We start from the raw sequence: 144,179 nt of genomic DNA, 5'->3' as shown, positions 1-144,179 counted from the left end.
GAATTGCCATTTTATGATAACATCAATGCTGGCAAAGATTATTATTGTTCGACATATTTCATTTCGGGAATTTACGCCCTATTCGATGTTGTTTTATTAAAATTTTCTACAGCGTATAAACATGTGCGCGATATTGGCGGGGCCTATATCTTAATTTATAAATTTGGTAACCCTTGTTTATAACAAGACTTTTACAAATCTTCTCCTGAGTTTGTTTGTTTACGCTTTCAAATCTTAACTACTCAAGTTATCGGCATGAATTTTTACATACATTGGCTACCTATCACCCTACCCCCTCTCATGCGGCCAAAATCGCGGACGGAACCTAGTACTTCATATGGTGCCAATATCTAAGGCGGAAGTAACCGCTTACCATCATGTGATCACGTTAGGTCACTCATTAAGAACTTCATTGCGCTACTGACTATCTGGCTTCATAATTAATTAAAAAAATCATATACATACATGTACGGGTACACTCATGAATTGTTAATCAATTGTTCTAATTTGTTTTTGTAATTAGCATTAGCATATTCAGTATTTACAATAGATAGATGGCCCAGTGGTAAGAACGCGTGAATCTTAGCCGATGATCGTGGGTTCAAACCCTGCCTGGGTTGCATTTTAAATATATGTCTTAACCGATGATCGTGGGTTCAAACCCGGGCAAGTATCTAGTAGTAGTAGTAGTGATTATAATTCATCTCGTCCTTGACGGTAAAGGAAAACATCGTGAGAAAACCTGCATATGTCTAATTTCACTAAAATTCAGCCACATGTGTATTCCACCAACCTGCATTGGAGCAGCGTGGTGGAATAAGCTCTAAACCTTCTCCTCAAAAAGGGAGAGGAGGCCTTAGCCCAGCAGTGGGACATTCACAGGCTAAAAAAAAACTATAGAAATGTCAAAAAGCCTTTTATTTATTTTGTAGTTTGACAAGACGTGCGTTGTCATTGAAAGTATGAATGTAAGCTATATATATATATACGTATATATATTATTTAATGTGTTTGTAACACATATTATGTATACATTTTAACTTTCCTAAAAATTTACAAATTATACTTATTTACGGAGGTTCAGTAGTGTAGAAAGTATGAAAACTTTGCACTCTGCTCTTAACTACATTTTACTAACTACGTTCTTATTTCTTTAGTTATAAGAATCATATTTGAATACAATATTGTGTGTCTATAGGGATACAGACGCGTTCTAATATCGGGAGCGTTCGCGTCGCGCATACAGATAGGATATTATAGTAATTTGTCGGAGAGGGCGCCACCCGCCAGCGAGTTCTTATTTCAAATCTTCGACGCACTGCCTGGTTTGGTTATATTATTTAAGGTTTTATTAAAATTCCACGAAGTATTGTAAGTTACGAAGGATAACCAAATTATTAAGGACATAATGAAGTTATTTTCTTCTTTCAAGTTTTTATCTGTTATATAAGATATTTGATCTTTATACCAATATGCGTATTAACACAATATTGAAACAGATTTTTGCCTTTTTGGTCTATTGCCTAGTTTATAATATTGCCAATTCCAAGGTCCTGGGTTCAAACCCTATCGAGAATGTGTTAGTAGCAACCTGAAGTTTGGATGTTGGTGCTACTTCCTAAGCCATTATTCCTGTACCGTACTCCGATCTCGGGACTTGACGTAATACAATTCCATGCTATTATGTGAGTGTAACTGTGTCGCGCAAACACTTACAAGTTACTATAAAATCTCATGGCTTATTGATTATTTCCGTCGAAAAGCGCCCCAGCATGTCAAGATCTATTCTATCTACTATTATCTTTAATTATTACATTAAGTTGACAATGACAATATTAATAATAATATATTTTATTTAACTCAATCGTTATATAAAACTCGTGGTAAGTGTTACCATAAAAAGGCCCATTCGCCCGTCCTACCTATTTTAGGAGTATTTAAAAAAACACAATCTGTATACTAATAAGTCGATTTAAATATAAAATCTTAAGCTACCAATCTTATATACAAACTTATAAAATATCATACAAAAATAAATGTTACAAAAGTGTAAACAAACGTTCTTATCGTTAAAATAGGACTGAAAGTTAAAAAAAGCGGGGAAGGGGTGTACAAGAGTCCACGTTAATCAATAAAAATAAATATAACAATTTAAATCGTACCCATATCTCAATTGCTTATTGATTTTCGAAGTTCGTTTATTTAAAACAATATGTAACATAAGTTAGAAATACAACGAAACAATATATCCTACACTTCCAAAGTAACCGAAGACGTCGATGCGAAAACAATACCAGCTAAATATTCACTCGTTAATAAAGCAAACAATGGCAACACTCGTGCTGTATATGATTACAGAGGAAAGCAATTAGCGAATTATCTTAACAGCAGATAAGCTAAGATAAACATAGATACCTGACACCTTGTTAGCCGAGCTGAACCTTTCCGTGATGGAGTAGTAGCTTTACGAAGTATTATAGCCATGTTTAGGACTCCGTATATATATAACCTCTTTGGTCGAAACTTATGTGACTAAATTTGTTATATATATACTGTATTCATAAACGTCATTCTTAAATGAAATTATAAATTGTGTTTATAATTCATATCGGGTTCGGAAATGAAGTTAGACATCGTGAGAAAACCTGCATGTGTTGGTTAAAAACTGTCAAGTATATGCACCAACCCGCATTGAAGCAGCGTGTTGGAGTTAGCTAATAAGATCTCCTCAATACGAAGGCCTTAGCCCAACTGTGGGACATTTGTAGGCTGGTAGTACTTTTATAATATTTAATTATTCATGCTTTTGCCGAATAAAATTATATCTCAATGTGTTTGAATTGTGTGTGTGAATTTGTAAACAACTCATTAACAATAGAACAGCGAATTTAAAAAAGGTCCAAATCTTCTTTGGAGAGACATCTGCTTAGCAGTGGGATATTAAGGGACTGGTTCTTTAATTTACTATTTTGATTGGGACATTTACGCGGTGCTCCTTCACTTTAGTTTATTCATGCCGGCTAATCCTTCTGAGCTATGATAGTTATGTCAAGATGTGGTGACAACGATAGTGCGAGTAAATCCATTAAATGACGATTGAATCCAGTTTAAAAGGCATTGTTTGTGAGTATACGGAAATATAAATGCCGATAGCGATTTCCACCACTTGCGAACAGCGCATTATGAAACGGTTTGCAAAGCACTTGTACCTGATGTTAAGGGTTTTGATCAAAAATGATTGATTTTCTGTAGAAACAGTAAATCTTTGCTTATTATATTTCATTGGTTAAAAAGCCGAGATGGCCTAGTGGTAAGAACGCGTGAATCTTAACCGATGATCGTGGGTTCAAGCCCGGGCAAGCACCACTGAATTTTCATGTGCTTAATTTGTGATTTGTGATTATAATTCATCTTGTGCTTGAAGGTGAAGGAAAACATCGCTAGGAAACCAGCATGTGTCTAATTTAATTGAAATTCTGCCACATGTGTATTCTACCAACCCGCATTGGAGCAGCGTGGTGGAATAAGCTCCAAACCTTCTCCACAAAAAGGGAGAAGAGGCCTTAGACCAGCAGTGGGACATTAACAGGCTGTTATTTATAAGACGTTTTGCATTCCCTAGATTGTAGTATTAATTCCAGTCTGACAGATACAGAATTTAAAATTAAATTAAGATTAATTTTAAAAATAGTCAAAAAATCCAAGACACTGACCGAGCTAAGAACTAATCAAGTCACATAACACTTTTAGATACGAAATAAATACTGTTAAAATTACTTCTATTTATTTAGAGTACATTTATAATGTATAGTTTATTACGAAACTCAAACAAGCGTATAATAGTTGAAGCAATCACAATATGGCGCTAAATCCTTGATCAGAAACAAAGCATTGGGCAACATTATCGCTCGGGTTGCCATTCGATCTGCGCCTGCGCCGCAATCAATAATTTTCTATCAATGACCGCACCAACCGCTTATTAGTATGGAAAAAACAATAACTATACGTAAGATTATAGACGCAACACACGACGGGACTATGAAGATATTCCATTAGTATATTCATTACTAAACAATATTTTTTGTTTAACAAGGTCCTTTTTATTTAAACATGGCAGATAGAATGTAGATCATAGACTAAACTAACATTAAAAAACCTATGCATTTCCGTTTTTACTTGTTGTAGTGAACAACATTCCTAGAAGCAAAACTAAAATAACATTAATGATAATTATGACGGACATATCGTTAAGTGGCATCGTTAAAGTATTAATAACTTTTATATACTAAATATACTTTTAATAATCGACCTATAAACATTCATCGTTATAGAGTATGGCAGTTATGACATGCTATGCATTTATGCGGTGGCCATCCATCAATAATTTTATAACACCACTATAATATGATGGCAAATTCATACGCCTTGTATGCTATTTAAAAACACGGTGTTACTTAATGAGCGTACTTGTCTTGAATTAAAAAATATTTTAATTTTTATGTGTTAATAATAATTGTTGAGGGCTTATTTAATTTTAGAATCGTATACGATGCATTCTTATGCAACACTTATTCGTAGTACTATCTAAGCATTACGCTTAAGTCTATATTACCCAAGCTCGAATTCAAATTTTTGCCCCCCACCGCATTGTGCGGCGACAATTGCAGCGATCTCGCTGTAACAACTATCTTAAATAATTATAGATATTAGATTTCTCCAAATTCGTCTTTATTTTTTTATTGCGGTCATACCCCAACAACATCCAATACAAATCGCGTCACTTATACGTAGTACGTATAAACATGCGTTTTCGAAAACGATATAAACTCGAAGCCAAGAACGCTAATGAATTGGATCGAGACGCCGGGGGTAGAAAGAATTGAGTGCACACGTAGTTTTTCAGTGTTTAATTTCTAACAAAAAATTAATAATGTTATTCATATAATATCTATGTTTTATTAAATTTAGTTTATATAAAAAGTTTTCATTGGTATGGTATGTCAAACGTTAATTGAATACAAGTCTTTCATTTCCTTTTAATTTCGAGGTAATACTGGTGGTAGAGCTTTGTACAAGCTCGTCTGGGTAGGGTAGGTACCACCCACTCATCAGATATTCTACCGCAAAACAGCAGTAATTGGTATTGTTGTGTTCCGGTTTGAAGGGTGAGTGAGCCAGTGTAATTACAGGCACAAGGGACATAACATCTTAGTTCACAAGGTTGGTGGCGCATTGGTGATGTAAGCGATGGTTAACATTTCTTACATGCCAATGTCTATGGGCGTTGGTGACCACTTACCATCAGGTGGCCCATGTGCTCGTCCGCCTTCCTATTCTATAAAAAAAAATTCGAGGTAAGTTTGTAATTTTTTTTCGTGTTGTTGTGTTTTCGTAGCATATAATCATTCGTATCCCCAATATCCCCATCATATCCCCAATATTACTATTATATTATCCCCAATATTACTACTATATTTATATTATTTGCAAAGTGATGCGTGAAGGGACCTTGATTCGATGTTTCGGTTTTAAGGGCGAATGAGCGGAATTAATTACAGAAACAAAGGATATAAGAACATGTCTCACGGTTGGAAGTACATTGACTTTAAGCAGTCAATTTTACCAATGCAATTGGCAGACATGGGCAAAAAAGTTCGATACCGTTACTATATTCATCATAAATAAAAAAAAATTGTAAACAAAATATATATTAGTATATCAAAAAACTTTAAATTTATTTAAGACACGCATTGGAATGATTAACATTAGCGATTTTTAAAATCTAAATTAAGCCACTGATTCGTCATTTGGAGTGTTTTGAAAGAAAACGAAATGGTCCTTAGTAGCCGCTCTTTTATGTAATAGAACAGCATAGACCTGATATGTTATTTATTAATTAAAGCAAAGAAAATAAAGTATATATAGAAGTATATGACTACATGATTAAAATAGAAAGAGGTAATTAGATTAATGAAAAAAGAGTTATTCCCGATGGCCTATTCTATTCCGGTTCTATTGCAATCAACCTTCGATTCAATTGCCAAAATGTGACTATTCGTTAGCAGAAGAAGAGGCGGTCAGCCTATTCTTAAAGCCTACGTGATGTAGTATATAAACGTTTAATGTATCTTTTTAAATGACGATTCACAATAAATTATTATTTATAACTAAATTTATTTATTTATATTATTATAATTAATTCAAAGATTATTTATCATCTTTATAAATTCGAATCGAACATAATTGGCAATGATTTTTTTTTTAAATTTAAATAAAGTTATCATATAATAAAGCCATGAATTCATCGACCAATCCTCATAATATCTTACCTAACAAGTTTCCTTTGTAGTGTAAAATCATAGATACAATTCTCATAATCCGCCGCGCGCATAACCTTTCACACCTTGGCTCAGCAGTCAGCGTGCCAATGGACGCGATTGTACATTTTAACATGTTCATTGAATTTTAAGCGCGATTATACTTTCGATCGAATTCATTTCTATGGATTGTTTGAAATTGTGTTACATCTTTATTATGTTTACCTATTTGTATTTAACAAGTACATTGAGGCTTTAACCGCGGAAAGTAAAAAAAATACACACTTTAAGCAGATCGATTGATGAAGTAGAAAAAGGAAACCCCCACCCCTTTTTACAATTTTGCATAACCCTTTATTATTTCATTACAAGACAGTCAAGCGATTGTCTTTCGTGTTATATAGGTACAGAATTATGATTATTTTTGTCGTTAAGTAGCAAAATTGATGCTGTATGATAGTTTTCTATAAATTTACTGGTGGTAGGGCTTTGTGCAAGCTCGTCTGGGTAGGTACCACCCACTCATCAGATATTCTACCGCAAAACAGCAGTACTTGGTATTGTTGTGTTCCGGTTTGAAGGGTGAGTGAGTCAGTGTAATTACAGGCACAAGAGACATAAAATCTTAGTTCCCAAGGTTGGTGGCGCATTGGATATGTAAGCGATGGTTGACATTTCTTACAATGCCAATGTCTAAGGGCGTTGGTGACCACTTACCATCAGGTGGTAATGTTAATCCATATGCTCGTCCGCCTTCCTATTTTGTATATATTCATGCCGTGTCTCTGAGTCAGACTAGTCTTAATATACGATGACGGAATGCATCAAAAAGATAATTGGATGTTTTAAAAGAAATCCAAATCTATAAGTGTTGATCACCCTACTGGCCGATTACATCCACGGATCAATCAAGGTACATACTACATAAACCCTAGGGCAGTCATATCTCTCTCATAATCTGATGAGACGGCAAATCCAACATGACCGCAAAGAGTTCAAGCGCAGGACCAACGGCTATACGTATCTACCCCGTACCCAAGTACAAGAGTGTCATACATTTTCGACTCCGTGGTGCCGTATCGTGTACTAAGGATACCTAAAAATTTGTTTTATTGTTGATTTGATTTTATTCGTTATCCGCTCACCAACCAAGGCACTTTGTATTTAACGAATCTCTTAAACGTAGAACAACAAAGAAAATCCGCTCAAGTCTCTCTCGAAGTAACACGTGTTTTGTCCATTGGGGATTTTAAGTTTTCTCTTTTGACAAAAAATCATGTCCACACTAACCGAAATTAGTATAGCTTGATAGTTAAACTATAAATATTTCTTGCAAGCCAGTTATGTTTCACGAAATCTATCAATATACTCTACGTTCTCATAGCAAAGTACAGAACCCATCCGTTAACCCAACAGCATTGAAAATAAACCGATAAATTCTCACCAATCATAAGTAATCACATAACGTATGCAATAATTGTAGTAATAATGACACGTAGTACGAAATGGCCAGTCGTTACTAGTCTGACTCACGCTTAACTACAAATAAATACAATCAAAAACACACTTTATCCCCTTGATAATACGTTCGAAATTATCTTAAATGAATTAATAGTACTGTGGCTTACCGTACAATAACGGTAATAGGTATTTTCACACGAACATATGGCGACATTTCCCGGTATTTTTCGGTATTATTGTAAAGAATATTATGGTGTTAATGTGTCGGCCAAAGATCGCAAGACTTCGTTAGAATGATTGTTATTTTAACATTTATGTTTTCTTTACTCGACGAACTGATAATAAAATAAGAAATAATATTTCAGAAATCGAAATTAAATATTTTATTATATGAACATATTTTATTTCTGTGCGAAAAAATCTAAGTATTTATCTGTAACGGAGTAATAATATGAGGATCTTTGCCAAGTTTTTATTATTACAAAAAAATATATCTATTTTCTTGCTTAAATTACACGAGTAACGATAATTTTTTCTATACAATTACTTAAATTATTTATCATTTATACCATTATCCGCTGCTAAGTGATATTATAATTATGTATAATTTGTATTTCTTCATTCAATATTTCCTTAAATTTAATAAATACAAAACATCTGTTCTTGAAACTTCACTTTTACAAACGTAATAATTTCCTTTTTATAACTTCAATCGTTCGTGTTTAATTGTAATTAAAATTATATTACAAATTGCTTTATAATAGTAATGTATATTCATAGCATTTGTAAGTTGAGACTTAATATGTACTTAAGTTATAAGCTTGCAGATGAGACAAAGAAAAATATTAATTAACACGAACAGCCTTCAACACTCGTTAACGGAGCTCTCGACGCATGTAACGATAAAAAGAACACATCCCATTTATAATTTAATACTTATATTTGTTTTATAAAACCTATTTAAGATTAAACTCATCACTTCAAACATTAAAGTCATTAACAGGTACATTAAAACGTTCACATCATAACGCGAACTGTTCGTTTATCATACAAACAATCGCCCATCACACATTCTTAACTATTCGCTTATGTGAAACTAGCTTAAAATATACATCAAGCGGAATCTGACCTAGTGTTCAAGTGTCATAAATGTCATAATCGCATGAATTGGAATAGACAGGTGTACCAATAAGAGCAGTATGATATCGATAATCAATACGAAACTACGCATATAAGGTGCGTATACACGACGGTATTTTTAGACGTTCAAAACGCCCATAATGCTCGCACCGGGGCTATAGTCGTAAAATAATATTCCATAATACATTATAATAGTCGCCATCCCGGGTAATGTTCGTAAGTATTGGAATTACAGGGCGGCGTTCGGGGTCTCGTGTGGCGGCTGTTGCATTTTACAAGCGATCACGGGTAATTTAACAACAAGAATAGTATAAAACTAAACTATTTAATCTGTTTAATGAGAAATACGAATGAAATTAAATATATAGATAAGTTGCATTTAATAATTTGTAATACGAAATACATTTTATACAACTTTAACTAAATCAAACTATTAACCAAAACTTTTTGTAACGAATAAATTTATAAGCAGGAAAGCTTTCAGCGACAAACAAATCGCATATATTTAATACTTTAAAAAAAATTATTTAAAAAAAAATCTCTATATGTACCTACATATCTGCAATAGAATACTGAATTCCATTTTTATTACTATAAAACGCTACCGCTTATGTGCGAGTGCCACACACGCACATCTGATCTCATCGCAGCATTTGATTGGCTGCGGGTGGCGAAATTGTCCGATGATGATGATTCGATTCATTTCGATGACAGATTATTTTTCAAATTTAGAACTAAATCGTTTTTGAATCGAAATGGAAGCAATTTCTCGCTATAAAGAGTTTCAATTCAGATTAAAAAATATATAACTGTCGTTAGAGCGATTGCTACTCATTTTGTTATTTTTTCTTTAAATTGCCTTCTTTCTTTATGTTTAATAAGATTACATAACATAATTTAAGAACTGGAAACGAAATCTAATAGCTGAATAACAATTACAAAAACACGATTAAAATTTTGGCATAATATTATAACTATTCTTGAAACATATTATTTGAAATTAAAAAAAAAATAGTCATCATGATAAAACAAATTATATTAATTAATAAACAATACAAAAAAACAGTAGCATCCGAATAATAAAAACACATTCTCAAACGGATTTTTAATATAAATTTTGATACGTCTTATCTTAAACAAATCGACGAAAACGCCACTTACGGCGGGTCTTAAAAAGGCCTAATTACCATCACAATCTGAACGCATAAAGTACTGGCTGTAGTAATTAACTATAGCATACTCCTTGTTAGCTTATCCGAGAGATAACAGACAAGATAATAAATAAGGCGAATCAGATACATATGGAATACTACTTTAAATATTCAAATCGTAAATTCAACTGATACATTATAAAGGCGTAAATAAAGATTTATTGGTTTAAATTTATATATATGACCAAACAAAATTAAATGTAATATTATTAATTATAATCTGTTAAAAGTTTATAATGATCAACGTTACGTTGCCTAATAAAATTTTGTTGAAAGAATATTTTTGTGGAAATCAAATTATACATAAAGATATGGTCAATTTCATTTTTCTTTCCAGAATCGACATAATTTATAATACTTTTATTTTATTATCAAACTAGTGCTTTACCCGCGGCTTCACTTGCGTGATAATTCTGAATTACCATAAACACCAAATCCAATCCAAACACACTAAAATTGAAGTATTTAATGGTAACCTACGAAACCCGTATGCAAATTTTTGCTAGCCCCAGTAGTGGAGGCTGTATGTGTGTGTGTGTGTTTGTGTGTTTGTGTGCGTGTAGCTAAATAAGAATTACCTATAAAGTAATTTAGAAAGTACCCTACCGTTGTGCAAAGTCCTAGAATGAGTTGAAATAAGCTTCAAAGCTGCTCCTCTTCCTTTGCAAGCTTGCGAACATTTGGCAAACAATCATCCAACACGTCATGCAGGCCACACCACGAAGTTGTTCCTCCACAATCGAGCACGAAATAAATTATAAACATAATTAAGCCACAGATCATATAAAGTACAGTAACAGTAACAGAATGTAAATGTTCCACTGCTGGGCTAAGGGCCTCTTCTCCCTTTTTGAGGTGAAGGTTTGGAGCTTATTTCAACACTCTGCTCCAATGCGGGTTGGTGGAATACACATGTGGCAGAATTTCGATGAAATTAGACACATGCATATTTCCTCACGATGTTTTCCTTCACCGAAAAGCACGAGATGAATTATAAACAGAAATTAAGCACACGAAAATTCAGAGGTGCTTGCCCGGTTTTGAGCCCACGTTCATCGGTTAAGATCACGCGTTCTTACCACATATAATACTATAGATTAATTGTTATTTACAATCTTAAATGCTATGTTAGTAAATATATTGACTATTATTGTCTTTATACATAAGGGGTCTAAAACGAGTAGATACATAAATTACCCCCAAAGTTTAATAAACGGGTTATCCATTTTCATTATCAATACAATTAAGCTTAATAAAGTTCAGTAGTAGATACTTCACGAATTTGAACCCACGACCTTCGGTTCTGTCTATTCCTCCCACTGAACTATCTCGATTCTGAAGGCGAGCTACATATATTATTATACGTTAAATTCGAAAGAAGTCAAGGTGGATTACAAGCCGTAAAATAAATACTTTAAGTCATTCAATATCCATTACAATCCAATATAGGTATCATGTTCGTGCATAAATCAAATGCAAAGGAGCTTAATAAACCAAGCCTAAGTGAGACGTCAGAAGCGATATTAAAGAACAAATAACAGGACACAGATTTAAACAAATAAAGTACACGGCTCGCTGCGACACTCACAGCGTGAAACCAAACCTTACTTATGTCCTCTCCTTACTTATATTGTTTCTACGCTTTACCGGCAGGCGGCGTGCGATATGTCAAAATCTTGACAGATAACCTCAATATTATTGGCGGGATTTAATATTGAAATATTATCTGTGATTTAAAGTTTTAAAACGTGTAAGATTTATTTCAAAATTGAGTTTAGAAATAAGTATGTTTTAATAACCAATTTACTATAAAAGAGCAATATTTTGGCTATAAACTTGAAGCCTATCGTCTTTAAATTCTGTAGGTAAACATCATTTTGTAACTTAGAACTAGACTTAAAAACAATACAATTTCACATTATACTACTTTATAGCTGTCAATATTAACGGGTCACGTTATACGTATTAATGTATCATATATTTTTCACTTTCCGCGGACGAAACTGCGACCGCTAGTGCTAGTACGATAAAAAAACATACTTATGTGTAAGTGAATAAATGTTATTTTTTAACTTCTTTTATTCGAAAATCGAATTTTCTCATAAGTATCATAACAAGAAAAGAACCAAGATAACGCAAAAGAACGCAAGGATTTTGACTTTTGCAACCACTTACAATATGAATCGCCTACAATACGAATGAGTAATCGTACTTAATTAAAAAAAAATAAACAGCGTGCTTTCTACATTTCAATGTATGAGACATTAAAATGAGGTATTTTTATGTCGGCTCTTACGATACACTATCATAAGAGCGAATTTTGTTAAGCACAACCATCAACAGAGCTCGAAAGCGCCACCACCCGTATGGTGACATGGGAACCAAACCATCAGTTAAAACATTCCCGAAGAGGATTGGCGTCAGGTAGGGGGCCAAAACATAACATCACATAAATAATTAACAAATAATAAATAAAAATTATTTGTATATAACTCAAAAAAATAAAAAAAATGTACAAAAAGTACTTACTACGTAGGTACGTAAGCGAAATAAGATATAATTAATGGGAAATTCAAAACAAAAATCCAAATATAGATATTGAAATGTTAATTATATTAATTACTTTTGTTAATTCAATGAAAAATTATAATTACAGATCAATTATACTGACATCAAATTAAATTGTTGTCTACATATGCTGGAATATTCATCATTATTATCAGCCAATAATTGTAGTTCATAGCTGAACATAGGCCTCTCACAAGGCACGCCAAATCTTGGAAACTTGAAACAATGATCTTTGAAATCTTTGAAACAATGGAAAACGTTATATTTTCCAAAATATTCTATCCCTCGAGCTCGACTCTCCGACGATACTTTATTGGACCAAAACAGACATATGTCCTAAAATATGTTCGCCTAATATCGCCTGGCAAAGATATTCTAATCAAAGAAAACCAATATATTTTTTTTATTTCAGTTTTTGTTAACAACTTTTTATTATTATAAATATATACAAATAGATGTATAGCTTATTCCAGCCACAAGAGGAGTAAACACAAATAAACAACTTTGACATTTAATTGACGCGACATCATTGGTCGAGATCTTGAATAAGCTATTGATATTCACTATGGAATCGCGAAAAAATGCCGCATATAAACTCAGTGAAATTATTATCGGAACTTTGGAAATAAAATTAGACAGCAGTAGTTATGTGGAATAGTTTTAGTGTTATAATTAAATGAATAGTAATTAAGAACGGCTTGTGGTGTATAACATAGTAAAGTTGTTAGGAAATTTCATGGAATATGTAAATCCCAGGTTTGTTTATATCTACTCCTTAAATTGTAATAGGCTAGACGTAGTTTATAGTATACGCGCCACGCATATACGAGAGAGTAAAGAGTGACGACGGAAGGGAGTATGATGACATAAGAAGCTTACTCACGCCCAAGTTTTACACTTAGTATAGTTAAGCATTTATTCACGAGTAATACGTCGTAGTGACAAGACCGTGATAGGCGCGCTTGCTGAAACTCGGAGATTTGAATCTGAAAAGTGAAGATCCCTAAGTACTGACAGATAAAGACTTTGTATGCTTTGTATTATATTAATGCAACTACTCGAATAATAAATATGTATGTATAAGTATAAATAATTTGCTGTTATTATTATATAAAAGATGTTAGTAAACAAATAAAAATTAATATACCTTTTAGATTTTTAGATGGAAGCTTAGTCTATGGAGGTTTTATAATAAGTATATAATTTATTCGAATAGTTTGAAAATTTATGATAAAATATAAGAAGAAAATATGAAAAATAATATTATATCAAATTAATTTAAAAAATCATGTTACACCAACTAAAAAATACATTTAAAATCGAACGAAGTAGAATGATAAAAGCGACTTCTATGTAATTTGTGAATGAGACGCAATCGAGATACCGCTCGTTATGTGTTGAAGTTAATTAATGGTTGGATTCGTTTTGCTTGTATTTTGTTTGTTTTAATGAAAGTGTAGCGAGATATCGCCACGCGACGATGCTTTATGTGCTTTCGATGTTAATTTAGCTGTTCGGCAGATGTCTTTTAGTGAGAAATGGAGAATTGATACTTGTGTTTATTTTCTGTTGATAAAAATAAAACAACAAACTATCTAGTAATTTATAGTAATGTCAGAATAAGTTCTATAATATTGTTAAACTTACATTAAAGTAACAGTATATTATATCCCACAACTGGGCCAACTCGGCTATCAAACTTTCATTAAAAAAATTATAACTATTTAAGAATATCTAAATTAATTTATTATTATAATATCTAAGATAAAAATCCAATTGTTAAGTAAAAGCTGTTCGTCAATTATTATAAAAATACGAAACTATATCGACCATTGCTTTAAATGTATTTCTGCTGATATTTCATTTACTTTATTACGATTTTTTTTAATTTATTATCAAAATATGGTGACCACAAACCAAATATGACATTTGGTTAGTGGTCACAACAGATATTAGCACCGTAAGAAGTATTAACAATTTAAACCGTCTAAACGCCGCCAAGCGTGTTGTGATCAACCAAGATATTATTATCCTTCATAAACCATGTATCTAATTTCATTGAAATTCTGCCACATGTGTATTCACCAACCCACATTGAAGCATCGTTGTGGAAAGAACTTTAAACCTTCTCCTTTTAGGATGACTGGCCTTAGCCCAGCAGTGAGACATTCAAAAGCTGTTACTTTACTTTAAATGATGGATGGTACCTTCTCGAATGGCAAGAAATTCTACTTCGAAACTGCGACCTCTATTAAGATCCACGTATTCTAACCACTGGGCTATTTCAGTACAGCTATTCTTTTAAAACAAACTCGCCCTCTCCTTAGAATACGATCATTAAATGTCAGAAGGTTATATGCTGCATTGACTACAATTTTATTATTATAACATTTAAGAGATACACGCATCAAAATAACGTAAGTCGGTTTTCAACATTTCAAGAGTTAGTACTTAAAGTTTCCACAGTAATAAAATTTAGTGTATATTAACAAAATTATTTTAATATTATAAAAATATTATCAAAATACATTTATCAAAATAAATGAATAGTTATTGCCTCACAATTTCATATAGCCTGTTTTAATATAAGCTATATAAATAATCTCAGTTAACTACCTCGAACTCTAAAGTAATGTAAAAATAATTATACAAATAAAAAAAATACGCATTAAACTATATTTATTACTTACTTATAGGTACATATATTATATCAATTAGTCAGCGAAGCGTCAAAAACGCAGCGTCAAAACGCCAGCTCGTATTCCATAACCCTTCCAAAGCCCCCCACAGTCACGCGATTTGTCTTCACTCCCCACACGCTGCAGACGTATCATAATTCTCCGGCACAGATAATAAAATTATTTATTCAATAAAACAAATAGACTATAAAGTGTGAGTTTTGTCACTGTTGCCTTGTACGAGGTAATGGCGGACATAAATATACTGGGTACCGCGACCGCTCTGTTAATTTAACTGTGATAAATTCATAAGTTTAAGCGTTTCTCGTAACTTTACAAGTGTATTCTTAGCAGGAATCATTTTTATATTAATAAAGTATTTGTAAATATATGAGTATTTAAGCGGTGAAGAATTCGTATTGACATTATCATAATAGAAAACATACAAAGTATAATAATTATTACATTTAATTAATAAATTACTACTTTATTATTAGTTACGGATATATTAATTAGTTACGGGTAACATTTTATAACATATAATCATAATTGAGGAATGACTTCAGTAACGTTCACCATCATCATCGATGATTAAAAAATTACGCAAGAGATACCATACAGCACGAATATGTGACTTGACAATATTTATTTTAATAAGGTGATCAGTAAACATCGATTTGTTTTATATATAATATATTTATGATGTTGTTTAGCCGTGAAAACTTAACTGACAGACTGAGTTATAATAATAATAATAATAATATCCTGGGACATTGTTCACACACGGCCATCTGATCCCCAACTAAGCAGAGCTTGCACTATGGAAACCAGACAACTGATATACTACATATACTACTTTTCTTTTGCAAATACAGACTTATATAGATAATTACACTCAGACTCAGAACAAACAGACATGTTCATGCACACAAATGTCTGTCATGGGTGGGAATCGAACCCAAAACCTTCGGCGTGAAAGGCAAGTATCTACCAACCACGCCAACCGGCCCGCCCGTTACTGACGAAATTGTAATATTAAGTATAGATAATGGTGCGAGGTATTCGAAACTGCCACAATCAGACTCATGCTATAATATAATACGTAAATTAGAGAAGTACTAAGCGCATATAACAGACACGTAATTTATTTCGATTTTAGTATCAATATAGTAAATGCAAAATAGCAGATATTGGTCGTCATAACTTATGTCTCTACCGAAGATACCATCTGCCTTCCTGTATCAAGTATTACCTATTGTAAGTAATACTAATATTTTCGGTTTGAAAACAATAAATAATATAATTATTTTTTAAAGGGAGGTTTTCACAGATGAGTCTATATAGCCCGGTCTTTGGCTTTGGTGGTCCGGAGTTTGTGCGAGTCTACCACCTAGGTTTATTATATATTTTTGTAAATATTTTTGTAAGTTAGTTAATTTTTTATTTATTTTTTTCTACGACATAAATTAACTTAAACTCTGTGTTACTTCTGTCATTTCTTTTTTATCTTCTTATTTTTACTCATGTGGTGTGATCCAAATAAAGACTTTATCTATCTATCTATCTAGGTCTAGGTTAAGCTCTTGGCCGTTTGGTGTTTGGTTTCTAAGTGGGAGACATATCCGGTGGGACAGGCGATATTATAGCTAATTAATATGTGCGCAATCACACGTACCCTTTATATAGATGGGACCGCTATCCGACACGACTGAACAATGATTATTTTTTTTATTTTATTAGGTAGGCAGGCTGGCAACTGGGTCACTCGATGGTAAGAGGTCACCAGTGTCGATAGACATTGGTATTATAAGAAACTTTAACCACCCCTTACATCGCCAATACGGGAACTGAGATGTTATGCCCCTTGCGTATGTAGTCTGGCTCATTTATCCTTCAAACCGGAACACAATATTAATTATTGCTAATTGGCGGTGGAATATATGATCAATGAATGGTACATACCCAGACAGGCTTGCACAGAGCCCTTCCACCAAGTAACTTCAAGTAAATGAGGTTTTACTTAATGTCCGAGGCAGGGAAGCATTACACCAACTTTCTAAATCCGAAATGCTACTGAGAAGTTTTAGCTTAACATGGGATTCGAACCCTAGACTTCGAGATCTGCTGTTTTATAAGTAGCCTCAAAACCAACGAGGAACATTTAAATTAAATTTTATTCCTCTATATTTATCATTCCGCATAATTCATTTGATTGTTTATTTTTATATAAAATGAAAAAAAGAACTGAATTTCAAACAAGACAGCTGCAAATGTATAAGGAAAGAGAAATGTCGTTTAAACAGTCCTAATGCCGTTTTAAAGTCTGCCAATAATCAAAACGGCTAATAGAGGCAACGGGACGCTGAGCGCCTTTTAATTCTCACACCCCATTTGTTCGACGCAGCCTGCAAATGTGGCTTTAGAGAGGTATGGAGTAGAAATCCTAATTGTTTAGAAGAAATATATTTTCAGTAATATTCAACTACTAGGCAGCTATTGGATTATAAAGTTACCTTTATAGAGAAAAAAAATAGCTTTTTATATAGAATTTGTTAAATAACAGACTTAAATTTAACTTACACACACATTTTGTACTGTGCAATAGTAATGTTATAATTAAACCTGTGTGTGTGTTTATACCTGTGTGTTATAATTAAATGCTTTTTATTTACAAAATAGGTTGGCAAACCGATAAAATGGCCGCCTAATGGTAACTGATCACCACTGCCTATAGATGTTGACTCTGTAGGAAATATTAACCTTTTCCTCAAAGCTTAGGAACTAAGATGTTATTTCCCTTGTACCTGTACTTACACTGGCTCACTCACCCTTAAAAATAAAACACCAAAATACTAAGTATTGCTGTTTCGCGATAGAATATCTGATAAGTGGGTGGTACCAACCCAAATTAACTATAACTATAATGCTATGAATAATTTGTATCAAGACATAAGCCAATATAATTTTCATATATATTATTTATTTTATAGCACTAGCAGTAAGAGTAGTACCTCAGTGATTAGTAGTAACTAATATAAAAACATGATGGTCTACTGCGGGTTGGTAGATAAACACATATGGCAGAATTAAATCCGACACATGTAGGTTTCCTCGTGACCGCCAGGCATGAGATGAATTATAAACACAAATTAACGTGTAATGTACTTAACATGAAAATTCAGTGGTGCATGACCAGTCTAAGCTCACTATAATTGGTTAAGAAACACGTGTTGTAACCACGGCCATCTCGGCTAATATAATCCTTTATTTAAATTATAAAAGGCTTTAGCTAATGTCAGCTACGTACATTATAATTTACTAATTAAATATAACACATTCTTGTCCACAGAATCTTTGTTCCAATTGTTTTCCTGATTTTGCCCTCAGTCCGGCGCCCTTTCATTTGTGCTCAATCGTCCGACGTTGTGTTCGCACGTTTCTTTTATTCGCAGTTTTTCCACTCTTTCCCCTTTAAGGAATGTCGCGACTACGATTATACACTCCCATTCTAATTATGAGTCGAAAATTTATTTATCTCGCTCCCTGAGGGCGAGATAAAAGGTGAAATTCTTTGAAAGGTTTCTTTAAATGACTGCAACAATTATTTAGGCGTCTTTAACTTTTTTTGAGTGTAATTTCTTTTAAAGATATATTTAAGCTTTAAATTAATTAATGATATAAACAAAGAATAACTTTGAAATAAACACTATCCTTAATACAACCCAAAAAAATGGAAAATGTGTTTATATCTTACTGTAATGACAGCACTTTAAGACAAACTTTTTTTATTGACATGTAAACAATTTAACGTTACTCGGAAAGCCATGATGAAAAGCCCTAGTGGCTCAGTGGTTAGAGCACGTGCATCTTAACAGATTGCGGCTTCAAATTTCAGCTTATAATTCATCTCGGGCTCAGTGGTGAAGCAAAATAACATTAATATATAAGAAATAGTTAAGTAGTATGTGAAATATGTTCCAAGCTTACTTTTACAAAGAAAAGGAGACCTTAACGAGCATATTTACAGGCGGTTACTTTACTATGTTACTAACGCTTTATAAAATATAATTTATATAATGTTTACATCGGCGGTAAATCTATACGAAATCTTTATACAAGTTTGAAATGTTTACATAATCACAGTATAATAATGAGCAATGAGAGGCAATGATTAGACAACATTACGCGGTTGATAACCATGGTTTCGTAGTGACATTGCGGTTATGCGCTTGCGCACAATTACTGTATACCGTTGCTCGGTTATACTACTTGGTTTCCGAGTAAGTGGTAAAATATTACGAAAATGCTAGTGAGAATAGTCTGTTAAATTGTAAAGCTTAGATTAATCTAGATTTTTTTTTCTTTACCTTCAGTTCACAATCCCGTCAACTGAGTTTTTAGTTATCGGAACTCTTACTGTATGCTGATTACATATAATTAAATGTATAAATTTTTGACGTCGGTGCTTCAGCGGTTCATATTTACAGCGCTTATTATAAGGATAAAGGACCACCGATTGGGTAAAAAAATTATTAAGTTTTCTGTCAAAAATTTCAATGTATGAAAACTGATAACTGATATTATCAATTGATATCGTTATTGAATATTGCCGACTATAAGAGTGAGGCAATATAGAGTGCACTTTTGTTAGCGCTCACACTTTTGCACTAAAATTTCTCCTGCGCTGGCTATTCTCTGGCTGGCTATTCTTGACTAACCGCCTTGGTTGAAATTTGACTTGTTATTACACTTAGTTACTTAATGACCCAAGCTAGAAGAAATAAATGAATCTTTTTGGATAAAGTTGCTTGGGTTTAATCCAAATTGGGTGAAGCTCGGTTTCCAACGCAGGACTGATCAGGAACCATAATTGTGAATACTAACAACATTGTAAATCTGATTTATTTTACCTTTTCTTAGATAAAGGCTTTCCGAAACTGTGGTATAGTTCAAATATTGACGATTCCAAATTGCTTTATCATAAATTGTATCTGCATAATTACATTTAATTTGTAATTCCATTGGCACACACAGAATTCCAACTGGAATACGTATTGCTTAGTGGTTTAATGAGCTCGTGACATTAAACCAATAAGTGTATTATACGTCATATCTCAAATCCGATGGCTGGAAGCGCATTCAAGGTAAGAACTGGTTTATATTTCATACAGTGCCCGTGTCTATGGATGAAGGTGCCCACTAACCATTTACTCTGCCTTTATAAATTATAAAAAAATACTTCCAATTTCAAAATTTTATGAACAATATAAATATATGAAACGATTTACTATCGAGATAACTTAAAAAAAAATCTGACTTGTTATATTTGAGCCATGGCAAGTACAATAACAAACGTTAAGTACACATTTGCGTCCTGTATGTAGGTATGTGTAAAAAAAAAGTAACAACCTGTGAATGTTCCCTACCTTCGCGGAGAAGGTTTGTAGCTTATTTCACCGGACTGCTCCAATACTGGTTGGTTACAGGTGGCAGTAATCAGCAAAATACAGATTTACATTTTTACATGCAGATTTCCTCTCGATGTTTTCCTTCACTGCCGAGTACGAGATGAATTATAAACATGAATTAAGTACATGAAAATTCAGTAATGCTTGCCTGGGTTTGAACCCACTATCATCGATTAAGGTTCACGCATTCTAACCACTGTGCCATCTCGGTCATGGGTACGCAACCCAAAAGCCTCGTGGTCTAAATCTTTGACATTTGTATAAATCTTGTATTTTGTTTTGCTTAAGCGACATTTTGCCGTCTAGAAGCAAGCGCTTGATTGCGCAAACGGGTTTACGCAACATATATAATATAGAGTGTAACCATATCTGAGTTTAGCTTCTCGCCAATAAATGTACATGATATCTCAATTTTAACACGTTTTTTTTTATAAAGCATCAAGCATTTTGGATAGCTTTCTGTCATTTAAAAGTTGAAAAGTTACATTCATTACAAAAAAAACTAAACTACTATATATACTTAACACAAAGAACTCTAATAGTAATAAAATAATCACTCATCTAAATTTTTACTGTTTATCCTACTAATGTGAAAGTTTTTGTGTTTAGATGTTTGTTATTCAACCTAAAACGGTTAGAGGTAACATATCCTTAACACATAATTCTGCATAAATTGCTTCCTCACATACCGACAAAACCAGGCGAAAGCTCGTTTACAATGAACGTCGTAATATAAAATATACTAAGCTCGGGTACAGAAGGTAAATCTAAAGGTCCACCTACGTATCGCCTCCGATACATTACATGAATGTGATCAGATTACACCATTATCAGCGCCACGGCGTCTGCCCACCATTCACACGACAATCCATCGACAGACAAGCCGACTTCGAATTAATTTCTATAGGGCAATTAGCCATGTACTCGAGCTTTACGAAATATTGTATATTGAATTCGTATTCAGAGGAAGAATTTCATTTTCAAAATGTTCAAATTAAGGTTATAATTTTAAATTAAATTAATGGTAATAAATAAATAAGAAATTATTCCAGAGTTTGGATGATACTAGATGTATCATCCAAACTCTGGAATAATTGAGGCATTTAAACTCTTATTGAGGATAAGGTTTACAGCTGTTCCACTACCCTTTTTTTATCGCTGGAAAAACGCATTACGCGTTTCCACCACGGGTATGTGAGGCTCGCCGGTGTCCAAAGAGCCGTGCGCACCGAACATCGGAATACCCCCTAAAAAACCAGCAGTACCCTTTCCGTCTTAACGAGGAGCGCCATGGGATGCTGCAGATGCTTCTATATACCACCGATCACCAAGATTATTTTGTGTATATTAATACACGATATATAAGGCTTAATAATGTTATGTACATCTTTATCCAGCACTGACTTTGGGAATTAAGATGTTATGTCCCTTGTGCCTGTACACTACACTAGCTCACTCACAAACAACAAAACTAATTAACTAATCGCTCGTTGGCGATAGAATATATGTATATAACGAAAATATTTCAATAAAAAAGGCTCAAATGACATTATTTTATAAAAAAAAAACCTTAAAAATGCTTTCTAATCATCCATAGTTAAATACAAACATTTCTTATTATTGCAATAAATTCTAACATCATAAATATTAATACAAATTTGTTCTCTTCCTGTTTTTGAATTGGAAACAAGATGGTTATCGTATATCTCGTGTGCAAATATTTTATATCCACATTACAACATCTTCTAAGTGAACAAATTTTTTTATTCACTTTGATAGCTTCTACATGTCTAAATAAAGTATCAGAGGAGTTCTTTATACCTTCATCAATCCGTCAATGTCTTCCCTGGAGTTATAATATTACTCATTTCATATACAACGTTTTACTCTAAGACTAATCTGATGTTAACTTCCGTAAAGGAATACCGTGAAAACTCTCTTTACTATCTATATATGTACGTCATTATATAATGCGTCATAGTATCATGTCAAATAATAATAATAATAATAATAAATAACTTTATTCACCAAAAAGAAACAAAGACAAAAAAATTAGGGTACAAAACCATAAAAAAAGAGTTAACAATATCATAATTTGGTGAAAAGTTTGTAGTTTGGCTGCTTTTCAGTCTACGCCTTGTACATATGCTGCCAACACAAACGCTACATTCAGTGCAGTAAAAGGTAAAAGGAGATAAGGGTAAATGTCATATTTTAGTTATCGTGAGCTTAGGAGATATAGCATAAGCTTATATTAAATAGCCGGTATTTGTCACTATTCCTTTTACAATTTATTTATAATCATTATGACTCGCGTGCCAGCATTTGTGGATTAAGTTTTTTTTAATAATATTCAAATTTATCATTTGCCAAAATTAAATTGAGTAAAGTCAAAATAAAAGCTAATCCAATTTATTTTAAAATCAAATCAAATAATTCTTTATCCAACTAGGCTTATAAGAGCATTTTTGAGTCATCATGTTACAGTATTGAATTAAATCTAATGCTACAACCGGTTCGGAATTTCGGAAAATAGACTACCGTGAAGAACCGGCAAGAGGCTCAGTAGTTACTCCTTTTAATTACAGAGTCATTCAAATACAATTAAATTTAAACGCTTTTTTATCATTTATATAATTTTGTGTTAAGTAATATACCTTATTTATCTAAGTTTTGTTAAATTTTACATTCCACTGTAAATTATTAAGGCAATGTGTTCGTATGAATCGTGAGCCATACAATAGAGTGATAACTCCATCAACTTGTACGCTTGTATGGCGACAAATAGAATAAGCTATGGAACAATTTGCTTGTACTAAATTATTAAGAAGATATAACAGTTGCCTTTAAAACCACCTGCATGTATGTTTCGATTACTTTATTGTATAATTGTTTATTATAATTCACAATCCAAAGTGTAAATATATCCAGGAACGCATTTTCATATATTAATACTATTGAAACAGATATACATTGAATTAATATTTAAATAACTTAAACTTATACATAAGGCTTAAACCGCAATGCGTAAATATAGGATTTTTATTTTCGTAACACTTCAAATCATATTGGACTTGCGATTTAAAATTCGCATGAAAAAACTCTCAACATGATACAAATTAGACTTGTTCGGTGTGGATTTAATTGCCGAAATCAAAATCGGGCTGTGTTATTTTGGAATGCTTTCTTAGCCTTGCAAGTTAAAAAACTAAATGTTTTGGAGAGAAACTCGCGGTTACGTTTTAAACCACATTTATAATGGATTGTTATCCAAATATGTAGATTAAGAAATTAATAATAATATAAATAAAATATGTGATTACAATGAGGATACCAGTAATTAACAAAATACATACTATGTTCCTAAATATAAAAAACGTTAAAAACATTTCACTCACTTGTTACATACTTGAAGTTACATTTAAAATCGACCTTTAAATTACTCTCATCATTTTCACAGAAGCTTCACTTTAAAACAAAATACACAAATCATTATAGAAAATAATGATCTCTATCGTTTAGAGATAAGGAATATAACTTGAAGCGACTGCAAATAAATCGTCTTTACTCTTTACTTGAGTAATTGTAGTATATTTTACGAGCAATGCACAAGAATTAAAGAGCAATCGAAGTAAGCAACGTTTTTTGAATGAGCTATTTATAAGCGTTAAAAGTCGTTTGAATGTCGTATAAGGGCAACGATTTAATAGGATTTTTATAAATACTTTTAAAGTAAGAAATGCTAAAGTGAATTAGCTGTTTTGTATCTGTTAATGTTTTACGCTATATAGATTATGAAAAGTGTAAAATAAAATTAATTAGTGTACACAGTTAATATAGCCGAGATGGCCTAGTGTTATGAACGCGTGAATCTTAACCGATGATCGTGGGTTCAAAACCGGGCAAGCACCACTGAATTTTCATGTGCTTAATTTGTGATTATAATTCATCTCATGTTTGACAGTGAATGAAAACATCGTGAGGGAATCTGCATGTGTCTAATTTCACTGAAAATCTGCCACATGTGTATTCCACCAGCCTGAAGTGTGTGGAATAAGCTCCAAACCTTCTCATCAAAAAGGGAGAGGAGGCCTTAGCCCAGCAGTGGGACATTCACAGGCTGTTATTTATAAGACGTTTTACATTTACTTTACTGTAAGACACTTGACACTTTGGCACTTATTCCACCAGTATCCTCTGCGGGACAAATGTACATGAGGCAGAATTCATCAAACTTTAGTAGTGCTTGTCTGAACCACGAACTGTTTCATTCAACAAATTATAACGTTTCTTCTTCTTTTTATTGGCTTAAATCTAATGCAGGCATACTTGATGTACCAAATTATGTATGTAATAAATAAGGTAAAATATTTATATATGTTGGAACATATCAATATTATTTTGGGAAATATGATAAATATAATTTCGTTGAAACTAATAAGTACCATCTAATAATAAACGAAAATGTATCTAAAGAACCAAAAGTCCGATTTCAAGTTAAATTTAAAACGTAAAAAAGTTTCAAAATTCCTTTCACAATACGAGGTATTTGTTTTAATTATGCTGGCGGCCGGTCATCATTAATTATTGATGATAAAGAGAAATCGGACAAACGCGACCAATCGACACCAACCCTAATAAAGTGGTCTCAATAGCAACAGACCAAATATTGACATAGCAATAAGAACAGTCTTAAATTAAAATCATGTATTTCGATCACAATTAATTCTTAAGTCAAAAATTTTGAGAGAATGTCACGTTTTTATTTATATTTCGGGATCTTATGCAGGTGGTCTTGGCGTGTTCCATAAATACTGGTATCCACGTAAAAAGTTAGAGTAACGCTTGTCACGTATATTAAGGAATTAGTGCGATGTTCAAAACAATCTTGTTGTATGTTCATATATAGAAAAGAAAATTTCGGTGAAGATATTTTAAATGCTTATGATTTTTAAAAACAGACAGCGTGGCCAACATTTTAAATGTTATAAAACGTTTAAAACTTCGCAACATTTATTCAATATATGTATCAATTCGATTTATTATCAAGAGCTATCCAGGAGGGAAATGCTAATGCAAAAGTATAAAAAAGCAACGCTTCATGCGAGCAAAACAACTTTTTATAGGCAGGTAGGCTATCGATGTCGTACAAATCGTAACCGGACTCTATAAGAAACTGTAATTAGGATCAGATCGGATGACCACATCGACCCGCGAAATGACACGGTTGCCGCCATTTTGATTGTAATTTCGGATTGTGTACGCGCAGATTATAGTGCGGTAGGACGACGACACACGATGCCAGATTCGAATGCGATACGCTTATATGATTTGTGAAAAAAAGCGGTTATAATAACAATACTAGTGGCGATATCCAGTTTATAAAGGAAACAAAACCACATTTCTCTCATACATCATCTGTTAAAATCAATCCTTATAATTTAAAGCGTAATACCTGAGCAATATACATGAATTAAAAAAATTAAGACGCCGCCAAGTAAGGCTAGAAAAAAAAATTAACATTCATTTTGTTTTTTTTTTTTCTTTTCTTGCTAAAGGATTTTATTTAATGACGAATCTCATTTAAATGTGTAAAAAATAAACCATAGTTTTTGATGTACTGATTAAAATAGTACTATTAATTATTACATTTTAAATTTATTTAATACTACCGGTATTAATAATGCTAATACTTATAATATAAAGGAAAAAAAACCTCTGTGATATCTGTCTCTCCGGTTATTTTATTATACGGTACTTCATAGTATTTTGTTCTATCAAGTAAAGACGGGCTTTGCAATTCATTCTATGTTTTTTATCTATCTTTCCATAAGGTAAAAATGATCTATTAATCATTGCCAGTTCCTTATTTATCCCTTTTATGTATTATAAATTCCTCTCCGATTATATTATACCTTACAATTTGAAATAGTTGAAGCATTAATTATATTACTTTATATCTATACTTTAACTCAGGGAAGAGTGACGCTAAGATTATATTTTGCAAGGAGAATAGTGGATTTAGGCTTAACATGATATTTAATATAATATCGTTGCTTACAATAAAATCTTCTTAAATTTATATTTAGCTTATGAATCGAAAACAGCTACTTACTACACTTAAAAACCATTACCAAAACATTTAACCACACAAACACATAACATCAACGTACACGCACACAAACGAGAATTCCTAAAAGCGAAACTTCCTTGAAAATACGAAAATACTTACCTCAGTCGCTAAAAAGTGAACACAGATATCGTAAAGTCGTAATTTTCTTCGGATCCTCTCATCTCGTGCTTTATGCGACGTGTCATACAAAAACCCGCACCGCGCGGCATCCAACCGTAATAGGTAACCTTATCCGAGGAACCTGCTTTTTACGCTGAGATTTTGCCCCGCACTGGATAACGCTTGTTTAATAGACAATTATAACATCTTTTCTTTTAAATAAGATACGCGTATCATTAGATTGTGTGGAACTCGACGTGAACTATAGTGGCACTAATTATTATTTTCCTTTATAGATAATACAGCTTATTTCGATGGAATTACAACTTTTTGTGCAATTTAACTGTAAATATCTAACTTTATTAAATAACAAAAATTTTATAGTTAAATGCATTTTTTTTAAAGTAAATGTAGAATTTTCTCTGTTTTCTCCTATTTTTTATGATCATACAAAGCATCTGTCGTGACTTCAAACGAAGTAATTAAAGTTTTATATGTTTATTAATATAATATTTATTATATTTATGTTTATAAATATTATAAATATTATATTAGCAGACGAGTCCTAGAGTGGAGACCGCGAATCGGCAAGCGCAGCGTAGGGCGCCCTCCAGCCAGGTGGACCGACGACCTTAAGAAGGTGGCGGGCACCAACTGGATGCGGAAGGCGGAGGACAGGGAGCTTTGGCGCACCTTGGGAGAGGCCTATGTTCAGCAGTGGACAACGATTGGCTGTTGATTAATTATATTAATAAGTCAAGCGATTTTTTCGCATTTTGTCTTTTGTGCTAATACTTCTTACCGCTTGCCTATATTTTTGTCATGCGTTTTTATACCATATTCTATAACGAGTTTACATTCATAGTTATACTCAGTATAAAATTTACAGTATAACTAAAAGCGTAAAAACGTACTATCACAGAAATTAATTCCCACTTACCGATACCTAGAAGTCGAGATGGCCCAGTGGTAAGAACGCGTGAATCTTAACCGATGAACGTGGGTTCAAACCCGGGCGAGCACCTCTGAATTTACATGTGCTTAATTTCTGTTTATAATTCATCTCGTGCTTTTCGGTGAAGGAAAACATCGTGAGGAAACCTGCATGTGTCTAATTTCATCGAAATTCTGCCACATGTGTATTCTACCAACCCGCACTGGAGCAGCGTGGTAGAATAAGCTCCAAACCTTCTCCTCAAAAAAGGGAGAGGAGGCCTTAGCCCAGCAGTGGGACATTTACAGGCTGTTACTGTACTGTACTGTGATACCTAGCGGTCTAAATTGCCAAGTAAAAGCGGCAAATTTATCAAAATAAAATATTTGCCATATGTATATGTTTATGCTATCGCTGACTTTTTAAAAAAAAAAGTATTTATTTTGTTTTCAAATTAAACTATAAACTGTCAAAACTAAACCAATTTGACAGCGCTAAAAAAAATTGCTATCCTTTTCAATTCAGAACATGAGAAAGAGATAGCAATATTTGTATTCGTTTCAAATGACATTTGAAATTAGAACGTGATACTCTAAAGGCAAAGAAGAGTAGGTATACTCTGAACTGTGTTTATTTTGAACAATCCTAAGTGATAATGTATTATGATCTATACAATGTATAAATCCACGTTTTATTTTTTCAGTTTGAATCTTAGAATTATATAATACTGCGATGGCAATCATACAGGTACATTTTATTTATCAAATTCGAAGGGTTTGATTTCAAATAAATTTTTGAAAGGGATTAATTGAAAAGGGCCACTTATTTATTTGTATACATATAGACATCGGTATTGCTCATGCAAATATTAGACCACCAAAACGTTCTCAGCAAGTAAAAAATTGAGACTTCTAAAAATTAAAATAATCAAAATGGATTTGTAAAAATATGGACCTCCATAAATGCTCCGAACCCTTGAACTGTTATGAGAACTAGTTGCCACGCGGTTGTACAACCATTCAACGTTAACGTGATGCCCTCGGGGATTGTAGCGTGATATTATAAAGAACTTATTTAATAAATGTGGCACAATCTAAGGCACAAACATATTTCAAATTGAACTAGAAGATATATATACATATATTAGAATGTACAAATAAACTATTACAATTCCAATGTAAATATAAATTATCTTTTTAATTAATATTAATTATTTATTTATAGTCTTATCGTCGTCGTCCTCACTCAGGCCGAACCTTGTTACAATTTCGAATAGCTTAGAAGCAAAATGTGATATAACTTGTAACTTCCCGATTATATACATAATAATTAAAATAATAATTTATGTGAATTACATAAAAAGTAACAAATTATAATGAAGTCCCTGATTTCTGAGCTAGACTCAAAGACCTGTATTACATAAATCAGTGTCCTCTCTTATTATATATTATATTATATTACTGGCTTACTAATCAAATATATTAAATCCAATTATTATACAACTCAGCTAAAACATTAATTTCGGACAAGCCAATTTTTATTTTTATTTTATAACAAGTATGTCGATTGTCACTTTCTTGATATTTCGATCCTTCAAGGATGAACTACAACATCAAACAATAAATTGGACTTTTAATAATTTACCTGAAATATCTGGAAACATAACATAGATAAAGCCACCTAAGCTACGACAAACAACTGTTCAATCTAAATTAATAAAATCGTCTACCCTGATTAACTATCAACGCAATAGTTTGAGTACTATTGCGTTGTTGTGCTTATTATTTATTTTATAACGTAAATATTCGCTAAGAAAGGATTTTTTGGAAAATTCAATTTTAAAAGGAGGAAATGGGAGGGATATTATAACATTTTATGAATTTGACCCGTACGAAGTCAGAAAGGTAGTTAAGCAGGTAGTTTATTTAAGTATACAATTGCAGTTACAATAAAATTTAATCTGAGATACCGCACAGTAAAAGACCAGTATATAATATATTAATGTCAATATAACACCCATAAATGTTGCAGCACTGGACAAAGGCGTCCTCTTTTCTAAAGGAATACGCTTAGAACTTACTTCATCACGTTGTCGAATGCGGTCGATATTGTCTACAAACCCGCAACGGATCAGCGAGGTGGAATAAGCTCCAAGCCTTCTCCTCAAATGGAGAGGATGCCTTAGCCCTGCTATGGGATATTCATAGGCTGTTACTTTTACTTATTTTCAATTATAAATTAATTACATCAAAACTAGGCGATGCTTTTCCGAAAGCCTTCGAACAGTAATCATATGTTCACTCTACTTCTACTATCCACTGGTCCATCTCGGCTCTTAAATATAAATAAATGATAAAACGTTTCACAACTACGGTCTAAGATTTTAAATCACCTACAATACCTTAAATGTAAAAATTTACATGTCACCTCATAAAGTATTCCAAACGAACGACCACGTTGCTTAATTATTCTTAATGAGCACCACTTTAACTGCATTCTCTATATAAAATAACCAAACTTCGACTGAATGCCTATTTTTGCAGTAATTATGGCTTAATAGATATTTATACACTTACCGGTAATAGGGAAAAGCTTGCGGCACATGCAGATCCATTGGCATAGATGCATGTGCATGCGGGTGAGTGTATTCGTGTTGCATCATGCCATGCATGCCGTGGCCCAGCATAGCCGCCCAGGGGGAGGATGCGAACCCACCCGGGTGCTCCATTTTCACTAATTATCACTTGTCCATTCTTGTTTATATTTTTTATTTATCACTTATGTTTTTATATAAACACATTATTTTTATTAAATGTTTATGTCATTTTTATCACAATATTTTATTGTTTATAGTAAATAGTTTTCCTGTAATAGATATATAAACAAGATAAGTCCTTGTCTAAGGAGTTAAAATAGGTTTTTCAATACGATTATTAAAATGATAAAAAATGAAACAATAGGGTTCTTGGCACCATCCTGCTCATCCTGTGGAATTAATCATGATGATGGCAAAAGACTTGATGCACTGACACTGGTTCACCGAGAACTGTAAGCGTCTAATGGACGAGTTACATGCGTTGACATATTTGCCCCAGCTCAGCCCGTCATCTCAGGGAAACATTGATTTTCTTGCCGCAGCGGAAATGCTGAAGCGAACAAACATCACAAATATTTGTCTCTAATTATATATTAGATCGGTTTATACACAAACACCTGGACTAATACTGCAAAAATATTCCTAAAAGATATAACGGCCCTCTTATAGCCAACTGACGACATGAGAACTAGTTAATTTTTCAACCGGATAATTAGGTTTGCATTCAACAATGAAATGCCACTAATATACTTGTCACAATTCCACGCAACTGTGATTAGTACATTTTATAGTATTGAAATTTTTGAAATCCTTAATGTAAGTAACATTGAATTGACGGTATATACTTCTTATTAAATTTTCTTAAATTTTTATTATCTTTATTAAATAAGAATTACTTCTAGTTACATCGCAATCTTGTATTGCGAGTTTTTTTACTTGACATAATATCTATTAAGTCTAAGTCAAAAGTAATATTCATTTATTCATTCGTTCTTCAATTTATTATTCATTCGATTTTTAAATTCGATTATCATTTTGAAAAAAAATACACAAAAAAAAAACGCATCGATTGAAATCCTCAAATTCGTTTTTATTTAATAATAATTATTAAAAAAAAAATAATAATAATATCCAAACCATAAAACATTATAATAGTAATAAAAAAGTAATTTTTTACGCAAAATACTTTAAATTAACTATATTTAATAAACTATTCTTAGTCTAATAAGCTTTTATGAATAAAGCTACCGACTCTCTTATCGCTTCTTATCAATAAGATTCATGTTTTGAAACCGTGGCGGTTTCACTTATAAATGACGGACTTGTAAATGGACGATTGAAAAGTTCATATAGAAGACTACTTGAATAAATTACTATTTGTGTTTAGTTTAATTTAAATATTGTGACATGAAGAAACACTTAAGTGAATCTTGAATTTTATCATTCAACAGAACTTCATTACGAATTATTAACACAAAGGAATATATAAACATTTTTTTTAATTATTGAGAAGAAAAAATAATCGTAATACTTAATTACTTTAATTTATTAATTTTTTTTTTTTTACAAACTAAACTATATATGAAATATTTCAAGAAAAAGGACTTTCTTGGTATGTTAAAGTGCAATATAATTTTGACTACTTTAAATCACTTTTTTTTTTTAAACGAAACAATAAATGAAATATTTCAAATTATCCGTAAAATTGCAAGAACCTATGGTCGGTGATTTAATACAATCAAATTAACTTTTAAGCAGTTCAAAGTTTAATCTTAAAAACCTTGTTAGATACTATATACAATAATATAATAAATCCTATAGAAAACGACATACTTTGCTATTTATTTAACATCAACGTCAAATTACAAACCATACAAAAATTCTAACAAGAATGTCCATGTGTAAAATTTAACAAATATACATAAGTCTTATTCAATGTTATACACAAATAATTAAAGATTTCATTTAGGACTCACTAGTAAGGTAGTAAGAACGACCGCGTCATTCGATATATTTACTAATTGCGTGTGCGCACTCAATATTTTTCGTATGTTTTATCGGCACCTATTATTGAAGTCTTTACGATATTTACACTTCACTAAAGTATTTATTGCGCAGTGTTTTGTTAACCTCAGCGATTACGGGTTTGGGTACTTTTAATGTTTGTGAAGCAATAACATCTGTTTGAGTTGGCTCTGGTGCGCGGGAGTGAAAAGTAAGACTCGCTAAATTATGTTTACTTTACTAATACTTATCTACAATACCTACTAACGCAATGACTTTCATTTATAACATTTTTAATAAAATTTATTTTGGAACTTGCAAATAAATAAAAGTAAATTTATTTCAAAAGGTATTAATTTTGTAGAAATACTTTATAATGCTGAAAAATTAATCGTCTGCTACTATACCAGTATTCAAAAATAGCGTCACTACATCACCATGACACCAAAAATCTAGCACAGACACAGACAAATCACAATTAAAAATCCACAGTCACGATCGCGACGCGATAAAGAACCCGAATTTTAAAAAAACAAAAACATAAGCGCGCGTACGTCAATTGCCAAACTTTTCCCGCGCGCGCAATGATACGTTCTGAAACGCGCGCGTGTGCATGCGTTATTAACATGCATTTTGGTGAAGACGGCCGCGAACACGTGTGCCGAGTCTGTCGGTCCAGCGGTCATTGAGAGGATGCTATCAAAACTATACTCGTGGATGTGTGCGTCGAACCGGCCCAGCGTACGGCATACGAAACAAGCCCGGCTCGAGCACAGCGGCTCGACGGGGCGTGCTGTCGAATATCTGAACGTCACGTCGTTGTAATTGGGTTACCTTTACGTGACGCGCGCTGGTGTCACGTCTCACGCCATGTTATTGGGGTGTGCCCTAATTATTGCTTTCGCTAATCTTTTGTGTACGGAAAATGTTTTCGATGATGGATCTATCGGATGTCGCTATAATTGCTTAATACGTACTTCTTTATAAAATCCAATTTTTAATTAAAATATGCAAATTAACGATATTTTTTTCTTATATTATTCATCGTTTCAACCGTAATGACATGCATAGAATTTTCTTAAATAAGTAATTTATTTAAAAACATAAACACGTATGTACTTTACTTAACAAGCTATTTAATATCACGAGATCTTTCTGTTTAATTCAACTTACATGCCAATTTAATAAAAAACCTGAAATGTCAACCATTCGAAATGTACAATTATCATCAAAATGCTTTGACAATAAAGCAGATAAGCTCTTTTCTCACGACATTACACCTATGACCTAACCCCGAATACATTTTGTTTGTAACTGTCAAGCAATTTTCAAGTGAACGACTACCAATATTAGTTGACCCGCTCCTCCCCTCTGTGTTCATATAAACTCACATAAAAAGGAGGATATTTGTTACAAGTGAGGGTTCAGTTTATGATTGCCGAGTGTAGTAATTGCTCAGTGAAATGATACAGTATGACTAATGCGTAACGGTGACTTTAAGGTATGTGGAATTGTTATGTGAAAATGAGAACTTTGATCACTAATAATAATAATATGAAAGAAAATGCAATAAACATAAATTTAATCATGTTTTTTTTTTAAATTAAAAAAAAATAAGTCGAGTAAGATATTTGAAAATAAATATTATTTTCGGATTTAATAATCACCTAACATCGTGTGCTTAATGAAATACCAAAAGAAAATATTTAATTATTAAACTGAAAGCGTCATACATTAATTCTTGTAATAAGTGCAGTTAAAAAAATAGTTGCAGTTATTAAAAACTTATTAACAATTATATATTACAACTTGGCATCGTCTTATCGTCGACTCGTCTGATTAATTTACCCCATAGTCGTATTTCTATAATATTCTATAAAGCATTAGTTGAATAAAAAAATTATAAATATATTTATATATATGACGAGTGAAATTTTTAAAATTTACCATCGTAAAAAAATCATGATCGAAAAAGTAAGTTTTTTTAATCTACTTTTAATTTCAGTACTTTTAAACTTTACAATTAAGGTACCGCATATGCTTAGAAGCTCATTTAAATATACAATTAAAGTATGTAAATAAACTAAAAATAAATATCCATCTGAAGGAGAGCCGTAACAAAAAACAAAGTTAATAAAATTAAATCAACAAAGATTATCCTTTACGCTTTACACAAAAAAAATCCTATAAAAATCGAGTTTTTACACACGTCTTAAGTGTCACGCACTATAATAGAGTGAAACAGCTATATCGAGCGAGTGCCGATTTAAAATTCAAATGTCGCGAGCTCATTGGTCGTGGAACGTCGATGTAGAGGGGAGTTCGCTGATGGGCGTGGTCGGCTGATTACGTGTGAATTCTGACGGATAATAAATTAGTTTTGTTACAGCATAAGCACCCTTTACGGGCTACGGTGCTACGGCGTAGAGTTTTAAGATGATGAAAATGGGTTTATTAAACTGGGATACTTACTATTCAGTTTTAGATAGTTACAGTTTGCATTCAAAATTAGCCATACATTTTAGATATATATTATACGAAACATAAAACTTCTTAATATATTTATTTGTATTAAAAATAATATGTTTTCAATTAACAAATATGTTTAGGAATATTTTTTTTACCTAATAACCATTTGAACAAGCAATTTTTGTTATGTTTTATATTATTTAAAAATAAATTAAGTAATTATTTACTATTTCTGATAAACATTAATAAATATATTTCGATTTTGTTCACATTTTTTTCAATCCTTAAACTTTTAATTATTTTATTTTAATTTCAATGAATATATTTAGACTTATGGTTAGGAGTAATATTGGTTAAGTAGATTGGTTAAATAGCGTATATATGTATATATATAATCTAAACTAATATTATAAATGCGAAAAAACGCTTCCACGGGTTAACATTTTATTTCAATTTGTTATGAATCAAACTTAAACCCTAAGGAACGACAATGGCTACTCACTTATACCTAATTAAACAAAAATACCTAATTAAAAAAAAAGTTGATTTCATCAGTATACCTCCTTACCGCTTTATTTATTTCATGTCCTTCCAAAGGTTGTCTGTAAGAGATCGCTCTTTTAGCGATAACCACCTTTTGTACATAAATAGTTTTTCTTTTTTTTTATGTTTGTGCTTAAAATGATTCTGTAACTCTTTTGGTGTATACTTTAGCATATTCTATTCTATTCTAAATACAGTTAAATCCAACAGTAGTTATAAATATGTGATGACATTCAGTTCTAGAACAACTTCGTTGCATAAAAATATAAATTTGTTTAACAAATTTTTGAAACTCGTCATTCCATGAACTCTCTTGTTATGACACCATCTCTTATTATGACGATAATTCTAATACATTTTCAACACAAGCTATGTGTATACCTTAATACACACATTTTATAAAAAATAAATTAAGTTTTTTTAATTGATATTTTATTACGTTACTTAAAAATTTACTATTATCTTCTTTACGTACATCAGAATTTTATATTGACCTTCTGCAAAAACCAACACAAAGTTCGTTCACAACAGTTCATGCGAATTTGATTGCTATTGTATAGATAATAAGGTATACATGGAACCCCTTTTATAAATCTGTAAGCCTTCACATTAGATATTCTTGAGGCGTAGATGGCAATCGATAACACTGAGGAAACGAGACCTACCGAATTTCAAGAGTTTACAGTGAACATTTAAAGTAAAATATTTTATGTCTATGGAAATATTTCGGCTAATTATTTGTGTATCTTAAAAATCTTTATATAATACTAGAATGGTTTATGAACAATTCATTCAAAATACACTTCATAATATATAAAGTCGTTTTTATTTAAAATATTATAATCGAAGGAATTTATTATATCGTAAATGTGAATTGAATAAGAAAATATATTTCGTACTATTTGCTTGTAACGTAAGAGACAGGCGAACAGGCAAGAAGGCCACCTGTCTGTAAGTGGTTACCACTGCCGATAAATATAACCATTATAAATATTAACCATTCCGTACATCAACCTTGGCAATTGAAATATTAAAATATGTCCCTTATGCTTGTATTTACAATGGCTGATTCATCCTTTAAACCGGAAAACAACAATACGAATTATTGCTGTTTGGCGGTAGAATATCTGTTAAGTGGGTCGTGCCCACCTAGAGGGGCTACCACCAAGTGAATTCTAGTATGCCTTTACAAGCTACATTACTTTGCAAGTCATCAATAACACATGAAGCGACAAATTACGACACAATGACATTTCAAATGCGGATCTTACCAAACAGTCATGCGTAACACACAAATTACTCTTTTGTTATGCTACTCATAGAAAGTACATATATTAATTAAACTTAACTAATAATTTTTTCTTATTATAATATGTATATTTTATCTAATAATAGCTGTATATTTTATGAAATATAAAATATAACGTATCTCCTAAAATACACAGAAACATTTTTTTTTGTTTTATTTTTTTTATTCAGAGGCATGTATTTATTCATCAACATTATAAATTTATTAAACATGTAATTTTATAAACATAAAAGAGTGTATCTGATATATGTATGTAACAATTACATACGCACACAACACTCACAGATCATTCATTTTCATTCATCGTGTCCTATGCGAAAAAGGTTTAAGCTAATTTATAAAAATTAAGTTATCGAATAATATTAAAAAATATAGGAAATAAGTTCGACATAAGTTAAATTTTTTTTTTGACAAACATTTCGCTTAAATAAATACATCATGTCTACTCCGTATCTTAATACATCCTGTGTTCATCCTGTCTTCCTGGCTGATTACGGTCACAGTGGGCATTCTTAAGGGAAGTCTCCCTTGGCTTATTGGCTAGTTAGCCAACAACGCAATAGACATTATGGTGCACAAGTGCATTATAATTTTCTTACTTCTCATAATCCGATATAGTGGCAAATCCGACACGCTCGGAAACAATTCAGGTGCTAGAGCAACGGCTTTGTGTGCTCCCGAAGCAAACTTTCAGACTCAACCTGGTTAGTAACTTTGTATTAGTATATAATACAAATAACATGTATTGAACCAGCAGACCTTCAAGCCATTAAAAAACGAAGCAGTGAACAAGTGAACAATACATCTTAACTATAGTATCATTATTGTGAAAGTAGATTCGCTTATTTGTATATTACTCTTTTATGCCCGATCAATTCTTTGATGAAGTTTTTAGCTTATATTTTTGAATGTACTTACTCTTGAAATAGAGGAATTATAACAAAGCACAGTTCAAAGTAAAAGAGGACAAAGCACCTTTAATCTAAAATTGTTAAACAGATGACAATCACCTTTACCATTTTGTATTTTGTACAAAAAAATCGAATCTTTAATATCCCTGCGTTTTCTTATGCATTTTAATGTGTAATCTTTAGTTATATACCATTTTTCTGCAAGTCTTTCAAATACTAAAAGCTCTTTTTTATTGAGTATTTTTTAATTTGTTTGCATTTATATCCCATACGACTTATATGTCATCTAATAAACGTCGATAATACTATAATGTCTTCCAGAACGATTTCGGCCACGGCGGCCAATCTCAAGAGAGATAGCCAACTGCGCAGGATATATTATAATGCACAAGTGTGTGTGCAAACACAGGTACACTCTCTATTCCTTAACTCTTATAATCCTATGGGACGGCAATCCGACACGACCAAAGAGTTCAGGCGCAGCACCAACGGCTTTACGTGCTTTACGAGGCACGGGAGTGTATACACTTCCAACTTCGAGGCTGCTACTGAGAATTTTCGACAAAAAACCCAAGAATTTTTTACGGGCCCGACCTGGGATTCGAAACCAGCACCTCGAGGTCTGCGGCCTTATTGCTTGCGTGTAGTATATTACACAACCAATGACTTTTTAAATAATTGCACACCTTGGGAATGAAACGATCGCCTCCAGGCCTTTTTAAATTTATATATATACATATATATATATATATATATATATATATATATAGAATAATATATATAGCAGAGTAATATATATATATATATATATATATATATATATATATTATTCTGCTATTGTTGTATATTATTTGTAATTGTAAAGGATAAGATATAAAAAAAATCCTGCTGAGTTTCTTACGCCGGTTCTTCCGGTCTGAGGTGTTTATTTCCGAACTGCTGGTAAATTTCTAACAATCAATATGTAAGTGTAATGCTTCTTTATTGAATAAAGATTTTTAATTTTGACTTTGACTTTATAATACTATATCAGTCATAATACTATACCAGAAACCTTCGCGCACATGTCAACAGCTGTGCAACAATTTATTTCAATCGGATGCACATTACGCGAAGACATATAATACGAACAAAATATGTATTACTTTATACATATTCTATTAGTAATAATCTTGTAAGAAGTATTATACCTTATCTATTTTTCTTATAACTTTTCAACTTTTTCAATAAAAGGAGATGTAATATATAAGATGTTTTATCAGAAAATTAAGATAGAAATTTATTTATTCTTAAAAATTAAAAATGGCTTTCACAATGTCGTTAAAAAGAGAGTAGTTTAGCGCTAACGCGAGGATTACAGTTTTTATGAAATTTCTTGAATGTACACCGAGCTATAAACTTATATTTTCACAAAATTAAAGCCCTTACATGTCTTACAATAAGAACCAAGTTCGTTTAAAAGTATTGTCATAATGTATACTAAGTTACCGGATCTACGGTACATACAGTTAGCTGTCAAGTCACGTGCCTCCATCGATCCGTAGTCTTCGCCTTCGGGAGGCTGTTTCGGATATTACTACGAAAAACAGGAAAATTTTAAATGGGAAATGGATGTTCGACATAAAATAGAGATTAAATTAAAATGTATTTCGACGTTAGTGAAATTTATAGTTGTTTTAGCTAAACTATATGATATATATATGGTATAGTTAAGTTAAGCTTGTCTAGCGAAAAATTACTTCTCTACTAGTATTTCCAAATATATATGCAAGTATATAAGCCACGCACGTGGCAGTTGCTTCCTACAGACTCTTTATATAAAAGTATAAATTATAATTATATCAATTTATTTTTATTTACTAGTGATATAAATAATAAGTGATTTTTACGTTTCAAATATTTCGCCTTTTATTAAAATTAATTATTTTTATACATCATTTTTAAGACGTTCTCTTTCTTTATATAAGATCTTTTACAATTAATATTAGGATTCTTTTCTCAGAAAATGTTCACAAAATGTATATTGTAAAAATTATTTATTTATTCAGATAAAGTAGGTAATTTTTACAATACTATTGTTGCTTTGCGCTTAAAAAAATGGAGATGCCGGGGATCGAACCCGGGGCCTTTCACATGCAAAGCGAACGCTCTACCACTGAGCTACATCCCCGATGACAACTTATTCGAAACGATTGTTATTTTATTACAAGTATTTCTGTATTGTATTTCGTTGTGTAATTGCTTTTTTTATTAATTGGTTAATTTAACCAGTCCATGAAACCTTCGTCCAACATAAATTCTTTATTTTATTTCGGCTTGAAATGTATCTAAGCATCTTTAGTTACAAACACAAGGGGGATATAACTTTTCCATGCGAAACGGGTCGCATTGACAGATCTTTCAGCAATGTTCATGGGTAGAGATGACTATGCGATTGCTTATACAAATCTAATTTAGAAAAAAAAAAACCAGATATTATGACCAATAGTTTTTTAATATATAAATATTTTCTTGTACGCTATAACTTGAAGACGAAGTTTGAAGGCGTATAGAATTACATTTATCACTAACTTACCGTAACAGCCTGTGAATGTCCCACTGCTGGGCTAAAGGCCTCCTCTCCTCTTTTTGAGGAGAAGGTTTGGAGCTTATTCCACCACGCTGCTCCAATGCGGGTTGGTAGAATTCACATGTGGCAGAATTTCAGTGAAATTAGACACATGCAGGTTTCCTCACGATGTTTTCCTTCACCGTAAAGCACGAGATAAATTATAATCACAAATTAAGCACATGAAAATTCAGTGGTGCTTGCCCGGGTTTGAACCCACGATCATCGGTTAAGATTCACGCGTTCTTACCACAGGGCCATCTCGGCTCATCACTAACTTAACTAGTAAGCAATACCTACTGAAAATTTAATGAAAAACATATTTAGCGACAAGGCTACTTATATCTAAAAATAAAGTAAAAGCGGCCAGCTTATAAAAAAGACATTTTTTATTAACCTCACATGGAATTTACATTAAAAAAAAAACAAAATAATAAAAATAATACATGGAGATGCCGGGGATCGAACCCGGGGCCTTTCACATGCAAAGCGAACGCTCTACCACTGAGCTACATCCCCGATGACAGAATATATGAACGTTAAGCACTGATTGTGTTCGACGTTTAAATCACACACATATGTAAATATAGTTGTATATTTACAATTTGCGGCCTCTTCTCTAAGCGTAAATTTAAATAAATACAAATATGAAATAAAAAGTAAATATAAATGTTTTATATTTAATTACATTTCACGATTAATCGACCTCTACTTAAAATTCCACTGGAATCCAACCAATTATCGATTGTGATTAATTAAAAAAGCCTCTAAACACGAATTTCATCATCACAATCTATGTGCGAGTTTATTTTAATAGACGTAGTATAAAAATATAGATTTACATTTTCAACACGATTTCATTATCATTTTGCACAGAAAAAAAAACATCATGATTTTACTTCATAATAACTAACGATATGTATCCTTGAACTCTCCATGAAACTCCTTTCGTATTGAATTTAAAAAATCGTTAAATATAAGCCGTTAAATTTGATCTTTATTTGAATGGAACACCATAGTTATTAACTTACATTATTCTAAGTTCAAAAGTTTCACTAGTTCCATACTAACTAACACTGCTATTTTACCCCTTTTCCCAAATATCACTGCGTTTAAGATCCGAGATTTGATGAATCTGTCGAAATATTATTAATGTATATATTGTGATGTCTTCTTGACTGTTATCGCACACAAAGGCTTTTCGCAAGGCAATAGCCAACTACGTTGGAGATATTATTGTGAAAAGGTGTTCGCAAGCAAAGTTGAACTCTCATACTCCGATGGGACGGCAATCCGACCTGATCGTAAAGAGTTCAAGCGCAGGACCGCTACGTGTTTTCCGAGACAGGATTGTTAATACTGACGACTTTCAAACTTTTTGCTAGTTCGTCGATTTTTTTAACAAAATAACTTAATAACTTTTTATTGATATGGCATTGAATCGAGTACCTCGAAGAAGAGAGTTTTAACTTAATTTGAAATATATTTTTTTCAATTTAAAATTTAAAAAAAAAAATTCAAATCATCACATATACAAAAATCATTAATTATTAATGATATTTTAAGGAATTCAAATCACAATAAACAAACTAATTACCAAATAATGTTGTGAACCCTCAATTTAATTATTCAAAAATGGAGATGCCGGGGATCGAACCCGGGGCCTTTCACATGCAAAGCGAACGCTCTACCACTGAGCTACATCCCCTTACATTACATTATTTTAAAACATTAGTCAAATGAATAAAATACAACACCTGTATTAATAAATAACGGTAACACATATAATAATGAAATGTGTTTTGCATCCACGACCAATAAATAGCAATAAGCACGAGTGTGCCCACAAAGACAGCTGTACTTTCTATTTCATCACTCTCAAACTCAACAACGGTTTTTTTCTCCTACTTGAGATTAAGGCCAAAGACCTCGAATCTGCAGACTTATAACCCACTAAACTTAATTTACATACTTATCTATAAAATAAAATACTAATTGAATAGTTTTTAAATAGTATAGCTGTAATGTAATGTAACGGAGTCACCGTTAAATAAGATCAAAAGTTTGCGCGAAAAGAAATAATTAAAAGTAAACTAATTATAAAACAATACAGTCGAGATGGGCCAGTGGTTAGAACATGTGACTCTTAACCGATGACTGTAGGTTCAAACTCACATAAGCACCACTGACTTTTCATGTGCTTTGATTGTTTTTAAAATCCGTCTCGTGCGCCGAGCACGGTAAGGAATGGTTTTTTTTATTGAATAGTAAGGTGGACGAGCATATGGGCCACCTGATGGTAAGTGGTCACCAACGCCCATAGACATTGGCATTGTAAGAAATGTTAACCATCGCTTACATCACCAATGCGCCACCAATCTTGGGAACTAAGATGTTATGTTCCTTGTGCCTGTAATTACACTGGCTTACTCACCCTTCAAACCGGAACACAACAATACCAAGTACTGCTGTTTTGTGGTAGAATATCTGATGAGTGGGTGGTACCTACCCAGACGAGCTTGCACAAAGCTCTACCACCAATAGATTGTACGGTGACCTACCTGGAAATAGATAGATAAAACAGACTTTTAAATTGCTACTGAACAAATTATAAAATTTCTTAAAATTATTTTTATTTCATGCATATTATGCGGTAGGTAGTAGGCGCAAATATGGCGCACAAACTCGCGGATGTCATAAAAACCGGACTTCCTTATATAAAGTTAATTTACTTAAATAATCGATAAATCTCGCGCCCAACTCCGAAATATAACAAAATTCGTGAAAACGCAAAAAGATTGAATATATGAAGCGGTGTGGACGGGCCGCAAGAAATCATTATTACGGTGGAATCCATACAAATAATTGGCCCGTAAACATGTCAGGGCGGCGTCTCTACCATGTATATTACATTAGGGTTGACGCTTTATTTCGTCAATATTATATTATATTAATACATTATATAAGTTTTTTATTTTTTATTAAAATGAAATAATGCTTAATGTAAAGAAACTCAGGCAGGTTTAATTAATTTGATCATTGTATTCGAACTTTAATTATTTAAAATGCTTTTCGTTCATTAAAGAACGTCAACAGGCGTTCATAGCACCGACCATTTGTTCCTAGCTAAATAAATTATGAAGTAGATAAATATGTTTACATTAAATTGTTGGAAATAGGAACATCATTTACTTAATCTGAGTTAATATTTTAATTAAATAAACCCTAATCGAATAAGTCAATAAATTTAAAAATAAGAAACGATTCAAAATAAAAAATAATAAACAAAAATATTGTTATTTTCACAACCATGAGCCATGACCGAATCCGTCAATGTCGTATCAATAGAGTGTGGAGGCGATTTTTTGGCGCGCACGGGTCGATGCTGCGCCATTGTGCGCAAGCGCAACCGGCTAACAATACACGTGATATCTTCATTCCTATCTAAACTACGATAATATCTTCGATAACAAATAACCTGTACTACGTGTCAATGGATAAGTCATCATTTGTAATGTCTATTATAACTGTAATTTATTAATTATAAACTAACATTAAATATTGTGTTAAGTTTTACTAAAATGGAATAACAACAGTGCAGTAAATACTCGACTAATATACGTCTTTACATATTATGTATATCAATAGTACTCATATGTACAATAAGTATTTCACTTGATATATGCAAGTTTTCTGTTGAAATCACCCTTCATCGCTGATCGAATGAATTGAAAGGGAAAATGAAGCAAATGAACTCAGTGGCTCAACTAGATTTGATCTCGAAAATTCACGTGATTTTGGGCCACTGTGCCATCACGGTAAAGTAATAAATGTATCGAAATATATTTTTAAATATCTATTATACATATATATAATTGTAAAAGTACTGAATGTACTAAAACTATTTGTAACAATGATATTAAAAAATAAATATTACATATATACATTAAAAGAATATGAAAATGAAATATCCCAAACAACAATATTCGATGTTGAGTGACTTGTTAAAAAGCCATTACTAAGCCCATAGCGCATATTTTAAAACAAAAAATTTATTTTAAATAATGCGTCGCGAGTTAAAATTATATATTATAATTATTTGAACTAAACGGTATTAAATAATATGTATATTTCAGTGTAACATATAATAAAAAATCTATATTAGTAGCCATCAAAGAAAATATGAGCACTTGAATTTCTATAAAAAACTCAGTTATCATTTATTTCTATCATGCATATCGTAAAATTGAGTAATAACAATAGCCCGATCCGGTAAGATTGAACATTCGATCGAAGTCTTAATGATTAGTTAAAACTCCAATTAGGAGTAATTAGTGAACTTTCAAGTCTATACATGAACGTATTCCTAATATGAGGAAAAACTAAATACATTAATGGAAAGTCAATCAAAGGCGGCACCTGCAGATTTATGACTTTTTTTCAACCGCAATTCCATGGTTTGTCGCTTAAATATTTTAACAATATAAATGCTGGCTCATATACGTGTGATTGCGTGGCCGTACCATAGGTTCCTTTTTGTTCCAAATACGAACGGATGCGCTTGCGCACGGCACATTTCAGCGGCCGATCAATCGATCAATACATCGATCGTTAGTTCGGCATTCCGCCGACAGGTGGCGTCATTGTCCGCCAGTAATTATAATGTAATTAATGTACGGTTTAATTAAACTCATCAGATAAGTCGCCATCATGGCTTATTGATGCTCCAATTAAAGTAATTAAAGGACCTTGTCGCGATCTTCTGATAGGTTGAAATTATAATTACGCTTGGCTGACAATATCCTTCATAGGAGTATCAATAAAATTGTCCAATCGACGTTTTACACTTATTAAATATTATAGCAATATTTTTATACACGCTCCGCCTTCCGCACGCTTGTGGTATTCCGGTTTTATAGAGATTAAGTTTTAACATATAACGCATAATTTCAATGCAAAATACTTGCTGATTTTTTATTAGATATGGCCCAAATATTCCAAATATGTTCGACATTCAACAGGTTTAACGAACAATGGTATTCCAGAAATTCGGTTAAAATGCCCAAGACCAAATATTCAAAAAAAAATATTCATCAGTCATATATATATGGCGATAAATATCGTCATTTTTATATGTAATATTACAGTCATTTTTATATGTTTATTGTTAGAGATATATCTTGCCAGAAACTGCAGAAAAAGCGTTCCATCAACCACCTCAAAAAAATCCCTTAACAATCCATTTATTATATTTTAGTTTTATCTTTCGTGCCGGGATATAAAAATTAAAATGCTCGACCTATTATTTTTATTCTGTCATTATTATTCAACTTCTTAAAGCAATGTTAATTTGTTACTGCTAACTAATTAAAACAAAAACAAGTCAGGGGAAAGGCGCAAGCATCGCAGGCACACTTCGAAGCGTTTTACGTGTACAAACTTGTAATTTAGCTATTTTACCCTACCGATAATTTAGCTCGGTAAATTTTTAGTCCCAAACAAATTCTAGATGATTTTTTATAATGACTATTTGAATAATTGATGACTTCTATCAAAACCGTGCACCACCCGTTGAGTTCTCATGTGCTTATAATTCGTCTTATACTGTCATTGATGGAAAACATTGTGAGGAAATCTGCATGTGTCGGATGAAAATCTGTCATACCTGTACCCACCAACTCGCTTTAAAGCAATGTGGTGGAATAAGCATTAAGAAAATCAAATGTTTTACAAAAAAAAAAAAACAACGACCAATTGACGCATTGATCAATGCAACAGGATTCCACGCTAATGGCCGCGAGATCAATGACTGCTAATCTATATATACCTGTATTAAACTATAACCAAGCCGAAAATATAAGATCTGTATGTTTTTATGTTTTTTTTTTTAAATTAAAAAAAATCTTATATATTACAACATCTATTTAAAATATATATTATGAAGTAATAAAACAATCTATTGACAGATATAGTAAGTAATATTTAAAGATTTTAACCCTTAAGTTATATAAGGTATTTAAAAAAAAAGTTAATATGAATATGAGATGGCAGATTAAAGTTCATATTTACAATTAATAACAATTACATAAATTTTAAATATAAACTCCAAAGTATATACATTCATAAATATTTACAAATATAATAAAAATAATGCAGAATTAAGAATTATTTATAACTAGCTGCTATTATTTAATATATATATATATATTTTTATAGAATAGGAAGGCAGACGAGCATATGAGCCACCTGATGGTAAGTGGTCACCAAACGCCCTTAGACATTGTCATTGTAAGAAATGTCAACCATCGCTTACATAGCCAATGCGCCACCAACCTTGGGAACTAAGATTTTATGTCCCTTGTGCCTGTAATTACACTGGCTCACTCATCCTTCAAACCGGAACACAACAATAACAAGAACTGCTGTTTTGCGGTAGAATATCTGATGAGTGGGTGGTACCTACCCAGACGAGCTTGCACAAAGCTCTACCACCAGTAAAATAAACCAATTTCCTCTGTCCCGGGTATTATTTTTTCAGTAAATTTCATCATTATACCTTCAGGTCTCAGGCTACTCTAATGCTAAATTTAATAACGATCAGTTCAGCGGTTCAATCGCTTAGGTCACAAACACACAAACATTTCGCATTCGCCAAACACAATTGATATTGACTGCGAGTTAATGTTGCCTTATATTATACATGTGGAGTTTGAGAGATGGCGCACTTACAGAACTTGGGAGAGATAGCATCGAAATGCCATAACATATACCATAAATGTAGACACTAAGGTTCCGCAGTGCTTAGAGTGGCGTACTATCAACTGATCTCGAAAGATAAGTATTAAATCAAACGATGCCGCTTTTTCAAACTCTATTCTTATTCATTAAAGCTTTAAATAAAACGGAAAAAGGCGCTGCGAGTGGGGGGCTGACATAAACCGTCTTGCAAAAAATGAGATTCCAGATTTTAACATAAGCCATATAAAAACCGAATTGACTCGAGCTCTGAACGATGTATGGGTTCCTCTTAGGTAAGAATGTTCTTTTTCTAAAGTACAGCGAAATTCTCATATTGAGCTAATATTTTTGTTGATGTAAATAATTTTTTTTTCGCTGTAAACGAACAGATGCTTTACGCATTTTAAGCTATGTACAAATAAGTCTAATTAGCCCTCGTATGTTCAGTTCTTCAAGCGTTTATTTATCGACAGATGTATTATATATAATTTAAAGTATCTTTTACAATAAATTGTACCGAGTAACATCGCGTGCGAATGTATGAAATGTATGCACGATGAATACACAAATTGTATAAAAAAGTTTATTATTTTCATTTAATTTCGAATCATCCAGTTACATGAACATTACCTAAAGCGAGTTCCCTTTAATCGTTTTCAATGAAACAATCTATAACCGATACATTGCGATCGTATATAAAATCGAAAAGTACCGGCTTTTGTCAAAGCGGTCGGGTCGTGCAAAAAATACTGTAATTATTTCACTCAAAGGGTAATTTCGACTCATTGTTCTTGAGAAATACCAATTATATACAATTACTTGTATATGACAATGTTTCATGGCATCGGCCGCGGATTCTTTCGTATCGATATAGAATCGATGTCGCAAATGTCTCGGATGCCCGGCGTGTTGGTTTCGGTGCCTTTGTTCTTGTAAAAAGTAGAACAATGAAACCTAAAGAATATTATGTAAGATAGTCGGTTCGATGTGACAGATAGGTGTGAAAAATTTAGAAGTATTCCGAATCCACTCGCTAGTTTTTACTAGAGGGCATTTTTCAATGTCACTATTGGAATCGTTCAGAAATCGTATTTTAAAAATATAATTTTATCGTCTTACTTAAAAAATATTTTTTGAAATAAAAACAATATAAGGCAATAAATGGTTAAAATTAGACATAAAGTGAGTAATATGTACTTAACTGAAACCTGTTAGACGAGAACTTTGTTCTGTTTCGTTCCTTCCGACTTGTGAACCGGTCGGGATAGAGCTGCCTGTCTTTCCTTAAACAGATAGATGCGTTAACAAAACAATGAAAATAACATTTTAATTCCGAAGTCGTATTTTTATAATACTAAATACCGTAACAAGAGCAAAACCGAACACCAAATATGTATAAGGCACAGTTGTTCTATTTCATCTTTTGAAAATTATTTGTATATATTCAATATACTTCTTTTTATTGCATACCAGTAATTATTATTATATTTTTAAGGGCCCGCTATTATATTTGCAATGAAAACTCTTGAATTGACTGACATATTGATTGCGGAATTATCGCTAGATTAGTGACAATTAATAGACAAACGCAATGCTTCTTTATTAAATAAAGATTTTGTCTTTGACTATGAAATTTTGTCGATCACAAATAAATCGTAGACAGCGTATTTTAGTAGATGGTCAAAACCAGTTCTAACTAAATTATTTATAGAAATTAATTTTATATTAACTAAATATTTTAACCATAAATATATATGAGCGTATGTATGTAACTATAAATAATGTTTACTGATGATAGGGCTTTGTGCGAGCTCGTCGGGTAAGTACCACTCACTCATCAGGTATTCTACCGCAAAATAGCAGTACTTGGTATTGCTGTGTTTCGCTTTGAAGGGTGAGTGAGCCAGTGTAATTACTGGCGCAAGGGACATAACATCTTAGTATGTGAGTGATGTAGCGATGCTTAACATTTCTTACAATGCCAATATGGTGGCCCATATGCTAGACCGACTACCTATACTATAAAAAAATACGTAAGTAAACTATGCAGAATCCTAAATACTTTAATTTTATTCGCACTTAACTATTTTTAAAAGTTTCTTTGATCTTATTTAATAATAACTGGCTATTAATATTACTTAAAATACGTAAGATAACGTTTTTATAATTTTTTAATTTAATTTTTTTTGTAAATATCAATATCAAGTCGACATAGTTTTTACTTAAGCAATACATAAACATCGGATCAATTTCAATTATAATTCTCTTTTTAAATATCGAGCTAAAGTATTGAAATATTATATTAATTTGCCGGAATTTTTTGTTACTTTTTACTTACATTATGTCATGTACGAACGTCCCTGGTGCATTATAATTAAACGGTACCACGAATGATATTCTAATTCGTATTTAAAACAGTAATTACTAAAGTATATCGTTTCCAAAACCTCATTAGCATCCATGCATAAAAGGATACAAAATTAGACGCCCTAAATTTGGATATTAATTAGCACACCATTTTTACACTGATCGTCGATTAAGCCAACAAATCGATGTTGAATTTAATGCTCGTGAAAGACCGGTCAAGCCTATCCACCGTATATGAGCAGACAATGATAAACCGAAAAGCAAAAACGCTCCCTTACTGCCATGGATTTATTATAATTACTTCGAGTCCGCCGATAATGACTCTTAGGGCTGTTTTACACGTGGTTATACATTCTTTGATATCGTTTCGTTGTAAACTAACACTATAAAATGTTGTGTAGCTTCCTGTGGACATGAAATTATGTATTATGCTTTATTATGTACGATAGAATGTATAATATAAAACTCTATATAAAATTCTATGGTCAAAAAAAACTTCGTGAATTTGTAATCGTTAAACATGAAGACTGGTCGGCTGGTCGTTTGAATTTCTTATAAAATTTTTGTTGAGATTTTTAAATCAAGAACTATTTCAATAAACGATAATATATATGTTTTAAAAAACAACTAATTATATTATATTAAATATTTTCAATTGCTGCTATTTTAAATTACAATGTGACTTATTGAATCTAAATCACGCCCGGTGTGAAATTATACTTATTATTGCGTAAGGATAAGGTATTTTTATACTTATCTCCGTAGCCTTTTCATTGTTAGGCTATTTCTGTAAGAACGAACACGAAACTCGCCGCAGAAAACGGTCGTGAAAAGTCAGAAAGTGATATGCGACATTGATCGTAATAATCATAACATTTCAAGAATACACGCATCAAAATAGTATATCACTATAAGTCAGTTGTCAACATTTGTCAACGAATTCACTGCGGAACTCGAAGTACATTAGAAGTACCAAACCTGATGGACGATAGTGTTTAATTCTTTTTATAAAATACATAGTAACCGATTAGACGAAACATTTACATTTAATTCAATTGTATAATATGATGCTCAAAAGTGCTTTTCGTGGATCTGCTTGAATGAAGAATACCTTGATTTTGGTATTTTATAGAAGAGTTAGATATAAATCATGTTTAACTAATATACTTTCAAAATTATATTTACTGTATTATTTAAGAGATGTATTGCTCTTGTTATTCAAGTGGTAAATATTTTCGATGCCATTTCTAATATAAACTTGGAGCTCAAGGGACCTCTTATATATATTTTACAATTTATATTATAACATAAAACACTAAAAAACCATAACTAGGACTTATATTACGTCAACCCACGTTTCGTTTTAGATGTTTTTTTGTTAATTACAACAATTGTTTGAACAAATTTTAAAGAAAGAATGACAAATACAAATTAGTACAATTACAAAATAATTGTATAGCCAATTGACGACAAGAATGCAGAATGCAAATATTTATTTTTAAGTGTCGTCGACGGCGGCGATACCTCTCGCGAGCGATCCACCCTGAGACCTCCAGGCGGAGGTGCTCACAGAAGTGTACCGGTTTCGGGTGGAAGCCAGGGCGAGCGGTAACAGTCCAGGATCCGCGGTGGTGGGGCGAATCGGGTCTCTAGCCCAACAAGCGCTGATTCGCAGATGGGAGAAGGACCTGAGGTCCCCATCAGCAGGCCTGGCGACAGTGGAGGTCACCCCCACTTGAATCATTGAGTAGCAAGGAGAAGCGGCACACTTACTTATAGGCTGACGCGGGTACTTACCGGACATGGCTGTTGCGGTAAGTATATGCACGGGATAGCGAGGCAAGAGGTATCACCCTCCTGCCACGAGTATGGTGCGCCACTGGACGCACTACACCTTGACGGTATGTGCTGCGTGGGGGCTCAGAGGCATTTCCTGGCGGTGATAATCGGCGGAGATTTTTCGGAGGGTTCCCTGTATCCGGAACCACCCTAGAAAACTAGAAATGGAGGCCTGCGTTGGGCCCGAGGCGGGCCGACCGTTGACCCCGAACAGACGGAGAGGATACCGCTGGTTTTTTAGTGGGTATTCCGACGCCTTCAGACCCGGTGAGCCCCACATACCCACCAGTGGGTGGGTACAAGAAGTGTCTTGTAGGGAAAAAGCGTTAACGCGTTTTTTCAACGACTTGACGAAAAAAACTTATTTATAAATTAATTTAATTTGATTTTTTATAATTATTGTCATCTATTTTTAACTATAATTAACAAATGACATTCATATTTACTTAAAGGTTTCATAGTAAATTTTAACCTTACTTAATTACTGTGAATCGTTTGCAAATATACAAAATATATGTTAATTAAATATTTAAGGAATACATTTGTGAAAATCTTACTAACACATTCTTTATTATTTAAAATATTTAGGTCGTATGGGTTCATTTCAATTTTTTCCAGCTTAGAGTAATAAGGAGTTATTGAGGGAATCCGTTAAATAACGTAATATACTGTTTTTATTAATTACTACTTTATACTAATTTTATTTTAAAATTGAAATTTGTGTAAAACATTATGAAACAATTGGTTTTGTTTGAATATTTTTTTGTTGTATTTTTATTCTAAATTTTTAAACTCCCAAATACTTTAATTTACATTTATTATTTTATACAAAGGCTTAACTTAATTTTCTTCTAGCCAGCCTCTTATAAAAAAAAATGTATATATATTATTTATAAATACTTTATTCCTTTATATATTAATTAATATTCGTTTTTTATATATTACATTGTTATATTTTTAGACTATACCGCTATCAATGCGCAGCCAACCATATAAACTCGATGTTATTTCTCTTGTGTCTGTGTACATGTACATGTGTGTGCATGTACAGATGTACAGATACACGCTTAAAACTTTACACCGATTTTAATTATTTTCACATCTTTATTAAAGACTTAAAACTTGGTTTAAAATAGTAGTTTATGGTTTTCCAATTCTGATTTTTTTTTTCACGGGGGTGTAAACGACCCTGTGCGTAGATAAGGGTTAATTGCAGGCTCACTACCACATTGAAACAGAACACAGTAATATAAATTGTTGCTGTTTTAAGGTAGAGCAGCTGATGAATTTCTATCTATTTTCTATTTCTATGATATAATTAGGATGTATCGGCTGAACAAACAATTTTTCTTTTCTTAAACGTATTTGTATACTTAAGTATGATAAACAAATTATTGTAATAAAATTACACTCATTTCGTATAAGTTACGTCGGGGATGTAGCTCAGTGGTAGAGCGTTCGCTTTGCATGTGAAAGGCCCCGGGTTCGATCCCCGGCATCTCCAGTTTTTTATGTCTAAAATGTATTAATATAGCAAACAAGTTTTATTGAGAACGTTTTGTGAACATTTTTCGAATAAAACCAACTATATTAGTATTGACATTTTTCCTACCTCCATTTTGAATTTAAAAAATGCTTTGATTTGCGTAAAGCCAATTAACATTGCTAGTATAAAAAACGATTAACGATTGGTAATGAAAACCTGTCCAATTTATTTAATTTTCCAATAATGAAAACGTCTCCGGCCGACTGACGCTGCATCTGCGCGAAAATCGAGATCCCGAAACTAAGTGCGGGATGATTCATGAGGCGTCAATTTGACAGAACAATAGGTTACGATCTACATACCTACATCTCAGTCACACCGTGAAACCGATGTGAAACCTTGCAGGGTTGACGATGGTACATTAAAAACAAATCGTGTCTTAACATTTGAAAAATATATTCCATTTTTTTTTTATATAGCAACATCCGTATTCATAAAATTTATAAGATGCCTGCATTCCCCTCCAATTCTATATAAAGTCTGTATTAGAAGTAGGTAGGACAACAGCCCAAGGGATTGAATATGCAATGTATTGAGACTGTCCATTACTTGAGAACTTGGGGGAACTTCATGTATCAACTCGTTGTTTTAGACCCCTTATGTATGCTAAATAATTGTTAATATATCTACTAACATAGTTTTTAAGCTTGTAACTAACACTATGGATATTTATCTGTAAATAAATATTTATTATCATTATTATATTATTACTTCTAAAGTTACATCTTTAATGTTTTAATTTATTTATTTTAATTATACACAAAAGATGAACACGCCTTTTTATAATGTATAATAAATAATATTTATTTTCCATTTCAAGTTTTTGAAACGATTACTCATATTTGGTCAGAAAATACTATTGGGGATACTCAGAAAATACTTTGGCAATACTCAGCCCTACAAAATCCCGTGTGTGTTTTTACGTAGATTCACGAATTCATCGCATACATTGTCTTAGTATGGACAAAATAAGTGAGTCGGAACTACAAGTAAGAAACTGTCTACAGTCTTTGAAATTCATACGAATATCACCCTTATTTAGTTATGTTCTTAGAGTGGATAATGCATTTTATATAAAAATCAGTGCATTTTCAAAAGTGCAACAGAAAATCAATTCTAAGTACAAATATATAGGACTTAGTTTCAAATGTTTTGTTAATATGCATTTAGGCAACAAACTATAACATAAAGACAAAAACAACGTGATGATGGAGAAGTAAGCAGAAACGTATTAAATTCGCATTGACGAAAATGCCAATTCGAAAGATTTCTTATTGCATCGAGATTTTTCTGTGGATCGCGGATTTTTGATGGTTCACGAAAATCGAGTGGATGCGACCGGTTTTTTTTTTAAATTGGCAATTAGGGCACGATGACTAAGACGATTTATTTCATTAATGTACGCTGTTAAATTATATGTGAATTTTTCTTCGTTCTCGTTCTAAAGGTGATTCGAGAAATATACTCGTTTGCTTAAAATATATTGAGTTTCTCCAAAATGGTTTTACAATTAAGTTACAAAACACTTTTTTGAATTTCGTCTTGTATTATTTATTGGTTTTACATTTCGTACGCTAATAAAAATCTCTCCAACAAAAAAAAAAATACAATATAGATATACAAGTGTAGAAATAATTTTGTACTTAAAATTATTTGTTATTTTGGGGTTGAAAATTGGGTACTTTCTGCTTAAGCGTATGTGTGTTATATATTTTTAATATTTTAAAATATATTGTTTTTCTTTTTTTTTATTTGATTTGAAATGTATGGGATAGCTAATACGTCTTAGAATGCTAATGTCTATGGTTGGTGACTACTTAACAGTCTGCTTACTTAATGCAATAATACTGTTTGAAGATACTCGGGTGACTTTACTGTACAAATTCGGTTTCTCCCGGCTCCAACAAGCGCTTCTATCGCTCCCCAGTCTCTGCCTCATATTGCCATTCTGAAGGTGTCTTTCTTTACGTCACTTAATGAGGCTGACTCCGGTTTTTTGATGAACAAGGAATTATATGTCAGAACTTGCAATTAAAATTGGATTTCATCGTTCACATAAGATTCAATCAACATTTCATTTCCAGTTATTTTTATTAAGACGTAATCAAACAATTTGTGTGATCTCCACAATGTCCCCCGGATTACTTATGATTTACGACGTCAGCAGAGCTAATGCACCATTACTGCTCTCCCGATAGCCATTACTTGGGGCTACGAAACGAACTTTGTTATATCGTATTTTTATTTCATTAAACAACTTTACAGCAATCTCTTTCGTATCATTGTTGTGTTTAAATATTTATTAATAACTATTAGAATCAGTTACATTAAAGTCCTAAATATATACAAATATCATAAATCATAATATATGTCAATAAGTAAATATTATACGACTAAAATAATATTTATATTAATCCTCGTTTTATTTTGTCTCCACTGGTGAAAGCTTCTTTCCGGTTCTGGTTCTGGCTGGTTCACTTTACCTCAGATAATCAATGTAATTGCGAATTATTAATAATATTATTTAATTGAATATTTAATTAATGATCGTCAGTACGGGTTTCGACCAAAACGGTCCACAGGTGATCTTCTAGCGTACGTAACACACCTTTGGGGTGAAGCTATCGACAAGCATGGATAATCGTTGGCTGTCAGCCTCGATATCTCCAAGGCTTTCGACAGGGTCTGGCACAGAAGTCTTCTCTCCAAGCTACCGGCATATGGTCTGCCTGCTCAGCTATGCACCTGGATTGCCAGCTTCCTACACAAGCGTAGCCTTCGTGTTTTAGTAGATGGTTGCGCTTCACAATTCTATGTAGTGAATGCTGGGGTCCCCCAGGGATCTGTGCTATCTCCCACACTCTTTCTTTTGCATATCAATGATATGCTCTCCCTTGGGAACATACATTGCTATGCAGATGATAGTACAGTGCATGGTGGATACCACGGACGCGCAGTGGTTGGGCGGGCGGAAACTGAGGAGAGGCGGGAGAATCTTGTCATTGAACTCGATAGGACGTTAGATCTCATCGCCAAATGGGGCTCTGATAATCTTGTTGAGTTTAATGCCAAGAAAACACAGGTATGCGCTCTCACGGCGAAAAAGTCAACATTTTCCCCTCTTCCCTCCCTCTGTGGTACTCCGCTGGTGATGCAAAGCAAAATCGCCATGCTGGGGATTGACGTTCGCTGCGACCTTAGTCCAAGGGATTACATCGAGGCTGTTATAAAAACAGCTTCACGGAAACTCGGAGTTCTGAACAAGGTGCGGCGCTTTTTCACGCCACAACAACTGTGCCTGCTGTACAAAACACAGGTACGGTCTTGCGTGGAATATTGCTCGCACCTTTGGGATGGCTAAGTACCTACTTGAGGCCTTGGACCGGTTGCAGCGACGTGCCGTACGCATTATTGGCGACGTAAAGGTCACAAACACCCTTGAACCTTTACAATTGCGTCGTGAGATAGCAGCACTAAGCGCTTTCTATCGACTGTATCACGGCGAGTGCTCTGAGGAATTATTCTCTCTAATTCCTGCTTCCCCCTTCCTTCTTAAGTCCACGCGAGCTGGTTCTCGATGTCACCGCCTAACTGTGACATCAATTCCATCGCGAACAAAGAAATTTGGCAACTCCTTTCTTTGTCGCACTTCCAAAAAATGGAATTCCTTACCAGCTCACGTATTCCTCTCCTCTTACAACCCGGGTTCCTTCAAACGAGGCGTGAAGAGGCATCTTGCGGGCCGGCAAGGCGAAGGCGGCTAGTGCAGAACGTTTTTCCCGTCTGTACTGGCCGTCGTCGCGTTTGGACTCTACTACCACTTACCATCAGGTGGAGTAGAGTCATTTGCCCTCCCGGCGATATATAAAAAAAAAAAAAAAAAAAAATATTTCATACTCCATATTATTATCGCTTGGAAACCGCACACATGGAGTCAAGTTTTAACGTAAGTCTTTTACATTCATGTATTTTGGGTAGGTACACTGGACACACACACATTTACATACAAATCAACCGCATAAATATCCAATATAAGAAGGCAAATCTATGATATTATCAGCTAAGTAATAAACTGTTTTGCAAAACAAACATCCTACACACAGCAGAACTTTATATACTAGTTCCCGTTCGCGTTACGCTTTCAAGCTTAACTGCACAATTGACCTTCATGAATCTTTTCATGCAAGTTATTAGGATTTTAAAAATATATACGGTACCTAACATCCACTCACGTGCGGACGGAAATTATTTTTTAATTAAATAATATAATACAACTATTAAAACGCTTATTTCGAGACCTCACACTGGTGTCCAAGCACATGTCACAGTAGTAATCTTTTAGCACTTATTGTGACACTTTTTTAATATAACAGCGGAACCGGTCAGTGCCCTTCGTAAAAAACCATCTGAGCTAAGATGAACGCTTCTTATTCTGTTATTGTTTGGTAATTTCGTCTGAATCTAATGAGATAAAGAAGAATGTGACAGATTGTTTAGTGGATTAAAATTGCCTCGAAGTTCTTACTTTATTTGTATGAATTTTGTTTTATCCACTAAGGCGATTCTTTAAGAATAATAAGCATGAGTCAAGCCTACAAAACATTTATTTATAGACGCATTAATTGAAATTCAACTCCGTAACAGTCTAGTGGTTGGTATATAGAACTGCAAGTCTTGAGGTCCCGTGATCGAATTTCGGTTTGGGACGGTAAAAGTTATTGGCTTTTCTGTCTGAGTTATCGATAGTGTCAGGTTTAGGGAAGGAATAGAGTATACGCATATGTAGACTCTATTCCTTCCCTGAAGAAATTGTTTAATGTTTTACAAGAATATATTTAAAACTTACTGGGTGATAGGGCTAAAAACCACCCACTTATTAGATATTCTACCGCCAAACAGCAATATTTAGTTGTCTTCCTGTTTGAAGGGTGATAAGCCCGTGTAACTACAGGCACAAGGGACATAACATCTTAGTACTGCAGGTTGATGGCGCATTGGCGATGTAAGGAATGGTTAATATTGCTAATAATGCCGATGTCTATGGGCATTGGTGACCATTTACCATCAGGTGGTCTAATTGGTAATCTGGCTACCTTTTTATATTAGAAAATAACCCTGTATATCGTCACTTTTGCATAAATTTTTCGATACGACGTCATTATGTCGTCAGCGAACACTGGCATAAGGATCTATTCCATACACCATACGCCACCAATCGATTTCTCCCATCCTTATAAACTTCTATTAACACAACTTATACATTTATGGTTTCTCGCTAAATTTACAACTCTGAAGCTCAATAAAAATATATAAAAAATAAATATAGGTATTTATTGATTATTATTCATTTGTATAGACGACACTTCAATTGTATAGAAATAAATTAATTTGTATAAATCATAAACTAAAAAACATTTAAGTAATTATCAAAATATATTAATATAACGAATACGATTTGTCCTTTATAAAATCTGAACTAACAAACAAACAATAAATTGTCGTTTTCATCTTTAATTTTGACGTAAATTTCATTATTGCGATTTTACATCAAAAATTGGAGATGCCGGGGATCGAACCCGGGGCCTTTCACATGCAAAGCGAACGCTCTACCACTGAGCTACATCCCCGACAAGACATTGAGCGAAAGAAGTATAACTTAAATAATTAAGTCAACAGCAGTGAGACATTTATTATTTTTTTTATTTTTCTTTTAATAATAGCAGTAAGTTACGATAGTCATATACAAATACTTGTTCAAACGACGATTTATTTTGTCATCGGGGATGTAGCTCAGTGGTAGAGCGTTCGCTTTGCATGTGAAAAGCCCCGGGTTCAATCTCCGACATTTCCATTTTTATAAAAACAAATCGCACTAATGAACGTAAGTTTAAACAGCTTACAAACAAACAATTTCGTCTTCGCACTAAATTAAATTTAAAACAATATTCAGTTATCACCTTCCAATGACGCCCGCAACACGCAAGCTGATCTTTTTCCTAATCACCCCCTACCGTCATAATACTAGGAGGGCGGATTCTCATCACGTACGCTGTACGTGGGTGCCCGGAGAATTACTACGCGTGTACGTAGATTTTACAGAATTTACGGACTGGTTTTAAAAATATGCAAAAATTCTATACTTTTGCGTGAATATAATAACAATATATGTAATTCGTATTTTATATCAAACAATTATTTGTTTCTTATAGTATGATTAAGATATATATATTATATACTTAAATAAAGCCTCTACGAGTACACATTTAATTTTTTTTACTGTGCAAATCATTCAACTTAAACTTACTATTATTATACAGCTTACATTACTGTATACATAACTTACAGTATAGAATATGCGAAAATAAAATCAAAACATACTTTATTCAAATATTATCTACCGATCGCCTTTAAATCGTCATTTTTCAGTATATATTTAACTAGTTTCCGCCCGCGTTTTCCCCCACATTTGGAGCCATTTCGTAACCTATATCCTACTACCTTTTCTCTACCCCTTACGTCTATAGAAGATTTCATGATGATTGTTTGAGAAGTTGAAGGTAAAACCGTAACAAATAAACAAACGAACTAACAAACTCACTTTCGCATTTAAAGCAAAACATTGTCAGGAAACCTGCATGTGTCAAAATATCCGTCAAAAAATAGTATGTTGAACAGCTATCCATTTGCTATATATAAGAGTTGAGGTCCCTGCTCGATAAAGCAACAACTCGTAAAAGTCATACAGCTGCACAAAGGCCTCTTTTCCTTTTACTTCTTTCACGTGTGGTATCACACGCACACGTGAAAAAATAAAATAAGTTACGTAGAGTTTAATAAGAAGATGTAAAATTATATTACATAGAATAATTCTAAATATTTTCCATAAAATTATTAATTCCTTATGCAAGTCTATAAATCATTTCACTAAAATATTTTGCATTCTAACCAGGTGTTACCAGAGAAGAAATTTTATTTCCGAAATAATTTTCCGTATTTCCATCTTGTTTTTCGTTTTTGGTGTATCTGTGACAGGAACCGGAAGATGCCGGTCACGTGCCGGCTACGTGCCCCCTGCGTATTACAGAAATAGATAGACGAAGATATACATACGTAGGTTACTTTTCAAGTCAATACCGTTGCAGCCTTCGAGTACTGAAGCTGAGATTAATTTTGCTCACGAATAACTTTTTATATGATACGTATAACTCATTATTATATATTTATAGAAAATTATAATAATAAAAATAATACTATATTAATATTTAACTTGCATTTAAAAAAAGCAAAGTATCAGCCTATGAATGTTCCTCTACTGGGCTTAGGACCTTTGTGGAGAAGTATTGGAGCTTTTTTCACCAATACGGATTGGTACATATGTGATAAAATTTCCTTACAAAATTTTCCTTCACCGCCGAACAAGAGATGATTTTAAGCATCTCGATGATGATTTCCCGGATTCGAGCCCGCAATTTTCCGATAACATCCACGTATTTTATCAACGAGCTGATCTTGACTCGTTTCATTAAAAGCTAAAATTGAATAAAGCTTTATTTATTTTGTAGATATAATTTTCGCTCACTTCATTAATATAGTCATATGTATATTACATAAACTCCCTGTTTAGAATATATTATTTATTAATTTATATCCTACCTCATAATATAAGATTCGTTATTTAAACAAAAAGGTTTTTACATTTGAATTTATTTCATAATTATTATTCATTTCAATTTAAATGTTTTGAAATAAACATTACAGTTTCCGAAACCCTCTTAATTCATATATTCTTATCAATAAAAGCGGATTTGTATTTAAATATAGACCATAATTTCTAAATAATACCGTCAATTCATTTAATAGGGTTAAATCCTTTATTCGGATCGTGGAAATATTTTTATGGGCGACGAGGAATGTCATCAACCATCCACAACGCACTCCCCTTGACAATTCTATGATTTAATGCTTTACTTACTATTTGATTATAAAACGTTGATATTTAATTCACACATAATAAAGACCCCATAGCTCTATGTGGAAATTATCTTATATACATATATAAAGTCATAAACAAGCCATATTATGATATGAATTGATAATAAAGAATCGTATAAGTATTCTTTGATTATTTTTTTTGCTGTAAACATATTATATTATTTAATTGTATGTCATTGTTACAAGTATTTATCGGATTTACTTATGAATATAATTTAGCGTGTAAAACAATGCTGTGTCTTCTTCTTTCGAATGTAAAATCAGTAACGAGAGAAAGAGATAAATCAGTATTTTACAAAACAAACTAACGTTTATAAGTAATGTTGTACGTGATTGATGGAAAATCCACTAAGTGTCTACTATAATCTCCATTCTAAGCTGGTGGTAAGTGGTAGCTTTATATTTATCTTGTAAAATGGCTACACAAAAATGCTACAAATATTAAAACCTACTTGAATAAAGTGATTATTTTTATTTTAAGTTCTCATTTCTTCTAAGTCTACAAGCTACTGCAATCCAGTTTTAACTGGTTAAAAGTTTTATAGAGAAATGAAACTACTTGAACTCCACAACCTTCCAAGTAGTACTAACAATACTACTATTTGGGATTAAAATAGTTATTAACAAGAATTTAGAAACATACTCTTCATCGAAAACATTTTTTTTTTCTTTTATTATTATAATATCCTCAAATCAGTCATCGTTCGTTTCGTTTAATCTTTGAGTTTTGTGTTTTCATTACAGAAATATCGATAAATATAAGGTTACGTAATGCTTAACAAGTCTCAATTGAATGCTTATTTATTCAAGTGTATATTCATTTACTTTATAATAATATCTTCATTTGTGTGTTTGCACAACGGGTATTTATTTTATTTGATTAATTTCAATGATCATAATAATGTTAGTTTTTCAAATAAAAGAATCTTCTTTATTTTGTGTGCTGTATTTAGATATTACGAATACACGGGGATGTAGCTCAGTGGTAGAGCGTTCGCTTTGCATGTGAAAGGCCCCGGGTTCGATCCCCGGCATCTCCATTTTTTGCGGTAGGTGTTTTTATTACATCTGCAATTATTGCATTAGCGTTTACGGCATCAAATTACTAAACATTAAGCTTAAATAAGTATTTAATTGCATTACGTACAACAGACGTCAAATTTATTTATTCTATATAAATAAATGAATTTCTGAACAAATAATTTCACAAACAAAAACATTAATTATAAAAGTATATACTCATTTCATATTTATGAAATTATAATTAAAATAAAAAATAAAAAAAATAAGAAGGAAAATACGAAATGAACAGAACTAACCGCAAAACATAAACGAGCAATTGACAGTAAAACAAATGTCGAAGTCATTCCGAAGTTCATTTACAGCAGATTGACAAGCACGGCAGAATGGCCGGGCTGCACCCTGTAACGCGGGAATTAGCAATAAAAACTTTTTTACAATCAACACGAGGACGATAGCTGAGCCTAGTGATGCGACTTTATCGAAACATACAAAATAAAAAAAGTTCGAAGGTGCTATTGTTTACACACACACACTAAGTGTTATTTTATTGCCATTTAGATAACACTGACTTAATTGAAAATCGCGATTTTGTTAATATTTGTAACAAGTGGATCGAACAACGTTAAACTTAGATTTATATACCAAATTGATCAGAGACATGTAAATAATTTACAATAAGAATTGTTTCGATTTAAAAATCACACAATTATCTACTTAATACCGCTTTCACTGCTCATCGATATAACATTAGAAAATATAGTCACCCCTAGTTTCTAACGCAATAATTCTTGGTCGCACCTCATTTGCATTTCTTTATTGGATCGCGGGGAAATTGAGAAAAATTTGGGCACTCAGTTTTAATTAGGACTGCACTTGAATTTAGAATTTATGTAAGACGCCCAATTTGTATTATTTGATCGTAGTATTTACATATCTAATTTATAATAGTTACTATAATTTAAATTAAATTGGATAAAAAAATACGTAGTCAAATCAAAATTGCAACTTTTTTTTCTTAATTTATTTTAGAAAGTTGAATGACTACTATATTAAGCCAGCTGCACCTTTGCACAATTAAACTAGCCGTGTAAAAATCATAAGCCAGTTGTTACACCGTCAATGCACCCCCAACTATGGGATCTTAATTATTATATACCTGTAAATACACTGTCACTCACCCTTCAAATCGCAACATTGCAATACAAAGTTACTTACTGTTTGGCGGTAGAATAAAGTCAACCCTAAAATCGGTCAGACAAGAGGTCGAATAACATACATTTAACATCCAGAAGTGAAACTGATTTAAAACCTCAAATTAATCTTTTTAATAATAGAACACCAAATTATATAAATTGATGTAAATACCTAACTCACTCAATTAGTAAAATTAACAAATAAATTTAAAAAACCAAATAACACATTTAAACACATTCAACAAATCACAAGTCGCGCCAATAATTAATAATTACTTTATCTTTCTGTCCACCAAAAAAATAGCGGTTTTACAATTAGCGCGCGTTTTTCTTTTTTTTTTAACAACGCTGTTGTATGGATCAAGAAATCTCCTAACTATACAGTCACATATTTTTGCGCTAAAAAAAGCTTAAGCAGCATAAATCAGACAAAAGGATTCGAAAATATAATATATATATATATATTATTATGTATATTATTATATATATATTGCATATAGGATTTATTGAACATTTTAAGATTAAGGATTGCATATCCTTAATCTTAAAATGTTCATTTTTGCAACTTATTTGAAATGCCAAGCATGCGCATGCGTTGCTAGAATACGTAAAGTAAGTTCACTATGTAAAAGTTTTACAATCAGCCTTTCATCGGGGATGTAGCTCAGTGGTAGAGCGTTCGCTTTGCATGTGAAAGGCCCCGGGTTCGATCCCCGGCATCTCCAATTTTTGAAAAAAATAATTGCAAATACATATTGTTTTAAAGTACATTTAAAGTATAAAATAAAATATAATTCAATAAAAAGATATTTCGAATTATTCAATACATTTTTCATTTTATTAGATAATATTTAATACTGATAATAAATAACACAGAATATAAATGTTCACAGCATTATTTTGATAAAAGTACAATTTATTGCCAACTTTTTTTATGTGCCTGCATCTAAACTCAATTCCAGCTCACCGCAATTCCGCACTCAGGAGCAACGCATTAATTCGCGTTATTGTTCTCCGTATTACGTATAAGTTCCTGTAAATTGTACAACCTGTAGCTAGTAAACATATAAATTGACAGTTATAGCCCATTCCAAGTGCAATCCGAGGATGAGACGATACATCAGCACCGGCACCATCCATCGCGGTAATGGCGCCGTACTTCGCGCTGTTACTGAATCTTTAATATGCGAATCTACGGTTACTAGATCGAAAATGGCGAGTAATAGAATGTTAGGTTATCGAATTGTATATATATCGAAATATAATTTGCTTATAATGAAGGTTAACAGCTTTCAAGTTGCTTCATAAACTAATGACCAGTAACCGATAATAAAAATTACATAATATTATATAGTTTAAGTATATATTAATAATGATTAGCAACTAAAAATATAGACCCATAAACATCACCACTAAGGTGCTTGAAAAATAACCCAAATAAATTCTAGCAATAAGAAATATGGCGCTCACAACAGAAAGAAAAGATAAAAACGGTCATTTTTCAAAGCGAGGAAATTTATAGTCGCTCAATTGAATTTCACAGTTGATTTGCGCGGCTGGGCCGTTTGAAAAATCCTTCCGGTTTTCAAATTCGGAACGCATCTGTCAAATAAACGCGAGAAAACATAGAGCGGTGTTGCCTGCTTAAGCGAAGGGTCGCCATGTGTCAAACGGGAAATAGTTATTTATGGGACCCATTCACAAATTGCATTCGTGGTCGAATTGATATATTGGAATGTTTTATATGTAAATGTGATCTAAGACGAATGTCTTGCCCCAGAAACGGATATCGAATGATTTATAAGATATGTTTAACAGAATAATAATAAGTAAAATATAAATTATGTTATTTTTATAATTGATATAAGATTGTCAATAATTTTAATCTACATGTATAATATCCTTAAAGATGACAAAAGTTAAAATTTACTTTTACAAATTGTTTATTTGTTGCTCATACGACTGTAGATAAAAAAAAATGTTTAGTATATGTATTTTTTATGAATCTGACGAGATTTCATCTAATAAGGTTTTATAATAATAAATATGACTTTAAAGATTATTCATCTTTCTCCAAGTTTTAAATACATTACCCGATTGCAGCACATTTAAGGGTTAAAGCATTTACCGCGCAATATCTTAAACACCCTTTTGAACAAATTAAAATTCTGTTGTTCAAAAATCTTGTGTAGTGTAAATTAAGAGAAATACATTTTTATTACGCCGATGAAAGCTTATAACGATAATATACAGAACTATTATTTAAATATAAACAATACCCAAAAGTCATTTTTGGATTCGGTGTCAACCAAAGTAAGAAATGTTAATATTGATATCTGTTTCCTGTTGAATGAAAATTATAAAAAAACAGCTGAATTGTTTTATGCCCGCTCTACATTCGAAACGCAAAAACCTGTGAAAGCTGTGAAACAAAAGCGAGGTTTCGCGACTTCGCGTTCGCGCTTAACGGCGCTCCCCGGTCGATGTCGGTTTTTAGTTACGTGAGAAAGGGTTCACAATGGGATAAATTGTTTAACTGTGAAAGAAGCCGTTGCAAGTTTAAAGGGCTATATTATAGGACGCAAAGATTACGAGCGAATTGTGGCTAAATTTCGCAGTCACTATACACAGGCGAGTAGATTTAGGTATTTTTCTTTTTCTAAGTAGGGTTTTTTCTTTATCGCCAAACACGAGATAATAATTATAAATATAAATAATGAAAATTTACTGGTAATTCACGAGTACAAACCACTGTATCATCTAGGCTAGGCTTTAGATATATTTAACTTAATTCTTAATGATAAAAAGTTATTCAGCAATTCAATTACGAGCAGAGTAGAATACACTAGGAGAGCATTACAGCGAAAAATAACTAGTCTACACAAAATAATAAGTACGTACTACCACTAACGTCTAGGTACTAACATGAAAACAAATAGTTCATTTAGCATTATGCTTACTAAATATATTAATAAAACATGGTCACGATTATCCTATAAATCACTTCGATTTCAGTAAATCAACATCCGGTCTCGCCGAGTCGAAGGTCAATTCGTGGACATTATAGACAACCTTAATATTGCAGCAAAACATTGAAAAGTCGTCCAGTGTGCTTAGTTCGTACTGTTTATATTTTAGAAACATAATTTATGTCAAATTAAGGATATACGAACCATGGTTCGGCAATTGGCGAGCTGCATTCCGAACCTTGGTGGCCGGAGGATATAACTGACCCGTCGATATTTCTATCTATGAATAACATTTTATTTCAATTGTTCAATTTGAATAATTAATTTGATACTATTTTCATGATTTTTTTCTTCAGGATATAAATATAATACTAATAATAATCACTTTTTGGACTCTCTGAAATGAAAAACAGTGAACATGTTAGCATGAAAGGTCAACTATTGAAAATATAATTGTTGGAATCTCATCTATCGATCGGAACCTGTTTAAATTTAAATTGTACGTCACGCGCTCTCTTACGGCATAAATACCTTCATAATATTGCATATTTACATATCGCTAAATCGCTTATGTCACGTGATCACATCTGCGTGAAGTAAAAGTGTTGCTATTTTTTTAAGTCTACTATAATGTGAGCAATAATAATGATCGTAGACAGCAGGGTGACGCCACATATTAATTGAACGAATGAGAGAATACACTACAACCAAATAAAATGTACGAATACCAACTACGTGAAATTTTTCAGGTTAGATAATATTATATCATATTTCATATGAGAATCATTCATCTCGGTTCGACTCTCCGTGGTTTCTTTTTTGGATTACATTTATGAAGAAAATGCACAAGTTTTTCATTAGTGAATTATAATTTTCTAATATTTGATATATTAAATCTGACCTTGACATTGAATAAATAACTCATTTATAGTTCTGTACTTTCAATAAAATGACCATCTAATCAATGCATACTTAAACCATTCGTTTAATGTTGATTACGGTTCATAATAAATTTGTCCTTTTTCAAGAACTTGCATTTTACCCAAGTCTGTACTTTGTTTCGTATAAACATATATGGAATATGTAATCAGCACCAAATATTTAATGATTAAAAAATTTAATAGAAATGTAATGTAACTACTAAATAGCAATATAAAAAGTATAACAGCATTTTATAGTTTAATGGGATGCTGGTGGAAATACTACGACTATCGAAATGGTCATTTTTGGATGGCACATTGGACTAACGCACCAATTTAATAACAACTTTTAATCACCACGAGGCTTTATACTACTTGCTTATAAATGAATCCTCGATTATTACGAACACATTACATTTATATTTTTAATAAAGAATGTACTTACAGTGGCATTACAATATTATATATAATATATTCACAATACGAGTAATGTAAATAATTTTAAAAGAAACTCAATTTATAAATACGACAAGTAAAGATTAAGTTATACAGCTAGTTTTCGACTTTACAAAGTCAGTAAATTCTTCCTTGGACACAGTATTCGTTTCTATAATAAGATTCCACAGTTATTTTTAACTTTTTATATTAATTTAAATCTCATATCAATAAAACTTTGATAAATAAGATATATTACTCAAAACAAGATTATAGAAATAAGAAAATCGTGGAGTTCGTATTTGTTGATTTCTAAGCAGGATAAGCATAAATTTAACTGTATTTTTGTATTTAATTCACTCTGTAATTAAAAGGGTGAAAAGACTAACTAATAAGCTTCTTATTATTTCCTCTTGGAAAACATATTCTTCACTTGGCTTCACTTAAATATAAAGCTAAGCCGGTTCGGAATGTTGGTCTACATTCCGAACCGGCTTAGCTTTATATTTAATTCAATACTGAAACATGACGATTTATATGAACTTACCTGAATAAATAATTATTTGACTTGATTTAATAATTTGATTGAATTGATTAGATTAAACTTCTCAGGAGACAAGGCCTTTCCACAGCAGTTTGACATTTTTAGTCGGTTACATCAACCAATAATTGGTCTTGTATGCAAACAAAAACTTAAGACAAAGACCTATTATAAGCTATATAACCCGATACATACATAGTTTATAATTTTGCATAAATAATATATATGTACTTAGTTACCTCTGCAGTGTTTCTACTAAACTAGACTCTAGAAGCTATACAAAAATACCTTTGTTACAACGTCAGACCTCCAACTGCCTATAACTATACGTGAATTGCTTACCATAACTATTATTTGTCTAAAATACCATTATTCATAGTTTTTCAACGTTAATACTTAATAAAAAGTATTAAGTAGAAATCGAAATTCGGAGCAGGCAACACCATATGTCAAAAATTGAGTTTGTACTGTTTGTATAAATAGATCTAAAACAATATCTATTCTTGTAGGTACATATTTATTAGTCCAGCTTAATAGGATCGAAACTAAAGATACTTTATATTTTAATCCATAATAAAAATGGATTTCACAAATAAAATTGTACTAATTACTGGCGCAAGTTCAGGGATCGGAGCGGCTACAGCGATATACTTTTCAAAATTGTCTGCAAAACTTGCCTTGACCGGAAGAAATGAAAATAATTTGAAAAAGATTGCTTTGTATTGTGAGAAGGCTAAGGGAATAAAGCCTTTGACCGTTGTGGCGGATTTGACAGAAGATTTAGATGTTGAAAAACTCGTTAAAGAGACTATAGATCACTACGGTAGAATTGATGTTTTAATAAATAATGCTGGCGTATTAGCCATAGGAGGAATCAAGGATACCAATATGGAGATGTATGACAAAGTCATGTCTACGAATATGCGAGCGGTTTACCATTTAACGATGTTGTGTGTCCCACATCTTTCTGCATCCAAGGGAAGCATTATTAACGTATCTAGTATCAATTCTTCTAAGGCCTACACCAATTATTTACCATATAACATTTCAAAAGCTGCATTAGATCATTTCACAAAATGTGTAGCCTTGGAATTAGCACCAGATGGTGTTCGTGTAAACTCTGTAAATCCAAGTTTTGTGAAGACTAACATTCTAAAATATGTAGGATTAACTGATGATCAAATTGAATTATTAGTTCAGAATGTTGTTGGCAGAACGCCTATGAAAAAGATAGTAGAAGCCAGTGAAGTGGCTGCTCTAATTGCTTTCTTAGCTAGTGACCTAGCCAAGAGTATAACCGGATCATGTATGTCAGTCGATGGTGGAAGTAAATTGCAATAAAATAATAATATATTTAAATTTACACATTGAAATGCAGATCAGCTATATTGTATTTACTTCTAGTCATAATTATTGTTAAAACCTAAATTAACTTTAAAAGTTTTATTATTTATATTGTATATTGGAAATAACAAATGTTGAGTATCACGTTGATGTTGTAGTAGATGCATATTCTTAATTAACAATAAAATTGTATAATGCTTAAGATATTTATTAAAGTCAGACTTTAATCTCATCATTTGTATTAATTATCATTAAAATATGTTTTTTAATTATTGATTTATCTAATTGATAAAGTTTCTAAATATTTTATCATTATTATTCCAAAGTAATGGTAAGTTATTTCATTTATTAGTATATCTTTACAAATTATGTATATTCGCATTTTCTCATGCAAATACATACATACTTATTATAAATATGTCCTACCATCAAAAAATTACTTTGCAATTTTTACTATGCAATTATATATTAGTTATACTACTGAAGTAAAGTGAAGCCCTGAAGCCTCATCAAAGGATTTTCTTTCTCATTTCTACATCCCTATCTACTCTACCTACCTAATAGTTATTTGTCTCCTACTTTTTTTTATGGTTCACTCGGTAATATTTTGCCCATTTAAGTGTTTAATCACTTGTGTGAATATTAATAGCCATATTTTAGAATCTTAATATAGTATTAGGAATATTAGAACGCAATATTAAAATATATTTAAAAGAATGATGATTGCATCCAAGACTTTGCTCTTTTTACATCTATATCGCAGGTATATTGTCAAAGCCGTGATATTACTATTTCACTAGTGATATTATAATTAAACGGTAGATTGTGAATGACCTCATTTCTTCCAATTTAACGGCCCGGTTTTAGTGACATTGCAATGTCACGGGGTCATTATAATGACATTATGTTATAATAAACCTAGGTATATTATGAGTGAAGTTGGAAGTCGAGATTCTGATTGGTCAATTCATTTCTATTCGCCATTTGCAAAATAATAATAGTAAACATTGGAATGCGCAATTTTGCGTCTAAAATTATTGTTTAATTGTTAATTTTTGTAAAACAAAAAAACCGGAATGAGGTAGGTAAAGATACATGCGACATCTATATACCTATATATAAATAATAATATATCGCATATTTTCGCAAAGGATATTCTTTTCATGTTGCTGGATTGATAACCATTCATTTATATGCACAAGGGCCTTGACATCTTAGAACCGATGGATCTCTATATTTCTTTCCAATATATATGTGCAGATGTAACCACGTAACATAAGCTCGTCCATTTGGTTATTACTTATTACTAGAAATATGTGGATTTCAAATTCGATAGTTTCTCTTAAAAAGCGTACGTACTAATTACGAACATTTCAATGATGAAATAATTAGAAAGTTGCGAGTCATGTTATATAAGAGTAATATTAAGTAAAAAGTTAATACCGGATCTAAATTAAATAAGCGCTAGTTGGATTGTATATATTTTTTTAATTTACACAAAAACCACTAATTCTATTGACACGAAGTTACTATACGATGTTCTACTTTTAAAGCGAGCGAAGAACGATACAATAATATGAAAAACGGCCTTTAATATCCCAAAGCTTGATAGAGATCTCCTTTCCTCTTAACTTGGCACTCGTAATCGTCTTTTTTTTTCGAATTGATTGTAGCTATTGGAGAAAATGTTCACGACAGCGTCACCGAGCGGGGGGCGTGTCTAAAATATTCAGTCGGATGTTAGGAGCCCACTTAAGAGCTCAGAATACGGAGGTATCGTTGCATCTAAAGCTACGATTCGGAACTGTTTCATGCTGCTTACGGGTACTTACATTTGAATACAGATTCGGGTAAACGGCAGTTAAAGTTTTTATACTTATTCTACTTTGCTACTCCAATGTGGATTGCGGCAGCATTAACCGCTACAGGTTTATTTGCTTAAAATGAAATAATATTTTTAAACTACAAAACACAAATTACGCACATGAAAACTCTTGAGGCTTATTGCTTCCTTTGAAGCAATAATTGCTTGTGCAATTGTTGATGAATCCAAATTCATTGCACATTATTGTTAACACTGATTGGCTTATTTTATGTTAACGAGGATAGGGTTTGAAAATGTTTTGCCTGGTTTTATACCTATATATCGTCTCCATTCCAGAACATACATATTAAAAAAACCGTATTATAGTAAAAACAACAAAGCTGTACTTGTTGTCACACACATTTGTCGTCTAAACGTTAATATATCATATTACGCAATGTTGCCGAGATAAACAGCATCACAAATATTTGAAAATTATATCACAATTGAAAATTTTGATGTCTTTTTTACTGAAATGTATATTTTTATTTATTAGATTTAATATTTACGAACAGTTAATATCGGGGATGTAGCTCAGTGGTAGAGCGTTCGCTTTGCATGTGAAAGGCCCCGGGTTCGATCCCCGGCATCTCCAATTTTTTTGAACATTTTGTTAAAATCGCTATAAATGCCTTACCACGTGGTCTAGTTAGTAACTAGATGAGCTTATAAGTCTCAAGTATTTAAGGTTTTTAATAATAAAAAATTGTAAGAGGAAATAAAAAAAACACCTAAACACTAATTAAACGCGTATATATTTATTATTAAGTTGTTCAGCTTGAGTAAACGCAAAATCATTAAGAAATTGCTCAATTTGATAGCCTGACATCTTTGGTTGTAACAATTTTAAAACTATTTTATAACTGTGACCAGAAATAACCGATATCGTGACATGCTTATAAAAATCGAGGTTTCAAAACCGAAGGTAAAAAATCAACTGCCCAAAGTATATGTAGTTAAAAGTAACAAAAAAAAAATAACATTAGTCGTACAATAAAATATGTTCGGAGAAAATAATCTATCAACATGTACCGATGAAGACGTCAATACAATAAATTAGGACCAATAATATTTTCTCCCATCTTCCAAAATTATTTTAATGTAAATAAACCATGTTCAAATGCAAATAGTAAACACTAATTTTTTGTACTGGCGGCTTCAAACATATAATTTCAAGGACATCATTACAAATAAATACGCAGCCTTAATTAAAATATCCTAAAACACAATCCATAAGGTATACAGCATATTAACTTTTTTTCGCAAAAGGAATGAATACTATTGACATCAAAATTGAAATCGATTATTTTAATACCATGATATATACACATACAATTTAAATCGATTCTAATCGAACATCTGAACACGATTCGATGACATCACAAGCTTACCACGATCCACTAATCTAGCAACACTAGGTATACAATGAACACATTGTAATAATTTTTAAATACATATTGACAAACCAGACATTCCTTATATTAACATAATCAAATGCAATTTATTTTCGACGTTATTTTTTTCAAAGTATAAGACGAGTTCTATGTTAAATATTTCATGACCTTATACTTGAAATTTATTTGACATCAAATTTTTTCTCTTCGTATAATTATTTGTTTGGATTATAATGAAGTAAAATAAGGAATGTCAAAATATTATAAGACGGAGTGGTTTGATATAATCTTATTAATTTTTATCACTGCAACTTCTATTTAACTATATATTACTAAAGATAATTAAGCTCCTGTCTATCTTATAAACTGGAGCACACAAGGCGTGTCGCGTGCCAAACAACGGCAGCAGTTAACAACAGTGAGGCCATGTAAAAAATATTCTAACAAGAATTTAAAGTAATAGGAATCCCCAGTAAACACGGGGCCTTGGACTCACAGCCGTTAGGTGTAAATGCCAATTGCACTTACAAACGTTATTGCTTGCGACAGAAACGCGTCGTGTGTTCTAGTCAAAGACCCACATATAACAGTGTATGTTACTATTTATTTGTCTTCCCTTATATTATACCTTCTTTCAATTTAAAACCTTTTTTTTTAATAGTCAAACTTTAATCGCATTAACAGTAAACATGAGTAAGAAGCAGAAATTTGCCAATTATTTGGATTTTATATTTTAATTTGCAATCGATTATGCTAAGACACATCTTTTCATAAAACAGGAACTAGTGCGCTTTTGAGTCGAATATTTGGCTCAAGTATGACTCAAGTAAAACATTTTGCAGCACAAGTTAATGATAAACTTAAAGGTACTCGTCGACGGCTACATTAAATTTTGACAGTTAGTCGATTTGGCTATGTATTTTATAAAGCTAATACGTGCCGCATTACATTACAATATTTGATTATTAAAATCAGCAGAAAGTATAAGCTGGCACAGGCCACGTGTCAGTAATGTTCTTTTTCGTCGCATTCGTTCATGTTGAGGTCGGTGCGCGGAGGTGACGGGGGTGACGGCAACGGTGACGGCGAAGGTGACGGCGGCGACGGTGACGGTGACGCGGCCGGCGCGGTGCTAGGCGCGGGGCTGCACCGCGGCGGTCGGCGCGAGAGGGGGCGCGCGGGGCAACGAGTCCGCACAGGCGCGCGGCGGGCCTGCGGGGGTGAGGGGCCCGAGCGAGACCGCGGAGGCCCGCTCCGACGCGAGCGAGGGCACAGAGGGCCTCTCCGAGGCGGGCGGCGACGGCGCGTCCACGTCATTCTGCAACGATCCAACTGCTGAGCCGCCGCCCGCTACAACACCGGGAGTGGAGCGGGAGATGGAGCGGGGCGGGGAGGGAAGGGGGGCACCGTTACTCACTCGCTAACCTGCCGCCTTACTACCGTCACTGTCCAGCGAATATATTCAATTCGGGTGGAGCCCGATACGACAGACTCAGGTCTTTGAATATAATTTAGTCAAATAAACTATGAGAAGCTAAATTACTTCTATTTAGAAGAATAACACGTTTTTTCTAAAAACTGTCTAAATCTAGATGGACAGTCAACGGTCGGTAAAACGGCATTTGTGGTCTACGTTTGTGCTGATTTAAATATAGTCAAAATACTTAAAACAATAACTTATATATTACTTACTTATAGTATTTAGATATATTTAATGCTAAAGCAATTTGTCTAAATGAGAATGAATACAAAATAAAGCGAATAATGAATGATTATACTTTGGTGTAAAATATGGAAAAATATAGGAAAGTAAATATTACAAAATGTAGGAGAGGTATATGTTAAGTCCATTTTTATATTTAATAATATAATTATATATTTAACTACAAATTATAACCTATATCAAATATATAAAGTATAATAGTTTAAAAAAGCATAAGACTGTAAATGTCTCAATACTTTGGAATAAGACCTTTTCCTTTTTGAGAAGATGGTTCGGAACTAAAACCACCTCACTGTTCGAATTCATGTGTTAGTTGGGTATCCACTATATACAGTTGGTATATATATATATATATATATATATATATATATATATATATATATATATACATACTATATATATATATATATATATATATACTATATGTATATATATATATATATATATATACTATATGTATATATAGCAGAATGTACATACGACACATACAATATATCAAGATATCCTTACAATGTCTTTAATTTTGTTTGAACCAATTAATTGTTTAATACAATCTCGGCTCTCGATGAAACATTGACGAATCAATTAATTAAAAATTAGTGACAACAAAATGTAAGAGCTATATATAATAATAGATATAACATATTTCGTTTCGATAATAAGATGAAAACGCAGCACATTTCGCGAGTTAAATGGTGCATGATGTTAGTGTATAGCAAGCATATAACCGAAAAAAGTATGAACAAGAAAGAGGGTGAATGATAATGATAACAAAAATAAAAAGTAGACAAGAGTCGCACATCTTGATAAATAAACCAAAAGCTATTATAATATAAGGCTTTTGTATTTTTTAAATTATATATTACAAAAATGCAATAGCAGAAACTTGAAAAAAATTAAGATCGAATATGCGACTTTCCTCCTAAAATGATCACAACTATTATTTAATTATTGAGACTATATTTTATAATACAGACAAAAAAATCAATCCATCTATAAAGTCTTTATTTAATAAATATTTTATTATATGAAGACTTTTTAGAACCAACCAACTACAAAACCCTTTGTCTATTAATGTATGATATAAAACACATTAATTGCTATTTTCAATACATAAACAACAATTGTCCGTTTGTTGGGATTCATTTGAAAAAAAAAAACGGGTATCTATGAATTGAAAAGCATATTCAAGCTCAAGTTATGATATATTACAAAAAATAATAATAAATAGCATATAATGATAATATGTGTATAGATAAATAGGTTTTACATATAAAAAAAATATATTCAAACATGAATATTGTAAATGAGCTATCTTCCTAAATATAAAACTCGTATGAAAATGTCCTATTAACCGACTTTAACATCTACAAAAAATTAAACTGCACAATAATCAATAACAAATATATGGACCACAACACATTTTAGCGTTTAAACAAAACTTGTATTACCTGTTACAATGATGATGAAGATAATAAAACTGTTAGGTCATATACATTTCCTAGCTCCCGAAACGTAGCCGACTAAAAAATAATACATTACATAATAACTAAATAATTAATAAACAACATCGGCTCTCATTAAATACACTATGTATATAGCTTTTACGATTTCTATTTTTTGAAAATAATATTTTATCAATTACAATAAACTACTATATTATGTAACTACATTGAAATTACACCTTTACATATTTTACTTTATACAAACTATTTTTTGTTCTATTATAATACGAAATTCTAAAAAAAGTTACCATTATTAAATTAAGTTAAATTTAAAATTCGAACACATTGTCAATGAAGTATTCAAGGGATACACATTTTGATCCAATCATGCATTCTATAAATGTTCATTTGGTTGCTTTTACAATTAAAACGATTAACAAAATAACATATCAACAACAATATGCAAATATACAAGTTCAAATACCCGGATCTAAAAAATAAAACAGTGTTCCATTAGCTTTCGTATTTATATCGTTCAAACGTTCTAGCACTAACATTGAGGTATCTAGCTTTTAATGTCTATATTCAAATATCGAACTGCTATTATTGTCTATGGCAGCCCTAGTGGTTCCATTAGCTGTGTACAGATACAAAATACTAAGGTGGTCGCTCGAGTCGACGTTGCCATATTTTCTCGGCCGTTCCTATCTACGCACTTACTGTGAGCGACGTGTTTACAACCCAAGTACGCTCGCCTGAGCGCATTTGTGACTTTGCCCTGACAGCCACAACAAAAACGTCTTAATATTCATGCTAAGGCTGACGAATTCCAAAAAAAGACAAAATTTAATTTCATTATTTTACAAATATATAGATGCAAACGATATTAACGTGATGAATATTCATTTAAAATATTATATATTAAGTAGCATATTAAATAATATAAAATACCGGAAATTTACAATAATAAGATTTGATACTACACCCTCATATTATCATATTATCTTGAAGATACACCTATCGTGAAATGTGAATACTTTTTCTCTTAAAAAGCTAGTTGATTGAGGTCAGTTGATTATATAAAAATTGACAAAAAGGGCAAAAAGTCATGCTTGAACTGAAAATATCTCACCACACTAACTCCGGTTTTGGCCTGCAATTATAACACTCTTTGACTTATTTCCTAACTCATTAACCTATCCTACGATGGCAGTGATTTCTTTATAACTTTATCTCGAAAAATAATATATAAAATTTAATATAAAACACATAATTAATATGAAAATATATATAAATATAAAGTAAACATATAAAATAAACATACAAAATATATTTGTTTATTTTCAATCTTCACTTCTGTTGGTGTTACCTAATGACAAAAAAATAATATATTAACTTAAAAAATACTCTATCGTTTTTTTTTTTCAATATAGAAAAATGAGTATAATGTTTCATTAACTATTATGTTTTCGTTATCAAAAAAATACGATGCCAGTCAACATAGGTCATTTTTAAGTGTGAAATATGATGAAACTTCATCTGATTAGACTAAATTTAATAAATAAATGAATATTTTTTTATCCTAGTGAAGATTGAAAATGATACATACATACAATATACGAGACCATAACCAAATCCCAATATGATAAATAAATAATATGTATATATGAAGAACGGCATTAGAAGAGGAAAACGCGTTACTCCACGCTGATGTTATTAAACATATTTTATTAAAAAATATTTAGGAGAAAATAACATTTAAGTAAAAATTATATTTATCGTACAACATTGAAATATCATTTTCGATTCGGAATATATTTGTGTGCTGAAAGTAATTAAGTATTTACGGTAACAATTAAAAATAATTGTTTCATATTTAACATATTCTCGATATAACAGGATAAGTGCTTGTACGATAATATATAAACCAAATATTATTATGTAAAACCAACTATTATGCGATGAATATTCGAAACAATCGTTTTGATTTCAGTTTCGCGTTGGGTCATTGCGAAAATTAAGCAAAGAGATTGATGTTTGATTTCGAGAAATTCATACGCATTCGAACATTCCCGGGCAAGTAATCGTTTAATGACATGAGCGTGAAGTGTGCATGTACGTGTGCGTGCGCGTGCGTGCGCGAACGTGCAGGGCTCGTTACCTTGAGCGGTACGCCCGGCGTCTGCAAATGGTAGCCCATGTCGCACAGTGCGCGTAGCAGTTCCACACCTGCCGAAGAAGACACATACGGTTGATTAAATTTATCTAATGCATCCGATTTGAGAACGACATTCCAAGGCAAGGGAGTGTACTCCCGATAACTTTTTAATGGACAAACCTGGGGTTTGAAGCCAGGTCCTCGGCCTTTTATCTAACCATAAGTTCAACGAAGCTGCATTTTACACTACTCAATAATACAATAACAATAATTGTAAACTTTTAAAACCTATTAATAAGTAAAAGAAAATATCATTGTACACATTTCTGCCAGAATTCGGACAAAAAGTTAGTATTTGTTATTGTAAAAGTTTAATGTCTGACAAATAATAGAATAAAGGTGTATCAAGGAATAATATGAGTTGTAGTTTCGGTAATATGTTAAAAGTGAAGACATAGGTAATTTATAACCCGAATTAAAAAAAGGCAAAAACAGTGAACTGTCGTACTCACCAGGCTCCCTGTCCTCCGCGTACCGAGTCTCCCAGGCGTCAAAGAGCCGGTTGTAGTACCTCGGGCCGGCGAGATAGGGCAGGTACTTGTGCGAGTGACGGGTCGGGAACACGCGCTGCAGGGCGCCGCTCTGCGTCAGCTCGTCCTCCGCCTGCAGCAGGTGGCGCACGTCGTCTGGCGTCAGCGTCGATAGGATGTCCCGGAGGTACTGCAAAGGCGCGTAATCATACTGTTATACTTTTTCATAATTAAGTTCTCCTAATCGGATTTCGGTCAGGTGGACGATCTCAACGGAGATAGCAGTTGTCGCAGAAAATATTATAATGCACCGATGAGAATGTCTCTCTTTTCTTTTACTATAACAGTCCGATGGAAACCTTTTACGACTTGAAAGAGTTCAGTTGCAGCACCGGCGTCTATACGTGCTTTCCGAGACAAGCAAATAAATATTGCGAACTTCCCGTGTGTAGCAGTAGTTGAGTCTCGAAACAGTAACACACGGCTTAGCGACTATAAAAATTAACGAATAAAATTTTTGGACAGCAGTAATAATCAATAGATTACCAGATCTCGATCTTCCATGTTTGTGTAGATAATATGTTTATCCCTCTCTTCTTTGGACAAATATACTGTATACAATCTACTGTCATATGGCAGCCCCGTCTGAAATGCAAAAACAAAAAGTGATTAAATCTTATATGTGAGATTATATAAAGTTGAGTGACAGATCAAAGTTCCATATTAGCACGGCCGCCACGAGCGGGCCCTTCACGTGTGTGTCGAGGTGTGTCAGTGTGTGCGTGTCCGCCACGAGCGGGCCCTTCACGTGTGTGTCAAGGTGTGTCAGTGTGTGCGTGTCCGCCACGAGCGGGCCCTTCACGTGTGTGTCGAGGTGTGTCAGTGTGTGCGTGTCCGCCACGAGCGGGCCCTTCACGTGTGTGTCGAGGTGTGTCAATATGTGCGTGTACCTGCTCGGCGCGCGGCACGTGGAACTGTGCGGCGTTGAGCACGGCCGCCACGAGCGGGCCCTTCACGTGTATGTCGAGCGGCGACGCACTGTGCAGGCTGGGCGAGATGTTCACCTACAGAGTACACAGGGTTATGTTAATTATATTCGTAACGCTAAATATTAGTTATACCAAAGAGGCAAACACAATGCCTTTAAATAACATTAATTTTCTTTGGCAAAAAATTATTAAAACATATTAAATAAAGACATTAATTTAAAATGTTAAATCCAAAAAAATATATACTCACCTCCAACAACCAAGGTTTCAGATCTTCGTCTAGAAGCACATCAATACCGAACAACTCGTAGCAGTTATATCTAGAAGTTATATTAGCTTTAGTTAACGAACTGATGCTAGCTTCGCCGGCTATAATAGTTTTGATAACTAAGTCCTTAATAGACTCCCACAACGCATTTATGTCTACATTCTGTTCAGTCTTGAGGTATTGAAAAAGGGTTTGAAGTGTCCTGTAAAATTTATTATTATAATATTAGTTGTGCATTCAAACACATTTGTTATCTAATTTACAAATATTATTTTTGGTAAAATTCAGTTTAAAACAAGAGTCCAAGGCAACAACTTCCGTAACAGCCTGTAAATATGCCACTGCTGGGCTAAAGACCTCCTCGCCTCTTTTTGAGGAGAAGGTTTGGAGCTTATTTCACCACGCTGCTCCAATGCGGGTTGGTGAAATACACATGTGGCAGAATTTCAGTGAAATTAGACACATGCAGGTTTCCTCACGAAGTTTTCCTTGACCGTAAAGCACGAGATGAATTGTAATCACAAATTAAGCACATGAAAATTCAATGGTGCTTGCCTGGGTTTGAACCCACGATCATCGGTTAAGATTCACGCGTTCTTACCACTGGGTCATCTCGGCAACAACTTACGTAATCTTATTAAAGGTCGATGTAATGAGAAATTAGAACAAATGAACTTAAATTTGGTTTAATAGTGGAATATGTAGTAAAATAGAACAAATATTATATTTTTGTAAATTAAAAAATTATATAGCTGAGCTAGTAAATTTTAAAACAAAAAATCCATGTATATTTTGCTTGCCTCGATTCTATTAACTCACAAATTGAGATATAAATTCTATATTCTACACGGCTTTATTCATATTAACATTTATAATATAATAAAAATATAACAACTTATTTACCATTTATGTCCTTCACAAGCCGCGAAATCTTCGTTCGGAGTATAATTTTTAGAGAGTCTATTTATTGAGTAATTTGTTAAATGCATGTATCTATCATTCAATGACGACAGCTCATCGTTGTATTTTACTGAAAAACAATATACACATATACTTTAACAACTTTTACTTAACTTTCAACAAAATTCCATTTATGCATTATTTATTTTACCTGTCAAAATTTAATGTTTAATTTATTTTTATTGAAAGTATAATCTTACCCGAAGCAAACCTAGCTAACCCATCTTTATACAAATATATTCGTAACGGGTGTACTGACGTCACGAGCACGTACAATCTCAGATCGAACTTGCTACCATTGATCAAGTATGGCTTCGATACGTAACGCTGAACAACCACCGGCTTCTTTTTGGGTATTTGAGTCCATCGAGATACAACTTTGATACCAGTCCCACGGGCTGAAGCGGGCTAGAAATAAATAATAACGATGCTAATAAATCATACTGGCAAAAGTATACTTTTCTCAATCGTTAATCATTAGATAAATATAATTAGGAAGTCTTATATTGTATACAACACAAAGTAAAGGAATACAGAAGAGCTTAACATAATAAATATGGTTGTACAATAAGGCTGACATATGTTGATAAATTTTACTTTGACTTTTTTTTTAAGTAAATGTTATGCTTTTATTTATAGCAAATTTCTTTCAATATGTAATGAAAGTAATTCCTACGAAAATTACAATTAACGAATACTTACAGGTTTTATAATCCATCTTTCGTTGTTAGCGGCATATTTTTCCCAATCGTGCTTCAATATCTTCAAATCGTGCGGCAGAACGTAGGTTTTAGGCATTATACCGAACTCAGCGACGCCATACTTCGACGCTAACTTCTGAAGGTTCCGCCAAAGTCGATCCTTGCGACCGATTTGAAAAGTGCCCGGGAAATGGTTCATCTTCTGTCCGTCTTTAATGGCTCGAAACATTATCGATTTCATATGTTTACCCCATATGCCTATCCAATCTACAGTTTCTAAAAATGTTAACACTATATAAATGCAAAATAGATATATTTAAATAATATAATAGATTTAAAGGATAAATGATATATTTGCTACTATCCTATATTAAATTTTCTCACTTTACATATTAAATAAAACAATACCTTCTTGAGGACATTCCGCTGTATCACACTCGCTCTTAACTAATCTAAATCCGGAATTCGTCAAAGTTTTCTTAACAACTATTGGAGTTATGGTCGTCAGCTTCCACTTAAGATGTTTCTGAATGGCGTTTGGTATTTTGAGTGGAACTGTCTCATCGTGACTAATGAACTTCAGATAAGGCGGTACTCGAGGGAAGAGTGATGATCGGAGACAACTGGTCAGTGACTCCGGTAAACTTGGAGTTGATTCTGTAAAAAAAAGTATATATAACATTTAAAAAAAAAAACTTTTCAATTACATTTTGTTTCAATTTCTAATTTAATAAATTCGAGGTATACATATAAATAACTATTTTTATGCAACAAATATGTAAGCTAAATCAGTTACTAAATATATTATTTGAAATATATGCTCTCAGAATAAGCCAAAAGCCGCCAACGCGCACTAAGGGGAGAGGACATAAGTCACACCCAAATAGTGTGATTTCACGGATTGGCGTGTGTAACATTAGCACATACAACGGGTTTGAAGTTGGTTGCGCTGTCAATTTTAATTTAACTATGCCGTCTGTGACTTTCCAAATTACAAAATCACAATAAAAATCACAGCTTCATATTGTATCTGTTAGCCAGATATAAATATATTAATTATTTAATATAATAATTTATTTTATGGTCAAAGTCACGTCCATCATGAATACGCTCGAGCTAGCAACATTCAGCGGGTGAGGAGGTGCGGAGCGTAAATGCGATCGAAAGCGGATTCTGGCTTATTCTGTGTCCGAGTCTATACTACATATAAAACGTATTTTCATTTTCAACAATAATAATAACAAACATTATAATTCTGTGTGTATGTATATATATATATATATTGTGAAAGATTATTTTGTAATTTTAAAATAGTCTAGCGCGAATGTGGAAATAAATTATCACTATTTTAGACTATAAATGTCGTAAGCTATGATTCATAGTGATACAGCAGATTAGCTAAATTTATCAACTTTAAAGCCAAATTTATTGCAGTATAAACAATTTTCATCAAATTCAGTGTAACCTTTCCGTATCGCTATTGTTCTGAAGGGATTAGTTGTGTGTAAAGCGGTCACAAATTGTTGATCCTTGTTAGGTTTCTCTGTAAAACACAAACGTTGATATATGAAATATCATTACTACAATATGTGCATTCAACAATGTTACAATTTATTTTTACACTATGATGAATAAATATAAAATAATGCCATAAAGATTACACAATATAAAAATCTTATAACATGAATTATGACTATTTAAATATATAAATGGGTGTCTGAATGTGTGTGTTGAGATTAATATAATTTTTTTTTTTATTTAGAATAGGAAGGAGGAATGAGCATATGGGCCACCTGATGGTAAGTGGTCACCAACGCCCATAGACATTGGCATTGTAAGAAATGTTAACCATCGCTTACATCACCAATGCGTCACCTTGGGAACTAAGATGTTATGTCCCTTGTGACTGTAATTACACTGGCTCACTCACCCTTCAAACCGGAACACAACAATACCAAGTACTGTTGTTTTGCGGTAGAATATCTGATGAGTGGGTGGTACCTACCCAGACGAGCTTGCACAAAGCTCTACCACCAGTAGTAATATGTATTTAATGTATTAGTCACTGGCTTGCAACCAATATCTCACTGGAGAACATATGCCATTACCTTATTTACTTTCAAATATTAATTATATATTATGTTTAAATAAGTTTAAAGTCAAAATTGTTTAAGAATTTCGTCTGATATTTTATAACTTGCGTCATTTGTTGCTTTTTTTTAAAACATCTTAAAAATAAAATTCCCAATGCCACGAATATTTCACACAAAACAATTGAGAACAAATAAATGAATGTTTTTAATTTCGAATACCATTAATTTTTCAACCTTGTTGTTGAAAATTGTTTTCACCTATGTTGCCAGCTTTGAAAATTATCAAATCTATTTTTTTTATTACAAGAACGCGTTGCGACCTTGGAATAGAATAGAATATTTTATTTAAATATATAATTATTTTTATCCATTTAGAAACTACGCTATTAAACTACATGTATAATAATGTATGTCACCAGAATGTGTACGCGGGACTTACTGCATCTTATGTGGGGTCCATATATTTTTACGATCACTACCATCTATTTACCATTTCAAGTTAAGTAACAATTTAATAATATAAATTTTCTCGAATAGTTTTATCGTTTTATGGCTAATTTGGTAATATACCCAAGTTAATATCATTTCCTAAACAGAGAGGGTGGCCAGAAAGAGTAATACGATGACCAAATTTGTTTCGAGTCGCGTTTAATGCATTGCCTAAGGACAGATGAAATAGTTTTTTAGACAATTTTATTTAAATTTCCTTTGGCTTGAATATTGAATAATACTTTAAATATACGAAGTAATATACGAAGTTTAATAAGTTATCTTAATCAATTTAAGTTTAACTGCTGTTTTAGCTCAATAGGCGTATGAATGCATAAGGAGACCAATAAATTGAAGTTCAGCTATCGTTTAGGATATAGAAATAGTAATTTGCCTGCGCAGTTGGCTAGTCTTCTTTGAGAAAGGCTGTCATGGCCACATCGATTAGGTGGAAATCATCATAATAAAATATCAATAGACAGATTCCCTGATATAGCCGAGATGGCCTAGTGGTTAGAACGCGTGAATCCTAATCGCCCGGGCCAGTACCACTGAATTTTCATGTGCTTAATTTGTGTTTATAATTCATCTCGTGCTTGACTTGAGGAAACCTGGATGTGCCTAATTTCATTGAAATTATGTCACATGTGTATTCTGCCAACCCGCATTGGAACAGCGTGTTGGAATAAGTTCCAAACCTTCTCCTCAAAAAAGAGAGGAGGCCTTAGCCCAGCAGTGGGACATTAACAGGCTGTTACTGTTAGTGTAGATTCCCTGCTTTTACTATTAAGTGAAGTAAATACATATCTTACATAATACAATATAACACGAGGGATCTAAAACATTGTACATCTGTCGTAGGATTTAAAACGTGAAAGAATAACAAACAAACAAAACTCACTTTCGGAGTTTTTGTTTTCCAAATATATGTAACCAATCTTACCTTTCGATGGTGTTTTCTTAAGAGACACGACGGTTCCATTGAGTTTGCTAGTCAACTTGATCATAGAGTTCTGTTCTATATCGCTCTTTATTGGCACGGGGAGCTTTTCTTGTTTCTCTATGACTGTCACTGCATCTGTTTCCATCCGCCATGTCTCCAATGTCGGATCTGGTGACGGTGAACGGCTGTGGGAACTGTAAAACGATAATGGTTTTATATTTGTTTTAAATATACCTTTGATTGAATACAAGATTTGATTCATTTTTATATATTATTATAAGAAATCGTATTACAAAATGTGTTAATAAAGAAACAATACTGGTGGTAGGGCTTTGTGCAAGCTCGCCTGGGTAGGTACCACCCACTCATCAGATATTCTACCGCAAAACAGCAATACTTGATATTGTTGTTTTCCGGTTTGAAGGGTGAGTGAGCTAGTGTAATTACAGACACAAGGGACATAAAATCTTAGTTCCCATGGTTGGTGGCGCATTGGCTATGTAAGCGATGGTTGACATTTCTTACAATGCTAATGACTAAGGGCGTTTGGTGACCACTTACCATCATGTAGCCCATATGCTCGTCCGCCATCCTATTCTATAAAAAAACAATAGTAATACTATAAAAGTCCTACTGCAGAGCAAAATCTTCCTCTCCTCTCAAGAAGGGGTTTTGGAGGTTATTCCACTACGCTTCTCTAATGGGGGTTGGAGGATACCCATGTGGCAGTATTCTATCCAACACACGAGTTTTCCTAAGATGTTTTCTTTGATAGGATTATTGAGGACGAAAGTTTAGAAATTAGAAATACAAATCACGCGGTTTTTGAACATAGAATCTTTTGAACTATTGATCGCAACATCGATGCTGAATCATGCAAAATATTTGCATAGCATGCTTTAAATTTTTGTGAAACCTTCCTAAACCGTTCTATTTTGATAGTTGTCCAAAATTTCTGACATTATTATTAAAAGACTCACTCATCGGCCTCCCCATCGACTCCGTTACATTCCCTACTGCTAATCTTCATCTTAGTGACCTTCGCTTTCGTCTTAGTCTTCTTCTTGGTCTTGACGGGTTTCTTCGCAGCAGGTATCGCAGTCACCGAGCTGACGGGCAGCGCGGGGCTGACCGCGGGCCGTGTAGGCGTATGAGTATCTTGGCGAGGCTGGTGATAAACAATTACGCAAAGATTACAAAAAGAGGTTATATACGTCACAAATACTTAATAAAAGAATACAAATATATTTAAGTACCTAAACAGTTTATATAAAAACTGGATATGATAAATAAAAATGATTAAAGTTTTGATAATTTGTCTAAAACACAATTACAGATGTTATATGAAGCATGAATATTTTGAGTAATTTTGGAGTTCATTACACTACACTACTCCACTGCGGATTGGTAGATAAACATGAGGCAGAAATGTTTTCGTCACATAACCTGCATGTGACGATGTTTTCTTCTCACGATGTTTTCTCTAGGCGATTATTAGATTATTTTTAGAAAACATTTTCTAGAATAAGCACAATTATTTTGAATTGGCTAAGATCTGGGTAAACGCGTAATATTGCTGAGATCTTGCACTTTGTCTTCATAAAATATTGTATTGGAAAGGTGACAAAGCCAGTATTCCGTATTTTATTTGATTTTGAACACTGAAATAGCGCTAAATTATACGCGCAGGTATGAAGTGGAAATAGTTACTATTATATTTATCTAAATATTGGGACACTTGGCTCAAATACACAACAAAATTCACCGCAATATTTCTTAAATTCCACATGCCAGTTAAAGAGCTTTATTGGAAAATAAAGGAATTTACAAAGACGAGTAACGGGTTGATACCGTCGAATGTGGTTGACATTGTCAATCAACAGCACCTTGAACTGGAATGATTAGCCATACAGTTTATACAGAGTATTTTAGAGAGTATTATTTATATATATTTTAGGAATATTTACAAATGAGCCATCTTTTTTTATAAGTGCTTAACTTAGCTTGCGGAAATTGTATAAAATTGCGAGAAATATGGACTAGTCCTAAACTATCGGACTTATGTACGTTTCTTAGCGGATAATTAGTGAAACAACGCTGTGTCTTCTTCTTTCGAATGTCAAATCAATAAAGAAAGAAAGAGCGAAATTAGTGTTGAACTAAACGGCCACTAAGATACTTTTATAAGTAAGTGTTTTTAAAAGATGTTATATACTTTGTGTCCGTAATTTAATACACAGCAATACATCGTAAATATGAGTGGGCGGATGGTACCCACCAGGCAGGCTTGCACAAAACCTAACCACCGGTTAGACAAAGTATATTATATAACTGGGTATTTTGTAATGTTTGCTTTACATAAACTATTTTATTTAATAATGTTATAGGCTATATACCTTCAGTCTATGACACTACGGAACAGAATTATAACCATGACCGTGCAAACTGTACAAATATTTAGTTAACAATGTCCGTGGTTATGTTCTATCCTCATATTCTAGTGTAACCACGAGGCATCGATTGGCACAGCTATTAATATTATAAAACTGGAGTGTTTGTGTGTTTGAAAACGGTATTATCTGAAACTACCAGCTCGGTTTTAAAAAGTTCTTTATTGAAAAAGTTAAGTCTAGGCTTAAGAACTTAACGCTACAACCATCACGAGCTGAGCAGTGACCGTAAATTTCGCAGATTTTTCTCAAATGTGAGGTGATTCTTTTCGTTATAGTTAGAGTAATATATTGAACAAAGATTTAACAAGCAAGTATAATCCGAATTAGACACGTAAACTATGTTTGATTGGTCAGCATAACGCTGATCTCGAAAAAGATGAAAACATTACTGTTAATTGATGGGTTTATTTTTCAGTTTAAGACTATGGCGGAGCAAATATGTCCAAATGTATAAATCTATTATTATTATTTATACTAAAATAAAAAAAAAATCGTTAAGCGTTGTTATTGCTAATTTCCAATTTGTATTGCTTTATTTTATTTTCCGAACTATACAGAATACTTACTTAAGACAAGAATATTATTAAAAAAATCACGTGATAAAAAATAGAACGTCTCGATTATTTTAAAAGAATATTCAAAATATAGACGGTTTTTTAATAAGCGATTTATATAAAGAAATCGCGTATACCGTACATTGCTATGGGTCTTATTAAATAGTAATATTATAAACACATGAGAAAGTTTATATATTTATAACCAACTAACGTTAACTAACTCTAAAAAAAAAGGTACAAACTCATTTTATTTTTAATTGAAATATATATTATAATCATTTTAAATTACGACAAGCGGAGTTAGTAAATATTCATGATATTTCAAAACGTTTTAATATAACAATGAAGTAATTTTCTAACTTATAACAATAAAAAAATTTAATAGTATTGTAAATCCTTATTTAAAAAAAATGTAGAATGATAAGAGCACTTACTATTAAATTATCAGTAAATTGAAAACACGTTACTACCGTGCTTGCCACGTGGAAAGCGTTAAACAGGTTAACAATAAAGCAACACTTTAGTTGGTACAGAAATAGCCACGAAAAAAATATATATATTAATACAACAATTTACCAGCGCTGCGCAGTTCCGTTTCACGGATGCCTTTGGCAACCATCACTGGAACACCAAGAGAACCACTTTATTACTTATTTCACTGCACATACCGCACCTTGGATTCGTCAACGATCTTTTTTTAAACGTAACCGTAATCATGTCAAGGTTTCCGTGATTCGGATCCCGGTTTTTATGAATCCTGACGATTTTCGGATAAACGTATGAAGTTTCAAAGAAAAAATTTTTTAAATCCATGCAGTCGATCGATTAAGCATCGAAACGGTGTGGTGGTAAGGGTATTAATGCATCGTATTGACATTTCGTACATTTGGCATAACGCCCGGTCTCGTGAATCGCTACCGCAATAAGAGCCTGAACCCACTCACGTGTTCTAGTGGACTATCAGAGAATGTTTCGGTAAAAGATGCATCAAGTTCATTATGAATTTGACTATTTAAAGATTGATGATGTATGGAATTCGAAGGTGGATACGTCACGGCAGTCAAGTCACCCGTATTCGTCAATGGTAAGGAATTCAAACGCAGGCAAGTAACGACTGTTATTACCACCGTAAAATATGAACTCGTAAAATATCAACGAAGTGTAATCTTCGTAACAAGAATGTATTACGAATTTATTTTGCATTGTTATTATATTACTGATAAACATCAGTGAAATATTCCTATGATCTCGTAATTTCATTCACTGGATGATGATCTTAATCAAGTCCAAAATGGTAATCGCAATATTCAACAACGACGCAACGAATGCGAAGATTTGATATAAAAAAAAAGAAATTTATACTCTATTATATAACGCTATCGAAATATAAATAGCAGCAGTAACTGAAATCAGTTTGATCATGAAGATGGAAACAGAAGAAACAAATAATCGTTGCAAATTAAAACTTAACTGTTTAAATAAAATAAATAAATGATACGTAGTATATATAGATAAAAACGAAAAAAAACTTACAGAGTGACATAACTTTGATATAATATTTTTCAACGATGGCATGGTGATAATGAATGAGTCAATTCGACGATATCTGGACCACTATAATTAGCATTCGTAAACATGTTCATAGTCACTACTTGTTCAATATTTTCGTACCACAATGTAATCGTCTCGCATTAAAACCTGTCGTCACAACACTTCGCGGTAACATCGAAAATATCTTCGTGAAAAAAAAAATACTGAACTTCCGCAACACGATAGATGCGGCTTCGCGCTTGTGTAAACAATTTACATTGTGCGAAAATATGACAGGCCACCCACAAACGAGCGTATCACGAATTAAAACTCGTTTAAATTGAAAATAATGTAATATTAAAAAATAATGATAACGAAAAAAAAAATCTCAACTTATACTAACAATACGGGCAGTTTTGCATTTTTTTTTTAAATTTCGAACGTACATTTGCTGTCAGCTATCGCACGAGAATACACCCTTCCTTAATCGACTTGGTGGTAAATAAAAAACTACAACTGCTTTAACCCTTTCATGCAGCAATTTGTGCGTCAGTGTAGTAGTCCTTAATATACTTTTTATTATAACAATTTTACAACAATTATCTACCTTATTCAAATACCGATAAGGTTTATTGTTATTTGAACAAAACGCGTAAATATTTCGTAGGCGCCGTACTGGGATGTGCCAGGTGTTTAACGAACCGTGAAATCGCCTTAAAATACAACTTATAAAATCTAATTTTCAATGACAATAAGACTACCGCTAACATGCTAATTTAGTTTGAATATTTTATAATAAGTAGGCAGTGTATTTCTAGTATCGGACATAGCAAATATATCGAAACTCCTTACTTAAACGTTTATGTTAATCCGAGAAATAAAATTATTCATAACAAATATAGTATAAATAACAGTATTACCATTTTTTTCTATCTACAATAATCCTACAAACAACATAAATGCGAAAGTTTGTAAGAATGAGTGGATGGAACTTTGTTACTCTTTCACGCAAAAACTACTCATCGGATTTGGATGAAATTTAGATTAGAGATAGCTCATACAGCGACATAACACATACACCACCCTCCTTTCATACGCGAGCGTAGCCGCGGGCGGTAGCTATTAAAAAATAAAAAATAATAACGTGTATTTACTTTTAAACTTGCAAAGTTTCATTATTGAATACAATATATTAGTAGTGTGTCTACAAATTACTTCTAGCTACATATTGAAAGTTCACGAAATTCCCGAATACAGAAATAGCAATCGAGTATCTCAATATTATTTAGATTAATCAAAGAGGTCCAATGACACATGAATCTTGTTAAGATTTATGTGTTCAAAGATTATGTTTTGAAGTCTGTTACTTGGTGTTACATAGATAGATAAATCTAACACCAACTATGTATATTAAGTACTATCAGAAGACCTCGATGACAAACTAGAATAAGAATAGATTATTATTTAAGCATAAATATATAATAATATGTAAAAAAATATATGTAAAACATATTAAATATGTTATTAACTTTATCTTACTCGAAACGTGTGTAAACTGCCCTTTGTTAAATAATTAAAAATCGAAATATCAATTAAATTACTGATAGTCATGATAAAAATCACGAATTTACGATTATTATGTTAATTTATTATCTGTGTACTCTGAAATATTCAACATAGTAATAACTTTGGAGACTCATGTTATAAAAACGAATACTTCAATTGTCTTACTAATGATATAAATATAGTTAAACTGTAATAAAAAAATTATCTGTTCATGAAATATATTTTTTTTATAAATTTTGTGGGGATATTATTAATGAAAACTTTTTTTAAATAAAACAAAATAAGTTCTTATATTCGAAATGCCCAGGCATTTCGATTATAATTAATCAACTTAAAATACAATAAAAAGAAAGTATATGAGATAGCTGTATAAGAAAGCATAAAAAAATATATAAAGTAATAATATAAAAATAAAGTTTAATCGCTATCATTATAGCCTTACTACATTAGTAAGAAAATAAAAGAACTAAAACAAATATAGTCCCATCCTATTAATATATATTTTCAAGACATTTAGTTAATAAGGACTGGGTTTAAAAAATAATTAAATTAGTAAATTTAAGAAAATGGTTCTTTTTTTAGGCTTAAATCATATCAAATCTGTGGCTCAAAAAAATTTTAAACACGTATATTACGTAGTATTCATGAAGAAGAAAGAAAACTAAAATATCATTTGTATTTTAATTCCTATCTCCAGAATGATGGAATGAGACCTTGTAATCTAGTTATAAATACATATCTATTCAACATGATTGTCTTAATATTATGTGAATTATATATCTAATATATAATAGAATATTATTTTCTAAATTTATTATAAAAAATAATTGGCTTACTTATATACTTAGCAGTAAAAGTATAAGTATTAAGCAGTCCTTGAACAGGGTTTAAGAATTGTTGGCAAGTAAAAATTGGATCAGAAAACATTGAACTAAACATAATAATCTCCAGAAGGTTATGAGACAATAAATTTTAATTTACTTTTATATTAGCCTATTTTTTTTTTTATTATTTATTATTGGGATTATAAATGACCACTATAATGCTAATAAACATTTTTTTTTCTAAATAAAATTATATAATATTTTTATAGCAAATATGTATCGATAATTGAAATAGAATAAGACCAAAATCTCATAAAAATAACCTTATAAACCTCATACTAGCATGCTGATACTAATTATTGACGCTATAATATTTTCTGATATGGGTATTTTTGATTATGAATACACATTGATAGAAGTTTAAAAATATGGTGCCTTAACATAATATTCAAGCAAGTTTAGTAAGCATTGTCCATCGTCCATGATTATTTATATCTTAAAGTCACATGTCAAAAACCATAACCTCATAACTTATCATTGTTCTAGTTCATTATTCTCTCTATTATTGTCTACATCAATTTCTAAATGATTAATTAATATAAATCTTGTTAAAATATGAACAATTATCATAATAGAAATGTAAACAGTAAATAACAAGGCAGTAGTCTTATTACTAACTATTTGGAGATAGGGATTTGGGCAAGCCCGTCTGGGTAAATACGAGGTATGTGTACCCAGCACTCGTCACTTATAGCACCAAAGCAATACTGAGTATTGTTGTGTTCTGGTTCATAAGTGAGTGTGCCAGTGTACCAACTACAAGTACAAGGGAAATAATATCTAAATTGACAAGGTTGGTGCAAATTGACAATGTAAGAGATGGTTTATGTTTAACAATTCCAGTGTCTATAGGTAAGGCATATTATTATATACTATTATAATTTAGTATATATATTGTATACCATTCACTATCAAGTACTATCCTATTTCAAATAAAAAATAATAATAATATCAAGTTAGTAATGACACTCACCACTTCATCGGAAATATCATCAACTGTGTCATTATTGATTGCAGTGGTTCTTAAAATATGCATTTTGTATATATCCTCCTTTGGTGCTATGATAACTTTATCCCGACATGTACATCTTGAAGTCTTTGAGTATAACTGAGAATTTTTAGCTGGAGAATTGCCGAGAGCAGCAATTGCTGTACCATATGAATATCCTGTACCAGAATTATCTTTAGCCCGCTTCATGTTACTTGAGAGATATGACAAATGGCTGAAATCAGATATTCATTTTAAGATTTTGGGACAAGTATACAATTTCACATTACATTTAGAGCAAAGTTTATTAACTTATTTCTACTATTAACAATAACAATATTAAGGTATTTACATATTTGGTCACTATTTTTCAATAAATTAAGTGTTTTTTTAAATATTATTAAAGGGACTGTCAATTTGACAAATGATAAACATTAAACCAACCAGATTGTTTTAAATACTTTTGACAATACAATAAACTAACCTGTCATATCCTGGTATTGGAGAGCCTATGTGAAAACTACAATAAAAATTATCAGATTCACTAGAAGCCCTTTGCCTTCTTCTTCCTTCTAGAGATGACTTTGAATCCTGATATGATCTGTTTTTGGGTTTCTTAAGAATACTATGTGGTTGTGACTTTGGCAAGGGATTATTGAGTATTGATTTAAGAGGTTGTTTAGCCATTGTCACTTCCATCATATCTTGATCCATCTTCTCGAATAATTCTTCAACTTTTGGTAAGCGGCTATCATCAATCTTCGTGTTAGATAATGTAGTCACTAATAATGGCCTTGTTGGACTTGATCTATGATATTTAGTCCGTCCTGGTTGGTAACTAAAAAGGGGTATTGACATAAATTATTTAAACACTTTTTTAAGTGTATAGGCATATTAGGTTAGGAATTGTTATATTACTGTATCTTACCCATGATGAATATTAGTATCGTGAGACATTAGATAATCTCCGTTTTCAGCAGCCGGAAGGGAACACTCGTGATGAAATCTGTCGTAACAGAAATTGTGGCCGTTGTTTATAGTAAAGTAACTCTTGCTGGGTAGAGCACGATGATGGCGAGTAATGCTATCGGCGGAGCGGTGTGGCTCGCGCACGGCATCCTCGTACGGCGACCGATCAACGCCTTCACTGCGACAACGTCGCCTTAAAACCCTGGCAGGTTCACGTCCCGACCACTCAAAAAGCGATCCCAATTGATCACATGCGTCAAACCCGGCGTCGTAGCTTGGGCACGTTCGCGTGCCATCCATATCCGCACCTATACGTGATGCATCATCAAAAGTCCACATCAATTGTGTCACAACAAGAATTTCACAATTGCACTATTAATTTTGGTCTAAAATCCTCTGAACCATGGAAGTCCATGGAAGGCGTTGAGAAGGCCAGACGACGACAGCTGACAGATCACCATTTAACAATCACAAAACAACGTGCCAGCTCTCCCGCCAAAATTGAAAGGAACAATAAACTTTTTAATAAAAAAAAATCTATTCATATTTGGACAAAATGTCTTTTGTTTATAAGCATTGGCCAGATATTCAAATTCACTGTACACCGTTAATTTAACACATGTTAGTAGTAATGGCGATCGGGATATATTTTTTACAATTCATATTTCATCGTAAACAACGACAGGAAGTCAAAGTACTTTAAAGGTACATATATTTAAGTACGTTTTCAATCCAAAAGATATTATTTATTTTATTTATTTCTCGCTTTAAATTTTATTAGAAATTTATACAATAAATGAATTACAAAATCGAATCACAATAAAATTTCTTTGACGATCTTACTACGCCGCTACATGGCTAGAATAAAAAGACATTGATCTATTTTTTGTAGCGGTATCTTAAGATAGTATTTCAATGCGTATGAGAGGGAGATCCGATTGAATCTCTTTCGTGTCACTATATTCTTCATTTGTTAACCTTAAAAATACTATTTCTCATTCACCCAAGCGATTGATTATTAAATTAAATGTTACCATAATATATTTTACATATTTGTAAAAATATTATTTATACGAGAAATGTTTTTAGTTTAATCTCAGTTGATGATAATAATCGCATATATAGATGTAAATAAAGTAAGCTTGAATGTAATGTGTTTTGAGAACAGACAAATATTTTAAGTTAGTTATTTAATGCTAGTTATGATGTTTTTAAATATTTTTATAAGTGATTCTTGCTAAACCATTAAACAATTGAGTATTCATATTCATTTATAATTCTTGTACAAACACTATTGTTTAATTAAAAAATTGTTATCATCAGTAATCATCGACAGATTGGGAAATCAGAATATCATCGATCTCCATAGAAAGAATATAAGATTATTTAATCAACGATTCTTTTTATACGTCCATCTCAGAGACAAAAAATAAATAAAAATATAACTCTCATTAATATTTAAAAAAATATCTTGTAAATATGATACTGTAAAAGAAATTAAAGGCAAAAACCGAAGTGAAAGGTTCAAAATCCATTTTGAATTAATTATGTTCAAAATTTATTTCATATTTAGGGTAGGGTCTTGTATTAATGAAACACATTTTACGAGAATCAGTATTCTTTTTACACAGTAATAAACTACCTCAACCTCGCAACTTACACTTATATATTTTAAAATATTATACGAATCTGACTTCTTATCTATATTATTATTTATTTCAATAAAAACTTCTATCTGTGAGAATATTTTAGTTATATTTACGATTTATAAAATGAATGATACTACAACAAAAGTGTGCATCCCTCACTATAAACTTGGAATTTGCTTACATCTATAACTTTATATCAAATATGTAATGAATATTACACAAATGTAATAAATTCTTTTCCTGGCACTGAGGAAAATAACTCAAGTCTCCATTTTTTGCTAGTCTAAAATAAAATGAATCTATACATTTCAACAGAGAAAACAAACTTATGCTGCAAATCGCTTGGCGTGGTTATTTACATATTTAAAAAAGTCTCAAATAAAATCAATAATTTTTTAGTGATTTTATAATTATATTCAAATATAAAAAAAAAGTGTTTATTATAATATTTCAGCGAAATTATTGACATTACAATTATAATCTGTACATACGATAAACAGTCCTGCACACAGTACATAAGTCTAATTCATTGCAAGATCGTAAAATTATTGTTATAAGATATATTAATAATAATAAACTGTTTCTTCGCAGACTGATATACAAAGTAGAAAAAATATACATTGTTACCAACTTTACAACCACAATTTAAGTGTTTGTTATGACTCAACACCGCAGTTTATGCCACTTTCGAAATAAATCTCCATAAGATTGCGACAGAACTTTCCAAAAAGCTGTCGTAAATTCTTCTAATTTCAAAGTCACCAAATATTTGCTGAACATTGTCTGCAAAAAATCATATATTTTACATACATTAAAAGTATTTCATACATACCTATCAGTTTTTTAAATTACAAATACGATTATGGTAAAAGAGCATTGTACTTTTTATAAATGTAGATAAATATTTTGTTTATCACAAACTTTTCTATGTGATAAACAAAATATTATATTATATATAATAGATATATATTTTTCAATATATATATAATGAATAATTTAAACAATTATGCCTAATGGTGAATTACTTTTTCCTAATGTACCTAATGTGTGTATATGCATATTTATCCCTTTTTTCCCAGTTCCACTTTTTTCCACTTGTTTCCACAATTTCTTGGGACAAAGAAAATCGTCCTAAGAAAAAGCGTATCATAAAATAAAATGAAAATGATCTAAATTGAATATTTCTTCTTACCTGTCTTTTTCTGATAACTTGAATATGTTCAAAATCATTATCTTATTGGTATAATTTCGCATAACTTGATTCATTTAATAGTCAAGACTCAATATGTATTATGGTATTTATAATGAGGATGTCCTTTATGCACCTTAGCTTGTGAGCAGAGCGATGTTAATTTCTTTGACCATCTTGACGCGGTGAAGCATCTTGGCAAGAGCGGCGCGACTGAGTGGCTGCGTGGAATACCACACGGGCGAGTCGGGTACGCACGATCGCTCTGGCTGCAGGTAGAATACATCGTTGCGCGTGCGCACCGATTCAGGACTGCGACACCAAATATTAAACTCAAATTAAAATTATTTATTAAGTAGTATATCATATGTTAACAAAACGGATTAAATTTATATAACAAATGCAGCATATTGCTAAACTTTTTGGTACATAGATTAAAACGGTAAAGATTTCATATACTCCTACTCACCATTTAGAAATATAAAATTCATATAACTTAACAGGACACCTAAGTGGATTTTCTTCATTTTCTTGTTGTTCATATACTTTCTTTTTTCTTGAATTCGCCTCTAGAACATTAAAATGCAATAAGATAATAAATAAAAAGTATTACATCTTATTTAAGTGAAATAATAAAATAATTTTATACAAAGGATCTTACCAAGTGCAGATTGGGGTGGATAAAATCTTAAAAGAACATTCCTTGAACCTGGTATCTTTGCCTGGCCTGGCTGGTTTGGATTGCGTTTCCAATGTTTCATTATATGTGAAAATGATAGCTGCATGTGCTCTTCTACTGTCTAGAAAAAATAAATATATGATATAATATTATATAAATCATGACTATTAAATGCAATTCTTAATCATAGTATGTTATCGAAAAATAAAATCATCATAATTTGCTGGCCCAACAGCAATAAAAAGTTGTTACGGCAATAAGCACGTATGAGTTGTGTTTCTTATGCGGCGTCTTGCGTTCGCGTTACCCTATCCAGCACTAGGTGACTAAATATTTGAAAAAAATTCTTTATTTAATTTACAGCTTACGTTTATAAACAACCATATATATAAGACAAAATATACTCACTACAAGGTTAAAATGTTTAGTATTGAAGAACATAAGTGTCGATAGTAGGACGTGTGGTGAGTGCGCACCAAGCTGTTTGCTTTCCCATAAATGTTCTTCTTCAACGCGTGTTACTATGTACTCTGAAAATGAATTGTACATTACATTTAACCAAATATCGGCCTGAGAAATTGTAAAGTTCTTAGTTATTTTGATTTTTTTTAATGATAAAAATGCAAATGTATTTTAAGTCTCAATGTAGCATAAATTATTATATCATATACTTACGTGAGTCATTATATAAAACTGAAAACTTTCTCGCTACTTCATCCAAGCAATCCGTAAATTTTTCGTAATAAGGATCCGTAAATATGTTGTCTATTCTACCATTTTCGAACAAATATTGCTGTATACCTGCGAATAAAGAGATTTTTATATGACTTAAAGCATAATCATATCACACTAATTAAAAAATGTAAAATATAATGATTTTAAAAAGTATAGATATGTTTTACCTACACAAAACCATGTGTTGTATTATAAATCCAGTCATATTTATCAAAACTTAAGTATATATAAATCATAATCTTTTACTAGTAAGTCGATCATTAGTTAGTGTACAAAGATGGTTAAGAATAGGGACTCTTCTTATTAAAATATGTGACGGCATCCAGGTTTTAACCTTTAAACTGAAGTTATAGTAATATGACTTGATATAGATATATCAAATATAACAAACCTAAAACCAGATAATAAATAGTGTCCGGTGCATATTCGCTGCCATTCGGTTTGCGCACCTCCTTCACGAACAGACAGAGGGAGTAGTTCAACTCGTCTGCTGTTAACTGTAATATCTCGGATTTGAACGGTTTCCGGCGTATCGAACTCTTTTCTATCTCCGCATTTTTCGTCATCACCCATTGTTTCCACGCGTTCACGCCGAAAGTGTACTGAGAATGTTTAAAATTTATTACATTACTTATTTATGTGGTAATGTTGTATGCAGTTAATATATTATGAATTTGATTATAATAAAAGTATACACTTATTATACATTTGTATAAAAAATGATTAAATTAAAGGTCCAATGACTACTGTTTTATTTGGGGTACCATAATCAGATAGCACAATTGATCTTCCTTCATAATAGACAAATAGACATTTGCTATAAGGCCTTGAACAAACCTTGAGGCACATGTTGGCATCGGGCTTCTCTTGCGGCTCTCGCGGGGGGTCGGGCGGCGGCGCGGGCGCAGGCTCTCTCCGCCGTTTGGAGGGGCGCGGGCGCGTGCCGGGGGGCGGCGCGGGCGTGCGCTTGCGGGCCGCCGCGCCCACGCCCGCCGCACTCGACGCTCGCAGCGCCGCCACCGCTCGCTGCTGCTGCTCCAACACCATCATATGATGTTGGTGCATGCCTTCGCCTTCGAGACCTATACAATAAAATCGTTATAATCAGGTGGAATGTTTAAAGATGTCTTGATAAGTGTAATTTTTCTTATATTGAATAGAAATAAATTTGAAATTGTTATTTTGGGCTAATAAATGTAGAAACAAAAAATGAACACATTAAAAACATAAGGTTTTTACTTTTGTATTTAATTCAAGGAAAACTTTTTATCTCTTAATTATTTTATAAAAAACAAGATGTTTGTATACATTACTGATACATTAATTAATTTAATATATATTATGTTAAAAGCAAGAACACAAAACTTACCAGGCATTCCTGGATGGGAGCTGGGCGTGATAGTGTTGGCGGTCATCGCCGATTCCAAATCAACCGGCTGGTCCTCATACTCTGTAGCCATTTTTAACGCCATCTGAAGCATGTCTTCACCAAACGCATTGTTACCATCCATGCCACCAACTGGACTAAAACCTTCCTCTGTAACAATACATAAATTCAATGTAATATTTGGTAATATTGAAATGGAAAAATGTTACTAACAGAAAGAAAAAAAATTTTTTCACAATATTTATATTCGGTAAGAAAGAAAAAATACATAAAATGAATAATTACCGTTTTCGTCCTCAGTATCGGAATCACTCTGATCTTTTTTCTTATCTCCAGCTACCATTTCTGCCATCATAAGTAACTCGGCTTCGAAGGGATCCGTCGGCATTTTATCGTGAATTTTGTTTATTTCCTTCATAATACCTTTAGCAGAATTCCTCGTTGTAGGGATAAAAACTGGGGTAGGAATAGGTATGGGAATAGGTATAGGAACAGGGAATGGTAGGGACCACATGACGCAAGGAACTGGGACGTATATTGGTACAGGTACAGGAATAAGGACTCGTCTTTCCAGACTCGGGTCAGTCTGGCACTCCTTGGTGCAAGGATGAGGACGACACGAGACACCTTTTGCAACCATCATCGGTTTCGCCATGGTACCCTTATTAGCAACTTCATGTGGGGGTAAGGTTTTTACAATAACGTGATTATATATTTTAGGGGGTGGTGGTGGTGGAGGTGTTGGCGGTTTGGGAGGTGGTGGAGGAGTTTTAGGTGCCTGTACGATTTCCGGTTCAGGCTGGGACTGATGTCGTTTTGATTTCGCACGCGTCGTCGTTTGCACAAGTGGTGGAGGTGGTGCCAATGACTGGACATTTGAAATTACCGGCAAACCGGATCTTGATTGTTGATTTTTTATAGCTGTGAGAAATCAAAATGATATTTTATTAATAACTAAATCAATATTTTGTAAGATTATACTTTATTTTAATAACAAATATATTTACCATTATTTTTATGTGTAGCCGCCGAGTAAGTACGTCTAGGAGCTCCCGTAGGTACGGCTTTTGGTTGATCAATAGACTCACCCGCTACCACTGGTGGTACTTGTTTTGAATATTGACCCTGTAAATTTTTTTGTTAAGAATCAGTATACATTAAACCAATATATTTACAAACTGCCTCGTTGGTCTAGTGGCTAAATATAGGGCCGCAGATCCCCAAACACAATGTCGGGCAAATAAAAAAGTTATTGGGTTTTTGTCTTGTTGAATATTGCAGCCCGGAGTCTAAAAGTTGGAAGTGAGTACTCTCCTGTGCCTCGGAAAGCACGTAAAGGCCTCGGTCCTGCGCCTGAACTCTTTTTGGTCGTGTCGGATTGCAGTCCCATCGGATTATGAGGATGAGGTAAGAGAATGCATCTGTGATTGCGCACATAATCGTACATTATAATATGTCTTGCATATGTCTTTGCAGTTGTCTTATCTTTCTTGAGATTGGCCGCCGTGGTCGAAATCGGCCAGGAGGATATCATCATATTTACAAAGCAACATGTTTTGGTGTCTATATTTATTGTTTGTGATATTTATCAGCAGTAAATTGTTCTGGTAGGATATTAGTAGAGTTTTCACAACTGTTATGGGAAAACGTCCAATACTGAAAGTGTCCGAAACTAACCCAAAACATGATACTGCATATTTTACTTGTTTCTTACCACATATATTGCTTATTGGACCTTTTTATTATCTTTATATTTATCTTCAATTGACTTGAAAATTCTCACTAAAATTGTATATTGAATTTAAAGTTAATACATGAAACCATCAAGCAATTTTCATCTGGCAGTGCTAATTATTATTAAGTCATATTTGTGCTAGATGTGGTCAGTTATTCATTCTGAACATAAGTATCTAACCTGAAACGTCATGACGCACTGGTAAGTGCAGAAGTTCCGCACGGTAGCGTCCGACATCGTAAGGTGATACTGTGCCAGCGCAGTTACTTTGCACATATCACATTTTGTCCTGTAATTTATATTTGAGTTTTATCCACAATCTACTAAATCACTTATAAACTAAAAATTATGATTTTCGTATAAATCTTGCCCTCCCATGTCACAGCTAATTGAACTATATGATTGCACCTGAAGTTTGAAAATACACTTATGCATATTTACATACAAAATTGGATAGAATTGGAGATTAGCCACTGTAACTAAAAAATAAAGTAAATCACTACCAGCTTAGTTTTCGTATTTTCACACATATGTTAATAAAGTAAGAATAAAAAAGAGATCTGTACAATATTCTTTTTTTTTATTAATAAATAATATCCTGGGACATTATTCACACACGGCCATCTGATCCCAAACTAAGCAGACCTTGTACTATAGAAACCAGACAACTGATATACTACATATACTACTTTTCTTTTGTAAGTACATACTTATATAGATAATTACACCCAGACTCAAGAAAAACAGACATGTTCACATGCCATGTGCACACAAATGTCTGTCCTGGGTGGGAATCGAACCCACAAGTTTCGACGTGAAAGGCAAGTATCTACCAAACACGCCAACAGGCCCCTCAAAACTAACACGCTAACCACGCCAACCGACAAAACTATATAATGATTAATATTAAAGACGTACCTTCTTGAAGATACTGCATTAACAGATACTTGGTAGAGATTCAAGCAGTTAAGTGAACACATCATAATAGCCTGTCCATTCCCTTGTGCTCTTCTTATCATATCGAAATTGTATTTCTTAACTTTGCACCAATTACATGGCACTATGTGCCGAGAATTACTAATATAAATATTCATACAAGACTTAGAACAAAAGCAATGTGGCACTGATGCTTCATAAATAGTGAAGAATAAACTTGATTTTCTTTCAAAATATTTTTTACACCACCGACATTGGTCTGTAAAGAATTTAATGTGGTAAGTAAATATTTAGATTAATAATTTTGTATTGATTTAAAAAAATAATGAACTTTCTTTGAAGCTTTTATAAATAAATAAATATTATTTAATGGTTGTCAGACATCATTAACTTACCGGGGAAGATATTGTTAACAAATTTAAAAGCAGCAAAACATGGATCCGAACATAGTCTCTGAGAAACATTTTTGTTTACTTCAACTTCAAATGTTGTCGCCTTTTCTAATGAGCAGACTGCACATTTCGCCCACAAAGGCTGAGGTACTGGATTTTTACTCATATGATCAAATTTTTCCATACAAATTTGTGAGCAGAAATCTTTGAACTGTCCTTTATCACCTACAGGTGCTAAGAAACCCATATGCCCTGTTGATATATCCTTTTGACAGTAACAACATATTTTTAACCCTTTTTTGAATTCTTCCAAACAGCCTGAATTGCAAAATTGACGTATATCACAACCGAACCTTACGCAATATTTTCCTAAACTTGTGTGCTGAACGTCATTATTACAGTTAGCACATTTAGACCCAATTTTATTTTGATACTTTCCAAGGCAAACTTCATTGCAAAAATCCATTGCTTCCCAAGTAAGCAGTTTTTCTTCATTTGTTAGTAACAAATGACATTGCACACACACGCGCATAAAAGTTCGTTCCCTCTCTTCGCGTGCCGCTTTAACCATTGCCGGTGTTTTCGCTTGTATTTTATATGCCTCATCTAAATATTTATCTGTCGCGTTACTTATAACTTTTAATTTAAGAAGAGGAGGATTAGGTCGCGCTGTTTTCGCCTGGGGTTGGTTGCGTGTAACTCTTTTCTTTTTTAACAAGTACCTTCCATTTTCTTTCGTGTTTAAGTTTCTTAGACAATTCTGTTCACATATCACTAATGAAATTCCATATCGGTTTAAAGTATACATGCAACTTTTTGTTTCATTACAAACACAACATGTGCCTTCTTTAGGTGTTCTCTCTTCGACGGTTATTCTTCTTCGTTTGAGTGTATAACAGTCTTTCTCATCAGCCATCATACTATGCAAGCATTCTAGTGAACAATAATTTGTATCATCTCCATCAAAGTTGTAATAAAAGTAACAACTTTTTTTCTCTTCACACTCTGAACATGTTAGCAATCTAGGTGCAATTTCTTCAATCATATATTTCTTACTTACTAGTATATACATTCCTGGATTTTTTTCTTGAAAAGTTTTTACACATGTCATTTCACATAAATAATTATATCCCTCTTCTTTGCCATTGTATCTATATTGACAGGCTCGCTCTGTATTGCACTGAGTACAAGTAGCATCAACTGGGCTTATTTGCTGTATGGAATTGGGTGCATTGGCTTCAGATTCTGTAGATTCCTCATGTTCATTTTCTTTATCTGTAATATAGAAGAGCAAATAAATTTATATTCAAATTAACATTTTTATATAAATCTGTGGAATTATAAATAAAATCTTTTTATTGAAAAAATAATTTGGACTGCACCGACAACACAACATAACTATGAATTGGAGTGATTTACTTTCTTTTTATTTTAGATATGTTATTTTATCTTATTTACACAGCATCTGGATTTCTGTTTCTATATATCGTTAGATATGCTGTATAGTACTAGTAGTGAAAATATACTACCTCCATTTTCCTGTGATACATCTTCAGCACTAACATCCGCTTCAACAACTTCACTGATATCCTCTGCAAGCGCTGGCTCTTCCAATATACTTTCAGTAGCTTCTGTTGTTTCTGCTTCAGTTTCTTCTTTCGGAACTGCTGATTCTGCTGCAAGTGCTGCTTCTGTAAGATTTCAATTTTATTTGAGATAAAGTTATAATTAATACCATAGGTAAGAATATTTTTTCAGTAACATTAAGATACTAATTAGAATCATAGAATTTCATTGCATTACCTGTATCTTCCGTGCCTGAAAATTCATTCCGTAAATAAACATCAAACATATAAAAATACTTTCAATCAAACAAAATAACAATATACCTTCATCACGTTTTCTTTTCTCTGCCAAAGCTTTTTCAGCTGCAGCTTTATCAGCTTCAGAAATCTCTCTTTCGGTATCAGGTAAAAGACAGACTTCTTCATCAGCACCTGGTTGGTCCACTATCTCAGTAATACTTTCATCCTCTGTAAAAGTTTTAAACTTGAGCCTTGATAAACTTTAAAACACTTACTTTTATTTACATATATATATATATATATAACAATAACAAATGTTCAATGATTTTTTTATCTTAAAAATAGTATTGACTTTGCAGATTCAATTTCACCTGGTCCATGCTCATCATCAAGATCATCATCATGTCCAATATCACCAAGATTTTGATCAGCATTATGGTCGTCATCATCGTCATCGATTGTACATGCAGCTGCATCAGCTTGAGTGGTGGTTTCTGTTGTTGTTTCTGTACGATCTTTGAGAAGTGCATCAAAGGGATCTAAGGCCTGTAGTATAATTTTATTTATTTTTTATAATATCGCAACATATTAAACTTAACACTGTACAGTTTGGGATTTTGCAATTATTAAGTGAAACTGACTTAATTCAAATTATGAAAACTCATGACCATATGAAATCTTGATCAGTTATGAATTCAGTTTATCACATACCTGGGTGTGATCTTCTTGTTGCTCTTCTAAAGAACAATTTGGAGCTGTCTCAAACTCTGGTTTCCTAACTTCTATTTTATCATCATCTTCCTCTCTATTTTCACAATTTTGTTCTTCACTGAGTGTTTCTTTTTGAGGTTCAAGTACACTCTCTTTATCAAAAGATTCAGGAACAGGTGAAGATTCCAATAAAGCCTCTGGTGCTGTTTCTGTTTTTAACTCTTCAATTACATTTTCTTGACTTTCCTCTACTAGTTTTTCTTCTTTAAGGATATCTTCAACAACAGGAGCTTCTTCAGAAGAATTTTCTGTTTCTTTATTTTCAGATATAACTTCTTTTTCTTCTGTAATAGTTAAAATGTACATTGGACAATACACAAATATTAATCACTATTTTATTATAATTATCTATTTTGTTAATTTAAAGTCATAATAGTTCAATATAACACTTATTTTTAATAATACATTAAATGTTATTAAATGTTAATGTTAAGTTTACATTATATATATATTTATTTCAGACAGCCACATTGGATTGTTATGGTTATTTGTCTTAGTGCTGTAAAATTAAATTGTAAAGCCTACCTTAATAAGCAAACTATTAAATGCAAGAATAGTTATTCAATTTTACTCACAGTTTCTAAGCTTAGCTTGTTTAACAGTACTATCCAACTTTATATATGTAAATATGAATAAAATCTCATTTTTCTGTCCATTATGATTAACTTTTAAAAATATATTTTGTTATTGTATCATAAAAATAATAATATAACAAATTAAAAATAGTTATCTACCAGCTTACAGTTTACTTTAACCCACTTCTTTGGAATATTTGCCTTATATTTTTTTGTCAGTTTTAATTTTAACTTACTGTGTTTGCAAATCATATATTTTTAATTATGGTCAACTATTTAATGTTATTGCACTGTTTTCATTTAAAAATAGGTAATTAAATTTGAAGTAATTGTACAGTTTAATGTTTTATGATGAATCTTATCCATAGTATATAATATTTAATTATATTATTTGGTTTCTCCAGTTAGTTCATGGTTAAAGCCCAAATATGATATATAAAACTATGTTTCACATTCAAACTTACTTACATGAGAATGGTATAATTAATAGTTTAGTAATAACAGATTTTTATATAATTTATCAGTTGGATAAGTTTTATTAATATTTCTTATTTGATTTTATATAATTATAAACGATTTATGTAAATATAATTCTATATAAAGCTTACAATTTAATAACTTTATATATGGTACATTACTTAAAAAAATATTTATAAGTTTTGTTATAATATATTTTATTGGCATACCTGTTTCTGTACTATCCACTTCATCAGTGACATCCTTCGATATAGCCACATCTTTTTCTACACTATTATTTTCACAATGATCACTACTCTCTTGTTTTTGTATTTCATGGTCCACATGATTCTGTATATCACTAATAGGTTCACTATTTACATCACTAGAACTATTTATATCACTTATTTTATCACCACTATCAGTTACTTCAGATTCTTCAGCCTCAGCACTTGTAGTCACTTCCGCGATGTCAACATTTTCTGACAATTTATCTTCTGCACTAGATGTTTCATCTTGTTTTTCTAAATCTTTACCCGGCAATTTCTCTTGGTCCACCTCGCCAGGACTATCTGATACTTCTTTATCATCCATTCTTTTACTTCTATTGCACCGGCAGCGCAAATGAGATGATTAAAAACATCTGAAACCGGTAGCAGATCAAACAGTTACCATCATTTCGTAATAATCATGTTTGTTATATATTTGCCGCACCCGGCAACATTTTAGGTTATGGATGCTACAAGAATGTCATTTTTGAATAAGAAAAAAAAACAAAATACAGCATTTTGTTCCTATTCAGTAATTACATCACATTGCTAAGAATATTATTGCAATTAGACAAGTTTTTTAATAAAATAATTGTATTTCTAATGGTACTTGACGCCAAAGGCGAAATTCAAGCGACATATCCCGCGCTTATTCGTTTTATAGTTATAGCTCATAAATAACCATTTTTTCTGTGTAAAATAATTATATTAGTATTGCTTCTAATTTAAATAACATAAAATTCAAGTTTGAAATAATTATAGCTTCCAATTACAACTTTTGTAAGGATATGGTTCTTTGTAAGTGGATAAAAATGAAAGGTCATTTGGATTCGTAAACGTAAAAATAGATATTTGAAACTAGATGCAATTTTATAGGTTTTATGTAGGGAAAAGATTTAAAAATTAAAATAACAGAACAATACTTACGAAGATGAAATATTTAACAAATCACTTGAAAGCCACAACAAACGACCACCATTTTGGAATCAACCTGTGCTGCAATTTGTTGCGGATGTGAAGGGTTTTACCAACTGAATAGCTACATGCTACCTTGATGTTATATTTTATTTGTTTTTTTTTTTAACTGAAAATCATGTATATTGATAAGCTTAATTACAGTGGTATAAATGCAAAAATGTTGGCCAACGCATTTCACAGAATAAAAAGTAATCAATGGATAAGCCAGGGCGAATAAATTCCTTAGATAATGTTGGTACAATACTATAGTACAATACAACGACGCGTATATCATAAATTAGTGATGTTCATCACGACATACATAAGAATATCGAGTATAGAAAAGAAAAAAAAATGTATGAAGATGAAATAATAAAATTATTCTTGATTTAATTATAAATTTGAAAACGCAAAGCCACGAATTCATTTACAAATAAAAAAAAATCTTAAAAATAATAAGATATATACATATAAATAACACAGTATACTGATGTGTAATTTGAATTAGAATAGACATTTTCACTAATTTTATTGTTGTTATAAAAACTTATTGATTTATAGTGTAGAAATATTTACATTTAAAGATTTAGCCAATACAAAATGTTATTATATGTTCGAAATTAAAAAAAAACCTTATTGTAAAGGATAACTCCTATTTTCTATATATATTATACAACAACACTCACTAGTCAGAACACATGTCATTAATGAAGTGAGATTTAATAATATTCATCATTAATTCATGATTAAATTAATCAATTTTATTAGGAATTACAGTGTATAATTTGTATTAAATAAAATAATAAAAACGAAGAAGATATCTTTAATTTTTTTAAATTAATATATTTTAAAATTGAATGCGTCATTTGGTTGTTTTAATAGATAGTTTTCAATTTCAAATTGTTACTTAAAAATTTATTTGTTTCATTATTGGTCAATTACTGTTTATACTACTTTTGTATTGGTCATTTTAATGTCATAAATTCTTGAGGCTTTCTTGATTGGATATAAATATAATATTGATAGTAGTCACTAGTCAAAATGTCCTGGCTTATTATGGCGGGTTCGTGTTTTTTCAAGCTCAAATACGAAATGAGTAGTAATGTGCGCCGCTGGGGCGGCGACATTGACAGCGATTTGTCGAATATTCTCGTTCGCCATTTTGTGAATGTTATGGAATTTCGTGTTAAGTAATCAAGACGAACACACCCCGAAGAGTTTGGAATTTAGCGTGAGTGATACTTTGTATATTACCTTACCGGGACTAATTCTAACCGAAATAATCATAATTCTTGTGTGATAGCTACCTACATATCGATCACAGTTATTAGATTCTTTTTTGTTTTCACAACGCTTTGAAAAACTATCCATGGTCTGAGCTTTGTTATGAGACACAACTATACAACTCTTATGGTTTCAGAAGTTGAGATGTCTGAAAAGTCTTTGGTGAAAAAGACAATATTAAAGCGTCATGAAGTTGCGAGACCTATACACATTCAGCGATTGGAGGCCGCCTTAGATATCAGGCCATTCGTGAGCCAAGTAGAGAGAATACTAAACTCTGATGGTGGCAGTGATACCGATGATGATTCCGATAGCAAGTCCATAGTCAATGAAATGTCAAAAGGTGATCAGGACATGCATGGCGTTGTGACCACCAAACAGGGTATGTTGTTTTATCTATAATCATTATTATATTCAGCCCATATTGATCCACTGCTGGACAATTTTTATGCAGTTAAATATTTACTTATGATATCAGTCTTTATGAGTCAGTTTACTTTGAAAATAATATTTACATTGAGGGCTTAAGTATATAAATAAAAAAATGTATTTAGTAGTAGGGTTTTAGCAAGCCTTTCTGGTTAGGTACCACTCATGGTACCATGTGGTACCAGGATATGTTTATGAAAGGGGTAAGTACTAAGATGAAAAGTGATGGAAAGAAGTGGAGGGAACCACACCTTCTTTCAGAAGAAGCTTTCAGTGTCGATTTACAATTTTTTGTTCATAGAATATTATTATCATTTTCATAAATTTTTAAATAGGAAACATGTCAGTTTCTCAAAAATCAAATTAGAAAAATACTTTATTCTACTAGGCTCTTATAAGTACTTTTGAATTTCCATTTTTCAAGGTAAATTTTAAAGTGAAGTTAGCACTGGTTCGGAATATAGATTCTACCGGGAAGAAAAGGCAAGAAATTCAGTAGTTACTATATTTAATCAATCAAAAAATATACTTGTCATTTATAATCAATTTATGTAATCTAAAGTCTTGTATGAACATCAACAAATACTAACTGTTAGCTTCTTTATCATTTATATAATGCTGTAAAGTATAATGAGTCTTATTTCTTATTATTTTTTTAATGCAAGTTATAAATTTAGTTATTGGTAAATGTAAAAAAATTATAAAATTGTTTATTATCGCTCTTATAAGATTACAGATACATACTTCTTTTATAAGTAGTACTGCATATCTAGACGTGATTGCTAATATATGATATGTAATGTTGTTTATATTTTAAAAAGGTAAACAAAAGAATTTTTATTATGTACTATAAGATAAAAATTACAGTTAGAGACATTTAAATTGTGTTAACTACCTGTACTTTAAGACTTCTCTTTCAAATATATTATTTAAGCTTATTAACAGTCCATTAAAAAATGTTCTCCTATGATATTATATGTAGTTTTCCATCCTTATCTGGTTTATACTGGACTGGACTACTATAAAGAAAATTTGTACTAAGTATCAACTATCAGCTGTTTTGTGTTTAAAGTCAATCATTATAGTATGATTTAAGAAAAACTGATAGTGATTTTACTGCCTAGTTGATCTAATGGCTAAGTATAAAAATATAGGCTATAGAAAAGTTAATATGTTTTTCCATCAAGAAATTCTGAGTAGCACGTCCAAGTTAGGAACTTAGCAGTGTTAGCACAGAAGTGCCTCTGAAAGCTTGTAAAGTTGTTGGTCATACATTGGAACTCTTTCTGGTCCTGTTGCATTGCTATACCATCGGATTATGAGTGACGCACAATTAGCACCAGAATATCACCTGCACAGTTTCACGATGGAGAATGACTAAGTAGTAATCAAGATGTACACAAAAGGACATCATTACCTTATTTAAAAATATAAGATGAATGTCAAAAAGCTCTACTGCATTACAATTTCTTCTATTTACACATTTTATTCATAGTAAAAACCTTAATAGTTGTATTTTTTGGTTAAATAGAGAGACAAAGTGATCGCCTAAGATTATATAACTTGGCATCTGTTGGGGAAGAGCGACAGTGGCTTCGGGATGTTTTACTCTCATCAGAATCAGAAATAAGCAGTGATGATGACAGTCCAGCTGCTAAAGAGCAAAGAATTAAAAGATTGCTCAAAGAAAGACATTTCCATAATAAATATGCTAAGGAATATTATAAGGACCAAGGGGTATGTACACTGATTTATATTCATTTTTAAATAATAATTGTGTTAATTTGTTATATTCAAGATATAAAATAATTTATTTTCAAGATAAAAAATATCTTGAAAATAACAAATAACTATTTAGTTATTTCACATCAATCTGCTCTATGACATTGTGTAATAAGATATTGATAAAAGACAGAGTAAATACTCATTCAAAATATGAAAAGCAATATATTATTTTAAAAAACGAATTAAGAGTAATTATTTGTGGCAAAAATTATAATTATGTTATGTTGTTTAACATAGAATTCCCGCTACATGTACTATGGTGCTGGGCTGCTTTCAACTATCGATCGTTACCCTGAACGACGAATTAGTCGACCTATGCCTACTCCTAGTAGAGGTCGAAGAGGTCGTCCAGCAGAGCGTGGTTCTTCAAGAGGTATGGCGAAAGCTAAAAGAGGTCGTGCTAGAGAAAACCGCGGCTTTAATGACAGTAGTGATGTAGTAAGTATTACCAGATAATTTTAATATGAGGTTAAAGAAGTGTATGTATGACATATTAATAATTATAAAAAAAAATCTTTTAGCCAGATGGTATTGATTGGGAAGATCAACTTAGAAATATTAAGGAAGAAAATGATACTGATGAGTTTACCAGTACAGAAAAGCTAGGAATCAGGTTAAATGAAATATTTATCTAAGAAACACTTGAGACATTTTGCATGTGTTATTTTTTATTGAAACTATTGTATTTTTTATAGAGGTCGTAAAAAATTAGCTTCACTCAAAAGTCCCGAAGCATTAACCGCTCGTCGAAGGCGACACTGGCAACTTCTAGTCAAGAAAGAACTGGGTAAAGTGCAAAGAGCACGAACAGCGACGCATCGAGAGTTGATGCTTCAAAGAAAACGATTGGCTACCCTCTGTTGTAAACATTGGAGACATGTAGCGATGCAGGTTGGTGATATATTTGCAAAGACTTGAGTTACTTATTTAGATAAAATGAACTCTAGTAAACTGTGTGTAGTGTGTGTGTGTACAAGTGCGCAAACACAGATGCACCGTCTATTCCTTCACTCAATATAATCTGATGGGACGGCAATCCGATATGACCGGAAAAACTCTTTCCAGTGAAAAAAGTGGTAGGACCAATGACTGTGTATTCACTCTTCCAAATTTTAGGCTCCGGACACTGAGATCCGGACTCCGGTGCGGACTGCATTCCCCCCCCCCCCCGCCACGCCTTTGTGTAATAAACACAACTGACCAATGTCTAGTATAGAATGTTTCTTTTTACAGTCCCAAAAGAACATGAAGGAAACAGTCTGGCGATGTAAGCGTTTGAGTCGTGAAATGCAAGCATACTGGAGGCGATACGACCGCGCCGAGCGAGAAACCCGTCGACGCATGGAGCGGGAGGCTGAAGAGCAGCGGAAGGTATTATAATTAATTCTATACAATATTTAACCCTAATATGCTCTACAATTATAAATGAAATACTTATAAACTGGTTTACTGATGAAAAGTGACTAAGACCGGTCAATTAAAAAATTACAGATGGATGTTGAATTGATGGAAGCCAAACGACAACGTCGGAAGCTAAACTTCCTCATTACTCAGACAGAATTATATGCTCACTTTATGCAACGAAAATTGAATGCGGAAGATGTAGAAGATGGAGATGACAATGCTGATATGATACTTAAGCAATTAGACGAGGACCGAGATCCTAGGCTAGCTGCTATTGATAATTATGATTGGTATGTGAAATAAAGTTTTGTTCTAAATAAATTATATTGATATTTTTTAAGTATCAAGAAAATTGGAATAGAACAGATTAATTGGATTGCCCTATTATTGTTAGAAAATAAAAATTGAAATTGAGTTAGCTTAAATAATTTTACTTCAGTTAATTATTTTGAATTCATAACATATAATATAATATATTCTAATATACATATTATATTTATTTATTCAACAATGCAAAAAAAGCAAGTAACAATAAATTGTGGCACTACAAAAATCCCGAAAATTTATACTTAATATTCTTATTGGTTATTTCTTGTTATCTTTTTTAAATTATATATTTGTAAATTATTCGTGAAAAATAAAAACAAGCTTGTAGTATTATCGATTGAATAATAGAATTTTAAGAGATAAATACTTTTTTCAGCGAAGCGATGAAAGCCCGCGCGTCGAAGAACGCCTTGGAAGCGTTCCAGGCGGAGCGCGCGCGCACGCTGGCGCTGGACGCGGCCGACGGCGAGCGCGAGCGGCGCGGCGACCACGACCAGCCCGCCATATTCCGCGGGACGCTCAAGGGATACCAGCTCAAGGGCATGAACTGGCTCGCCAACCTATACGACCAGGTAGCTGACGTGGTATTGTTCATGCGTTAGGGATATAAACATTACTAAATTAGTTTAGTTTGTTGGTGATTGTTATACGTATAGTATTAAGTAATTGTAAAAGTTTAATTTAGTTAATCTATATAAGATATAGTGCTAATCCACTATGAGTTAGCACAATGTCTTATATAAAATCACATATTCGTTTATTTAAACTACCAATTGGGTTGTAAATACGTTTTAAACTTTCAACTCACATTTTGTTTGTTTTTTAAAGTTCATAGTAGTGAAATCACACCTGAATAATTATTTATTTAAAATATAATTAAAATGTTGTAGTCTTTTTATTAAGAAAATGTATTATACTGTTTCGAGTTTATTAATTATTCAGTTATTAACATGTTTTTGTGTTATCTATTTTACAGATAAAAAGTAGTAGTAGATACTGACGGAACAGTGTATTAAATATGAACAATTATCTACTGTATGTACATTCTTATATGTAATAGTCTCGGCAACCATGTATCCGTTAGTCCCGTGCCTGAATTATTTCCGGACGTGTCTGAATCCCCGTCCTATAGGATTATGAGTGCGCACATACGCCTGCATTATAATTTCGTCTGCACAGACGGCTAGTCTCCCGTGGGATTGGCCTCTGTAGTCGAAATCGTTCAGGACTGATGTCCGCATCATCAGTCTATATGTATATAGTATGCTAATGTAACATATATCGTAATCCATCAGGGCATCAGTGGCATCCTGGCAGACGAGATGGGTCTGGGCAAAACGGTGCAGTGCATCGCGTTCCTGTGTCACGTGGCGGAACGACTCGGTGTGTGGGGGCCCTTCCTCGTCGTGTCGCCCGCTTCCACGCTGCACAACTGGCAGCAGGAGATGCAGCGCTTCGTGCCGGACTTTAAAGTGGTCGGTATCTTATATATCGGTCGGCCTTTGGCGGTTTCCCTCGGGGACATGGGTTAACTTCGTTTGGTAGAATAAGAAGTATTATTTGACCTTAATGCCTTTGAACAGTGGATTATTATATGTTTTAATTAATCTACCATATAAACTTTATTTTATCCAGTAGTTTGGGTACACATCTACATTTTGAGCCGATTGTAACTTTATATCAGGTATCTTATTAAGTTTAACTGCCATAGATTTATAGAATGATGGATGAGAAAGATGAGTTGAATTATTTATTATGATAAATATTTTACAGGTACCATACTGGGGTAGTCCAAGTGAGCGTAAAATACTCCGTCAATTTTGGGAACGTAAAGACTTACATACGCGTCAAGCGGCGTTTCACGTAGTGGTCACGTCGTACCAGATAGTCGTGTCCGATCTGAAATATTTGAACCGCGTGTCTTGGCAGTACATGATATTAGACGAAGCTCAAGCGATAAAAAGTTCTGCTAGTATGAGATGGAAGTTACTGCTCGGATTTAGTTGCAGGAATCGACTTTTGTTGTCGGGTGAGTCCAAATTTGTTAGTGCAAGATGAATATTAAACGTATAATATAAAATGTGAATCGATAGTGCTACCACTCATTAGTTATTCCTGTCGCCATATAGTTAAAAACTTGTTATATTACTCTGTTTTGTTAGGAACGGTTAGTGAGTCAGTGTGCAGTATTTTAAACATAAATGACGTAACACTCAAGATGTTATACAATAAAATAGAAAAGTTCATATTACAGAACACAATATAAGATAAACCATTCCCTCATGTGCATTTTTATAAATATTACAACAATAATCTTAAGAATCAACATTGAAATTTTATTAAACTTAACATTTATAATATTAAACCCCCTTTGTTTCTATTAGGTACTCCTATCCAGAACAGTATGGCTGAGCTGTGGGCTCTGTTGCATTTCATAATGCCGACGTTGTTCGACTCACACGACGAGTTCAACGAATGGTTCTCCAAGGACATTGAAAGTCACGCTGAAAACAAAACAACTATTGACGAGAGTTAGTTTTTATATTTACGAGTATTTTTGGTAACCCTAGTTATATTTATTTCTTGATGGTAGAGCTTTGTGCAAGCTCGCCGGGTAGGTACCACTCACTCATCAGATATTCTACCGCAAAACAGCAGTACTTGGTATTGTTGTGTTCCGGTTTGAAGGGTGAGTGAGCCAGTGTAATTACAGGCACAAGGGACATAACATCTTAGTTCCCAAAGTTGGTAACGTAAAAATTTTGGTTCCCAAAATTAGTGATGTAAGCGATGGTTAACATTTCTTACAATGCCAATGTCTATGGGCGTTGGCATCACTTATCATCAGGTGGCCCATATGCTCGTCCGCCTTCCTATTCTATAAAAAAAATACTTTTAAACTAAAAACTAAATTTTTTAAATGTCGATACTGTAAAATCAAAGAAACAATTTTTTTTTACAGAGCATTTATCCAGATTACATATGATTTTAAAACCATTTATGTTGCGACGTATCAAGAAGGATGTGGAGAATGAGTTGTCCGACAAGATTGAGATTATGGTTCACTGCCCTTTAACTATAAGACAAAAATTATTGTATATAGGTAAGGTAGTTATGGTTTTTGTTTTTTTTTTTTTTTTTTTTTCGTATCGATAATTATTTATTACTAGGTTTTTTAACCAATGTTTTTTTCAGCTCTTAAGAAGAAAATAAAAATAGAAGAATTATTACATTATTCCGTTGGTGCCGAATCAGGTCACAATGTAGATAAAAATTTTACATCGAATCTCATGAACTTAGTTATGCAATTTAGAAAGGTAATAAACCATTTTATTACACACCTACACAATACGATTACAATTCTATAAAAATAATGCGGTGGTATAAAAATAATTTGTTTTAAATTCTTATTTATCACCTACGTGATCAATTTTCTTCATATAACATTGTTCACATCCATACATATTGTAAGCATAAATATTTCTTTATATTGTCGACCCAAAAGTGGTCTGGAAGAGAGATGTTTTTCTGTTGTCCTTTGTTTATTCTTTCTTTTTTTTTTTGTTGAGTTATAATAAAATATAGTAGAATTGTATAGTATTGTAGATATATATTACATGTTTAGTAGGATGAAAGTTCCAAAAACACATTAAACAGAATTGTAACTTAAGATGACAATAACAGTACTTCTTACACATATGTAACTCTATCTCTGTTACTCAGAGAGGCAAAGTTAAAATGATTGTAATGTTTAGATATAAAGACTTAAAATGTTTTATTTTTATGTAACCATTAGGTATGCAATCATCCGGAATTATTTGAAAGGCGAGACGTGAGATCGCCATTCGCTATGCAAGTGGATGATTATCATATACCGAAGCTTATAGCTGAAGATGGTATTCTATTGCGTTCTATACCGTCGAAACGACATATTCTATACAACAAATTGTCAGTTTTAACCCCTGAGTACGTGCACAGAAGTTATGAAAGTGAGAATGAGAATATTTTTGCATTTACGAGGTTCATGGATCTGTCGCCAATGGAACTTTATAGGGTTATGGTGTGTGGATGGTTATATGCGTAAGTATATCAATAACAATCTATTTGTTAACCACTACTTCGCCTTAATTAAAAAATATTTTATTTTGATTTTTATAGTAGCAATACATTATTGTAAATTTTAATACTTCTGTAATATCTGTTATATATTTTAATTTCTTTCACAGTATGCTTCATATAGAAAATTGTTTAGAAAAATTTGAAAAACTCAGACATAGACAGAATTGGTGGCGACGTGTTGAGGAGAGTTGTGTCAAGCAAGAAGAGAGTGAGACGGAAGTGTATGGCGATTACTTTGATAGAGTGAATAGCAAAGATATGTTGTTAATTTGTCCCGATGGCAATATATTGAAACGAAGAAAACATGACAGTCTACTTTGGAGGGAATTTCTATTTACAGATTCACTTTGGATTGAAGGTTAGTGAATATTTACTTATAATACATGGTCATATGCTTTGTTGTGTCTATTTGTTAAAAATTCCCATTGTTATTTTATTATGCTTATAAAATCAGTTTTCATATTCTGTACATGTAATCATTTTTTATAAAATTATCAGGGGGTCCGTTCTATGCGCACACAGAACAAATAGTACATTATATGCAGGAGACGATCGAGCATCGTGCCATGCGGACGAAGAACTTAAAGACCGAAGGACAGGTAAGGTTTAGGAAAACATTGATATTTTTTTTCTAATAAGATATTTTTAAATTTTGATTTCAAAAACTCTTATCATTTTAGCCTGAGATGTTAAGTGAAATAAAAACTGAAGAAGGTGGTGTGATACCAGTTGTGGCACAACCGGTAGAGCTGCCGGAATTCGAACACGTGGAGCGACCACCTGTCGTCTATGTGGATGTGCCCACACCACTACCGGCTTTCCTGTACACCGCGCAACAGAAGGTAATTTTATATACAGTAGAATTATCACTAATTTGAAAAAGGATTGTCCAGGTACTTTGTAAATTATATACATATATTGTGTAGCAGTAAAGACTAAGTTCGGATAGTTAATATTGAGGGATTAAATAAAAAAAGTAAGTGAACCAAAGAAAAAGAAGAGGTCTCCACTGGTCACAAAATTAAATTTGATTACTTTAGGACTTCCACACTACATGTACCCAGTAGCTTATCTAGACAGTCCGATTCAGAAATGTGACAGTGTACGGTTCATTGCACCGACAATATTGCAACGTTTTCATTTATCAATTAAGCGTATTTTAGTTTACGTCTTAACCTATAGCATGGTGGACGCGTCACATACCCATCATTCATTTAGCATTAGCATAGTTAAGTAGTAAGTATATGAACAATATACACATTTTAACATTGACTTCAGTTTAATTTCATACATAAAAATAGATGCTTAGGTAAACAACCTATACAGACAGATTCAATCAACGCCATCTATCGCCATATATATGCAATTATACAGTAATAGTAAGGAATGCTGTATCGAAGTTCTCTTTTTAAACGCAGGTGAGCGCCTTCACCCGCGCCGCGTTCGCGTCGTCGCGCAGCTTCGCGCACCACGCGCGGCGCCACGAGCACGGCGACAGCGCGGCGGGCGCGCGCACGCTGGCGCGCCTCGTGGCCGCCGCGCGCCCGCCCGCCGGCTGGGCCTCGCTGCACGTGCCAGGTCTCTCGCTCCAGCTTGTTCGTTCTAGATTACAATACGAATTGTACTATTTATCATTAAAATGTATTATTTTACTAGTGGTAGGGCTTTTTGCAAGCTCGTCTGGGTAGGTACCACCCACTCATCAGATATTCTATCGCAAAACAGCAATACTTGATATTGTTGTGTTCCGGTTTGAAGGGTGATTGAGCCAGTGTAATTACAGGCACAAGGGGCATAAAATCTTAGTTCCCAAGGTTGGTGGCGCATTGGCTATGTAAGCGATGGTTGACATTTCTTACAATGCCAATGTCTAAGGGCGTTCGGTGACCACTTACCATCAGGTGGCCCATATGCTCGTCCGCCTTCCTATTCTATAAAACAAAAAAAAATATTATTAACATGGTTCTAATATAGTTTTTATACGTGTTTAGATAAGAACCAACTGGTGAGCGATGCGGGAAAACTGACGGTGCTGGACTCGCTTCTGAAGAGGTTAAAGGAGCGTGGACATCGAGTACTTATATACAGCCAGATGACAAAGATGATAGATTTGTTGGAGGTGTCTATTTTTTGTCCTCTTTATTTGAATTTGACTTTATTTGTTCTTTTTAAAACATTTATTTAAATTTTAGTATATAAATAAGAAATCATAATATTTATTTCATTATTTTTTTATTACAGGAATACATGTGGCATCGTAAACATAAATACATGCGGTTAGACGGTTCAAGTAAAATTTCAGCTCGACGAGACATGGTAGCTGATTTTCAGGCAAGTGACAACTTAGACAACTACATTTTATATAATGTATTTTTAAAATAAGATCTTTATCATTTGCATATGAGAAGAGAGATATTGACAAAAAATCAGTAGTTGGACTTTGATATTGATTATGCAATTAATTCCACCTTGCATGGAAATCAACGAATACTATTCAATAATCAACTAATCCACGCGTCTTACTATCTATGTGATTTGTTTCGAATTATTTCCGATTTGAATACAAGCGTAATATTTATTTCATTGATTACAGGCTCGCGCTGATATTTTCGTGTTTCTGCTATCGACGCGTGCCGGTGGACTGGGCATCAATCTCACTGCTGCGGACACTGTGAGTGACGAGGCTGGCTACTGACTTAGCCTTAAATTTATCTATTTTGTTTTATTTACGCATATAGTATTTATGTGAAGCATACAGAGGAAAACGTACATCATATCCGCCACTATACTTTTATGAGGCTAAAGTCTGTTTACAGTTTTATATCTGTATATAATATGTACTTTTATAGAAAATACTATATATAGCGTCTTACAACCACTCATGTAAGTGTGGTGTAGTGTAACCATTTATGTTAGTGTTAGGAATGCGATAAAATCACATAACTTTATACAAATAACAACAAGACTTCATTTAGTTGATTACTAAAAATTCTTGTAGGTAATATTTTACGACTCCGACTGGAACCCTACCGTTGACCAGCAGGCAATGGACCGTGCGCATCGCTTGGGCCAAACGAAGCAAGTCACAGTTTACAGACTAATTTGTAAGGGAACGATAGAAGAACGGATCATGCAAAGGGCGAGGGAAAAGAGTGAAGTAAGTTATCTAATAATATATAATATTGTTAATATTGTAGTTGATAGACTTGTTATATACTTACTATTCTAGCGAAATGGATACGTCTGTGTGGAATCAATTATGATTCAATGTGGTACAGTACAGTAACAGCCTGTGAATGTCCCACTGCTGGGCTAAGTCCTCCTCTCCCTTTTTGAGGAGAATGTTTTGTAGCTTATTCCACCACGCCGCTCCATTGCGGGTTGGTGGAATGCACATGTGGTAGAATTTCAGTAAAATTAGACCGATGCACTTTTCCTCACGATGTTTTCCTTCACCGTCAAGCACGAGATGAATTAAAATCACAAATAAAGCACATGAAAATTCAGTGGTACTTGCCCGGGCTTGAATCTTGATCATCGGTTAAGATGCTCGCGTTCTTACCACTGCTGGGCCATCTCGGCTGCTTCAATATAAGACGTTTAAAATAATAATTAGAATCTATTTTATATAACGGCTTGGTTAATGTTATTTTGTTTTCAGATTCAAAGGATGGTCATAAGTGGGGGTAACTTTAAGCCAGACACACTCAAACCTAAAGAGGTCGTATCTCTCCTTTTAGACGATGAAGAAATTGAGTTAAAATGTGAGTCGACCTGTGGATTTTATAAAATAAAAATAATTTATTTATTTAAGGAAAACAACAGCATGATACAAAATATGTTGACATTAAAAATACAATATACAGACAATAAAGCCAATTACTGTTTTCCATTGAATTATGCAAACCTTATAATAGTTAACAGAAGTAGCAACACACAGTTTTGACAAATAAAATGTACTAAATAATAATGATTGAATATATTCACGTAAGATTCTATTTATGATTATTTAAATTTACAGATCGTCAAAAATCGGAAGAAAAGAAAATTATGGAAGAAAGAGAACGCAAGAGAAAAATGGGAATTCTACCAACAGTAAGACCACATTTGAATACTATTGCACTTGTGTTTCTTTTGATGCAATAAATTTATTTATTTCGATAATTTTGAAAATAATAATGTAATATTATAATTTGAGTGTAAACTATTAAATATAAAAGAATCGCTCTATGAGTTATAAAGTAATAAATGGAACAAGAGCAGGTGAATAATGATATTAATTAATATTGAAATTCTTTCAGCAACCAGTGGCAGTTGAACCTAAACGTTCGCGGGAATCGGCTTCGGAGCCGGGCAGTCCGCTGCAAGTGGATGACGACAGTGACCATCTCGTTGTAGACGCTTCGCCGCAGCCTTTGCGTGAGTGGACAAAATATATTTTCCTTATGATTACATTATTACCAAAACGAAACAAATCGAAGTTTTTTTGATATTCGATATTTCATTCTGTTCAATTATTATTTATATGTAATTGAAAATATAAAATAATTAACATAGGATTTTAATATAAAGGCTATTAAAAATATAAAAATATTCACTTCTTGTTACACATTGGCTGTCCTACAACTTTAATAATGCAAAAAATGTACCGGATATGAATATTTCGTAACTGTAACTCTCCCATGTCCGCAGCGTTCTCCCCGCCTGTGCGGCGCGCGACGCGGGGTGCGCGGCGGGGGCGGCCGCGCGGCTCGCGACACGCGCCCTCGCGCCCGCACACGGACAACGCGTCCGCCGTCGCCGCGGGTGAGCGCTGGGAGACCAGGGGCTCCTCGACTAACTCCTTTGGACACGCCCTCTATTGATCATTCCTGTCACTCGAATCCTCTTACGCCCGAAACTAACGATATACTATGTAGGGATAACATCTAAGATTAAAATCGATCGATCTTTGATATACTAATCGATATATCGACCTTTCATCTGCGTCATAATAACGATATTGTTGTCGTTCCTATGATGTCATGTGATCCTAATAAAATTATTGTATATTTTTTTTTATTTAAACAGAAAATTAGTAATTATTATAAATTATTATAATGAATAATTATGTTTTTTGGTAACAATAAGAAAAGAGGAAAAAAATATATTTAAGAACTGCGATGAGGTGAAAACATGCTTAAAAATCAGGTGCAGCATTGCTCGAGTCGGACGCGCCGCTGGAGGCGATCGAGGTGCCGGCGGGGGCGGAGACGCGCGGGCGGCGCGGGCCCGGCCGGCCGCGCCTGCGCGCCGCCACCCGCCCCGCGCGCCCCGGTCGCCGCGCGCGCCGCCCCCGCGAGCCGCTGCTGGTGCCGCTCGCGCCGCCGCCCTAGCCCACACCACACACCCCGTACGATTATTTCATATAATAATTACGTCATGAATATACGGAGTACATACAATAATAGTTAAAAGCTTAATTTCATTTGATGTTTATTATTTTTTTGAAATTTGAAGTTAATAAAAATGGATATTATGTTTACATTATCGTTCCAAACGTTATATTAATTGCCACTTTAATATTTTGTATTCCAGTTTAAATTGATATTGACTGCGTAAATTAAATTATATCTTATAAATTATAATGAGGACGATTATAAAAATAGCCTTTTTTAATTCATGATTACTTCTTGTTACAGATAATTAACTCAAATGGACAGAAAATGATGTGGTTTACTCATGAAAACCCACCTACCTGTGTTTGTATTAAATTAAATTATTGTATAATTTAATATTGAAACATTTATACCGTTACACAAATGTAGATTATACAACTTATATTAATACGACAATGTACAAAATGTGCTTTTACTTCTAAAGTATTATGTGCAAAGTTTTAAAAACTTTGTATAATTTATTAATTATATATGATATATCCTTCAAGTCAAAGAAGAATGTATATAAGAATGAATTATATGTTAATGTAAATTTTTCTTTAGAAATGTATACAGGTTGGTGAAAGAAAAGCAGTTTTTTTATATTTATTTAATAACTAATCAGACTAAAGAAAAGAATGAAATAATAACACAATTATTTTTCTACAAAACGAAAACGTATTTAATGTTTTTCATTTAAAACATACAAGTTGTTAGATTAATCATAATAAAGTAAAAGAAAATTAAAACAATAAAAAATGTGATTAAATTATTTCAATAAGAAAAACTTTTTTATTGTATGTTCTGGCTTAACTAAGTTAGTTGTTTACCCAGAAACTGTTTCAGAATTACTCAGTTTATTTTTATGAACTTTTATAAAACGCATTTTCATGACAGGCAGACGATAGTTTTTTTTCTGTATAATTTAATTATGATTTATCATTATCTTATCAGTGGTAACATTTATTTCTGCCTATTAAATTACTTATTTCTAAGCAAAAGGTTTGTCAAGGAGCTTAATTAACCGAGCTGTTCCACTGTGGGTTGGTAGAACGTTTGCCGTCTTTGTTTCGTTTTCCTTGACCGCTGATAATGAATTGATTTCTTCAGAATACAAACGATAACGCGGTTACCATATGACACTCCCTAATAAAACGCAGTTACAATACGACATTCCCTACTAAAACGTTTAGGGTTAAACACGGGCGTTTTAACGATAAGCATTTAATATCTTGTTTAAAATAAACACATAAGCAAATTAGTATTTATAATACTTACTTATCGTTATTTGCTAAAAATTAAAAACATTAAAATAATTGGTGACCAGACCAATTATTTTAATTTGGCTCTAAATATCGAACTTAAATGCCCGATTTGCCGGTAATTCCAACAGAAGAATGGAAAAGCGCCTATCTGCTTTGTGAGGTGCTACAGCCTTATCTGGAGGTGACAAAAATTATGAGCGCGGAGAATAACCTTTTTGCGGCTAGTAAAGCGGTGGTTTCAACGGCTAGACTCACGGCCGTGTTTAATAATAATTATAATATCCTGGGACATTTTTCACACACGGGCATCTGATCCCAAATTAAGCTTGTACAGAGCTTGTACTATGAAAACCAGAGAACTGATATACTATTTTTCTTTTGTAAATACATACTTATATGGATAATTACACCCAGACTCAGGACAAACAGACATGTGTGCAAGAAGCACACAAATATCTGTCCTGGGTGGGAATCGAACCCACAACCTTCGACATGAAAGACAAGCATCCACCAACCACGCCAACCGGTTCAAAATGTAACAAATTTTTAAATAAGCCGAATTACGATTGCATAATTATTTTTATCAATAATTTAAAATTTAGTTAATCAAATATTAAAAGAAATAAATTTCATGGTTACTAGATCCAAGATTCAAATAGTATGTTTTTGAGGACAGAAAAACTTTTTAATCAGCATCAGCATTTTATTTTTTTGAGAAAATTGTATTGAATGTATAATTGTACACAAAGCAATTCTGATGCATGCTGGACTATCAACACTTTGACAGTAAAGACGAACTCATTTGACCACATACAAAGTGGAACAAATTATGTTTTTATAATTTTAAGCAGTTAAGTCCATTTTAGTTACAATACGACAGTCGACACTCCCACCTAAAACACGGTTACAATACGTTACACTTACGTCCTACTATAACGCGGTTACAATTTGGTGGATAATGCTTATGTTTTTACGACAAATTCCCGAATCCCGAACAATATTTGAACGAATTGGTACATCAACCAAAGATTTAATTTAACCTATTATAATATTAAATAGGTACGTATAGCTTAGTATAATGAATCCATATATCATCTGTAAAATATAATTCTAGTCTGTTATTAAACGTATCAGTATCTACTCGAAAAAACTTTAAGTATCCGCGCAAAGAATACCAATGAAATCGTGATATGTTTACAAGTAAGTGATTAAACGAAATCTGTCGTTATCTACGGCGAGATAAATGATTAGCTGTTCATGTAAAGGATTTTTTCTTAAATCACTTTTAAAGTCTGTAAAAAAATACTTACTTTAAAATAAACCTTTGTAATTTTTTTTATAGAATATGAAGGCGGACGAGCATATGGACCACCTGATGGTAAGTGGTCACCAACGACCTTAGACATTGGCATTGTAAGAAATGTCAACCATCGCTTACATATCCAATGCGCCACCAACCTTGGGACCTAAGATTTTATGTCCCTTGTGCCTGTAATTACACTGGCTCACTCACCCTTCAAACCGGAACACAACAATATCAAGTACTGCTGTTTCGCGGTAGAATATCTGATGAGTGGGTGGTACCTACCCAGACGAGCTTGCACAAAGCCCTACCACCAGTAAAATGTACCAAGAAAATGTTTATGGACTTCAAATTGTTACTGACTTCATCAAATTTATTGCCTTCCTAATGATGTAAAGTAATCAATTTGATGACGCCAGTGACTATCGGACCTATCTCTTTTCCCGTTAATTAATAATCTGCCTAGCTAACAAAGCCACCAAACCGCAAGAGTTCAAAACCCGGGTCGGGCTCATGAAAAGTTATATGATGTTTCGAGAAACACAGTCTCGGAAAGCACGTAACATCGTAACAGGTCTTGTACGTAAAATCTTTCCGATAATATCGGATATGCCATCCCATCAGATTATGAGTGTAAGGAATGAGATAATGTAGGGAGACTACTATAATATGTCTCCTTAAACTACAACCTTTCTATTGAAACACTGATTTCTCACTTTTTGTCACTATTAATTTTACATTCGAAAGAAGAATACATGTCACTGTTTAACTAAACACCCGTTAAACTATTTTTATAAGTAAGGCGGCTAAAGTTTTGTTACATTTTATGTGAGTTTAATTAACATTTGCATAACGTTTATTTTACTATATTTAAGTATTTAAACCTATCAGATGGCGATTTGGTTAAGCATATAGACGCCAGGTTTATAAATCTCGTAAAGATCCGTAACAATGCACTTATTATTTTAATATATTTTTTTATTAATCGTAATTAGGTTATTTAAAGTCAGAAGTCCTAACTAGGTAGCTTCACATATTTGCTTTAATGAAAGAAATTATCGACTGTTTTTAAGTTAAATAAAAATACGATATTTCGTGAATCGTGTCGACTCGTCGAATACCATCTAGTTGGTCATTCAGGTTGCAAACGCGCACGACGTTAACGTCTTTGTTATCATGTTTTCCACAGATTTATGTTTTACACGGAGTTTCATTTACTGGAATCGTGGAAATTTATACACCACTCGGGCTTATTAGCGTCATGAATTGTGTTTTGTTATGTATCGTTTACTTAAAATATGGTTTTTATTCGATTGATGAGGAGCTACAGTGTTAACCGGTCAATGGTTTTATAATTCCGCGGTCGAATCGTCCTTTTCTTCAAATATTTACGATTCTGCACTGCCAATTGTTTTGGGTGTGGGAAAACGTTTTATTGTGATTATAGGTATATATATAACGCTTTGTGAGTTGCAGAAGATAAATGAAAGAGGCCGTCTGTTGCACCTACATTTTTGTATACATATCTGATTTGATAATATAGTGCAATAAAGAATAAATAAATAAATAAAAGAAATAGTTATATTTTATCAATGTGTTTTATTTTAAAATTTAGTTGATCGTTGAAAGTTTATGGTCTTCTAGGTGATAGGGCTTTGTGCACGCCCGTCTGGGTACCACCCACTCATAATAGTATTGTTGCGTTCTGGTTTAAAGAGTGAGTGAGCTAGTGTAACTACAGGCACAGGGGTCATATCTTCATTCCCAAGCTGGGTGGCGCATTGGCGATGTAAATAACGGTTAATATTTCTTGCATCGCCAATGTCTATAAGCGGTGGCGACCACTTAACATCAGGTGGCCTATTTGCTCGTCCGCCATCCATCCGTCGTCCGTTTATGTTGTAGCCGGTTTTTGTTGTAAAGGCTACAACATAAAAAAATGTTCTGTTGATAATAGGTTCTAGTTATATTTGAGCAACAATGGACAGATGTATTCTAAATACGCAATTCGTCACCTGTGTAGGTACGCATAACTATTCAAAGTGTCGTTTAATAATTCACCACACCATGTCTTGGCGCCCGTCGATAGTTAGTCTATGGTCGCACGAATTCAACTTCCTCGTCTAATTGTTGTAATTTAACTAGCGTCCCTCGATGCATTAAACATCGTTTCGTTTAGACCAATGCAATGAACGTTTCGCTTAGTATGTAAAAGTTCATTCAACCGTTTCTAATTCGATATCTAGTTGTTAGATTCGAAGGTCATTGATGAATTTCATTGTTTAACACAAAATATACAGTTTCTATACATATTTCTGTATATATTTATATATATATTTTGTTGTAAATTGAAACGCTGTGAACTTTATCTTGTATTAAAATTCTCTTATTTCTTACGAAGTCGGAAAAGGCAGCTAGTTTATTATATATTTTACCGTAACCGCTACATGAACTTATGTGTATGATTCGTCTCAGAACAATACAGATAAACCAGCATGTGTCGGAAGAAAACATTGAGACCTTCATAGGGGAAGAGACCTCTCAATGCCTAGCAGCAATATATAAATATTAAAATTGGTTAGCATTAGGTTATAACTTTTAACATATTTAAAAGAAGAAACTTTCAATATAATATAATCTTATGGCTTGTCATAAATATATTACCATTTGCAAATGTGTTTATATACAACGTATGAACATTCAAATGGCAAATACGTTTACTCTGAAACATCACATCAATGTGGAGCTGGTTTCAATGAACTGCATGAGGAGGTCGCATACGAACGAGTGCGCTAATGAGATGACCCTGTTTACAGTTCGCCTACACGCCGCATCGTGCGCCGGTCCGGCACCGGCTAAGACAGTATGGAGACGGAATAGTATAGACAAAAAATATAGTTACTTCTCACAATAGAATCTAGTATTACGAAACCTTTATAAACCATTTATTAAATACTTAGTGCGCTACCACCCATGCGATATCTTTGGTTTAGTAAATTGGACAGGTTATTATGAATTCTTTCTACTAAATATTACCTAGCTCTTTAGAAATATGGATGCTTAAAAAGTGTTTTATCTACACTGCTAAACAAAAGTTGGTCCTTATAGCACTAATGCCATATAAAAAGTTGCATATTTTGATGACTATAACTGTTTCTATTAAAGCTTTTGTTCAACTAATAAGTGTACTGTGCATTTTTACATGTACTGAATTGTATGTTTACATGTATGCTATGAAACTCGTTTAAAATTAGAAAGATTTTACCCAAAGAAGTTAAACAAAAGCTTGTACAAAGTAACCGAGTTTCTTATTGAATTTGTACAAAACAGATAGTCTATGGTAGAAGTGATGATTACAAATGTTTCCTCTTATTTAAATTTGATTAAAGTTTTCACTATAAATTATATACAATCCACTTCTATATAAATAAGCCCCGTGGTTGTCGAATCACGTAGTTCACAGTCGCGAGCGGTCATTATCACCGCTTACCCCGCTTCCATACAAATGGCACTAGATGATGTGATCTGCTCTCTTTGAATAAACCATCACGTGCGGAATGACAGGAAGTTCAAGGTTCTGTAAGGTCTTCTCACATACATTATGACATTCCTATTGTTTTATGCAATAGTAGTTAAATTAATGAAACTATCTACTTATGTAATCTAATAGAAATTATTTTTAAGAATACATTTCTCATTGAAAATTAATAAATGTACTCCTTTAGAACGAATGGATTTGATGCTGTTTGGTACAAAAATCTGCCTCACTATTAAATACTTCGTCTATTTAATAGTGAGTTCTCCTGACAGAATGTCTAGCTAGCCAGGCTCAAGAACTAGCCAACTGCGCAGAAGATATTATAGAGTTGGTGCACTTTTATATTCCTTGACGCTCTTAATTCGACGGGACGGAAATTCAACACGGAATTATTATTCCGATTATAATATTATAGGATTATAATATTTTATATATTAATTTATAATATAAAATCTTTTATTAATATATATAATAAAAAAATCATGAATCCATGGTCGTTTTAAGATGATGTCTAAAATAAATATACATTGCTGAAGAACAAACGAGGAATACTATATAAGCCAGATTTTTTAAAGAATAGATTGTAATAAAAACAGTTATTCACATCAATTGATTTCTTGTTTATGTTTACACACACACAAAATGATTTTGATGAAACAAGAATGTTTTTGATAAAATAAGTTTATCATAAAACCAGTTTAATTCTTTCTTTAATCCTAAAACGCTAAATGAAAGGTTGCCTGGAAAAAACCTAATAAGCTATAAGGCTAAGCTATTGTACAAGAGTGTTTATTATGATTAATACTACTGTATTTCTTCTGGAGAAATTAGTCAATTCAGCCACCTAAGTGGCTATATCGCTATAAACATTCGCGACATAAGAAATTAAAAAAAATCCTTTAGCCAAAGCGCCAAACTTTGGGAAATAAGATGTTATGTCACTGGCTCACTCAACCTTCAAAACGAAATACAACGATACTAAATGGTAACAAGTGGTAGGTAGACAAGCGAGTGGTACCTGTCTGTATAGACAGGCTCGCATGAAAACCTACTACCAAGTGATGTATTAAATGGATCGGACTTAGTGTGTAAATATGATAGTAGTAATTATCTATTTAAGTATTTTTTTTAATATTGTCATATGAGTAGATCGACGATATAACGGATCTTTGAAACTTAAATAGAGAAGTACAAGTTATTTCACACTTTTCAAATTTAAACTCAAAAGTATTGAATATTTTGTAATACCTTGTTGAAAGTTTTTATATGTTTGTTCATTTAAAAAAGGAATTATAATTTAAAAAATGCGCATTCGATAAATGTGAATTGACTTTCGAACTACGTTCTCAAAATATAAAAACTATTTATAACTGAGACATCGTTAAATAAATCAAATTATGTAATTTTCCACCCCTAAACCTCTGGATATTCATCAAGTGATGACAGTTACAAACTGATGTTTTTGCGCCCATACATCATCACTCCGCCCAGACCGCCTTTCTTCATCAAGGAATTGCAATCCCTACGTCATGTTTTTGAGTGCATTCTCTCAGCATGTTAGCAGATAATTGGATCCATTTGTGTAATGGTGCACTAAATATTGTAGATCAATCATTGCTAAGAATTTTGGTAAGTTTAAAGGAATGCCGTCGTTATAGTTGTTACTTGTTTGTAAAAGTACCAATGAATTCTAGGCTTATATTTTACTACTTTCCGCCTACGCTGCGGTCACGCGTGTTGGGGAGCGGAGTGATGTTAAATATATTAAAGCGAATAGCCTATGTCCTTCCATGGTGTGTAAGCTTGCTTCATAAAAAAATCCATCAAAATCGGTCCAGTGGTTTAGCCGTAAAAGCGTAACACACAGACGGAGTTACCATCGCATTTATAATGATAGTATAATTTTAGCATTGAGAGTATGAAATCTTGATATTGTTATTGTGTTTAGTATTTTTTTTTATAAAATATTAAAGAAACTACCCCTTACGTAATATTACTAGGACCTCTTCTTTTTAAGAGGAGTTGGGTTGCTATTCCACAACTATGCTTTAGCATGGTTAGAAATATAGTGATACACATGTAGCAGGGTTACATTCGACACAAGCAAATTTACTCGTGATGTTTTCCTTCACTTACGTACACGAGTTGAATTATAATCAAATTAAGCACATGAAAAAGATTATAAGTAGAATTGTGCGGATTTGATTCGCAATCAAAATCAATATATACTTTATTCAAGTATGCAGGATTTTTTTTGTATAGTGTATTTATTAAGAGTTATTACTACTATCATCCATATTAATAAAAAATCTATAAGAAAAAAACATTTTGTGTCGGAGCAATATCTTTAACATCAATTCAACGAATTTTATAAATTCGTAAACTAATTATATAAATATTTGCCAGTTTAAAATTACATAATATAAAATCATTTTTTTTTCCAAAAATATCCTTCTATATATACAGAATGCGTTTGAAACTTTAACCATTTAAAAAACCGTAAACCGTTTTCATTTTTAATCGGAAATATCATATTAAGACGTGTGACCCTCCAGCTAAGTTATAATGACCTTCTCCAATTGCAATTTCTTATAGGATGTTGTAAGATATATCTATCATTAGAGATCTATTTAAATTGGTGTGTCAGTATCACCTAAAAACACAAGGGTCGGAACGGAAGATGACGGATGTCTTTACAAGCTAGCGAAGTTGTCAGTGAAGCTTAGGAACTGCAGAGGTTCTCAAACTTTAGTGACAGGATGGGATAAAAGTAATAGCTAAGAAGTGAATAATTAAAATGCTTTTTTTTGTTGTCGTTATTCCTCATGCATGTACTTACTCTCAGTCACCTTTCAAAACGGAACACAATAATACTAAGCACTTTTGTTTTGCGGTAGAATATTTGATGAGTGGGTGGTACTTACTCAGGCGAGCTTACTCAACGCCTTACCACCAAGTAATAACAATAAGTGTATTATCATCAGAAATATGTAAACAATTATTGTTGTTAACATTTATATATTTACATTTAGATACTAATTGCACAGAAAACATTGTTAAACATTAAATTAAATGGAATATTCATTTTCAGATAAACTTTAAAAGCCACTGTAATGTAAGCGATAACATATCGTTCACACGAAAGATAAGTGTGTTGTATCCCTCAGTTTTTTACGTCGTATCTATTAAAAAAGCAGCAAAAAGTATCTCATTGCACCCCTCTTGTCACGTGACAGAAATACAGTGATCGTTTCATATACGTGACGATTTTGTTACGACTTAAATTACTCACGAAGTACTCCTTGTACGGAATTAGTTTAAAGAAACGTTAAAAATAATAAAACTGTAGATAATATTAAATTAAAAGAATGGTTAAAAATAAGAAGCGTTCGTTTCGAATAAAGTTATGAATATATTAATAACTGTCAAAACTATTTATTGAAATCGATTGTCTTTATTCTAACACAACTATTATATGCCTAAACAGATTTTGATATATGTGGTATCGTTAGAATCCTTACGCCATATCGAATGACGCAGATTAATAATAAAACAGGTCTGTCGTATTTTTTAAATAAATTTCTACATCAAAAAATTATACTAAATAGTATATAGGATTGATAACATTGTTCGCAAAAACTAGTTCATACAATGAACTGAATTCATGAAATGGCTTCGTTAATTTTATGAAGTCTTCTAACGGCTTGACCTTATTTACTTACAGATTTATTACGTTTTTAAGCAACCTCTTAATGCTTAATACATTTACATATAGATACTATAATTATGTATACGTATGATTATTGGCTTAGCCAACACACATAAAACATTGTTAAATATTAAATTAAATTGCATAATATACGCAGCAATAAAGCATCTTATTAGCACACATATAAGTTGGCGATAAATAAAATATTGTTTCGGATAAAAAATAGCCTTATTAACCTATAGCAGCAAGATAGAAGTCATTTTTTCATAGTTTATGGACCGGAGGGCAACTTTATAATTTTTAAAAATGCACGGGGCGAAGATACTTGTTAGTAGAATGTATATATACGTAAATAATTAGAAAACGAATAACTGCCTTTATAATCTTGCTAACATAGTACTCAATAAAGAGTTAAAAATTATGTTTATTAATAGCCAATTTCCATGTACTTCAGGATTCGTAGGAACAATGATCTATCGGATTAAAATTTTTCATGTGAACAAAAGTCACTTGACAAAAAACAATTATATCGCATATATTAATCGTTATCGTGATAGAGTAAATTATTTTCATAATTCTTAAAGCATCGGTGGTTGCGCCCAGTCATGAAACAAGCCAGTTACCATTTCGACATTCACTCTAAAGTTTCATCACTCGCATCGCTATCAATCACACGCGTTATAATTTAATTGGCCAAACTATCTACTTGCGCTGACATTTATAAAACGAAATATTTAAATAATAATAATTTATGTATATTGTCATTTAAAATTTAGTTCGTTTGAATCTTAATCGACGATTGAGGATTTAAATCAGGGAACAATTCTACTAATTTATAACGGTTACGATACTTTCTCGATTCTATTCCGATCAAACTTCAACCGAAATGCAATGTATTGTTGTGTTTGTAGAATAGGAAAACGGTTTAATGACATCGATTCGATTGCGATAAAGTGACCATCTCTTGTGTGGCAGTGAATAAATTCATATTGAAATCTGCATATGTCGGATGAGAATCTGCCTACCTGAGTAAGGCATCCTTCCCCATAAGAAAAGAGACCGCTTTCCAAATGTGGACATTCACTAAATGTGGACGTTAGAATCGTTGATTATATATTTTTTGTATTCATCTACGTTTCTAAATAAACTACGCATTGAAAATGTATGTTTTTTAAAACAATAAAGTGAAAAAATTCAACGGATAGTGACGGATACATCCGACAGCAGTTTTAAGATGTCACTTCCTAGTGATCATGGGGTGCGAAAATCGCGTGATGATATATTAGTGAATGCGGGGAGAGTTGTGTAACTAATGGCTCTATCTGTTGAAGTATGGGGAGTACCAAAAAACCGTTAAAAAGTCAATAAAGTTAATAGGAATTTACGTTCAATTTTTTTTTACGGTTTTTTGAATATTATCCAAATTTTATTATTGAAAGTCTTTTAATATCTATCATGTTTTAATATTTATTAAAAATGGTCATGGTAACTATTATTGACACAGACACAAAAACAAAATGACAAATATGTATGTTTAATATTTGTGTATGAATGAAACACAGTCTGTTGAGATTGTATGTGTGGGTCTACTAACACTTTAATTTAATTTAATTTGCTTTTTTAGATGAAATCAATTTGATTTCATTTAAATTCAGTAGCAACTTTGCTTTGTATAGAGAAAAATGTTTACATGAAAATAAAAACGTTCTCAGCGGTCTACAAAACATTTTTAAACGATTATTTTCTACAGTCTTAATTTGGAGTGATTTGATTACATTATAAACGTACGATTATTTAGTAGACTGTATAATATACTTTTTATACGGCAGATTACAAGTAATATTGCTTCATTAATTAGTTACATCCAAAAGACAATACGTCAGCTGCCAATATCCGATAAAGCGTTCAGTAAGCAACTTTTATTATAATTATTTGTAAGTTTTGCTGTATATACTCGTTAATCACTGAAAACAAATATAATGACTGCGTTTATAGATTTCCCATTAAGCGTGTTCAATTATTACAGGCTGTGCTACAGATCAATACGTAGTCTGGTCTAGTCTGCATAATGGCTTGTACAGTCGCGATATTAATTGCTTATAGCTTAAACTAGTTTAAACTAGATTGTATATTTTCGAAATTTTTAAAGTTCTTTGAAATACTTTCATTCATATGTTTTTTCACATGGAATAAATATAAAAAAATCGTGTTAAAATTCAAAACGCCATACTGTAATTTATTGTACGTTTTTGTCTTTTCAAAGACAATTTAGTCTGGGAAGGTATTTGATTCTATAATAGACTTGCATTTACTTTATTATAACTTGCATGCTACCTTATTTATTAAAGGATTACATAGTAAGGGTATGTAAAATTTTTAAAAACCATGTGAATGGTTTTTTTTTATATAATAAAATTGCGCATCTAACGTCAATAATTATACGATATTATAAGCCTTAATCTAAAAATAATGGGCTTTAACTTTGAATACAAAATAGAGTATAAGGTTTTATATGTAAATAGAAACGATTACCGTTGTGAGTTAGACTCGTAACGATTTTTTACTGTCACGATAAAAATAAGAGAAAACATATTATTGACCTCAATCATAAAAATTAAATAGAAAAAAAACAACCACCACAATGCAGAATATCAACTCATTCGGTTATTTGCAAATGGCTTAAAGTTCAGTTGCCAAATATGACACACGTATAATAAAAGTTAAAAAATGATAATTTAATCATAATTATATTATAATTTTGATAAAAAAATGCATATTACAATTATATCAGTGTGCTTTCAATTTCAAAAGCAAAGGCACGTTTGTTTACTTGACTTATTTACATGAGTGGGTACTCATCAGTAATTTTATCGCCATACATCAGTATTGCTGTGTTTTGGTTTGAAGGGTAAGTAAGCCAGTGTAATTACAGATATTATCAGGTGGCCTATTTGCTCATATAGCAATCTAAAGTAAATCTATACTAATATTATAAATGCGAAAGTAAATCTGTCCGTTACGCTTTCACGGCTAAACCACTGAACTGAATTTGAGGAAATTTGGTATAAAGCATGCTTGAACTTTAAGGAAGGACATAAACATAACACTTAACCCGGCCCTCAAAACGCGAGCGAAGCTGCTAAGATGATATTTGTCATAAATAAAAAGTTTTTTTTTATAGAATAGGACGGCGGACGAGCATATGGGCCACCTGATGGTAAGTGGTCACTAAACGCCCTTAGACATTGGCATTGTAAGAAATGTCAACCATCGCTTACATATCCAATGCGCCACCAACCATGGGAACTAAGATTTTATGTCCCTTGTGCCTGTAATTACACTGGCTCACACACCCTTCAAACCGGAACACAACAATAATGATAGTGGGTGGTACCTACCCAGACGAGCTTGCACAGAGCCCTACCACCAGTAAAGTATATTAAATTTGTGTTATAGCAGTTGCGATGGCGACTGTATAACAACGTGTGCTAACGATATTTTAGTGCCGTTTGTCTGGTTCATGCTGGCTAATTAATGACGGCTTATCAATTCATTACCCGCCATATCGGTGCTCACACACGGAACTGTTATCGGATTCCATTGTATATGTGCTTGTAATTAATTATATGAGAAAGCTCGTTTAAGTTAAAATCGATTATAATCATTATATTAACAGTTTTCTCGCAGAATCAAATGAAAAGTGTCCGTTGATAACAATACAATTACGTGATATCAATTACGTATGTGCTTTTGTTTAAAAACATCTAACGGATTACATTTGATGTTCTCATTCAGAAATGTATACTATTAATACCGATTGATAGTGTTACATTAACAGCCTGTGAATGTCCCACTGCTGGGCTAAAGACCTCCTCTCCCTTTTTTGAGGAGAAGGTTTGGAGCTTATTCCACCACGCTGCTCCAATGCGGGTTGGTATTGATAGTGTTGCTGGATATAAATTACTTCTTTAAAACTAAACTCACATTTGTTGAGCTATTTTGTAAAAACAAACTCGAAACTCACTGCAAAACATGACCGTAAAATGGTAAAAAGTGTTATATGATTTTGAGTACAATTATTATAATTTTTAAAGGAAGGACTCATGGAAGAACATATGTAGTTAACTTTTTATACCTAACACGTGCCCAACAAGCGGGCGTAGCCGTATTACATATTTTATTTTGATTTACGGAAACCAAAACAACATTACATGCCAAATTTCATGGAATATGCAAACAAATTGCATCGTTTTTACTCAGATCAAATACCATGAACCTATTTAGAGTTCGTTTGCTTACGAATTATGAGTTGGATCGAGTCGTAAAGAATACACAATCAAAGTTTTCAGACGATATGCCGAGATCGCGTGACGGTTGACAAGAACGAATTGCTTTTCGAATATTGGAACGATAAAAATTGATAAAACGATTCCCGTGTTTTAAATTTGTTTTCGTTCAATATTTCAATATAAGTTTATGGTGAAACGAAACGTAAAAACTTAGATTGCCTATCCTTAGATGGAAAAGGTTTTTAATCGAGTTGTTTCTATAAAAAATATTTATGACTACTGTCATTCTTAAAGTGGACTAGTGATTAGTTAACATGGATAGACCATGAGGTCCGAGGTTCAAATTCTTGGTCAGGCTAAATTTAATGGTTGTTTGGATAATTAATTCTTCGTTAGAAAATAGAAATTTAGTAGTGTTACATTTCCACATCTCTGCACATTTCTTACTTAAGCCGTAAGTCGTGGGTCTAGTTTGTCTCTGGTGATGTCAAAATGTCGTCATCAAAATCATTATCACAATTTTACCAGTGATATCGTGACCCACTTTAATTAATTACCAACTATTGTAATTCATTATATTTAAACTTTTTTATACAAATTTGGTAAGCAGGTGCGTGTTAGATTTTTTGACGTAAATGGAAGGGTTATACCTAATTATATTACTTATATTGGGTTTAGGTATAGTAAAACTATTTGTATTTTATTTTATAATAGTAAAAAAGTAACCAAATAAAATCATGTTTAAGTATCCCACTAAAGAAACGCCTAGTGGATGTGACGTCACAATGCTTAATCTGTGTATCTATCGCACGGTGGGTGACTGCGGATTATTCGTCACAAACAGCCACGCACCGCAACGAGTGCTTCCAACCGTGCGTGTTAGTCTGTGTAGGTCTTGATATTCGAAGCCATTTTGTTATACAAAATGCAAAGTAAGGAGAACGTAACGCTGCCGCTACAGTTCTCGCACCGCATTTTTGAAGTTACGACATGCGGCAGATCGAATGTGGACTTGTATGCGATTCTACAGACGATACTCAATTCCATCGTTGCTTCGGTACGGGCTGATGCGCGTTCGTTCGTAGCCATGGGAAGCCATGTTTAGACAGCGATTTCGTCTAATATTTAATTATTCTCGATTTAATTCGTATTGCGTTTTTTAATCACGTGTTTTTTGATACTATACTCATTTGTAGCTCCTAAATAGTTTAATAAAAATAAAAAAATACATTTTTTATTTAAAATTACGATATGCTATTGATATTTATAAAATAAATTAATTCCCGTATTAAGATTACAATTATATCAGTTCAATTCATTTCCTAGCAACTCCTGTCTGATCTTGTATTTCGTAACTATCGACTATTGTTACTGTTATACAAATGTTATTCGAATTTCACTCGATATATTAAGAACTGTAATCGAACTAAATTCATCTAACAGGCGGTGTTGATCCTTAAGCGATTGAATATACGGATTGATTTTCTTACTTAATCGTGAAATAAATATTTGTAATAGGGAGGGGTTCATATTTGCTTAAAAGAAAATCTTTTAAGTTTTATTTAAAACAAAATACTTTTACTAAGCTAACTTTTTATGAAATCGTTATGTTGATATAGATTCATATGTATACAATTAAAATTTTTAAACTAGAACATGTCTAGGATTTTGTAGGTGCCTGCGTTATAACTCATGTACGTCTGAGGCCTTACGTTCGATCTCTTTCCGTTGTTTTCAGATTGTTCCATTGGACTATCTAAGTGAAGGAATGTCCCTAAGGAGTACATCTGGGTTGGCGCACACACAATTGTGCATTATCTATTCATATCTCGTGCATATTCTTTAAATTAAGCCCCCACTTCCCAAATTCGGTCTAACCAGATTATACAAACTAGTAAAGGTACGAGTATATATATCCTTACTAATATTACAAATGCGTAAGTCTGTTTGTTTGTTACGCTTTCAATTCTTAACTACGTAACCGATCATCATAATGTAGTACGAAAAGGACATAGGGTAATAAAAGTACCTTCTCCCGTCAAACTGGACGAAAACGCGGATGGAAACTATACAAATAAACGTATTATAAGACGGTCAGAAATACTATTAAATATAATATATGAAATAGCTCCATAGACTAATGTTTCCAAAACATTTTTATATACATATAATTTGATGCAAGTTATTTTAATTTTTATATGTTTACACAAATCACACATGAACGTGTATTAATCTAGAATTTTAATCGTTCCTGAGTCGGTAGTTATTTGTTGTTGCGATTTTGTTCAAAATATTAATCCGAATGTTTTCACCGACTTTCCATATTGCTCTTGCGCAGTGAAAGCGTACAGTGCGGTGGGCGGACGTCAAATCACTATTACCACATTACCGTAAACGTTCCGACCTAAGACAATAATGAAAACATGTATATGCTGATTGCGAGGTACACGGTAATATACGAATTTATTGTACAATATATGTAGTTTTGATGAAGAAAGTTTTGCATAAATTGGCTATCAGTGTAGCTATTCTGTATGAACAAACGCGAAGCTCACCGCTCGACTTGAACTCGACTGTAAAGTGTCAGATAATGATATCTGATATTGGTTTTATTTAAAACATTTGAAGGATACACGCGTCGATCAAAATAGCGTATTAGCGAAAGTCGGTGTTAACCATTTCATGAATGAAATACGAAGTGATTTCTTACAGAATAGCACTGTTGATCGTGAGAAAATCTTTCGAAAGTTATACCCAACCTGATTGTTTATCTGATTGTAACGGCCGATACGTACTTCATGTACAAAGCAACAAAAGGATATAAATAAATGTAATGTGCTTTTTTTAATTTAGTATTTTTTTGTTTAATAAAATTGCAAACGTATTACTTTTCAGGTTTTTTGTTAAGGTTCATTGACACTTCTTTTTTGGAATATCTCGGTGGAATCATCTGGGAGTGAATTCTAAATTTAAACAATGAAATATTTTTGTCATGAGTGTTTCCCGAATTCAGATTGTGTACCGATCCACAATTATTATACCGTCTAACATTAGCAGAACAGATGAACATAGTAAGCCAGTGTAAATAATTGTAAACAAACATGATTCATTCCGGCTGACTTCACTCTGTTTTATTACATTGTAACAGTACTTTAATAGTGGTACAGTTTAAGTTTTATTTTTAACACTCTTTGCAAGTATTTGTGAAAATAATGTGCGATGCGCAAGATACTAATGATGGCATAGGGAATAGAGCACGTGTATCTTAATTGCAGGTAGCGGGTTCATTACCAGGCCATCAAAAATTTGGTGTACTGTTGTGGAATTGATGGAAAACATCATAAAGCATCATTTTACATTACTTACGTTACTGAGTTTCACGTGCTAATTTGTATATATAATTGCACAGTGGTAAAGCCGGCTAATGTAATTTGCACTAGAGCAGCATAAACTCTAAACTATAATATATTTTAAAGCTACTGCAGTTCCTTAACAAGGTTTAGAGCCTTTGTCTAAGATGTGGGATATTTACGGGCTATTGCTATATAATTAGACAAAAATATATTAAGTTTCAATTTGAACCTCTTTACTGTTTATAACATTGTTTAGCGGGAGATTATTAAATAATGCAGTGTCTTCTTCCTTCGAACGTCAAATCAATGATGTCAGAAAGAGCTAAATCAACTAAACAGTCGCTTAGTAACATACTCGTATAAGTAAATCCGTTTGTATTTACCCGACACCAGTACAAGTAATAAAGGCAATGCGTTTATATAAATTTATATGTTTGTCAGCAGCTGAAGACCACCTCGACTGACTTTGTTATTTTCATAAAAGTATTCTAAATATCATCATGAAATTATAAATCCTATATTGACTGGACTTGGCGAATAAAATAACAACTATTGTAGATTCATAGTTGGTGGCAGGGCTTTCTACAAGCCCATCTGGATAGGGCTCATTACATATTCTACCGCCAAACTTCGAAATGTTGTATTCCGGTTTTAAGGGTGAGTATACCAGTGCGACTACAGGCACAAGGGATATAACATCTTAGTTCCTAAGATTAGTGGCACATTGATGATGCAATGGATGCTTAATATGCAATGGCAGTGTATAATGCCACTTGCCAGTCTGCCAAACATTTTTTCTAAAACAAAACTTCCATCATATATAAATTGTATTCGAAACGTATATAAACTTTAAATAAAACATCTCTGGCTTTTTATAAAGTTGAAATGAAGACATTAACATTTAGACACGTATAAAATAAAAATAGAATTGAAAGTATCATAACCAGACACTAATTTGTAAAAAAATAATATTTATGTGTCTGTTGCAAGTATTCCTTTGCATAATCTGTTACTGGTTTTAAGAAGTTGCTTAAAATCTTTGAGTTGTCCATAATTCAATTTAACCTACATTTGCCAAGGCTGTGTTTTAAAAGTGACTTTAGCGTTATTATATTGATAAGTATTATAATAAAAAAGTATATATATGGATATATATGGACTTGGAAAACACAAAGAATATAATTGTAATATACAATGACTCATTATGTTACAACTGTAATAAATAATCATTATTTTATTTTAAACATTTTATTTATCATTTTATAATTGAATAGTAACTAATCTAATATGTTATGACTATAACCTATTTTAGAGAGATGAAAAGACTTGGTAAGTATTTTGTTTCTAGATATTGAGCCATAAACTAAAAATTTTGTACCAATATATTTTAAACATTCCAACTTGTGTCCAATAATTTTAGTAGAGATACCAACGATTAGTAAAGAAGTAACTATTGCATTATTTAAATTGTGGGTACCAACAACCGCGTGTTCCAACGTTGGCCCTATTTGTGCTGTGTGCAATCGTTAGACTCTTACATTATGTCATAAGTATTACGTTATCATTGCAAAGAATCGACAGTTCGTTGGCATATCTGTCTAGTATATTTGTTTGATTTAAATCAATTTCATATTTAAAGTAAGGAGAAGGATTACTCGCTCTTTCCGATGGAGCAAATAGATTAGAATACTGACATAATATTGCATATTTAGGTATTTAGATGTTAAGTTAATCATCTTCGAAGAATTCCTCGGTTAGTGGTACTTTGCTTATTTGATCATAGGTGTAGGTGCTAAAGAAACGTTGGGTAACGTTCATAGCGTAGTCTATGGCATAGTCGAGAATAGGCCCTCCGAACTCCTGGGCGACGAGTTGAGCGTTCGAATTTAGAACTTCCAAGATGTTAGCGCCTGTAAAAAATATATTTCTTTATGTTTTATTTCTATTCTTCTTTACCTTCAGGCATGCGATAAGCAATGGAACTATTTTTAAAAAAGGAATTTGTTTCATCATTGAAATTGGAAATTGAATTTGGAAGTTTATTTTAAAAGTTGTGTTCTATTTATGGAATGTATTTTTCATATATTTATTTTATATCACTTACTTATTTGTGGACTGCCTCTAAAGAGGTTTGTAAGATTAAGTTTGAGATCAGAACCGTAGTCAGCCTTGTATTTATAAGAGTTTATTTTGTAATGTCCGACCCCATTTTTGTCTTTTACGACTTTTTCTAATACTTCCAAGTGAATACGTTGATTCCCTGTAGAATAAAAATCATAATTACATTTTATTTTAGCCTATTTCTCAACGATAAACATATACGAAAGATATTTTGAATATACGATGCGAGATCTGATAAGATAAGTAAAAATTGTTATATGAAAAAAAAGTATATGTACGGAATGGTTAATATTACTTACATCGCATTGTCTATGGGTTTTGGTAAGCACTTATCATCAGGTGGTCCATATGTGATTATCATATTTCCGTTCCTTTAACGGAATCAAAATATATTATTATATATAGTAGTTATAAGTAAATAAACATACATATTTTGATTTTAGCACTGCCCTCTGTGTCGAGATTGAAAAGCAGAATTCTTCCAAGGATGCTGTATTGTCCTTTAATTGTGAAGTTACAGTGCATATCGAAAATAAACGTTCGTTTTTCACGTCGAGATCTAAAAAAAAAATTATAATATATATCATTACGAATACAAAGCTAATAATCTATGAATTATATTTAATAAAAAAACAATAATTAAATTATTGGAATAAATTACGTGGTTATTATTTGTAATGTTTAATTCCTCTATGTAAATAAATGTTTGATAATGAAAAGTGACATAATAAAACGATGCTTTACTTATTAATAACAACAATCAGAAATGTCTTGAACAATATGTCTTATATTACGCGTTATGTATATATTGAGCTGGCGCAAGTCTATTTGTCATTAAAACAATCTATTAATGCTGTTACTTTGTATGAGAATATAACTGATAAAATTGCATGGATAAAAAGATTGCTGAACCTCGTGTAAAGTTAGTTGTATGTAATTTAAGCACATTTGTATTTAAAATTACTACTAATTTCCTTGCGGTTTTTCTCGGTAGAATCCATATTCCAAACCAGTGATAACGCATGACGTTTAAAAAGTACTTGTAAGTCTGTTTGAATAAAAAATATTTTGAGATTGAACTGCACTGAACAAAGGTTGCAAATATTCGACTCGTATTCCAATTTATCCCTTTGTTCCGTTTGCAGTTGAAACGCTTGGACTATAGAGTAATAGTGCAAAAACGTTCATTAAAAATATAACATCTCGTCTTATTGTTTCTACTGGTCACAGGAGGGCTCATTTTTGCCCAGAGAATCGGAATTGCGATTCAAAGGTGAAATGCTGCTAGCATTTTTTGCCACTATTCCACACGGTCATGATTTGTATGGTGGATATCTTTAACTTTTTATTTGTATATATTTATTTGTATTATGTAGTAGTATGTAGGGCTTTAATATTTTAATAAAAATTATATAATTAAATAAATGAATATGTAGATCACAAATGTTGAAACTTGCCTATTCAGCAAAACTAGTTTAATTTCCAATTTTTTCTTTTATTAATTACCGTAATCGATAAGATTTCTCGCCAGGAAGAAGGTCATTATGCCCTTAGCATGAGAGAACATTTTTTACCGTTGGCAATACAGGAAAAATATAATTCCACTAATATAACTTATTGCGATGTCTTTTTTAATAGTAGGTTAGGTAGGCAAATGGCCTACATATTGATAAATGGTCAGTTCTGTCCATATAGATATTGTCGTATTAACCATTGAATTTATTAATGATATTATCAATCGACTGCTAACCTTTGGAGCCAACATATTATGTACCTGTTTATATGTTTTTATTTGCATGTTTTATTTTATGACATCGATTTTAATATAATATAATTTTATAACTTTGCGCGGCATTATATGTCTGCATAAAATTTCTAATAATGTAAGCTTCGTATAAGTATTGTGACTGTAATTACACTGGCTTTTTGAACCTTTAAAAATCAGAACGTATTAAAGTATCCTTAACTTAGTGGGGTACCCCACTGGTGGGTCTAGCCTATTAAGAATATTTTGGATCTTGTTCCACCACGCTGCTATATTGCGGGTTTGTGGATGTAGTAGATTGTCATCCGTAACATGCAACTTTCCTCACGACATTTCCTTCATCGCCGAGCGCGAGATGATTTATAAACACAAATTAAGCACATGAAAATTTAGTGACGCTTGCCCGGACTTGAACCCACAAACATCGGTAACTGACGTGTTCTAACCAAGACTGTGTACGGTATAATACAACATATTGTGGATATATAATAGAATTGGTAACTAGTGTGAGCGGTTACGTATCTATTTATTTTTATATATCTTTAATGGCAAATTCTAACTGATAGAGAAATTTATGTTCATCATATATGAAACTACAATCAATTTCGAGACGTTTATGTGACAGTGACAAAAACTGAAATAAACCAGTTTGATCTAGTTACCACAGGTCTCGAAT

At 32.6% G+C, this 144,179-nt stretch overlaps 5 protein-coding genes and 9 non-coding genes across 22 annotated transcripts in view; 7 read left to right on the top strand and 7 right to left on the bottom strand.

Annotated features, from left to right (window-relative positions):
* Positions 1–39,939: 39,939 nt before the first annotated feature.
* Positions 39,940–40,011, bottom strand: Trnaa-ugc (transfer RNA alanine (anticodon UGC)). The gene has a single exon. It is a non-coding gene; the product is annotated as a tRNA-Ala (tRNA).
* An 885-nt stretch (positions 40,012–40,896) lies between these two features.
* Trnaa-ugc (transfer RNA alanine (anticodon UGC)) lies at positions 40,897–40,968 on the bottom strand. The gene has a single exon. It is a non-coding gene; the product is annotated as a tRNA-Ala (tRNA).
* A 1,117-nt stretch (positions 40,969–42,085) lies between these two features.
* On the bottom strand, positions 42,086–42,157 carry Trnaa-ugc (transfer RNA alanine (anticodon UGC)). The gene has a single exon. It is a non-coding gene; the product is annotated as a tRNA-Ala (tRNA).
* A 10,668-nt stretch (positions 42,158–52,825) lies between these two features.
* Positions 52,826–52,897, top strand: Trnaa-ugc (transfer RNA alanine (anticodon UGC)). Its single transcript has one exon. It is a non-coding gene; the product is annotated as a tRNA-Ala (tRNA).
* A 5,597-nt stretch (positions 52,898–58,494) lies between these two features.
* On the bottom strand, positions 58,495–58,566 carry Trnaa-ugc (transfer RNA alanine (anticodon UGC)). The gene has a single exon. It is a non-coding gene; the product is annotated as a tRNA-Ala (tRNA).
* A 152-nt stretch (positions 58,567–58,718) lies between these two features.
* Positions 58,719–58,790, top strand: Trnaa-ugc (transfer RNA alanine (anticodon UGC)). Its single transcript has one exon. It is a non-coding gene; the product is annotated as a tRNA-Ala (tRNA).
* A 3,109-nt stretch (positions 58,791–61,899) lies between these two features.
* On the top strand, positions 61,900–61,971 carry Trnaa-ugc (transfer RNA alanine (anticodon UGC)). Its single transcript has one exon. It is a non-coding gene; the product is annotated as a tRNA-Ala (tRNA).
* Positions 61,972–63,800: 1,829 nt separating this feature from the next.
* Positions 63,801–63,872, top strand: Trnaa-ugc (transfer RNA alanine (anticodon UGC)). Its single transcript has one exon. It is a non-coding gene; the product is annotated as a tRNA-Ala (tRNA).
* A 4,612-nt stretch (positions 63,873–68,484) lies between these two features.
* Positions 68,485–69,588, top strand: LOC126776404 (uncharacterized oxidoreductase TM_0325-like). The gene has a single exon (XM_050498901.1). The coding sequence runs from the start codon at positions 68,592–68,594 to the stop codon at positions 69,351–69,353; it is 762 nt and encodes a 253-aa protein (XP_050354858.1). The 5' UTR covers positions 68,485–68,591; the 3' UTR covers positions 69,354–69,588.
* Positions 69,589–71,743: 2,155 nt separating this feature from the next.
* On the top strand, positions 71,744–71,815 carry Trnaa-ugc (transfer RNA alanine (anticodon UGC)). Its single transcript has one exon. It is a non-coding gene; the product is annotated as a tRNA-Ala (tRNA).
* A 141-nt stretch (positions 71,816–71,956) lies between these two features.
* Positions 71,957–94,692, bottom strand: LOC126776310 (tubulin monoglutamylase TTLL4-like). 7 transcript variants are annotated; one of them, XM_050498730.1, is made up of 17 exons: positions 93,820–94,691; positions 93,376–93,729; positions 92,877–93,126; positions 85,894–86,081; positions 84,914–85,107; positions 82,854–82,931; positions 81,797–82,045; positions 81,390–81,664; positions 80,888–81,095; positions 80,631–80,757; positions 79,710–79,929; positions 79,421–79,534; positions 79,017–79,115; positions 78,453–78,660; positions 77,944–78,011; positions 76,503–76,560; positions 73,785–73,932 (listed from the first exon to the last, which is right to left on the bottom strand). In XM_050498730.1, the coding sequence occupies exons 1-17, from the start codon at positions 94,197–94,199 to the stop codon at positions 73,928–73,930; spliced, it is 3,075 nt and encodes a 1,024-aa protein (XP_050354687.1). In that variant the 5' UTR covers positions 94,200–94,691; the 3' UTR covers positions 73,785–73,927. The 7 variants fall into 7 exon arrangements, with proteins under 7 accessions (XP_050354681.1, XP_050354682.1, XP_050354688.1 ...); XM_050498724.1 differs by lacking the exon at positions 76,503–76,560 and having other exon boundaries at positions 71,957–73,964; positions 93,820–94,692; XM_050498726.1 differs by lacking the exon at positions 76,503–76,560 and having other exon boundaries at positions 73,616–73,932.
* Positions 94,693–95,466: 774 nt separating this feature from the next.
* On the bottom strand, positions 95,467–107,597 carry LOC126776304 (zinc finger MYM-type protein 3). Of its 2 annotated transcripts, none has more exons than XM_050498709.1 (20): positions 107,366–107,597; positions 106,400–106,812; positions 105,079–105,422; positions 104,739–104,913; positions 104,452–104,595; positions 104,089–104,253; positions 102,566–103,837; positions 102,153–102,429; positions 101,415–101,523; positions 100,507–100,624; positions 99,785–100,420; positions 99,482–99,649; positions 98,950–99,194; positions 98,504–98,714; positions 98,053–98,178; positions 97,786–97,907; positions 97,360–97,498; positions 97,168–97,267; positions 96,835–97,010; positions 95,467–96,292 (listed from the first exon to the last, which is right to left on the bottom strand). In XM_050498709.1, exons 2-19 carry the CDS (start codon positions 106,761–106,763, stop codon positions 96,836–96,838), a joined length of 4,890 nt encoding a protein of 1,629 aa, XP_050354666.1. In that variant the 5' UTR covers positions 106,764–106,812; positions 107,366–107,597; the 3' UTR covers positions 95,467–96,292; position 96,835. The 2 variants fall into 2 exon arrangements, with proteins under 2 accessions (XP_050354666.1, XP_050354667.1); XM_050498710.1 differs by having other exon boundaries at positions 104,092–104,253.
* A 789-nt stretch (positions 107,598–108,386) lies between these two features.
* On the top strand, positions 108,387–122,769 carry LOC126776306 (chromatin-remodeling ATPase INO80). Of its 2 annotated transcripts, none has more exons than XM_050498717.1 (29): positions 108,387–108,626; positions 108,816–109,061; positions 110,640–110,845; positions 111,131–111,331; positions 111,415–111,506; positions 111,589–111,784; positions 112,127–112,264; positions 112,385–112,587; positions 113,001–113,196; positions 113,920–114,099; positions 114,398–114,653; positions 115,009–115,155; positions 115,587–115,727; positions 115,820–115,941; positions 116,421–116,704; positions 116,851–117,101; positions 117,242–117,342; positions 117,424–117,585; positions 118,162–118,321; positions 118,735–118,862; positions 118,985–119,074; positions 119,337–119,414; positions 119,742–119,900; positions 120,405–120,507; positions 120,765–120,838; positions 121,045–121,162; positions 121,436–121,549; positions 121,934–122,135; positions 122,425–122,768. In XM_050498717.1, exons 2-28 carry the CDS (start codon positions 108,824–108,826, stop codon positions 122,116–122,118), a joined length of 4,323 nt encoding a protein of 1,440 aa, XP_050354674.1. In that variant the 5' UTR covers positions 108,387–108,626; positions 108,816–108,823; the 3' UTR covers positions 122,119–122,135; positions 122,425–122,768. The 2 variants fall into 2 exon arrangements, with proteins under 2 accessions (XP_050354674.1, XP_050354673.1); XM_050498716.1 differs by having other exon boundaries at positions 108,460–108,626; positions 108,819–109,061; positions 122,425–122,769.
* Positions 122,770–141,337: 18,568 nt separating this feature from the next.
* The window catches only part of LOC126776399 (uncharacterized), a 6,881-nt gene continuing 4,039 nt past the window's right edge, over positions 141,338–144,179 (bottom strand). Inside the window, exons 3-5 of the mRNA XM_050498894.1 lie at positions 142,167–142,297; positions 141,722–141,877; positions 141,338–141,527 (exon numbers count right to left, since the gene is read on the bottom strand). Coding sequence (XP_050354851.1) covers positions 141,346–141,527; positions 141,722–141,877; positions 142,167–142,297 — 469 coding nt within the window. The 3' untranslated portion in view covers positions 141,338–141,345. The remainder of the gene's footprint in view (positions 141,528–141,721; positions 141,878–142,166; positions 142,298–144,179) is intronic.

This window comes from Nymphalis io, chromosome 20 (assembly GCF_905147045.1).
Source record: "Nymphalis io chromosome 20, ilAglIoxx1.1, whole genome shotgun sequence".
Classification (NCBI taxonomy): domain Eukaryota; kingdom Metazoa; phylum Arthropoda; class Insecta; order Lepidoptera; family Nymphalidae; genus Nymphalis; species Nymphalis io.
This window is presented reverse-complemented; position numbering and strand designations above follow the sequence as displayed.

What these genes read in the sequence shown, in the direction of transcription:
- LOC126776404 (XM_050498901.1), top strand. Translation starts at nt 68,592, where the DNA reads ATGGATTTCACAAATAAAATTGTACTAATTACTGGCGCAAGTTCAGGG.
- LOC126776306 (XM_050498716.1), top strand. Translation starts at nt 108,824, where the DNA reads ATGTCTGAAAAGTCTTTGGTGAAAAAGACAATATTAAAGCGTCATGAA. An exon ending in GGAGACATGTAGCGATGCAG is followed by an intron (nt 111,785 to 112,126) that starts GTTGGTGATATA and finishes TTCTTTTTACAG; the next exon opens with TCCCAAAAGAACATGAAGGA. An exon ending in ACATGGTAGCTGATTTTCAG is followed by an intron (nt 119,075 to 119,336) that starts GCAAGTGACAAC and finishes CATTGATTACAG; the next exon opens with GCTCGCGCTGATATTTTCGT.
- LOC126776310 (XM_050498724.1), bottom strand. Translation starts at nt 94,199, where the DNA reads ATGTGGACTTTTGATGATGCATCACGTATAGGTGCGGATATGGATGGC. An exon ending in AGCGGAATGTCCTCAAGAAG is followed by an intron (nt 81,665 to 81,796) that starts GTATTGTTTTAT and finishes TAACATTTTTAG; the next exon opens with AAACTGTAGATTGGATAGGC. An exon ending in ACATGGAAGATCGAGATCTG is followed by an intron (nt 78,661 to 79,016) that starts GTAATCTATTGA and finishes GCGCCTTTGCAG; the next exon opens with TACCTCCGGGACATCCTATC.
- LOC126776304 (XM_050498709.1), bottom strand. Translation starts at nt 106,763, where the DNA reads ATGGATGATAAAGAAGTATCAGATAGTCCTGGCGAGGTGGACCAAGAG. An exon ending in TGTTAACAATATCTTCCCCG is followed by an intron (nt 102,430 to 102,565) that starts GTAAGTTAATGA and finishes AATTCTTTACAG; the next exon opens with ACCAATGTCGGTGGTGTAAA. An exon ending in TATTTATTATCTGGTTTTAG is followed by an intron (nt 98,179 to 98,503) that starts GTTTGTTATATT and finishes CTTTATTCGCAG; the next exon opens with GTATACAGCAATATTTGTTC.